We start from the raw sequence: 144,179 nt of genomic DNA on the forward strand, positions 1-144,179 counted from the left end.
TTTTAGATAATCGTTTGCGTATTCGAATCGCCATCAAAAGATTTACTTAGTACGAAAACTACAATAGGTAGTAGCGCCCTTGTGAACGTGCCTTAAAGTGAACTTAGTATGAGAAATGGTTGCACGAAACTTATTTTGAGAATCAAAATTACGTTATCGTTTAATTCGAAGGTTGAATTTCGAATTTTATCGAATACGCAAACGATTCGAACTCGAAAGTTTTTCGTGCTAGCCGTATGTTCGGAAAGCACTTTCAGCCGTCGATTTTAAGTTATTATTTTATTAGGTTGGCCTACGTCTGATACCGTAGAAAAAGATTACTAATTATACGATTATTTTCCGTCAATATTTAACATTTGATCAATTATATTGATGTGATTTATAGGATTTTAAAGTAACATTTTTAATAATAGCTCTATTATAAAAAATAGTAGTGCCATCTATTAACGAGTAGCAGAACTTTAAGTAGCACAATGTAACAGCGCCATCTATTGCTGAGTAAAACCACTAATTACCTCAAGATGAAAGCATATATACAGATGGCGCTAAATTACACTCTCAATTAAATTTCATTCATTCGTTACAAGTAGACTCGTTCTATTCATTCATTCATCGACAGCTGCTTACTAAACTTCATTCATTCATCAGTGACTTGACATTTGTTTATCAATCAATAGGTACGCAATAAGTTACAAGTGAAAATTGTTGGGTAGTTGTTTATTCTTTTACGTGTTTAAATCGAGTCAGACAAAACGGATTAAATTTAGGTGATCTTTGTGCCGCAAGAGGCAACCATGGCGAACGCGTTAGGTGTTTGTCTTCTCTCCATCGCTCTCTTTTGTTGTACAAGTAAGTAAACAACTTTGGTTAATTGGTTTTGTCGTAATTACATTACTGTCCTTGCCATAAAATTTGTATTTTTGCATGGTATGAACTCTTTGAACTAAGACTATTGTTCAACGATACGAATTTATTTACCCACAGGCTGTGGGTCACAGCACAGCTAAGGGAAATAATAATAATTGTTGCTTCATTGTATGCTCGGTTTTTTCTACATTCGACCGTATCAAACATTTTTTCTTTCTTTGGGGTCCAGGTTTTTACGTTGTTTCGTTGCCCACCTGTATTTGGCTTAGCAAACAACAAAGGATTATTGATATCACTATCTTATTTGTGTCCTCATGTAACATAACAAATGAGCTGATATCTTATAGTAAGTTTCGGCAGATTTCTAAATTATGACTTCATAATCAGGAAATAATAGTTGTTCTATTATGTCATTTATATTTCAGACACTACATAGCTAATCTTGAGGTGCATTAAAACACATATTGAGGAAAATTACATTACTGATTGATAAATTAAGCACCTCATTTCATTATTCATAATTTTTTTAAGCTGATAAATAACTCTTTATCTTTTATTTTTTCGTTACCATAATATTTTAATTAGGAGTAACATTATTTTTGTCAAATCTAATAACAGTAGTAGCCTGATAAATAATAATATGACACCTGTTTCTGATGTAGGAAACATGATCACTCCATGAGTAATTGTGTGTGATGTGACTCATTTCTATTCAAAGGTGATTGGATGCTTATTGGTTGAGTAAGCAAATAAAAATTTCCTTTGCATTAGAATTCAATAACATTAAATTATTTGAAAAATGTTTTATTTAACAAAGTCTACCTTCAGCGCACAACTTAAGTGGTCAGTGGTCCATTAGACCTTTGGGAAGCTATTTTATGACTTGACATGCCACCTCGACCAATTTCTATCATCAGCTTTAGTATTAAAATTAAAGTCAATAAATAGTTTAACATTCACTAAAATAATTTTTCTTTATTCAATACTTGTACAAACAAGTCCTAGAACTGACTCTGTATTTGTATTATAAATGGCTAATAATAGTTTAATGAACTATTGAACTGCGACATAAATCCTGCTGTTATCTGTTTTGCTGCTATTATTATGACCTGCTTTGCCACTTTATCTCCTTCACATTTCACTTCAAACATTCTTAACTTTTATTATCCTTTTTGAACCAAACTTTTTTTAATGGTTCAAAATGTCACTCATGACCATCCTTTCTCCTTACTTACCTATTTGTAATATTGTAATAATTACCTTATGTAGTTTAGGTACAAATAAGTTTAAAAGTACAAATTGATGTTGGTTATTTTGATAAATATAAACTTTGCTTTGTTTAAAAAGTGTTGGTGGACATTATTCGTGATAAATGATAATAATTGGGGTCAATCTTACTGAACAATAATTCTTATTGACACTCTTATTTGTAACAAATTAATTTCTTTGTTCTTCCTAAGTAACTGTATTGTCTGTTATAAACCTTCTTTTTAATCTCCTTTTTTATCCTATTACATTTTATTCCTACTTTGTCTGCAGATTTGTCATTAGCTCGACAAGTACCAAAAGAATGCTCAAAAGGGCCCGTTTATTGGTGCCAGAATCTCAAGTAAGTACCTACTTATATTTAATTAATTTTACTTTTATTGTTATGTAGCAACCTTCATCCAAATAATTATTCCACAAGCAAGAATGAGTAACAAACATCCATTCATATTCTAATAAACTTTCGCATTTACAATCTTTGGCTGAGTTGCACCACCTAACTTGGACCGTAACTATGACGATAACCGGTGTTTTTTGTATGGAGTTTGAAATATTTTTGACATTTATCAAAGTTAAAGTAGGATGGTGTAACCCAGCCTTAGTATACTTACTCGTACATAACAATTGTGTGTTTCATAAATTAATAACGATAATATTTAAAATATTGATTATGATCCAATGAAATCGTCAACAAATACAGGGTGTTAGGTAAATGGGTATATGAGCCGACACTAGCCCATGTTAACATGGTCATATAAATGGTATGGTGAAGTCAGAAATTTGATATCATCATTTTAATTTTTTTAATTTTCATACAAAATAAATTTTATTAAATCCGATTTGTATGAAAATTAAAATAATTAAAATGAAGATATCAATTTTCTAACTTCACCATACCATTTATATGACCATATTAACATGGGCTAATGTCGGCTCATATACCCATTTACCTAACACCCTGTATAATCAACAGTTCCCCCTACATTACCACTTAAGCTCTGATTGTTTAATACTTACCCGTGATTCACCGTGACCCAGACAGGGGGCCGACTGCGGAGCCGTGGGCCATTGCATCGGGACCGTCTGGGAGTCGCAGAACTATGACGTCACCAGCAACGAGGTGTCCGACAAGTTTGTCAGGCTGTTCCGACAGCTGAAGGACGTGAAGGACCTTATTAATGAGGTAAGAATTTAATACATAGTACCCAAACTTGATTGCTTGATGAACAGCTGTAACTTGTACCTGGAGCTGATAGAATTTTCTAGTATTTACGTAAATTGAATTTTTCGAAATGAGCCTCGAGTAAACGAAACTAATTTCATCTATTTACCAGCCTAAATGTTAAGGATTTATTTAGGTATCGTATTACCCCTTCATGCCCCGCGAATCGAGACACAATAGAAATCAAATTGGGTCCGTGGCCGAGTCCCCCAGTATTTGACGCACCCGTGGTGGACGCCCCCGATTTAAATAAATTTAATATCATATTTTTTTCGGCTTTTGCACTAAGTACAGTCAACGAAAAAAGTTTCACAAGCTAATTATTATACTAAACTATGCATGTTTGACGCTATTTATGCAATCTGGGAGCAAAATTTTAACCCAAAACCAGCAGTAGTAAGAAACAAAAAACTTTTGTAGGAATTATTTTCATTTCATTAGATTCATTTTTGTGTTTAATTCTACTGGCCTAATAAATATTTATTCGTTTATAAACATTTTTGTGCCTGACTGTACATTTGATTAAAAATTGCTTCAAATCGAATTTAACTGACCGGGGGCGTCGACCACGGGTGCGTCGAAAACTGGGGGACTCGGCCACGGACCCATCAAATTGTTCCTACGCGGTTTTATGCGACCGCTTGGGGTTTGATAGATTAAGGATATTATTGATAAGTCTGAGAATACCGCGATCCCTGAGGTAGATAGATTACACAGACTTCACCAAAAACAAGAAAGGTAAGAAGGTAAGTTAAGTAAAGGTAAGGTAATTTGATGAGTGCTACTGACAACGCCACTCTTGTGGCGGAGTTTTGGGCTGACACTGTGTAGGTTTGTTGTCGACACGAAAAGAAGAAGAAGGTAAGGTAAGGTTCGATCCCTATTAAGCAATCTACCAGACCATCATCCTAGACTCTGTAGACATCCTAAACTCTCTACCGGTCTGGTAGAGATTGCTTTAATTATAAATCCTCTAGGACCTAGAGGATAGTTACCCTGAGATAGCCTTAGATAAAAATAAAGAGAAGCCTTTTTCACCAAAAATAAGTGAAACTTCATAATTAATCAGAAATCAGTTATCAAAATAACGCAATAACGTAGGTATTATTTGCTTTATTGTTCTCTGTTATGTACGCGCTCGCAGTTGTATAATGACAACCGGCATAACAAGTATCCGTATGAGCTATGTAGCATAAGTTATACGTGCTATTAGATATTTGTACAGACAGCAGATAAACACAGGCAAGATATTATGCCTGTTTTGTTAGATTAAGTGCTGTTTTGCAATAAAAATGTCAAATGTGCGCTGTCGACTATACATACAATGGCACGCAGAGGTAAACACGTTGTCTTCTGTCCTGTAGATACCTCTAGAACGAAAAACTTTCGACCTAGAATCGTTTGCGTATTCGTCGAATTTTGTTGAATACGCAAACGATTCGAAGACGAAAGTTTTTCGTGCTAGAGGTACTGATAATACAAAAAAAATATGTAGTCTGATGCGCTGTTGACTGTACATTGTTCTTCAACTGTTATACTACTTAGTGACGTCATTCATTAGGTTGTTCATTTAAATACTGATAACCTGTCAACCTATATAAGGTGTTATTTTTTGTACTGATCATACTTTACCAACGCATCTAATAAAATCATACAAATACAACCCAAGTGTTTTTAAAAAAAAATTCAGGCTAGTTTTTGTTTTTACTTTTCCTAACAAAAAAAAGATATTATTTTTACAACCATCCTGTCTTCACTCACTGCCTCTCTCTCTTTCTTTACTCATTTCATTCATACGAGTACGAACAATGGCCGCGCGCATTCATTCAACGTTCACACACATAAAGGTTAGATTACACTAAACCTACGTTACCAAAAATTATCACTCGTGAGTATGTACGATGTTACGTCATGTTAATAGGTACTACGCGCTGGGAGAAACAAAATCTAGCTACATAAGTAGGTAAATAAGTGTATTTTCATTAGTGTAATAGCGGGGGACTTTTCCAACGAACCGAGGCGAATCATCCGCGTTAAACTAGAAATTTAAAAAAGGATAGAAATTGGAATTCAATATCTACGGTTTCGTAATGCCTACGCAATTTATTTAGAGACGTAATAAAAAATTGATAGGTACATACCTACCTATTACTACTTCGCTTCGCTTCAGTGGAAATGCACCCTAATATTGAATATGAATAGGTGTTGTAAATAAAACTCACTGATCAATTTTCCTGGTTTTAATTCCTAAATTATGATTTGCCATCACACTTTAGATTCATTGATTTTACTTATTCACACATTTACCTATTTTGAATGTTGTTATTTAAAGTTCCTAGGTTATTATTACACTAATCACAATACATTTTGAACGTCAAGCCTTTGTTGAATGTTCACGTAAACACTGTCTTGCACTGTCTAATCTAGCCACGATCGAATTGAGGTAATGCTTTCGGGCTGCACACTTGCTTGCTGTTCACTAGACACCACGTCGGATGTTGTATTCACAATTCGCGCACTAACTTTTTTACGGAAAAAGTCCCTTTCGCGTAAACAAGCACTCATCTGTCCAAATCACACTGTAGGTATGTACCTAGGTAGACTTCCGCAATAACCATCGATAGAACTAGGTCGCGGTCGTGGCCCTCTGGCAACAACTCCTTGATAAGGCATTCCGTATTTTTACGCAAAAGCCGCCGTCTGCGGCGCTCGCATCTGGGTACCGCCAGCACTGTGCCGGTGATTGAAATTGAAATCCAGAACTTCGTCCTCGAAGCGCACGGAATCTCGTCAAGTCAGGATACGGCTGCGCTCCCTGAAGCGCTGCGCGGCTCCAAACAAGCAAGGTATGAAGGTTTTCGACTCGTCAATGTTTCTCGTCGGCCAGTTAGTGTGCCCGAAACATAATTTCACCTGCGTTTTGTTATTGATCAAGCGCGGCATTGTAATAAATCACACATACACTGCAATACGTTTGGGCGCATTGGACGGACTGGGACGATTATTTATGTTGTTGCGCTCCCGCATGCCGATCGGCGGCTCGGCGCGGGCTGTGGGCGCGGAGCGACTGGCAGCGAGCGATATCAATATGGCCGACTCACGCACGCGGCGCGGCACGTGGCAGTGGTCGTTGCCCTCGGCCGGCTACTACGATAGTGCGTACAAACGAATACTCACCGCGCTCAAAGGATGATTTATTTTTTATTTTTTTCGAAACATTCTTTGTCGTTTTACTCGAAAACTAGCCTGATTTTTTTTTTAAAAACACTTGGGTTGTATTTGTATGATTTTATTAGATGCGTTGGTAAAGTATGATCAGTACAAAAAATAACACCTTATATATTAGCCTTTTACGATAAATCTAATACGAATAGAACGTGACAAATCATGTGAAAATTAATTTATTAACGCTTTTCTCTTTATTTTTCATTTCAAAACTCATTACTGACAATAACTGGCCGTTAATATTTTTATCGGAGTAGTTTTCGCTTTATAACTATTTATAGCACACGCCTTCAGTTACATTTAGATAACGGGACCGATGTTTTTCTTTCATAAAAATTAAGAACAAATAGATGAGTCCTTATTTATGTGACAAAGAAATATGTAGATGATTATAAATACTATTCCTACCTTTTGTTCCCACCGCTGTAACTCCTTATACTGTCTTAAAATACAAATGTCAAAAAATCCTGTCTACACAGGATTTATGAAGTGGCATAAAAGTAACACATAGTTTATCTCTGCAATTTTTTACTGATGAATTAATCATTAAAGCTTTAAATTGGCCACACTTAATTCATTTAACAACCATGATAAAATTGTGGTATTGTTACACAGAAGCTGTTAATTTTGTTATTAGTCTCGCCATTAAAGCATTATACAATTTCCTAATTTATGTGACAGTATTTATGTTTTAAATAAAGTTTAACCGCGTGACGTCACGCCGTGCTACAATTTAACCACTCATTGACGTCACAGGCCTCCTCCGTGAGCTTTCACGCGCTTTATCTCAGTCAATTTTCATTGAATCAAGTGAAAAATACGTGTTGTATATTTTTGATAGTTTAAGCAACGAACTACGCTAATTGAAACTTACTTTTTCACCCAGGAAACATTTCTAATAAGAAACAAAATTCTGTAGATATGTCGTAGGCCGATCTTTGGTTTGGCCATATTGTGATGTGCTCGGGCATATCGTGATGTGGCCATTTCAGTAACATACCCAATTGTTCCCCAGGAATACTTGAGCGGTCGCGTCGCGTCAGCGTGCCACGATGTGCCCTACAAGGCCATGGCTAGCGCCTGCAAGGAGAACACAGCTGGCCTCCACAAGTACTTATACCATGTACTGCTGTCAGACACCTCTCCTGAGGGCATGTGCCAGATCATCGGCATGTGTAACAACGAGAAATTGGACCACCTCATCAATAACAACGTAAGACAATAAATAATATAAAGTTGTTTAATATCTAAGTAAAATCTACAAGGTTATTTTTAGTATATACGAAACCTTAAAACTATTTGTTCAGAATCAGTAACAGAATCCATCGCAATATTTTTTGTCATGTTACATTTTGACTAAATAATATTTACAAATCCTTAATTTACGGACACCTTACTAAAATGTTCTGCGCGTATGGAAAATGTTGTCAAAGCTTAACAAACATTGCGTTGTCAACAACGAAAGTGCCGCGTGCTGTACGATGTCTACACTCGCGTGCGGATAATGGGACAACAAATAAAGCTTAGAACTTCGTGAGTTTTTAAGGTATCATTTTAATTTTTTTTATACTGATTCTAAAGATTACGTGACACGTGTTTCGGCTTTCGTATATATAAAAAATAACCTTGTATAAGTCTAGCACTTAACTCAATCAGTACCTGAGTCTTGTAACGTCAACTTACTCGAGTTTGTAACGTCAGACGTCAACGAGACATCAGATCTTCTTCAGATTTATATACTGTGTCACGTCATAATATTATGTCAATGTCACCCCTCCCGTGCCGCTCCCATGGGCCATATCAATCAGATTTATTTTGTTTTCAGAAAAAGAAGGCAGAACCTAAGAAACAGGCCAATCAGAAAAGTAAGTGATAGTTTTTTTATCTAGCCTTATGAGTTAATCAGTAAAATTAATATATTAACTAAAAATTACACTCATTTCATCGGGAATGTCGCTAGTATATCTATACTAATAATGGGCATACTAAACATACCATGTCTTTTTTCCAGTTCCCTTGGTCGGCGCTTCCCGCTGCACATGGGGACCCTCTTACTGGTGCAACAACTTTAGGTGAGAACTATTTTTTATTTTGGGAACATTTTATAGGTATTGGCTTAAACCCAGAGCCGCTAAAATGTGTTTAAAAAAAGATTGAAACTATTTTTATATCCATTGTCTGGTACCCACAGTACAAGCATTGATTAGGCTGAGTTACATCACCTTAAGTTAACCGTAAATATAACGATAACCGGTGCTTCTTGTAAGATGGTGCAACCCAGCTTTAGTTTGGGACTAGATGGCGCTGCGTAAAACGTCAAGTGTGTGTCGGGCATTTAGTGAATCATATTAATTCCGAAAAGTTTAATATTACTATATTAATAGCAGTATTAATAAAGTTCGTGTTTAAATTCACGAATGACAAGATTTAAAAATTTGGCTACATATCAGACTATAATTTTTTTGTTGCAACATCGCACTTAATTCAACTGCATAAGATGCAAAATAGCTCGTTTGTCATGTCTTTACACTGACTAATCTGTACTCGGTGTTTCCTGTCACCAAACAACGGTCGCGTTGATATTATTTTTTTACAGTTATTTAGATAAGCTTATCGTTAATGCATAATAAAACTCGTTAAATACTGGTATAAATTTATTGAAACATTGTTTACTTATTAATTTATTATTGAGCATAAAAATATGTTATCTCCGAAAATCCAATTTGCGTTTCATGTAGAATTCGTTTTTAGTTGTTTTGATAACATTGTAGGTTATGGTTTAATGATGCTATGCTTTACATATTTATGACGTAATCACGTATTAGCGACTCAAAGAGTAGTAAATTGACGTAACCCAATTTTCTTCAACTCTGACAAAAATTCCCAAAATAACACACCTGTATATTATTATATTTTTAGCAGTTTACTAATTATATTTTGTCTAAATGTTTTTCGCTTCCTGTGATGGCAAAGAGTGCAAATTGATTTTTTTTTATTTAGAATTCTATTTTTGTGATAAGGTTTAAAATAAATTAAGTAAAATTTCATTTTTGTTTGCGACTGTACTACTCTGGAGGATAAACTCCTATTTCTTCCCGTTTCTGTTATAAATGCATTTGATTGACTATTGATGACGATGATGACCTATCACACGATAGTCATTGAAAATATCAGTGTCTTTGCCTACCTCAGTCTTTGTCACAGAAACAATGACATATTACAGTCGATAGCACATCAGGCTATACAATTTTGTTGCAAAATAACATTTATTACAAAGACATAAAGTGCTACGTTTCGCTTGATGATATTCAATAATGACTAATGTATCGATAGCAGCGCGTGAATAACGGCTATAGCACGAAATTGTATTGTTTTACTTCAAGTAGAACAATGGTTGCATAACAGCTGGTTAGTTCCGAAACGAACTTAGCGTGTTGAACCAAACCCCAGTGACCGGACAACAGTGCTCAGTTAATGCAAACAGAACAGCGGTTCTCAACTTTAGGGTATTGTCGTTGTGGTTTAAATTGCTTTGAACATGTTAGAGGACAGATTCTTTATACGAGGTGATGAGGATGACAGGAAGGAAAAACCGTATATTTTGAAAATCCCGTTACCTAATGATAAACGTAATTTATTTTGTCAAACGTTTGTAGTCTGCCTTATGTCAATTTATTGTGAATACTCGACCTCACTGATAAACATACTATTATCTTCATTTCAAAGCAAATTAAGTTATATTGACTCATGTATGCATTTAAAGCTGATATTCTGGAACCTGTCATGGAACAATAAATTAAAATATTACTTGATTATGTGCAGAATTAGTTATACTGACTAAAATGGTCCCGTACTTATGTGCCATATTACAAAATAGTTAAACGCGCGATGATCACTGGTTTAAAATAACATTTCTATTAGGCTGGCTTGCACCATGTTACTTTAACTTCAACAAACCTCAAAAATATGTCAAAATCAATACAACACAGCCTAAATGTAAATTTAAACTAGTGATCAACGCGGGTTTATTTTTTAGGGTTCCGTAATCCTGACAAGGAACACTTATAGTTTCGATATGTCTGTCTGTCTGTCTGTCCGAGGTTTTGCTTGGAAACTGTTGTCACTAGAGAGTTGTAATTTTGTGGAGGTATGCATAAGCATATTAATCACACCGACAAAACGGTAGAATAAAATTTTGAAAAAAAAAAATTTTTTAGGGTACCTAGCTCCCCTACATGTAAAGTCCCATCGTGTGGGGTATCGTATTAAAAATGACTTTAGATGAAGAAATTGCTTGCTTCTGAAATATGTTGTGGTAATAACGGACACTGGCGCGTGGCACGACACGCACTTGGCCAATTTTTTCCATTTTTTGTAGTAAGGGGAAGTTTGAGAACATGTGGTGAACAGTGGAAGTGTCTCAAATTACAAGTCAGTGTGTCAACACGGCCACCGCGGCCGGTTTGCACAATGCGCCTCTTTGTTACTGTGTTGTATAACAAGAATTTGATTTGCTTATCGCAGTTCTCGGACCGAGGAACGTTTTATTAACCATGACTATGATGATTAGTATTTGTCATGCAGTTAACGTGCAATGTCCGTTGAAAAATAAACACAATGGTTAAGTTTACCAATTGGCTAATACACATAGTTGCATCTTTAGGCTGAGTTGCACCACCTTTTTTTTCTGTACTTTTGAATGAGTAGTTCAATTGAATTACGAATCGTCATCATAATGCGATGTAACGTCACTCTCATTTAAAATTAACTGATCAAAATGATTAACGATTTCACAATGTGTTCAGTTAATGATAAACAGCTCGCTTCCACCTTTGGCCTGGTCATTTCTATTATGTGAGATGCAAGCAAACCAAGAGCGTCACTAGACACTGGCCACTAAGAATACAACATTCTTTTTTCGACGACCAATATTGATGTTCTTTTGTTTTTATCTCGCTCTCGTCCCTCGATTTTCTAACGTTTGCAATTCTACGACTCTTTGTAAATAATGCCTATGCACCTTTAAGAATGATTAAATAATGAACTTATTATATTATGCACAGTACGGGCCATGAATGCCACGCCACAAAGCACTGCGTGGAGCGAGTGTGGCCCAAGATTCAGTTCCCGGAAGACAACGACAGCGTCTGCAAAATCTGTACCGACATGGTGAAGCAAGCCCGCGACCAGCTCGAAAGCAACCAGACTCAGGTATGACAATAATAAACAAAATAACCTATGTTTAGATCAGGGGTTCCCAAAATGAGTGGTAAGACCTTTAAAGGAGGCGCAAGCCACTTTTTTTGTAGTTAAGTATTAAAAAACCTGCGACCGCTGAGAAAATACATTCCAGACTGCTCGATACGACCAATAACTAATCTGGATGGAGGAAGTGGCGCGGATTTTTTTATGGTCGAAAGGGGGCGCGTCTCAAATAAGTTAGGGAACCCCTGGCTTAGAGAGACCTATGGTTCAGCAGTCGACATCCTGTGGCTGAAATGATGATGATGATGATGAAACAATAGTATGCATAATAATAATCCCTTATCGTAATTAATTAAGTACAAAAATCGTACCTACCGGACTACAATCTATCTACAATGACTACAATGTCAGCAGCTGCAGTTGTTTTGAGTGATAAGAGCGCGGGCATTTATACTCGAAGTCATGGATGTCTACTTTATTCATAATTTTGTACATTAAGACCAGTGCCGGATTAATACTACTCTATGATTTTTTGGTGCCCACCAAGACGTCATAATGATTTATTTATTTATTAATACCTTGTGACTCTGTCATGAGTCATCAATACCAGCATTCAAAGTCCATGCTTTATATCTCATTCGAAATTGGTACCTTACGAGAGTAGATGAGTTCTTTACCTTCCTATCATTGTTTAATTTATTTTATCTCGGGAAGATAAAAGATATCACGTTTGTCAACAAAAAAGAGGAATTTCCGTATAACCCTTCTGGGATTCAAGTCTTGATATCCATTTTTTAGAACTACAAGTAAGGCATACTTAAACGTAAAGTGTAGAAGTAAACTTAGATATTTGAGACCCAAATTACAAAATGTCTCAAAACTCGATTCATTAGTTTAAATATTTATAAACGCAAAATTAATCTACACCCTAGTTTTGAACTAAGTATACTAACTACTTCTTGGTGTTGTTTCATAATACGGGCCTAACTCTAGATTTTTCACTCATTTAAATTCGAACAAAGCGTGTTTAAACCAATAAAATGTCATCTCAGTCGGTCACAGAATTGTTCCTAGGTCATCGACCGATAACTCAACAGCCGTTATGGACTCTATAATGAGCTCACCGGCGATTCGTCATAAACAATGATAAATACGAGAGGTCGTTAAGGTATGTTAAATAAATTATTACAGTCATCAGGGCCCATTAATTGTTATTGTGATCATACAATTTGATATAAAACAATTTAAATTGCGACTGACTAATTTTTATAAGGGTTATTTATGAGACCGTCAGACCTAATTATGACATCATTTAGCTTTATTTGTATTGAGTTGATTATGTTTGAAACTTCGTTCGAACTTGTTCTCTGTACGATAGGTCTAGGACCTTTCATTTATTTGGAACTGTATCCAGCATATGGCGTATATCCTGAGATCTACATAACTAATTAGTCGATATAACGTGAATATCCCAGATTTACATTAGGTGATGAAATATTGCAATAAAAATAAAATAAGCATTAAAAAGAACACTATACCTAACAGTATAGTATTGTTCTTGAGTCTTGCAGCCAGATAAGGCACAGACTTATTGATTGTGCATGGTTAATGATGGTGGTTATCACATGCTTAACGAATATTTTTTATCCCATATTACATACTTTTCACTAACTTTGACGATTTATTCCGATTCCTTTCATAAAAACTCATAAAACTCATTTATTTCTGTAAATAGGCTTAAAAAAAGCACTTTTACACGTCCCAGTATTAACCCTACCACTGCTTCAGGACAATAAATGAACCAGTGCTGAGAAGAAGCAGCGAAAAACTCAGTCACTAATGTCAGTCTCTTTTTCAAAGGTTTACTTACAGGCTTTAAAATATACAAAGTTATAAATATTTATGCGAGCTAGGCAGTTACGCATCCCAAACATTTTTATATTTAAAAAAATCATCGATTTTATAGTAGTTCACTAAGGACTTCATCTAAGTATTTGACAGTCAATCATCCTACAACCAAAACCCTAACTTTTTCCATTCCAGAACGACCTGGAGATCTGACACGAAATCGTTCCATAACCAAAGCCGTAACTTTTTTCCATTCCAGAACGACCTGAAGGATGTTTTCGAAGGCTCTTGCAAGCTGATGCCGATCAAGATCGTAGCCAAGGAATGCATGAAGCTGGCCGACGACTTTGTGCCCGAACTGGTGGAGACCCTCGCTTCGGAAATGAACCCACAAGCTGTCTGCTCGGTCGCTGGACTGTGCAACAGCGCTAGGATTGACAAACTGTTGGAGGAGCAAGTACGTCTCTTTATCAATATTGTAGAGTACTCAAGTAGTGACTAAACCTTTGTTTGTCACCTGTCATCCGCTTTGCAATGGAGGGAAGACGAACCTTATCGGAAATGAACCCTCAAGCCGTGTGCTCGGTCGCTGGACTGTGCAACAGTGCCAGGATTGACAAACTGTTGGAGGAGCAAGTACGTATCTTTATCAATATTGTAGGGTACTCAAGTAGCGACTAAACCTTTGTCACCTGTCATCCGCTTTGCAATGGAGGGAAGACGAACCTTAACTTCGAACTTCTATGTTCTTCTGTTTAATTTCGTTGCGGGTCCAATGACAGTTTAACTTTCCTCCGGGACAAACTTGACCTTCATTGGTTGGGTTTTTATTGGCGGTCAAGCTGTAGATCCTGGCTACACAGGAGTTGCAGCGGTGGGAACGAGAAGTGGGAATTGTCCCGTGGCGATCCCGGCGGTAAATGTAGACTAAGAAAACCACTTGGACCGAAGATGAAAAAAAGCTGGAGATATTATTTATGGCGTCCCTTGAATTTACGTTTAAGACCGTTAATAAATAACAATATTTGGAGCAACATTTTAAAGTTAAATGATTGTTAACGGACGCATTTTCGTGAATTTTCCTTTAGTTCGTGAATCGTTAATGAAGCATAGATTTATTTATTCAATTTCTTAATTTCGAAAACACACAGTCCGCACAATAGTTACCGCAAATTATCCTGTCGAGTTGTATAAATAAATGATTACTACAAACAAAGGATACTTCCTTATTTTATTTGTTTACCTATAGCCGTCTTATGTACAAGGAACATGTAACACCATATTTAAAATGCTGAACTTATTTATGTTATGTTAATAATTACAATTGCGTCATACAACAGAACAGTCTGTATTATTATTTTTAAACTGATTTCTAGTTAGAATAATACATGCAATTTTTTCACACATCTTGCGAGTTAATAGGTCAAATATTTTCCGAAAACATGTCGTCTCTCACATACACTGTTGAAAACAAACGCGAATTTATCTTATCCGACTTTTAGTTATTAATTGTGAAGTAGGCACTGATATCGGGGTGTCAACACTGTCACTGTTAACGACCCGGTCTCACCCCACTGGGTCATCTGCTCAGAAAATTATTCTAGAACAATGACATTAAAATAATAAATACCAAAATAGCATTATTTATCTTGCGTGTCGAGTTGAGAAGTTCTCAATGAGAACGCGCCAAGTTGGGCATAAACCTAAAACAATTATTCTATTCTAAGAATCATGGTCACAGATTTATTGTTAGAAAAAACACGCAATTTCCTCACACATTTTGCGAGTTAATATGTCAAGTACATTTGCATATTTGATCACTAGCTTTTGCCCGCGGCTTCACCCGCGTGAAATTTAGTGTCACAGATTGGCATAAATTATAGCCTATATGTTAATCTAGGTTACAAACAATAATACTGTAAAGTTTCAACAAAATCCGTTCAGTACTTTTTGCGTGAAAGAGTAACAAACATCCAGACATCCAAACTTTCGCATATTAGTAGGATTACATGAGCATGTAGCTAATTAATCATACAAGTAAAGTCGTAAGATTTTTTCACTAAAAAATTGCACTTATCACAACATTCACAGCTACAATAAGAAGCTATGGTTGTTGTGATGTTATCTGACAATATTAGCTATTGTTAAGTCTCATGCGACTCTTTCTATAATATTATTATGTTGAGTTGATATTTTTTCACATGTTGTTAAGATAAACAGTCTTGCATCGTATGTAGTTATAATACCTATTGTTTTGCAGTAAATATATGTATATGACGACTGTAAAATCATTTTATGCTTCTTACTAACTAAACTATTCGTTTACAGGCAAAAGAAGTAGCACCAAAGAAGCAAACCAAACTGCTTGGAGGCATCAAATGCACACAAGGCCCGGCGTATTGGTGCAGCAATTTCGCGTAATTATTTTATTTTATTGCAATAGTATAAAATAAATATGAACTACGTCATGCTGACTGAAATGGTGTATAAAAACCAACGTTCTATTTGAAAACATTTACATAGATGGTTTGTCAACAAAGACGTTTTGTGCTTATGCACATTTTCAGCCATAAGCTACCCCATATTTATACAGTCAGTTACTTGAACTTGATGTTACAATTTTTGAAATGTATCATTTTTATTTGACTGACCTGTGTTTGATTTGTAACTCTATAGATACACAACGACTTACCGCAAGACTAACCAATCAGGGAGTCTTCAGATAGTTGTCAATCTTTCTACAATGTCTCTAGATAGATTATAATACATATTATAATAGTCACATATATTTTATATCCAATTTGTTTGTTGCGCTTTTTAGAAAATATCAAAAATGTTACATAACAAAATATGTAAGTACAACAATTGGACATTTGAGTGTTTAGAGGACTTGTAATTTATTTATAGGTGATCAAAGGAAACTAAAATAATAATTTAACTGGAGTCCACTTTGATTACCCAGGTTATCTTATCCATAGGTGATCAAAGGACACCAAATTGTTGCTTGGAGTCCACTTGATCAACTGGGTGATCAAAGCCAGGTGATCAAAGTGGAATAGACCTAATCTAACGGTATTTACAATTTTACGATGCAATTTGTACAACACACCTATTGTATAAAAATTTCGTATTCGTACAGAACGGGTCGCGAATGCAGCGCTACCAAGTTCTGCGCGGGCACCGTGTGGTCCACCACCAAGTATCCTCAAGACAACGACACCGTCTGCAAAATCTGTACCGACATGGTGACGCAAGCACGCGACCAGCTCGAGAGCAACGAGACTCAGGTAAATTGACAATTTAGTTCTGCGCCATCTAGTCCTATATAAGCTAAACTACTTTGTCTATGCGCAATATTATCGTTGAAAAGAGAATTTGTTGAGCTTTGTATAGTCTGGTCTGCGAGCACGTAGAATTTTGTCCAATGATCCCAAGCTACCCATCCTTATCGCTCGCGCGTAATATTGTTGCTGTCGCGCTCGCACACTCACTGCGGGCGCCCGTCGCACAGTCGCGACAGCAATATAATTACGCGCGAGCGATAAGGATGAGTAGCTTGGGGTCATTGGACTAAATTCTACGTGCTCACGGACCAGGCTTTAGTCCCATATAAGCTAAACTTCGTCTATGTGCAATATTATCGTTGAAAAGAGAATTTGTTGAGCTTTGTAGTTATCTATGTCACAATTTTTCAGTGCGTTATCTAGTCCGAAACTAAGCTGATTTTCTATGTGTCTGTGCAATATTTATCGTTGAAAACAGACGATTTCTTTAGCTTTGTAGAGCATTTTCTATGTCACCCGAAGCACTTTCGAGTATAGCCAAATATCATCTGAGCACAGATGGAATGGTCAGATTATCTTCAAGAGATAGCCAGTCCATTTCTCAATAAAACAGTAGCTGACCAGGCGAACTTCGTACCGCTATAAAATACACTGTTCGATTTTTAATCAATTTATCTTTTATACAACCTTGTTCTGACAATAACGCCCACAAAAAAAAATCAAATTGGGTGAAGTGGTTTCGTTTCGTTACATTTCGGCGCACTTTTAATAAAGTAAGTAATTAATTCACAAATGTTCTTTACTTGTTACAGGAGGAACTCAAAGAGGTCTTCGAAGGCTCCTGCAAGCTGATCCCCATCAAGATCGTGGCCAAGGAATGCATGAAGATGGCGGATGACTTTGTGCCCGAACTAGTGGAGACTCTCGCTTCGCAGATGAACCCGCAAGCCGTGTGCTCGGTCGCTGGGCTATGTAACAGCGCCAGGATCGATCAACTCCTGGAAGCTTATGTAAGTACTACCAGGCCTGTTCATCTCCGCGAGTTTACATCGAAAACAAAACACGCACGATGACCCACCTACAGGATACTATTCGACAAGGCCTCACATACGAGCGAACATTGACTCACGCACGCGTATTCTTGTGTATGATGGAAGAAAATAAAAAAATGGTGTACTAAATACTGTGCAGTATTTAACTGCCTAAATAATAATACAAACACAGAATTTCGTTGTTTTTATTTTTTTAGGGGAATAAATTTTATAATAATACATTAACTTAAAAACTAATGATAAAAACTATTTACAAAATAAAAAATACTTCACCCCCAGCGCCGCAGTCAGGAATGGTGCCCAAAAGGCTGGCAGCATTGCCACGTTGAATGACCAGGCTAATTCTCTGGCCGAAATAGCTGCCAGCCTTTTGATCACCGGTCACCTCGGTGAGCCTCTTTGCCAGTTCCTTATAAAAGGAACGAGCGCTTGGACCCCATGGTCCCATAGTCAAACACAGAATGTACTTTTTTAGGTTGCCTCAAGACACTGAGAGGTAAATAATTAGTTAATATTATTCATGATAATTCATGCTAAATCATGTATTTCCTCCGCCATTTTCCGCAGTTTGGCACCTCACGTCACATCATTTTACCGAAGTCAGCCCTATAGCTTCGGCGCAGTGCCGATCACTGACGTTTGTCAACAAAATGGTGCTTGACTCTAGAGACAGGCTAAATTACACCATATTGTTAATGACATTGAGCATACATTTGTTTAAAATTTTAAATACCTTCGCGAAGTAAAACTTCTGTACGTAGTACTTATTGGCTTGTTGGCTGTATCATAAAATTCATATTATCACTTATGTAACTAAACATTTAATTTTTTAATTTTTCGCCTATTATGTGATCTGATTTTATTAAACACAACAGAAAAATATTTTGTTTTATAGAACACTCAGCTGACCAAAGTCGTAAGCTGCAACAACTGCCGGCAGACGGTCGCTGTAGCGAGGAGGCGGTTCGAAGCGACCTCCTACGAAGATTTCCTCCTTAGCCTGCTTCAGGTAAGAAGAAACATTCTGTAGATCAGCTGTTGTTGATAATTCACAAAATATAAGTTTTACGAAGCTTCTCACTTCGAGTAAGGCCCAGAACAGACGGTGAAACGCCACTGCAACGAAACTGCAACTTTCTGATGATTCTGAATGAAACTGTAACTGAAAGTTTCAAACTGGTCGCGTCATGTGTGGTCTCTCAACGGACGCTATGGCAGAAACTTAGATGCAATTCAAAAGTAACTAGCAGTTGCAGTTTCGTTGCAGTTGCGTTTCACTGTCTGTTCGGGGCCTAAAAGGAAAAAAATCTTAAAAATACATCATCATTCAGCCTGCACTGCAGGAACATGATTCTCTCTAATTTACCAGGGGTAAATGGATGATTTGAGCTTCATACTCCCACCCTGGCCAGACGGGTTCAGGCCAGTTAGTTGTCTTTTACATCTCGGGCCTGTCTTAAAAACAGGTGTCTACCCCTTGAGGCGATTAAATAATAATTAATAATTGTATCATCCAGGTGTGCCGCAACATGGATTCTCTCTCGGACTCGTGTTCCATGCTGATCTTCCAATACTACGAGAACATTCTAGAAGCCGTGAAGAAGGACTTGACCCCTGAGAGCGTGTGCCATGTCAGCGGACAGTGCACTTACCGGTTCCACACGCACGACCAGTTCACCTTCCCGGAGTTCGAGCCTCAGCCTACTGAGTGAGTTGATTGCAATAATTCTAGGTCATTCTAGAAGCCGTAATGCTACGAGAACATTCTAGAACTCTCAAGAAGAATCTGACGTCACAGAGCGTGTGCCACGTGAGCGGACAGTCACTTACCGGTTCCACACGCACGACCAGTTCACCTTCCCGGAGTTCGAGCCTCAGCCTACTGAGTGAGTTGTTTGCAATAATTCTGTCATTCTAGAAGCCGTAATGCTACGAGAACATTCTAGAACTCTCAAGAAGAATCTGACGTCACAGAGCGTGTGCCACGTGAGCGGACAGTGCTTACAAGTTCCACACACGACCAGTTCACCTTCCCGGAGTTCGAGCCTCAGCCTACTGAGTGAGTTGTTTGCAATAATTCTAGGTCATTCTAGAAGCCGTAATGCTACGAGAACATTCTAGAACTCTCAAGAAGAATCTGACGTCACAGCGTGTGCCACGTGAGCGGACAGCACCTACCGGTTCCACACACACGACCAGTTCACCTTCTCGGAGTTCGAGCCTCAGCCTACTGAGTGAGTTGATTGCAATAATTGTAGGTCATTCTACAAGCCGTAATGCTACGAGAACATTCTAGAACTCTCAAGAAGAATCTGACGTCACAGAGCGTGTGCCACGTGAGCGGACAGTGCACTTACCGGTTCCACACGCACGACCAGTTCACCTTCCCGGAGTTCGAGCCTCAGCCTACTGAGTGAGTTGTTTGCAATAATTCTGTCATTCTAGAAGCCGTAATGCTACGAGAACATTCTAGAACTCTCAAGAAGAATCTGACGTCACAGAGCGTGTGCCACGTGAGCGGACAGCACTTACCGGTTCCAGACGCACGACCAGTTCACCTTCCCGGAGTTCGAGCCTCAGCCTACTGAGTGAGTTGTTTGCAATAATTCTAGGTCATTCTAGAAGCCGTAATGCTACGAGAACATTCTAGAACTCTCAAGAAGAATCTGACGTCACAGGGCGTGTGCCACGTGAGCGGACAGTCACTTACCGGTTCCACACGCACGACCAGTTCACCTTCCCAGAGTTCGAGCCTCAGCCTACTGAGTGAGTTGATTGCAATAATTGTAGGTCATTCTACAAGCCGTAATGCTACGAGAACATTCTAGAACTCTCAAGAAGAATCTGACGTCACAGAGCGTGTGCCACGTGAGCGGACAGTGCTTACAAGTTCCACACACACGACCAGTTCACCTTCCCGGAGTTCGAGCCTCAGCCTACTGAGTGAGTTGTTTGCAATAATTCTAGATCATTCTAGAAGCCGTAATGCTACGAGAACATTCTAGAACTCTCAAGAAGAATCTGACGTCACAGAGAGTGTGCCACGTGAGCGGACAGTGCACTTAGGCCCAGAACAGACGGTGAAACGAAACTGCAACTGCTAGTTACTTTTGAGTTGCATCTAAGTTTCTGCCATAGCGTCCGTTGAGAGACCACACATGACGCGACCAGTTTGAAACTCAGTTTCAGTTTCATTCATAAGAATCATCAGAAAGTTGCAGTTTCGTTGCAGTTGCGTTTCACCGTCTGTTCTGGGCCTTACAGGTTCCACGCACGACCAGTTCACCTTCCCGGAGTTCGTGCCTACCGAGTAAGTTCTTGCTATAATCAGTGTGCTTACCATGAGTTTACGTTAGGTGTGCTCGCTAGCGACTGCGTAAAAAAATGACATTAATTGTATGACATATTGTGCAGCGCCCCTAGCGGCTACTTTCAAGAAACAAAATCTTCATAGAGATTTTTGACGTACTCGCTAGCGAGCACACCTAACGTAAACTCATGGTAGGTAGGCCTGTTCATCTCCGCGAGTTTGCATTGAAAACAAAACACGCGCGACTACCCCTTCTGAGATACCTAATCGACAGGACAATTACGAGCGAGTATTGATGCACGCACGTGTATTTTTCACCCATCTGTAAAGACAATAAACTATATGTAAGTAAAAACGGTGGTGTAATTAATACTGTGCAGTATTTTAACTGTCTGAATAATAATAGAAACACAAAATATAATTCATGCTTATTCATGTATTTCCTCCGCCATTTTCTGCAGTTTGGCACCTCACGTCACTTATCATTTTACCGAAGTCAGCCCTATGGCTTCGGCGCAGTACCGATCACTGACGTTTGTTTGTCAACAAAATGGTGCTCGACTCTTGAGACAAGCTAAATTACACCATATTGTTAACGACATTGAGCATACATTTTTTTAAATACCTTCGCGAAGAAATCCTTCTGTACGTAGTACTTATTTATCATTCTGTGATATAAATACAGCTAGAACATTCTAGAACTCTCAAGAAGGATCTGACCCCTCAAAGCGTGTGCCACGTCAGCCGACAGAATGCGGACCTCTAAGATTCTCGATCATTCTGAAAGTTATAATACTACGAGAAAATTCCAAAATCTTTGAAGATGTTTGTGTAATTGAATTAAACTTGTCACCATTTATAAAAACCTATGTTTCATCATTCATGATCATCGTTTATTTATTTATCAAAAGGCATGTAGTGTCAATCAGAAGATAAAATAGTACAATAAACATGTTATAGCCCGACCAGGAACATAAAAACCCTCGCCATGTTGCGGAAAACTAATGGTACTAATTTCTTTTAATGGCAACAGTAACTGAAAACTTCATTGACATGTCACCTTGCATGTCAGTCTATTGCTGTCAAAGTGTAAACAAACTTTATTTTAAATGTGCGCAATTGATTTTGTGATTAAATTGCTAAAATCTTTTTATAGTCGTTAAAGAAAAGTGGTTCACAATGTGTTAAAGTATTTGTCGAAGAGAAATACTAAGGGTTCGGACAATATTTTCATTGAATAATGTTTCCGACAAAGGCTGTCAAATTGACTGACATGTTTATCGTATAGTACAGTCCACTATGAAAATTAGCTGTGGTTTGTTTCAACTACCTATTTTAAAAAAATTTGTCACTTTCTAAGTGTTGAATTTTATGGAATTGGGAAAGAAGTACCGAGTTTGAAGCGTTCATGAGCAAACATTGCAGTTGAATATTCAAGTTCTGAATTTGATTATTGATGAATAATAAAATAAATCCTACTAGCTCGATTGATGGTTTCATTTAATTTATTTAAACCAGGTTACCTATAATAATATTTTTTCGTTAATTTATGAAAATATCAAAGAAGAACGGTCATCTGTGACCCAGGCCCGACAGAAACGAGACATATCTCAGTTTTTTTGTCATGTCTTAATTAGTTAAATTATATATTTTTTATATTCGAAATCTATGTATAACACCAAAATATTACCCTTTGTTTTTGTTTAGGCGTTATACAAAAACTACTACAAAATGCCTATTTGTCACCAAAATTGGTAAATGTATGCACCTAAATGTCTATTACAGCTGCTATAGAATGTATCTAGGTGACCTGGAGATACAGCCGGATTATACAGGGTGGAAAAAATAATAAGTTACAAAATCCAAAAATTCAATGTTACCAGCTTCCATAATCTGTACCCTATTATTGGTACCATTTGAAAGAGCTCGTGAAGCACTTTCAGAATCAGTAACTAGTTTTTCAATATCTTGTATAGTTTAGAAATAATCGAGTGAGATCACTTATCGTTCCATATGTATAACCACCCTGTATAATCCGGTTGTATCTCCAGGTCACCTAGATACATTCCATAGCAGCTGTAATAGACATTTAGGTACATACATTTACCAATTTTGGTGATAAATAAGCATTTTGTATTAGTTTTTGTATAACGCCTAAACAAAAACAAAGGGTAATATTTTGGTGTTATACATAGATTTCGAATATAAAAAATATATAATTTAACTAATTAAGACATGGCAAAAAAACTGAGGTATGTCTCGTTTCTGTCGGGTCTGGGTTTTTTTTGTATGGGGCGTGACCGTTCTTCTTAGCCCGTAATCCTGAATCCTGATACATAAAGTTAGCCTATTAATTTAACACAGGTACGACTGTACTCAGTGTTGCACTATCAAATACAATTGACGCGCCTCTATGCCAGGGTTTTTATGTTCCTGGTCAGGCTATAATGCTTAAATCTAATCTAGGGCGTGTGCACACAGCGTGCTAACGTAGTGTAAATGTTTGTTCTAGTGATGTCCCCTGCGAGTTCTGCGAGCAACTTGTGAAGCACATGCGCGACACACTGGTTGCAAACACCACTGAACTTGAATTCTACAAGGTGCTCAAAGGTAGGTGTGGCTTATGGTACTATCGGCAACAGTGTTAACTGCCCATTGCCATTCATGTCATCTCGTTCTATCGCAAAGAATCACCATTTGATTAGAGCGAGAGCAAAAACGGAAATGGATTATTAACAGTGTGGCCGTGTGTACTTGCTTTACTTATTTATTCAGTGCTATAACTGACGACTACATTTTATCACGGATAATTTATTTCTTGTCTCCAACCAATCGCCTTACAATAAGGATTTCGTTTTAGCGCTCATCAGTTGGCACCACTGTAGAGTAAGTGTACTTGCCAGTGGCGCCAACTGTTAAAGTAAAACGATGGCCCTCAATTCTCAACACAAACTCGTATTACATATTGTTTTTACGTTAACTTATGAACCAGTAATCCTATAACAGAAAAATGTCTGTATTTTGAATATAAAAAGCACTTTCAGCCATGAGGCTATGCTATAGCTATAATATGAATTGTATCTCTTGCTAGAATATATTTTGCCTTTTATATTTAGTTACTTTATGGCTCTGTTTTAACTAGGTCTCTGCAAACAAACCGGCAACTTCAAGACGGAATGCCTTCACCTCGCCGAGCAATACTACCCGATGGTCTACCACTACCTGGTCTCCGACCTTCAGCCCGACAAGGTCTGCCAACTCATGGGCATGTGCGGCAAGAAACTTGACACGCCAATCGCGCCCTTGTTGCCTAAGGAACTCGTCATTAAGTCGGTTGCGACGTCGCCCAAACTCATCGGTACTGACGAAGCTAACAGCTACAAGGTGCGTTGATGCTAATTTATTTATTTTGCAGTTTTGTTTCCGCATTGATACAGCTGCGACTTTAGATGGTCACAGCGTAACGCTAATTCAAAATCTTCTATAATATAAAAATGAAACGCAAAATGTGTTGGTAAGCGCATAACTCAACAACGCCTGGACCAATTTTACCGATTAATGTTCGTTGAAGTCCAAGGACGGTTTTTACGGCGAGAAAAATTCGAAAAAATTTCGGGAAAACCATAAAAACAGCCATTTTTTCACGCTGGCAAAGCCACGGGCTGAAGGCTAGTATAGTATAAAAACTTTCAGTGACAGTAGCGAGCGAAACTTTTGTCAGTATTAAATAATAATCTTATGATCAGTTTTGTCTATTTAACATAAATTTTAGAGTAAAGCCTGGTCCGTGAGCACGTAGAATCCCGTCCAATGACCCCAAGCTACCCATCCTTATCGCTCGCACGTAATTATGTTGCTGCGGGCGCGCGTCGCACAGTCGCGGCAAGGATGGGCAGCTTGAGGTCATTGGACGGGATTCTACGTGCTCACGGACCAGGCTTTAGTAGTAGTCAACAGTAAGGCTTATAAGCCTTATGTTATAACGTAAAACAAGCCTATAACTATGTCATCTGTATTTAAGCTTTATGTTTTCTAAATAAAACTATCTTCTTCAGGTGAACACCAAGCAAGAGAACGTCCGCATAATGGACACGGAAGACCTGCCGCCGCTGACACTGGACCGCATGTTCGTGAGGATGCCTCAGAGCAAGGCCGGCTGCTCCTTCTGCCAGTACTTCCTGCACTATCTGCAGGTCGAACTCAGCGACTCTAGGACTGAGGTGAGATATCATCATTTCAGCCACAGGACGTCCACTGCTGAACATAGGCCTCGCCCAATTATTTCCATATTGCTTGGTCGTCGTTTCAGCCAAATGACGTCCACTGCTGGACAAAGGCCTCCCCCAAGGTTTTCCACAATGAACGGTCCTCCGCTGCCCGCATCCAGGCTCTTCCCGCGACCTTTACCAGATCGTCGGTCCACCTAGTAGGAGGCCTGCCCACGCTACGTCTTCCAGCCCGTGGTCGCCACTCGAGAACTTTCCTGCCCCAACGGCCATCGTCTCTACGTGCTATGTGCCCCGCCCACTGCCACTTGATTTTAGCAATTCTGCGAGCTATGTCGGTTACTTTGCTTGCTTGGTAGGTTTAATTGATTGGTAGCGGCCTGTATCCAGCTTACTGCCTTTATGAGACCGTCGGTCCACCTTGTGGATGGATTCCCTACGCTGCGCTTTCCGGTACGTGGCTTCCACTCCAGAATCTTGCTGCCCCATCGGCCGTCAGTTCTGCGTACTATATGCCCTGCCCATTGCCACTTCAGCTTGCTTCAGGTGAGATATAATAATGTAGTAATCAGGTGAGTACAAGCAAGAGAACGTCCGCATAATGGACACGGAAGACCTGCCGCCGCTGACACTGGACCGCATGTTCGTGAGGATGCCTCAGAGCAAGGCCGGCTGCTCCTTCTGCCAGTACTTCCTGCACTATCTGCAGGTGGAGCTAAGCGACTCTAGGACTGAGGTGAGATATCATCATTTCAGCCACAGGACGTCCACTGCTGAACATAGGCCTCCCCCAATGATATCCACATCTCTCGAATGGTAGCGGCCTTCCTGATTCGTAAATGAAAGTCCCACGGTGCGTTTGCTGGTACGTGGCCTCCACTCCAGAACCTTGCTGCCCCATCGGCCGTCAGTACTGCGTACTATGTGCCCTGCCCATTGCCACTTAAGCTTTCTTCAGGTGAGATATAATCATCATTTCAGCCACAAGACGCCCACTGCTGAACATAGGCCTCCCTCATTGATTTATGCCCGTTTTCACCATCAATCCCTAATTTCTAAGTGACCCCTATGGTAACACGTAACAGGAAATTTGTTTTCAAAGTGGCCACTTAAAAATTAGGGATTGATGGTGAAAACGGGCATTAGTGGCCTTTATCCAGCGCGCCTTCCTGCTACCTTTATGAGATCATCGGTCCACCTTGTGGATGGATTCCCTACGCTGCGCTTTCCGGTACGTGGCCTCCACTCCAGAACCTTGCTGCCCCATCGGCCGTCAGTTCTGTGTACTATGTGCCCGGCCCATTGCCACTTCAGCTTTCTTCAGGTGAGATATAATAATGTAGTAAGAAGGTACAAGCAAGAGAACGTCCGCATAATGGACACGGAAGACCTGCCGCCGCTGACACTGGACCGCATGTTCGTGAGGATGCCTCAGAGCAAGGCCGGCTGCTCCTTCTGCCAGTACTTCCTGCACTATCTGCAGGTGGAGCTAAGCGACTCTAGGACTGAGGTGAGATATCACCATTTCAGCCACAGGACGTCCACTGCTGAACATAGGCCTCCCCCAATGATTTCCACATCTCTCGAATGGTAGCGGCCTTCCTGATTCGTAAATGAAAGTCCCACGGTGCGTTTGCTGGTACGTGGCCTCCACTCCAGAACCTTGCTGCCCCATCGGCCGTCAGTACTGCGTACTATGTGCCCTGCCCATTGCCACTTAAGCTTTCTTCAGGTGAGAGTAAGGATGCCTCAGAGCAAGGCCGGCTGCTCCTTCTGCCAGTACTTCCTGCACTAACTGCAGGTGGAGCTAAGCGACTCTAGGACTGAGGTGAGATATCATCATTATTTCAGCCGTAGGACGTCCACTGCTGAACATAGGGCTCCCTCATTGATTTATGCCCGTTTTCACCATCAATCTCTAATTTTTAAGTGACCCCTATGGTAACACATAACAGGAAATTTGTTTTCAAAGGGGTCACTTAAAAATTAGGGATTGATGGTGAAAACGGGCATTAGTGGCCTATATCCAGCGCGCCTTTCTGCTACCTTTATGAGGTCGTTGAAGCACTTTGTGGATGGACGTCCTACGCTGTGTTTTCTGGTACGTAGCCTCCATTTCAGAACCTTGCTGTCTAGTAACGAAATAGATGTTTACAAACAACTCGTCCTCTTCCAAAACTTGTATCTTCTGGTGTCAATAGAACGTAAACGAAACGTACTAAAAATAATAATATTCGATAACGCAACTGTAACAGTAGTAGTTGTATCAATTGGTAAAGAAAGGATATTGGTCTTCGTCCATATATTGTTGGCCTAAGAACCAACAGTGATGAAAAATACCTCTCTAAATTCAAAATGACACGACTTAGCATAAACGAACAATGACCCTAACGAACACTTCTAAAAAAAACTATTTCTTTAATTTTATAGGATGAGATCAAGGAAGCAGTGAACAAGGCGTGCGACCGCTTGCCAAAGTCCATCGATGGGGAATGCCGCACCTTCGTCACCAACTACGGACCCGCCGTCATCGCTCTGCTGGTGCAAGAGATTGACCCGGCCAGTGTGAGTATTACATTTGGTTTACATTTAGTTCCTGCACTATCTAATAAATGCATGACTAGAAGGCCCAAAGTATGACTGAAAGAGATTTCATTTATGACATCGGATTCGCTTTTTGTACACCGATATTGTGTGTAATAACGTCATAAATAAATAGTTGGGGTTATTGTACCTTAGCTGGCGATCACATTATATCAAAACCAGTTGCTTTCGCAATAAATTACGAATTGCATTAATTACAATTTGTATTAAACTAGAATACACACTTAATACAATAAAAAAAACTAACTACGACTGACAGATTTCAACTGTTACTTTAAACAAGTCTGGCGACTGAGGGGACCTAATCTTTTTTTTATCAGCTTTTACACATTTTTTTTTTAATAATAAATTGATTATTTCTCACCACATACAATACATATAAAACAATAAGAATATTATGAACAATCAAGAAATTGTGGCAGGTTAATACCTGAATTAGGAAAATTCCTGTTGCTCAGGATATTAACCCTCCACCCCATACAAGAAGTATTAAAGTTTATACACCGTGTTACTTTGCATTCTTGCCATATTCACAGAGACAAAAGTAGGGAACAATACCTATTATTTAAGATAAACAAGAGACTCCTATAAAGAAAGTACACTAAGTTTTTAGTAAATTTGGTTTTTCAGTACAAATTGGAATAAACCAATTTTGTCTCGCACGTTCTACAGGTGCAATTGGAATAAACCTAGTGGGCGTGGCCTAGTTCTTATTAATCTGTGATGTTTTATGGCTCTGGGTACCAGCCTTTTTATCCAGTCATAATAATTATTTTAAAATACTCTTCAGTTGATTTCAGATTTTCCTTTCTACTTTACGGGCTTATGACCGTCAAAAATACGTAATAATTATTAGGGTTTTAATTAATTTATAACATAGTTCCATATTTTTGCAAATTAATAAATTAAGTATGAAATGAAATCACCTTATTCACAATTAATTATCTATATTATATTTATTTATAAGTTCCTACTTACAAAGTTTACGTACTGCGAAGCAAATGTTCAAATTGTCCTCCGTTCTGATGAAGGCACAGTCTAGCACGGCGAAGCGTTGGTATTTCGCTTTAGTTTTCACAACACAAACGTTTTGTCTAACAGTTTCGCTGAAACAATCCTTTCATGTAACACGTTTACACTGTTTATCTCTTCTGCGCATACCAGTCGTTTCAAGTCACTCTTAGTCCATTGGTGTTAGGTCCGAGGGTCGTGGTGGCCAAGCTACTGGACCCCCTCGTCCAATCCACTGTTCACCAAACGTATTATTCGCGCACTTGACGTCCTTATTGTGGGGAAGCACCATCCTGCTGGTAGTAAAGCATTTGGTGTAACGCTATGGGTACGTCATCAAGCATGTCGTCTAAGACGTCTTGCAGACACTCCAAGCACCATTTTGATGAATTATACGTTGTTTTAATACACTTCAGTCATTTTTGTATTATTTATAACGTGATTTGTGATTGATGGATTTCTCAGTTCTTTACAAAAGTGTCAAAAAGACATTTTAAAGACAATAGATTGCAATAGATATTTAAAAATACAATAAAAAGTAAAAAAGTCTTCATCACCATCGCCAACAAGTGATGTGCATGCGTTACGATAATTAGTGATGTGTTTAACAGATTGTCGATAAAATAAAATATTCAAGATTAAAAAATAAAATTTTCGGGCATTATTTTTTTACGGATTTGTGTTCAGTATCAGTAATATAGTTACCTCTGTAAATATGGCAAGAATGCAAAGTAACACCCTGTATAAAGATTTTTAGATTATAGGTATCAAAAAGACGTGATGATTCATTATTCTGCTTTTTTTTTAAATGGTCTCCTATTTCCGTGAATATTGCTGTAATTCTTTGTTAACCATTTTGTCCTTGCAGGTATGCCCAGCGCTGGGCCTGTGCGAGCAGACTCAAGAAGTGAGGAAAGTGTCCATCAACTTCGAGAAGTCCAACTGCCCGCTGTGCCTGTTCGCTGTCGAACAACTCGAGACCATGCTCAAGAACAACCGCACTGAGGTCAGTAGAAAACAAGACTCTTCGAAACTAAGTATTTAAAATTGTTTATTTTTGAAGTTCTCGTAGAACCCTACTTCTTTTGCATTTGAGAGATACTACTGAAAATGTCACTTTTTGGTCCTTTAAAGTTAAACAGACAAATGTTTCAAAAGATGCAAAATACATAAGAGGCCCCACTGTTCATCTCGATGTGCCATCACATACTGAATCTTCATTATTTATTCTGCAATTGACTATTATTAATAATCTGTATTGACAATTTCACAATTTGACATGTAATGAATATTATAAATAAATTTCTTATTCTTAGGTCATCTAGATTCCCCTGCAAGAACTCTCTAATTTACCAAAGACAAATGGAAGATATACCTACACTCCCCACGCTGTCCAGACGGGTTGGAGAGGCCTGATGCTCGTATATTCTCCTTTATAGCTAGTTAATCTAATGACCCATGATTTATGTATTTTTCATCAAGCTCTTAAGTTTGATTGCTACTTCCCCTGACACATTGTATAAAATTATTATTATTATTCCACAGGAGAACATCCGCCACGCTCTAGACAACCTTTGCACCCACCTGTCGACCAAACTTCAAACTGAGTGCGTGGACTTCGTGGATGCCTACACCAACCAACTGGTGGAGATGCTGGTCGCTAACATGGACGCTCAAGAAGTCTGCGTCTACCTTAAGCTGTGCACGGTAAGACTACTCATACTCCTAGTCACTGTCATCATCACTTATATCAAGTCGTTTAGGCTCCATTGAAGTAGGACCAGGCCTGTTCATCTCCGCGAGTTTACATCGAAAACAAAACACGCACGATGGCCCACCTACAGGATACTATTCGACAAGGCCTCACATACGAACGAACATTGACTCACGCACGCGTATTCTTGTGTATGATGGAAGAAAATAAAGAAAATGGTGTACTAAATACTGTGCAGTATTTAACTGCCTAAATAATAATAAAAACAGAATGTACTTTTTTAAGTTGCCTCAAGACACTGAGAGGTAAATAAGTAGTTAATATTATTCATGATAATTCATGCTATATCATGTGTTTCTTGCGCCATTTTCCGCAGTTTGGCACTTAACGTCACATCATTTTACCGAAGTCAGTCCTATAGCTTCGGCGCAGTGCCGATCACTGACGTTTGTCAACAAAATGGTGCTTGACTCTTGAGACAGGCTAAATTACACCATATTGTTAATGACATTGAACATACATTTTTTTAAATACCTTCGCGAAGTAAAACTTCTGTACGTAGTACTTATTATTATTCTGTGGTAGGACGCCCTCCAATTTAGCAGAGGCAAAAGTCAGAATTTAGCCTACACTCCACCCTGGCCAGGCAGACGGGTTGAGGAGGCCTGATTTTGGCATCAGTCGCCTTTAGTTTTACGACATCCACAGCTAAGCGACATCCACAGCTAAGCACTGTACGAGTATATGCAATTTTTTCCCCGAGTATTCTCACCGCCGGCAAGAAAACTTCTGAATATCAACATTTTTCGTCATTTTGTCAAGTCAAACGTCAAGCTCTTATAGTTAAAACAAGTTTGCAAGTGCGACATGCGATTCGCATCTAGCATGATGGCTAAAAATGGTGGATGGAAAAAAAATACACTCCTAAGACCATCACAGAATCTTTGCAATATGTAACATTATCAGCGGAACCACCGCAGAATTTATTAGTTTACATACTTTCTTTCACTATTTTACTCACATTTATTTATTTCTTCTGAAGGACACTTCGATTAAAACAGATCCACTAAAGATCACTCACTCGAGCATCGACAAATTCCACGACAATCCTCAGCTGAATGCCGACAGGAACAACAGGAAGAAGTCTATGCTACCCGCACACATGCTCGTGAATGGCGATATCGGTAAGTTATTATTTAACAATTAGCTTTTGCCAAATCTGTTGAGTAGTTTGGCGCGAAAGAGTAATAAATATACATACATTGACAAGTTAAAGTTACTATTTGGCCACCACTTTACCTACTATGACGTTGCTTTTTCTTATTCTGTGTTTGTAATAATTGAGATCACCGCAACCATACACAAGTAAAAATAATAATTATGGGGCCAGATTTTTTCCAAAAAAATGTGTTACTTAAAACCTTTAGGTAATGTCCTAACCAAACTGGGAACATGTACACAAAGTAATGGCTACCAGTGGTTATGAAAGCCACTGAATAGCCACCAGATTACACGCCAAGACTTATTTCATTTTTAGTGGCTCTTAGAATTTACGTTTTAAAATCCATAAATAAACAATGCAATGCAATTCTCAAGCTTATTTTTGTCATAACACTTCTACGAGAATTTAAATAAATTAATTGAATTAGGTATTTAAATTGTAACATTTGAACAGAAACGAACGAAATTCCCGACGACACCGTGAACGGTCGGCCCATCAACAAGGTATCGCAGAAGACCGTGTGTGTCGTCTGCGAGTTCGTCATGAAGGAGATCGACGAGCAGATCAAGGATAAACACAACGAGGTGAGTTCACAATAACTTATGCACTGTATTACCAAGGAATAAGGTTGCTTTCCGTCAACGCGAGTATTGAAATAATTCTTCTAGCTATTTACCTAGGTTTATGATGTAGTAAAGTTGATAGTATAGCAGACTGCACTGCAGGTTTAATTTTCCTAAAAAAAATTGCAATTACAACTACATGACGTGCCACAGTGATAAGCTGTCGTCGTCCGTATAGCACCGACGAACGAACACTCCATGCATTTTTTGCTTAGCAGAACGCAACTTCAATAAAATATTCTTCACTTACGTTACGTTACTTACTTAATTCATAGATTTACGACTTTTCTCATACATATTTTTTTAATGTAAAGATATAAAGTTCTAACCACACGTTATGTAATATTAAAAGAGTATTGTTGATTTCAAAGCTAATTATAGCCCGACCAGGAACATAAAAACCCTGGCATAGAGGCTCGTCAATTGCATTTGATAGTGCAACACTGAGTGCAGTCGTACCTGTGTTAAAATAATAGGCTAACTTTATGTATCAGAATTCAGGATTACGGGCTAATTTGATATTTTCATAAATAACGAAAAAAGATTATATTGTAGGTAACCTAGTTTAAATAAATTAAATGAAACCATCAATCGAGCTAGTAGGATTTACTCGTATTTTATTATTCATCAATAATCAAATTCAGAACTTGAATATTCAACTGCAACGTCTGCTCATGAACGCTACAAACTCGGTGCTCCTTTCCCAATTCCATAAAATTCAACACTTACAAAGTGACAAAAAACTTTAAAATAGGTACCTAGTTGAAACAAACCACAGCTAATTTTCATAGTGGACTGTATAGTTCCAAAATACTGGACTGTCCTGTCGATGACATTGACAGTGGGGCGCCACCGTCTATACCGGATCGCTGGTTCAGATTTTTGCCATGTTGGAAACCATATAGTTGAACGATGGTAGCGCCCCCCTGTCATTGAGTTTGGTGGGACAGTTCAGCGTGGGTCATCTATACTATGTATACGATAAACATGTCAGTCAATTTGACAACCTTTGTCGGAAACATTATTCAATGAAAATATTGTCCGAACCCTTAGTATTTCATTACCTACATTTTCATTACTTACATTTTTCACCCTTATTAAATAAGTTTGTTTACACTTTGACAGCAATAGACAGTTAAATTATTGACATGCAAGGTGACATCCAATGAAGTTGTCAGTTACTGTTGCCATTAAAAGAAATTAGTACCATTAGTTTTCCGCAACATGGCGAGGGTTTTTATGTTCCTGGTCGGGCTATAATTCGCTTTCGAGGGCTAAAATTACTTACAAGTTGTCTAGAATTTGTTGGTTATTGAATCAAATACCCAACTATATCAATGCATTCTGCAACAGGATGAAATCAAGAAGATAGTCCACGGCGTGTGCCGCCACATGCCCAAGTCGGTGCGCGCCGAGTGCGACCAGTTCGTGGAGAAGTACGCCGACCTCGTCATCAGCCTGCTGGCCCAGGAGCTCGAACCCGACCAGGTGTGCCAGCAGCTCAAGCTCTGCGACCCGCAGATCATAGCGCTGGATGGAATCAGAGGTAAGACCAACTGAAGAATTAGTCCTTATCCTCAGGAATGTGCAGAGAAAAATGGCGGATAAAGAGAAGGATAGATTAGTGGTGAACAGGAAAACGCCCTTCAAGACGTGACTAACCCACTAAACTAAAAAGTACTCATTATTAAGCAGAATATATGGGTAGAGTATGGTGGTTCCTGCAGTGTAGAATAGGACTACCCCTACTCTTCCCGTGGATGTCAAAAGAGGTGACTCCCCAACCCGTCTGGCCAGGGTGGGGAATGTAGGTTGACCGAATCCTCCATTTGCCTCTGGTAAGTTACAGAGGGTCGTCCAGCAGTGAAGACTAAATGAACTGATGATCAATTAGGAAAACTAAAGCAACCCACACAGCCCATATTCCACGGCATATGCCGTCACTTGCCCAAGTCGGTGCGCGCCGAGTGCGACCAGTTCGTGGAGAAGTACGCCGACCTCGCCATCAGCCTGCTGGCCCAGGAGCTCGAACCCGACCAGGTGTGCCAGCAGCTCAAGCTCTGCGACCCGCAGATCATAGCGCTGGATGGCATCAGAGGTAAGACCAATTGAAATAACGCTTCAAAATTTGTAGGAAATTGCCTCGAGGCTTGGGTCTTTTATTAGACGAACAAAGGTCTGATCATCACTTTCCATCAGGTGAGATGCAGACCAAGAGCTTCCTCGTTATGGATAAGAAAAAACATCAAAATTGGTTTACAACTCTCGAAGATATCATTCAGTTGTAAAACCAATATTGCGACTGAGGTTTTTATGATTTTAAAAAACTACTCAGCTGATTTATGTAAATTAATAATTATTTTCCAAATTTGTCCAGACGTGTTCGAGTAATAGAATCGAATGAAGTTGTAGTTTTTCTGTCAAAAAGCTCCTATGAGACCTTTCCAGCAAATGGGAAAACGGGATAATCATATACATAATTTAATCAGTGAAATAGTGAGTGTGTAACAACGTAAGGATTTTAGCAAATTAGAGATGGTCCTAATATGGAGGATCCCTGCAGTGGAGACTAAATGACCAGATGATGGTAATAATAGACTTTGAAACTAAACAAGCGTCTGTTTCCCAGCAGAAGAGATCCTGGACTGCGCCGTATGCGAGACGGTGGTGTTGGCCGTCAAGAAAGTGCTCAACAACGACAAAGTGGACCGCAACATCGTGCACATCGTCGAGAAGTCCTGCGCCCTGCTGCCCGCCAAGTACTACGACAGGGTAAGTTGAATACTAACTAATAAATTGCTTACAGGTGGACAAAGAGTGGCTTTGACTCTCCAGCGCAAGTTTTTTGAAATCATTTAACAAAAACACAGATTTTTTTCTGAAAAATGTTTCTTTAGAAGCGTCTATACCTCATCATATCTCTCGTGGCTTGTGTAGACAAACAAACAAAAAATCATAGCGCAAAACAAAACTAATGTGTCCAGCGAGTTAACGAGTTGTCAAAATGACAGATGACGCCCCTCGACCCCCGCGGAATTTTCTGTACGTGTTTTCCACCGTGAATAAAAAGCAAAAACATTGTTGATGCAAGCAAAAATGTGTAATGAAACAATGTTTTGTGTAGACAATTTTGTTGAATGTTGACATGTCTTTGTTGATTGTGTAGGGCATAACACGCGCTGTTATGTGTGCTGCTTTTATAAATTAAAGACAGGACTCCATTAATAGTGTTTTATTCCACCAGTGCCACACCATGATGGAGATATACGGAGACAGCGTGATCCACCTGATTGAAACCATGGGCGTCAAGGGTGTGTGCCAAAAGATCGGGCTCTGCAGCGCTTCGGAGGCCTTCGTCGTCGATATGCATAAGGGCAACCATTGATGGGTAAGTTTGCGTGATGATGATGATATTATATTCTTAACGCGTCTGTGCTACAACTGTTCAGATTCAGTTAGGTTATTATGTCACGTGATTAATCATGTCACAGAGTAGGTAAGGTCCAAGTGACTCCCTACAGTGGCACTGCCTGCATCATAACAAACGAAACTTGGAAAAGTACCCTTTGGAAAAATCATAAGGAGACAACTTCAATTACTAAACAAGGCACATTTATTTGACTCATTTAGATGCAGTGCCCCAGACGACTAAACACTTTCTAAATGATATTTTCATACAAAATAAAAGTCTAAATATGTCATAAATGGTTCAATTTTCCCTAAGGCTCATAGTGTAACCTAGGATTTTGACTCATACAACCACCATACAAACGGCAATATTTTTGACAACCTTACAATGTCTGACAAAATAATGTTGCCAGTCTAATGTTTACATTATTTATCTATTGTTTCAGGATAAGCAGGTCGAACAATCTTCGTGAGATTGTAGCCGCATTAGTAATCTCCATTTTAATATTATTATGTAAGTCATGATTTTTTTACCAAAACCATGTAGAATTAAGTTTGGTTTGTTTCAAGAGAAGTATTGTGACTTTTTCTTTCATGTACTTTCTTTTTCGTAGTTTCCTTATTTTACGCTAAGTATTTTTTTATTAATCGTGGATTTATTGGAGACTAAAATTCAATTAGCCCCTATTTTTATAAAATGTGTGTAAATTTTTAAATCCAAAAGTGTACTTATGTTTTATGCGTACAATAATAGCTTCATCAAGTTAAAATAATATCATCTTAACGTAAAGTTGGCTCATAATACATTATAATGTCATATCGTAATAATATGAATAACCGCAGATTATAGCTAACAATATTTTATTGCGAAATGTAATTAACTCACGCTAGCCTGTGATAAGTCATTTGTAAACTGTTTCTATATAAAAAGTAAAGTTTGGAAAAGTATCATTCGTGTTTTATTTCATAGTACGCCCCATTGCAATATGCGACAACGATGTTTAACTAAATTCTGAAATGTATAAAAAATGTTCAAAAATAAATTGACTATTTTATTCACAAGAATTATTTTACATTATAGAAATAACAAGATAGTTACTTGAAAAATAAATATTTACATGATTACGTCCCCGCTAAAAAGACATTGGCATTTTAAAGTGGCAGATGCTAAAAAGAATGCAGCATTATTTTACAGATTGCAATAATCTCTTTATTTACCAGCAATCAAAATGGATTGGGAAGCTTATTCCTCCAGGACAGCAGCTCGTGATTAACGATAGTATTCAATATTTATCGTGCCAGCTCCGGCTCCTTCGGGTTAATACAGGGTGTTAGGTAAATGGGTATATGAGCCGACACTAGCCCATGTTAACATGGTCATATATAAATGGTATGGTGAAGTCAGAAATTTGATGTAATCATTTTATTTTTTTTAATTTTCATACAAAATAAATTTTATAAAATCCGATTTGTATGAAAATAAAAATAATTAAAATGAAGATATCAATTTTCTGACCTCACCATACCATTTATATGACCATGTTAATATGGGCTAGTGTCGGCTCATATACCCATTTACGTAACATCCTGTATAGTAACCTAGTCGACTAATTGTGTTCCGACACGTTCTACTAAATTACTCGACTGGTGCGAACAAGGATAGAGCTGGCAGTAGGCTCGGCGATGTGCTTCACCTTCACTGAACGGTACTGGATCTAATCTTATAGGTATAGATTTCTGTAGGTGACTCTTGTGGCGGAAAGGGCGTGTGACTAGATGCACATAGCTCTTTATTGACATCAAGCTTTACCAAAGGTTATGGAAGATAGTTGGATCTACTATAGGTCTGTATTGATTTCCAAGCTATCCTTAGTTGAGCAGTCTCAGTCCTCAGTCGCTACTCTTCAGATGGCAACTGAACTTGATATCAAGCTTTACCTAACAATAAGGAACAGAGTTGGATCTATTTTGAGCTGCTTCCATGCTTTCAAGCTGCCTTCAGTTGAGCTGCGACTCTCTTCTCCCGCTGTCAGTGCTGGTAATAGGGGCGACGTAAAGTGCTTCAACTTCACTGAACAGTATTGGATCTAATATCCTTCCATAGATGTGTGTTACTCTTCAACTCTTCAGGTGGAAAGGGCGTGTGACTGGATGCACATAGCTCTCTATAATTCTATATTGACATCAAGCTTTACCAAAGGTTACTGAAGAGAGTTGGATCTACCGTAGCTTTCTCCGTTGATTTTCAGTAGAGCAATGAGTCTTCAGACTGCGAACGGTTTTCTGGTCAGTAGCGAGTACCTAGTTTATTTAATTACTAAAGGCAAATTAATCTACTAAATTACAAGGCTTTAGAGCTGGTATTAGAGTCGGCGTGATGTGCTTCTTCAACTTCACAGGAACAGCATTGGATCTAGCTATCGTTCCATAGATTTCTATGACTAAAGGGCGTGCGACTGGATGCACATTCTTCTCTCAATTAATTTCAAGCTATCTTCAGTTGAGCAATGACTCCTCAGACGGGAGCGGCGTGTGACACCGCCTCTCCTCGCGCTGGCCGGGCGGCTGCGGTGCCAGCTCCGGCTCGTTAGGGTTGTGCCGGCGCAGGTATTCGGCCAGCCACAGCACCGGCTCAGCCGGCTTCTCATGAGCCAGAGCCGTTAAGTCTTGTCGAGTAATTTAGTCAAGTGACGAGTAATTTAGTAGGTAAATGTGTCTGAACACCAAAAATGTAGTTGAGTAGGTTACTAAATCGTTTAGTCAAACCAATCCATTGCGTTCTATTTGGACAGACGAGTAGCACCTCCCAGCACGCGTCCCTGCTCACTCGTTCGTATTAAATCTAATATCTTTCTATAGATTTCGTTGTGTGACTTATGGCAGAAAGGGCGTGTGATTACATGCACATCTCTCTCTTTCTATTGATTTCAAACTATCTTCAGTTGAGCAATGACTCCTCAGACGGCAGCGGCGTATGGCACCGCCTCTCCTCGCGCTGGCCGGGCGGCTGCGGAGCCAGCTCCGGCTCGTTAGGGTTGTGCCGGCGCAAGTATTCGGCCAGCCACAGCACCGGCTCAGCCGGCTTCTCGTGAGCTAGTGCCGTTAGAGCTGGTAATAAGGTTGGTGTGATGTGCTTCTGGATGTAGTCGTTTACCTGCCAGTGACGAGTTATTGGGCCGACGATCACTGGAACAAAGAAAAGAATTAAGTTACTCCTTTACCACAGTTTCGTCGCGAAACCATGAGACAGCGAAATCCTATCAGTACACCATCTCCGTATGACATGTTACATTACCCCACTATACTGCTACGGGACAATAATGTCGGTATGAGAAAAAGAAATACTTGAACAAGTGCGATCCTAATATCACCCAATCAGGAGCTTATGAATAATTGTCAGAGACTCCATCAAGGTACAATTTGTTTTCCATCATTAGGTGTTTGGATCTGGGTCTGGGATCATTACTTACCTGACCTGTTCTTGTCAACCCTTACCCATGTGACATGCAATAAATAATTTGAATTTGACCATTTCTAGGTAATTTTATAATAAGTTCTAAGAATTCCACGAAAATATAGAGGACTCACTGCTAGGGAAGAAGAAGTGTATCTCTCTAAGCGCCTCCGAGTGGTTCTCGCTGCCGTGCACCGCGTTGAAATAGTCGCCGTACTGCGTGCGGCGACCGTAGCACGCGCGTAGGCTGTCTGGCCAATATGCCTGAGCCTCAGCTACACTGAAAATGAATATTAAATATTATGTACTATCCTAAGTACTTATCTATCGCTGCAACCGATTTCTTTTGGACGACGATTTGTCTTATTTCATCCGGTCTGGGGCTAACACTTATGGGTAAGAAAGATGTCACGGCACGCATCCTAGCCAGAAGTGTAAGAAGGACTCTACAATGGTAGGAAGCTAGTTTAACTTTTTAAATGTTCCTATTGTGAATGAATAGCATAAGTATACAAGCTACATAAAATGAGGGCTATCGTTTTTATACTTAACAGTTGGCACCCCTGGCGATTGACAGGACCTTACTCTACAGTGGCGCCATCTTGATGAGTGCAAATGCGATAGTCCTCCTACCACTTTAGCGCTCACCAGTTGGTGCCACTGTCTTCGCTACTAGCAAGTGACAGGACCTTACTCTACAGTGGCGCTAACTGGTGAGCGCTAAAACGATAGCCCTCATTGCATTTCGTTTTGTGCCCCAATTGTTACGACGCACTCGTCAAAGAAGGAGAATACTTACCGAGCAGGGCCCATAAGCGTCCGCCACTTCTGTATGCAGTTCTTAGCTGCCAGCACGAGAGCGATGATGGGGCCGTTGGACATGTGCGCCACGAGGTGTGGGAAGTGATGGCGTCCGTAATGGCCCTTGTACAACTCCGCCGCTTGCTCGGGAGTAAGGCGGACTATACGCTTCTGGAATAATCATATCTACACTAGTATCAGAACCTATGACAGTTTAAGCTATTGATTTCCACAACGATTGATCCACACCAGGGATGTTATGGATATCCGTAAGCGTAACCGAAACTTTCGAATATCCGAAATAAAAAAATATCCGTAACCGTATCCATAACCGAAACTACATATCCATAACATCCCTAATCCACACATAAGTTTAGCAATTTTGCGGTCTAAGTACATAATTAATTATGTCAGTTAGTTTCATATTCAACAAAACAGAGTTGCAGCAGCGAGTATTATATGTAGTCCCGTATACCTATGCTCATTTGGACATTAGTTTCTAGACATAGACTGAACGTGCATCATGTCATGTAGTAGGTACCTACGTATCTTGGGTAAGTACCGTTTATTCCCGATGTCCCCCACTATTTGTCCACCACTGGTGGACATCGAGAAAAAAAGTTGCAATGTCCACCAGTGGGGGACAGCGCTACTGAAATCTTCCCGTTGGGCCCTACTGGTGGACACTGAGAAGAAATGTGTTGCTCTGTCCCTCAGTGGTGGACATCGAAACCAAAAAAGTTCCAATGTCCCCCACTATTAACTATATTTGTGTTCATGAATACAAACATTTTAAGTAAATCTTATACTAATAATTATAATACATACATTTTTAAAGCATTTTTATTATAGTTTGAAACAATCCTTAATTTATACTGACGCCCCTAGGAAGTGTGCATTAATCGGAACGGTTTTGTCATTTTTAATTTTCCAAGTACCCACAATGTTCATGTTATCAGAAATTATTGTGTCGGTAATGTTACTATTTTGCACTTATTATCTGTAATTATGTCGGAAATTGCAGGATCTAGTTCATGACAAATTGAAAAAGTTTACATAGGAAAGGTGAGAAAGTTCTTTTGCTTGCAGGCCATCAATACAATTTAAAAAGAAAGCATAATAGTGGATTACAAGTGTGGGAATGCAGGGAATGTGTGCATCGAAAAAAAAAAAGATGCACTGGCTTAATAAAAATAAAAGTATAAGTACCTTACACTATTAATATCAACGCGAAGGTCAACCTTCATATTATGTTAAAAAACTGAGAATTATATTTGATAGCAATTAAAAATGTTTATTTTTTAATAATCACGAAAACTAAACAAATAGTGGGGGACAACGGAACTTTTTTGGTTTCGATGTCCACCACTGAGGGACAGAGCAACTCATTTCTTCTCAGTGTCCACCAGTAGGGCCCAACGGGAAGATTTCAGTAGCGCTGTCCCCCACTGGTGGACATTGCAACTTTTTTTCTCGATGTCCACCAGTGGTGGACAAATAGTGGGGGACATCGGGAATAAACGGTAAGTACCTACTATGTTTTAATGTATGTATCTATGTAATGATAGAAACAGCTACCATTGCCATGCCATTTTCCTTCTTCATTCTCCGTTATAATGTTGTCTAATGATATTAACTTGACACACGTGCCGTTTTATTTCTATGACTATGCACACGTGGGTATTGATTTGTTGGACAGACAAAAGTTTTACTACTACGACACATAATCCACGTCGTTACTTTTGTTTGTTAATATCAGTTCCCACCAAATATAACTAGCATAAGTGTAGACAATTTAATTTAATTGTGGTTCGTGCCTGCCTACCAATGAAAAGCTCGCGTAATAAATATTTAAGTTACAAGTGCGCTCTACATCAAAATACAGATTCAAATTCTTTCTTTAAAAGTATACGTAAGCCCTTTGCGGGGCACTTATTCACGTCCCAAATATAGCTTACCCTAAGAAAAAACAAGCGTGTGTCTGCAATTTTTACCTATTCACCAAAAAGTTGTAGGCAGAACAGCGCAATATTCCCTCCAATAACATAGCGTCGGTGTCCGCGGCAAGCCCCACTGCACACGTCAATGGGAATGCTTAATTAGTTTTTTTATGGTTTCCATAGATAACAGCAGTGACCGTCGAGAGCAGGGGGCCGGCACTTACGCGACGGATACGATCCGTGAGGGCTGTCACACCGAGAGCAAAAAATAAACTTAAAATTTTACTCGACGTTTCAGCCAAATGACGTCCACTGCTGGACAAAGGCCTCCCCCAAGGTTTTCCACAATGAACGATCCTGCGCTGCCCGCATCCAGGCTCTTCCCGCGACCTTTACCAGATCGTCGGTCCACCTAGTAGGAGGCCTGCCCACGCTACGTCTTAAATTTTACTATGTAATATTATTCGACCAACGCAGACATTTCTAGGTATTACATTTGTTTTAGCTTTAGCTAATTAATTAGCTAAGTAGATGTGTGTAAGTATTTACCTAAGTAGGTACCCATACAATTTCCTGAGAATCATCTTAATGTACATAGAGTTATTTTAGTATAATAAAGTGTATCTTGGTGACAAAGTAGGTAAGAAAGTGTTGTGAAAATTTAAATAATCGAACAAGACTATCCCCATCTTGCATAATCCATTAACAAGGAGTGTTGTTTTCATAATGCTAGTTCATGAAGAAAAACATAAATAAATATAAAACAAAATCGAACCTCTTTTTTTACAAAAAAAATATACATTATTTTTTCATGTCGTCGTCAACCCTACACTAACAAGGGTCGCATGTGACGCGGAATATAATGAACGCTCGCCCCGCGGCTCCGGTCGCGTGCTCTCAGATTTGCATGTCGCAACCCTACCCTCTGCCGGAGACGTCGGACAATGCACAACCCTACCCCAAAGCCGAAGATGTGACTGACTGTGTTGCGAAGTGTAAATCGCACATTGCTGATTTTGATCCACTGGTGAGATCAATGTGCATTTACAAGCACTCTTGAGAGATATAAATGGGTTTAGGATTAAGACTTACGCCCGTATTCACAAACGATGCTTGCTTAAGTGAAGCAGCTAATCGAACGCACAGTGTTAAATAGAGCTCTGTGATTGGTTCGTGTGTGACCCTGTGCGTCCACGCGCACTGTGAGACCTCATAGTAATGTTTGTGAATACGGGCGTAAAACTTGTTTTCTCTGACTTATTTTCGATACATGTTATTTTGTTTGGCCTAGGCTGTGATAAGTTTATTCATCTCTGACTATTTGCTAATTCTAGAAGTCAGGCGTTGACTGAATAGTTTGTGATGTGCATTATTATTATTATTACCTTGCTTTTAACCATTTAAACTTTAGTAAAGACATACTTATGTTTGATGTTGCAGAACCGCCAACTGACTCGTTATTCTTTATACCTACACATTTGTATTGATCACGCCAATAGATACGTGCATTTTTTTCTAAATTTTTAATTAGACACAGTGGACGACAACACGACAGAATTTTTTGTTGCTAAAAGTGCACCTGTTCGGTAAACTGCATAGATGCCACAGCAATAAACTGTTCAGTATTTACCTATTTATCGAATTGAATAAACCTGACTTTAATTAAAAAGTGATGTAGGCAACTTTGATCAGATTTCACCAATAAACCAATTTGGTAAGAGCTATGAGTTTTCATTACACTACTACATCCACAAAACTGCCTGTTTTCCATAGGCGCGGGCACTCGAGTTCCAATTAGAATTGTAAACGATGTCCACAGCGGCGCCGTCGTAAACAACTGTATTGATCTCCTTTTATTGTTTTACAGGAGACGTCAATTTTACGGGCGCTTTGATGAGGCAATAAGAATGTTTAAGGTTTATAGACTTCAAGTCGTTATGGTAACTCTGAACGCAGAACAACTTATCTTACTTAAGAAGTAGAACAACTTATCTTAAAAGTATTTAAGTATGTTTATATCCGTTGTCTAGTACCCATAGTACAAGCTTTACTTAGTTTAGTAAAACGTCCAAGGATATTTATTTATTATTACCTATTATTACTAATATTACTATCTCTCTCAGTAAGTATGAAATATTATCACTCTAAAAATAATAACATTACTTAAAAGTTAGTACTTTACATGGCCATTCTATTACACGTTACATTAATGTGTGTAAAATAATAATAATAAAAAATACTAGATCAAAATGTTAAAAGATTAGACTACGGCGGGCTCAATTTTATTTAATTTGGTCAAATAATATTATTGTTGTCTTTGTCGTGTACGACAAAATTATTACGTTCCCATGAGATTATTGCAATTCGCCATCACTAACGAAGCCGTAGACAAAAGCTAGTCTGATTCTACCCTCACGTCACGTTCAATGTTCAAAGTTCGTCATTAGAGACGTCAAAAGCATTTTGCATACAGCCCTCCGTCGCCCCGGGACACCGCGCCCCTGCATTCCCTGGACACGGGATGACCCCTTTTAGGTATGTTCGAGATTGATTAAAACTGACTGTGGATTTTATGCATGCAAATAAATGTGCACTTCCGAGATCGATAAGACGATGACTGTAAGAGCTCTTTCAAATTAGGCGTTTTGAGACGGACGTTTGTCGGCCGTTTGCAGGACCGCACACTGAAAATTGTATTACAACTGCGTTGTAATAAAAATGACAATCAATTACGAAAGTACGGCTAGCATGAAAAACTTTCGAGTTCGAATAGTTTATGTATTCGAATCGCCATCAAAAGATTTAGTACGAAAACTAGTACAACAGCGCCCTTGTGAACGTGTCGTAAAGTGAACTTAGTACCTATGAGAAATGGTTGCACGAAACTTATTTTGAGAATCAAAATTGTCACGTTATCGTTTAATTCGAAGGTTGAGTAGGTATCGAATTTTGTCGAATACGCAAACGATTCGAAGACGAAAGTTGTTCATGCTAGAGGTACAGAGGGGCAAACGCACGACTAACGTCCGTCTCAAAACGTCTAATTTGAAAGAACCCTAGGTGAAGTAGCGTTGTAGCATCTGTACGGCTAGCACGAAAAACTTTCGAGTTCAAATCGTTTGCGTACTCGAATCGCCATCAAAAGATTTAGTAAGAAAACTACAACAGCGCCCTTGTGAACGTGTTGTAAAGTGAACTTAGTATGAGATGTGGTTGCACGAAACTTATTTTGAGTATCAAAATTGTCCCGTTATATTTTAATTTCGAAGATTAAGGTAAACGGCTACTAGTTCGTGATAGTACGTAAGTTCGTAAGTTTTTTTTCTAGCTCAAATAATAAGCAAATGGAATATTATTTATAAAAATTCTTTATTACTACAAAAACTCTATTATTTAAGCTATCTAAAAAACCAAGTACCAACATTGTGGCGCCAAAAATGAGAGCAATACGAAGCTTCAAACTCTCAGAGAGCCAAAAACAGCCGTGCGGCGTGCAAATGTTGCTCTCACCGTAAGGTTAGCGCTCCAACTTCTTAAGCTTATAGAAAGGCGAAGGAACGTCTATTTGCATAAAACTTGTAATAGTGGTTTCATGTGTTCCTTGACAATTGATTTGGCTTACAAAAAAGTCATATGAAAACGTAGAATTCCTTTAAAATTGCGATTAATTGACTCACGAAATAGCGTACATATTATTTTTCGGGTGTCTCCTATTTCGTGATACTACCGAATCAAGGTTATTATGGATAATATTTTGATGCTTGGTTTTTAAATAATTATTTATGATAATTGAAATGTTAGTTATGAAACAAATAATACATTTCTTTAAGTTTCTCATGATCTAAATTCGGTATATGTTTCGTTCACTAGAAATTATATGACACGAGTTTGAAGTTCACATAAATGACCAATTTTAAGATAAATTAGCATAAGTACTACCAGCCTAATTTTTGTTTTAATTCGATTCGTTTTATTTATCTTGGTTTATTTATATTTTATATGGGATAGATAATAGTTAATTGACACAATTTGACAATAATCCATGATTTTTACTCGGGGAATTTGGAATAATCAGTATCACGAAACAAGGAACCGTAATTATTGTTACTTTTCCCAAGTTCGTGATATATAAATGTATAGTGTTAGGTACTTGTATGACACATAACATCAAAGAAATTGACATATTTTTTAGTTATTAATACTTACCTACCTAAGTACCTAATAAATTAAATAATTAATTTTTATTATGAGTCATTGGCGTATATGGGGTTATTTTCAAGGGGGGGGCTACCCTCACTTGAAGCAGCTCCAGGGGTGGGGGGTTAGTCTCCCCCCCACTTTTTTAAAACTTAGACTTGTATAAATATTTTCACATATCGTTAGAAATAAATAATCTAAATTTTATGTGTACCAAGGGGAGGGGGGGGGGGCGGGTTAGCCCCCCCCCCACATTTCTGATGGTTATATAAATATTTTCACATATTGTTAAAATAATAAATCAAAATTTTATACCTAGCTAGAAAGACTCACATTATTTCTCAATATATTATTTCAGGTAAGTAATATCTTCAATTTCACAGAATTCTTTTATTCTAAATTTATATTATTATCGTTTTTAAATTTATTAAACCCTTAATCATTAGTAAAATATCCTAACTCGATGCGTAAAACCTTATCCCGAAACAGGGGACATGAGTTCACGAACTTAGAAACAGAGCAAAATTTTATCACGAAACAGGATCCAAACAAGAGGTCCGCAGAACAATTAATATTAAAAAAAGTTCAAACAATATAACTATAATTAATGTATTAAGTTACTGTCAAAAGACCAAAGTTTAGCATACAAAAGCTTTCATACTGATATCATGCTTGGTTATTTTTAAATAAATTGTTAAAGTCGTAAGAGCCTTAATATACCGAAGTAGGGGGCACTTACCTTAAGTATCGAATTTTATCGAGTACGCAAACGATTCGAAGACGAAAGTTGTTCATGCTAGAGGTACTGTAGCAACTTTCGGTCGTAGCCTACGAGACACAGTCGTAGACTCGTAGCTACGAGCAACTTTTAAGTGTTACTTTTAGGAAGTAATAAACCAAACAATGTTATTCCATAATGTAAGAGTCTCATTATTCTCCTTCTTATTAAGGTTGACGTTGTCCTGTTAAACTATTACAAGTACAATATTGCAACAGTTACGTTTTAGTTCTCATAATAAATTCTTTTGTTATGACAATCGTGTGCTAAATTAGGACACACTGGTACTATTACATATGAAAATGAGATGCTATATTATAGCGTGCAAAAACATAAGTGAGCATATTTCCCACAAAGACTATTCGCATTGTACCCGCAACTTTAATAAATCATAAGTACTACATATTTAGCTACAGTCTAGCTCTAGAATTAACCAAACTGACAAATCTAATCTAATCATGCATTATTTATGTCAAAGCTAAATGTTGTTGTGTATTGCGACTAAAATACATCAAGCATCAAAAGCAACATCCAAAATGCAATCTTACCGCAAGGATAGTGAACCCATTGTTCCTTATATGGTTTTCTATAGCTTCGGCATCCTCATAGGCCTCCGGCTTGATCACGGCCAGCGTCCGCTCAGAATACGCGTGGTACTCCGCCCCCGAGTCGGACGAAGCCACGGACATCGCTATGTATGCAACTGTATCTAAAACAAATGTTTCGGTGTAAAAATATGTAGGTACATACATAAAATTAATTCATTTTCAGTTCTTTAAACTACGCCACTCTTGTAGCGGAGTTTTGGGCTGACACTGTGTAGGTTTGTTGTCGACACGAAAAGAAGAACAAGTTCTTTAAACACGTCCAAAATATGGGCCTCATTCACCATCTCCGAGTAAAGTGTCAAGTAGGCTATTCGTTGCCTAAAGACACGAGTAGCAATTCATCGAATTTAACCATCTCTGAATAACGCTGAGATTAGGTACCTACTTCATATTTTACTTGCTAAGTGATGGTAATCAGGATGTAACTAATTTGAACTTTACTCGGACTCACTTTGCATTCCGAAAAGAGGCTCTAAGTACTGTATTTACTTAAAATTGACATTCAATGTAAATTAAAATTCAGTAGTACCTACTTAAAACGAAGTAAATAAACGCATAATCTACACTGTGAAACTTTAATCATTACGTACCTACATAGCTATAAATATGCTGCATTTTAAAGTTTTATCATGAAGTTATTCCTCAAGTCTACCAAGTAGTTAGCCTAATTAGTGTGAAATCATTTTAAGTTCTTACCAAACCGTTCCTTATACAACACAATATCCTTGAAATATAATTTCAGACAGATTTATAGAGTTTCATGTGCTGTTTATAATTTAATAATTCCTTGTGAAATACACAAACAACGTGCAATTATGACAAAAAGGATAACACATTTGACGTATGTAGGCCGCAGTAATGAGGTTAATTGTGTTTCAAATGAAGGTTGTATGTTTGGTTGTATCTCGCTATGTCTGCCAGCTTTGCCCTCGAAATCTATTTAGGAAATAGGCCAAAATATTGAATGACGACGCGAGTTTTATTTGATTGGCACGCAAATGGGTATACATGTAGAATGGGCGTATTGACAGCTGTTCTCTGTAATAAACGAATATAGGTACTTTGTTTTCAGCGGTAAAGTCTATGGGTGAAGTGGATTGAGGTACCTAGGTAGCTTAGACCAACGATAATATCCTTAATCTGGCTATTAACAAAAGAGGAAGCCATCAACAGTAATTTGTTAAGTACCTATGCCCTTTTTGTGCAAATCATTTTACTAAACAACAAGTTATCTATATACTCGTAATTCTTACTAAAATAAGTATGCACCTAAATATGCAGACGCAGGACCTAAATCCTATCATATAATATAATCCTAAGATACGTACTAAGACTGTACGATATTCATTTTACAGGCGCAGTCCTAAAAAAACAAGTCATATTAATCCACGTCCGTATCTGAATAATCGGCATCACTCCAATCAGCGATCGCAGACGTTTAAATAGGAAAACTGTCGTTTTCCCGGCCACCCCGGGCCCTGCGTGCGGGGGGCGGCGAGGGGGCTGGGCCGAGGGGGCCGGGGGGAAGGGGGCGCGCGCTTCGGCCCAGTGCCCCCCGGACGCAGCGGCGGCGCGACGCCTCCCTGCCTGCACCCGCGGAATGCGGCGCTGACCGACTCCCGCCACCCGAGACACAACGCCGTATACATGGACAACTCTTGCCTTCTCGACCTCCTCATCAGGTGCTTCGCTATGACCGAGCCCGAGGACCTCAATTTCACCGCGTTCACCGACCTCTGCCGCCTCTGCTCGCTGAAAAGCGGACCCCGGCTTCACATCTTCGACAAGGAATCTGAGCAGAGGCAGATTCTTTTCAAACTACGCACCTGTTTGCCTACTATGGTGAGTGGCTATTTTTAACCATGACTTTTTTTTTTACAAACTGTAAAAATCCGTACAAGTGCTTGCAACCTTCAGTGTTCAGTGTAAAGTAAACAGAGGGTGTAGAAATCCCAAGGAAGGACGTCGTAGCTGTAGACGCGGCCCGTAGCCCGTAGACGCCTGCGCGCTACGAGCTACGATGACGATGTTTAAGATTAGGCTACGGCGACTGACAAAACCTGTTGAATTTTTTTTTTATAAATAAATCAAATCATTATTGATATTTCTTATCCTTATTTTATTAACTATTTGCCGTATGAAAAGGGGATTTAATTTTTTTTGTTATAATGAAGAACAAAAGTTTACGAAGGATTAAATTTGCAATATCAGTAATTTACCATTCTGTATACCTAATTTGATCTAAACTTATTTAACAACTGAATGTCTAAAATCTAATAAAACTCACCTAGCTATAGCGTAACTTGTGATACACAGCTATTTATTTGGCCTTGAGCAGGTTTGAAGGCGGGAATATTCGTACATGCCATGTTTATCGACATTAACTCATTGAATACCACACGTCATATTATTGAAGACTATTTTGGACAAAAATATTGACTCAAACTTCATCTATAGATGAGAAATTTTATTGTGTTTAGACTTTATTAATTTACTCTAAATACTATAGTGTGTTGTATGACACATCAGTTTAATATTAACTTTGAAAAGTGTAAGTACAGGTCCGACGAATACCTACCTATAACTTACTATTTAATGAGTGAGAATGAACCACACTCTGTGTTTACAAAATGACGGATCAGCATGATTTCCAGTCACAACCCAGACAGCATAAGCTTGCAATAATACTAAACTGGGAAATGCCATGAACTTGCTCTGTCTGGCGTACGAACTGGGTCAACGTGCTGAGTGGGATTACTCGTACGTATTCCCGGAATCGCGTGGAGCCACGGGGCATTGCACGTATCGGATAGTTCGGGGTCAAAGGTCGAGTGTAAGCCATGAAACCTTTCGAGTTCGATTTTTGAACCTTTTTACGTTTGCTGAACTTTTTTGTGGACCCTGGTCAATGATTTTTAAACATAGAGTAACTTTTGTTTAACAAAGAATACGTAATTCACAGACAGTACCTACTCAACAAATATTTTTTGGCTACCATGCCTAAATTTATTATCTTAAGTTCAAAAATTTATTACTTTGTTATACAGCTTGTATGTATGGGGCTTGCTTATGATAATTCTCACTCGAGGGATGCAATAGATGCAATCTACGATGAAGCGAGCTAGCCCAACTAAGTTAGGATGCGCGCCATGATAAAATCTTATCCACGATTTTAGACGATAAATGTATGGACTTATCTTGCAACACTGATAAAAGTTTATCCTGGCATCTTAGGCCTACAGAACGTCAAGTCTAACAAGTGAATGTTGCGGTTTCTCCAGCAGATCTCGAAGGACGACTTTCTGCCGAAGAAGATCTGCGAGCGCTGCGTGACTCGCCTCGACCAGCTGTACGAGTGGCGCCAGAGCTGCCTCAGCACGGACTCGGTGCTGAGGAACTACGCAGAGTCGATGAGGATCGTCACTTCCACCATCAACTTCCAGGTCAGTCTTTGATGATAGTCACTTCGGTTCACAGCTGTACAAGTGACGCCAAGCCTGCTCTGGGCTGAGCACTACCAAAGTCCATGAGGATCGTCACTTCCACCATCAACTTCCAGGTCAGTCTGAGGATAGTCATTTCTACGATTCACAGCTGTACAAGTGACGCTAGAACTGCTCTGAGCTAAGGAACTACGGAGCGTCGAAGAGGATCGTCACTTCCACCATCAACTTCCAGGTCAGTCTTTGAGGATAGTCACTTCTAAGATTCACAGCTGTACAAGTAATACCAGAGCTGCTCTGTGCTGAGGAACTACGGAGCATCGATGAAGATCGTCACTCCCACCATCAACTTCCAGGTCAGTCTTTGACGAAGTCACTTCTACGATTCACAGCTGTACCAGTGACGCCAGAGCTGCTCTGTGCTGAGGAACTACGGAACGTCGATGAGGATCGTCACTTCCACCATCAACTTCCAGGTCAGTCTTTAGGATAGTCACTTCTACGATTCACAGCTGTACAAGTGACGCCAGAGCTTGCTCTGTGCTGAAGAACTACCAAAGTCTATGAGGATCGTCACTTCCACCATCAACTTCCAGGTCAGTCTTTAAGGATAGTTACTTGAACGATTAGCAGCTGTACAAGTGACGCCAGAGCTGCTCTGTGCTGAGGAACTACCAAAGTCCATGAGGATCGTCACTTCCACCATCAACTTCCAGGTCAGTCTTTGAGGATAGTCACATCTACGATTCACAGCTGTACAAGTGACGCCAGAGCTGCTCTGTGCTGAGGAACTACGCAGCGTCGATGAGGATCGTCACTTCCACCATCAACTTTCAGGTCAGTCTTTAAAATACGTTTGTATTGATAAATAAGTAGGGATTGTCACTTCTGCCATCAACTTGATCTACCTCAGCACGGATTCGATGCTGAGAAACTACGTAGAGTCGATAAGGATCCTCAGTAAGTTCTACTATAACTTTTAGGTCAGGTTTATTTTAAAAATAAGTTTAAATTGCTAGAATATAGGTATTGCCACTTCTATTGCTTCTATCATCAACTTTCAGGTTATTCTTTGCTGGAACTTTCTAAATATACCTAGAAACAAAATACAAGGGTCGACACTTTTTCATATATGTATTCGCCGATGCTTTCAAGAAACAAATAGGTAGTTTTCTCATTCAAATATTTCATACGTCTCATAGCAAACTCTCCTATCTACGAAAATATGCTACGAAATCTTTGTTCGTGATCCTTTGATAAAGTAAACGCATTAGTATAACCACACTCCACTTGGAAATTGTTACAGCTGCTACCGTAGTGAGTTTCAAGAATAGATATACCTAGACAAAAATAGAACAGAAAAGCGTCTGAATATTTTTCTACGTAGGCAAATACAGAGCATCAAACAAAGGTTACATTTGGCAAAGTAGCACCTTCAAGTATTATAAATTCAGAAGACGTCATAGTATTTAACTTTACTACATTAAATTGAGGCTAAACATCATCTAAAGGTGGGTATCAGTAACACGTGACACATGTGAGTGAACCCACCAAAATCTACGTAACAAATAAAAAAATTGTTAGCAGGCACGTGCATTTAGAAATCCGCAACCTCATTTTAACTAATTAGTACCGTTATTAAAAGGTCAAAAAGATTAAAATTTCCAACTTCTTCCATTTATAATCCTTCCCAATAAACAAAAGGTTTCAAATCTATTCACGAGAATTTAATACTTACAAAAGCTTTAGACAAAGCTCTCGCTCCTTGAAAACACATTGTTTCGTTCTCTTAACAAATTGTATCTTTCCCGTTTGTGAGAACGAAATATGGTTTAAGCTGCGAAGTGTGTGTAAGATTACTATTATTATTTACTTCATCATCATCATGTTGCCCGGTTGGTAGCAGCCTGCGTCCAGCGCCTTCCTGCTTTATAATATCTTCGGTCCACCTTGTGGGTGGACGTCCCACGCTGCGTTTTTCGGTACGCGACCTCCACTTTAGAACCTTGCTGCCCCATCGGCCGTATTATTAACTTCCTTGTTCATTATTATAGGTCATAGAAACGAGGTTAAGTTAAGTAAACCAAACTACATCATCACTGATAACGCCGATCAATATCACGATAAGCGATAACATGTTACAATTAAGAGACATATGTTTGGCTGATGTTATGTTATACGTAATTTATTAATAACTGTTCCAATTTCGTAAACTTTCGCCGTAACTTTTTTAACGATTTAAAATACCTAGATTAGAAACTTAACCAGTACCTACTTTTGTATATTTGTAAATGGCGCCTGAATTACACAATTTAGCACCCCAAGAGCCATGAATGGCCCCAAATCTCAAGTGTTTGGGCGTCTATTGTTCAGTTAAATCATCTCATTTGCATTTAGCATTGTTATTTGACGACACCAAGGAATAAATAATACTGATTATACTATGACAATACAATTGAAAAGATAAATAACTATACTAGCTCACGTTAATGACTCCGGGTATAAATCTTTGTTATCATCAAACTAACACGCCCCTTGTGGGTCCCAAACCCGTAGATGTAGTCTTGTGTATAAACCACCAGGTCAAGCAAGTGAAATCTCAGTATCGTCTCCCCGAGACAAAGTGTGGCGTTTATGCGAAATCTATTGTGTTGAGAAGGCGCGACGGGCGATGCAGCCCCCTCTACGCCCTGCATCGATCCGCGCGGCCCGGCGCTATCGACCACGCCACCCACCCACACGCGCCAATCTCAACCTTAACCCAACACAATAACAAACAACGTGCCTCCACACGAAACCCAACCTAAGAAATACGAGCGAGGACTCAGTTTCGTGTACTCTATCTTCGGATAATGAATTATACGCTCTGCCGTAGTTATAAGGTTGTCGATGCGCAATACAGCTATTGGATATTTGGGCATCGGCTACGCATGTCCAAGAGCGTTTTGTTTTTACGCCGCTCGAATTTTCCGATGGCGCAGTCGGTTCTCTATGCGTCGAACTTCAAAGGCATGGATGAATAACGAACAAAATTAAATCATTCGATTCTTAATTATGTAACTCTACCTTTTCAGTATCTGTAATCTACAATACCTACCCTGTAATTGCGTAGATATAGTAGGAAAGTTGTGTTCTAGTAGGCATAAAGTTGATAATTGGAGTAAAATTGTATTCCCATCCCATGCATATGAGGTGAAGCGCTAATGCTGCGTGCAAGGTCGAAGGTACCCACCACCGTCACCCGGGGGCACAGTTAACCCTGACCTAGCGGGGTGAAGGATATTCCTACTACGCCGCCCACCCGGCCCCAACACTTGCACTGAACGTTTCAAACCTACCCACAATCCCCTCGTCACTCTGATGGATAGGAAATCTAAACGCCATGAACTGGTTGCTTTTGAAGGCTGATTAGGCTTGCTAGGACGCACTTTATCCGAAATTTTTACATTTAAAATAACTATATTATCTCCCAGTTTATACAAATAACGTTTTTTAGTATAGTTTCAGTTTAGAGTGCCAAACCTTCATCTACAGAATGTAGAGGCTGAAGAGAGCTTGTCTATTCATAAATGGAAAAAAAATTACAGATTTGACCTTTACATGAAGACTCGAAACTCGCGTACCGGAAAACGCAGCGTGGGACGTCCACCTACAAGGTGGACCGACGACATCGTAAAGGTAGCAGGGAAGCGCTGGACGCAGGCCGCTACCAATCGATCAACATGGAAAGCATTGGGGGAGGCCTATGTTCAGCAGTGGACGTCCTGTGGCTGAAATGATGATGATGATGATGATGATGAAGACTCGAACAATACCAACCGATTCTTACATTAAATTATCGAAAAAAATTAGGGAATGAAATGTGTTGCATTTCATTTTCATTACATTAGTTACACAACGGCTCTTAATCAAACGAGAAAAGACCTAGAGGCATTTTTAACCCATTATCGCAAAAAATTACGATATAGTGTGGGTTCGTGTGCGAGTTTGAATTCTAATGTTTTAAAGCTTACCTCATGCATGACCTTTAAACTGACCTTTACCATGCATTGAACTTAAAAATAGAATTGTGCAACAAATCACTCAATTGCACGAGTGGAAATAGTTCTACAGGCGCACAATGAAGCTGTAGAAAATGCCAAAACGACTTGTGGCATCTTATGTAGTTGTAACAGAGTCGATTTTGCAACAAAATTGTGCGTTTTTTCTGTGAGAAATGTTCCTTGTCTACCGACTTCAGAGAACTCTACAACTGACGTATTTTATGCTACGGAACTTTGAAGTTAATCTAGACTTTTCCCAGATGGAATGAATGCTTACAGCATTTCGTTTTTGCTACGGAATACATACTTACTAGATCAGTGAAATCCATGAATACTTAGGTGTCAACGGTAATTGTAATATACCCTTAGATTAATAAAACCTAGATGGATAGTCTTCATACAAAAGCTTCGTCAAGAGTGAGGCAAAAATCTTATGTCATTAGTGTCAATTTTGTTGGGGAGTGTAGACAGTGAAGGCGATTTTCCCGAAAGTAGGGAAATTTTTAATACGTTTTTAATTATTTTATAATTAACAAAAACAAAACGCATCATGTACTTACTTATTTATTGAATTCAAAGAACCTACTTAATTACAATAAGATAAATCGACTTAAAAGTCTCGATTTCATAAAAAAGGAAGTGTATTTGTAGGGCGAACAATTGGGAAATAAATTTTCTTGTTACTGGTATCATTCCCGTATTTAATTTTTGAAAGCCAAATTCAAGCAAAATACGCGTCGAATTGTAGTACTTACTTATGAAATGTAACACTGGTCACTTTCTTTCGTTTTTCTGATGTATTTAGACACCCTTTCACAGCCCAAACCGTCTTATTTAATTAAAATTCGTCGGACGTGTTTACCAATTTTTCACTTTGACAGTTCATGTGACGTTTACGGGTAAGCCATTCTGGCTTACTAAAAGTTGCCTCACCTTTCGTGCGCTGACTATCTATCTAGGTTTTATTAATCTAAGAATATACCTAAATGTCCTGAAAATGGCTTACATACTAATAAAGACATTGAAATGTAGATTTCTTGATGAATCATGGAAAAGTAACAAACATCCGCACCTACGCTGTCACTTGTTGGTTAAAACATTTAGATAAGTATTTTAATAAGTAGGTAAGTATGTAGATACAATCTAAATCGACAATGTTTTCGAAAAAAAAGTTTACGTTTGTCTTTTGTTAATGGTAACAATGATCTGAGATTAGAGGATTTACAATAATCCTCTCAAAGTCAATTGTTTTCCAACAACTTATGGACGGCTTGAAAGGAATTACCTACTTATAAAAATCTTTTGGTAGAATTAACTTAATCAACATTTTGTATTGTCTCTACTACGGAAAAACATCAACTTGCAATAAGGAAGTCACTGGAAAGGTGTTTTAAATCGAGATAAAATGAAAATTGTACAGTAAGTTAGGTAACTACCGAAGTTGTTTTATCGGAAAAAGTGTCAACGTAACATTTAAGTGTTACGTACCAAAATTCACTGTGTTCAGCCAAATATTATAATAGTAACCGAATATTGTTTTGTATATGTCTATTATACAAGTACCCGATTGTTTTACGCTGTCTGTCTGTGCATAAATTTCTGCATAGATAGAAAAAATATTTGATTGTCTAGACTTACATCAGACAGGGGTCACACAAACCGACTCCCTGCCGTTTACATTTACGAGCAAAGAAGCTTCCTGCCACCCTAGGTGCGAAGAAGAACCCAGACGTTACGGGCCCCTTCACCACCCCAAGGTGCGTCGGAAGAAAGTTCCGATCGATGGGAGTACTTTGGTGGCGTGCACTGAGTGCATAGGGTCGGCCAAGCGCGCGCGTCTCGCTGCCCTTGCGTACCTCCTGGCTGGTTATGTCAGCCTGGTACTTTTACGATAATTAGCAAGTTTTATTGTTGATTTTTTATGGGTTTAGTTTATTTTATTTAAGTTTAGTAAAGTTTGAGTGGTCAATAAGTGAAGTGAAAGATGAATGAAGTGAAAATTAATGTTGTAATGAATTCATATTATAACCAACTTTGGGATTTAGGAGTGAGTACAAAGTTAGCTTTGTTTGTATTCTATAATATTGATTAAAATGTATAACTACTTTTAAATATTTAAAATGAGTGGCTCATTTGGGCATACATTATGTCATGTAGAGTTTTAGGTTTAAGGCAAACTATTAATAGAAAACAAAACTCTCATGCCTGTGTCAAATATCTGAATAAACCTTGAAAATGTATAGGTAATTATAATCAAACACGAACAACATTTTTTACGAGGAGCAAACGCCAAACTATCGTAGAAATAAATTCCAGCAATTTTATGAAAACAGACGTCACTAGAGATCCGCGTGATCTTTTGTTGTTGATTCAATACGTGGCATTATTACTATAGCATATCCAAAGGGTGACAATAAAATTTCTTGGAAATCCACGTGTTGTAGGTACACACGCTGATAACTTTTCATGGTTTTCAGGTCATCGACTTGATATTTTTACTAGACGCTTATGACTAAATCTTATCTAAAACATACATTTTTTATGTGTAACTGTAGAGGCACATTACAACCATACTTTAAAAGATTAAACAACAGCTGTAAAGTTAAACCCAAGCGAATTCCTCCACATCAATAAAATCGCATACTAGCACAGCATCCCTTGCACAACTTACCCTCTCTACATGCCCTCTGTTTATGCGTTTGCTTTTAATCAGCGGTGATAAGCCCTCCCCTGCCGCCCTTTGCTTTATCTTTAGGGTCCATAGACAATGCAAACGAACATGACAATGTTGAGCAATTTAATTCTGTCTGTAACGAAATGTTTAAACACTTGATATTTTTTTCACGCATTTGTCACCACTTAATGTTTCTCTAAACACTCATATCAGTCTGCATCTGTTTTTCGTGAATAAAAAATACATAATAATATCCCTTCACAAAAATACCAAATTCACCCATATAAGTGATCCGGAAACTATGCCCGATCATCAAAAAGTGTTTGTTCTACGAAAACGGTAAAATTACCGTTCACAATGTTAACGAATCAGCGGTTTTTCTTCCTTATCGACGACTCTCTAGTCTAATCTATTAATCCACAAAACTGTGTTGTGATCCACTAAAATATGTTCAACAGTGGAGTAGAGACAATAATTTGGTATTACCCAACAACTTCAATAGAATTGTTACCGTATCTACCCCGCCTACGTATTGTCAACTTTGAAACAGAAAAAATATATTTTTCAACTGAACACAATAAAATTCAATAAATGCGTAAGTACAAAACTTTAAGGAAAGTTATGTTTTTAGGTCAACCTTTATTATTTACCCTACTGTCACCTATTGAAACACTCGAATATTTCCAGTATGTAAAAAAATTCTTCCCTCCGGTTCGTTGACCTCAACATGATTTATGGGAAAATCAAATTTGTCGACGTCCGTTTCCCTAAGATATTGGAGGTCGTTCAACCCGTGTTGCGTCGATTTTGGCAATTAAACATAGGGATAGGGTGTTCATGTCATAGAAAGTCGGCTGACTGTGCCATAGTTCAAATGGAACAGCCACGCAAAACAGTTCTCGAACGTAGGTGATTGTGTTTTTGGTCTTGGTCATAAAATGTAAATAAAATGTAGAGCCCTTTACAACATTTATAAGTTATTCTGTCTAACAAATGTGTTTGGGGATAGGATTTGATATTAATGTATCAGTTGATTGCTGAAGCTGAGTTGCACCACCCAACTTTGACCGTAACTATGACGATAACCGGTGCTTTTTGTATAGAAATTGACAGATTTTTCAATCAAAGTTAAAGTAAGATGGTGCAACCCAGCCTAATTATTTTGTAATTGAATTTAACATTTCATCACAAGTCATTCACGTTACGGTACCTGAAACAGTTCAGGATTTCTGGGGTATTATTACAATAAGTTAAACGTGCGTTAAATACTTGTTCAGATTGATATTTAGTATGGAAAAGACATTTAAACCAATGTTCAACACGCGTTCAACTTTATTTTAATAACACTGAATGTTTTCCTTTTCATAACAGAGTGTTAACAAAGTTTTCAATACTGTACGCGTTGGTGTGGCGTTGGGCTGTCTGTCTGTTAGAGTCACTTAGTTATACCCTCTGTTATTTCCTGCACGGGACTATTCCCGCCTCTCGTTCCCACCACTGCAACTCTTGTGTAGCCAGGATCTATAGCTTGACCGCCATAAAAACCCAACCAATGAAGGTCAAGTTAAACTGTCATTGGACCCGCAAGGAAATTAATCAGAAGAACATAGGAGGAGTTCGAAATTAAGGTTTCCCTAGTTCCCTCGTTCGGTATTTCCTGCACGTAATGTACTGTCTGTTCAACACGCGTTGTGGCGGGAGGTCTCGCACTCACTTTCCGCGGGGTGAATGCACTACGGGGGCGACCACCCTCGCTCCCTAGCCCTCCGAAGATACTCATTGAGGCACCGGCATATTTCCCCTGATCATAAGACCTCGAGATTCTTTTGGTGTTGGGAAGTTTTGATCGAGACGATTTTAGTCTGTCTACTGTTGACGAGTTTGATTATTATTGATTATAATCTAATGTTATGTATGGTATGTTTTGTTCAATACATAAGCATATAGGTACATGGATTTGTCAGAATCACAATACAAAGAGCGTGGCCACATAGAAATTACTATTAATCTCATTGCGTTGCGACAAAATGTAATGAATTGAAAATATTAAAATTACAAAATCAGCTTTTCCCGAAGTGACGAATTATAAATAATATAGCTTGCTAGTGTTGAAAGAATATTCATATCGGATCTGTATGTTATAGCCATGCTATTTTTGGTTCTAACCGTTGTAGTACCTTTACTTTAATCTGTGTCATTTTATGTACGAAGCAAATGTTTTTCTATTTCTATATGGTTGTATAAGTTCATCATGTATCGACATCTACCATTATCAACCATTTTTTATCGCATAATATCTATTATTTACCATCTCCCTTCCATTTCAGGACGGCACGGTCAACATGGACAAGATGACCGAAGCACAAAAGACGGCGTATCTGGAAGCGCACGTGGCGGTCCAACAACACATGGCGCAAGCGGCAGCGGCGGCACGGCGAGAGCAACAGCAACAACAACAGCAACAACAACAGCAGCAGCAGCAACAACAACAACAGCAGCAGCAGCAACAACAGCAGCAACAGGTCCAGGTGAGATTAAGAATATTTGAAAGTCTGCAAAGTATTAGGTGATTTTGAGCTGTATTTATTCATATCAAGCAAGTAATCTATTAAAATAGAATAGATAATTTTGAAGAAAGAAAAGGCAAACTAAATATCACAAAGTTGAATAATAATTTGTGTATTAACTATTGATTTAAAAATATGATATTTTAGAATCAATCGTTAATATTAAAATATCTATTGTAAATAGCAACAGCAGCAACAACAGCAGCAGCAACAGCAACAGCAGCAGCAACAACAACAACAACAGCAGCAGCAACAACAACAACAACAACAGCAGCAACAACAACAACAGCAGCAGCAGCAACAACAACAACAGCAGCAGCAACAACAACAACAGCAACAACAGCATCAGCAACAACAAACTACTAATAACAACCCCACGCGACACCATCAGGACATGCAGGTTAGTTTAACATTGTTTTCACTCTTATTTGCTTTCGTTCTCCATAATGTTTGTGTCACATATTTCATACGTCTGACTAACTAAATTCACTGTAAACCTATAACACTAACTTTTGGCTTTGCAGACACAGAGCAGCAATACTCACCCCGGCCACCCATCCCCACCTACCGTCAGCTCCACACAGCACCACTACGCAACCATCAACTCCCCGATCAAGGTGCCTCAAGTCAGCTCCAGTACGGGAGGACCAGATAGCACCTTTACTGTACCTGATGACGTCGGCATGGGATTTGAAGGAGGCGTTAGAGTGCTACAGAGTCTTGGGAATTGGTGAGTAGACTCGAAAACAGTACCTATCTATAGCTTTAATCTAAAAGAAGAGGATTTTGATTTAAAGTGAATAAAGAATACCAACAGATATTTTAGACTATAGTTTGGAATTCAATTTCCAATCCAAACATCACCACCTTTAATGAACAACTAACTAACCCTCGCTGAACTTCGTATCCCCTATGTTCTTCAGAAATAACGTATTTCTAATGATGAAAGAACTTTTCAAATATGTCCAGCAGTTTCAGAACCTATAATTTATTTTTACCAATCACTCTTTTCTATTGTCACAGGTCACCAGAAGTAACAAACAACATTCCTCGACCTAACTTGATACCCTTTACGGAACCCTACGCGGAAGGGGGCTCTATGCACCCTGGAACCCGACTGAAGGCACTTCAAGGAACAACAGTGAGGAAACACCCTGCGATCAAACCTACTAGTTCCACTAACGAAGGTAAAAAGTCATCTAAAACTTTACATTATACATTTAGTTATTTGTGCATGTCAACTGCATTCGTAGGCAATTTAAGCTTCAGCCAAAACAACATGTGCAAGATGTTAGTAAAGCTAAAATTATGTGCCATAAGGAAATTCCAAAAAAACTAAAAAAAATACTGAGGCGACTGTAAATCGATCTTCGTCGACCGCTTGACTAAATGTGGTGACCCCACTCCTACCTCAAGCATATTTTATTATCTAATGTTGAGATTAGGGGATTAAGAAGGCTGTCACCTTTGGAGGAATGACTACGAAAATGATGCAACCATATAATTTTAGATCATTAAACTGTCTAGGGTCTTTGAGTGAACATATTTTTTATTGCAGGTACCAAAGCATTTGAGTGCACAGTTTGCGGGAAAGGTCTAGCACGTAAAGACAAACTGACGATACACATGAGAATACATACAGGTACATACAACATTTGGTTAGTTATTATATTTCAAAAGGATTAGGCCAGCGGTTCCCGAAAGGTGGTCCGCGGAACCCTGGGGTTCCGTGGAAAGGCCGCAAGGGTTCCGTAAAAAATATTATCCCACGTTTCGTGACCGACGTTGTTCGCTCGCACCGACTTGTTTACGCACAAGGGAGGGGCAGGGCGTGCGGGCGAAATAGTACGGGGGTTCCGCTAGGAAAAGTATAATCAATTAGGGTTCCTTGGCAAAAAAACATTGGGATACCCTGGATTAGGCAGTGTTTTCACTGAAAGAAAGAAAGAAGAAATGTTTATTAAGTATCATCGACAATACACTTAAATTACTCCCAAACGGATTGATTTTTTTCCGATTTCTTGAACCAATTCACAAATCTTTTATGAATTAAACTTTCCGCTTGAATCGCTCTATCTAGTACTTATACCAATCCGTTGCGTAGTTAAAAAGGTCTTAAGTTTTTGGAGCTCTAATTTACACACTGTAGAGTCAACTTGTAAAATCAAACGCCTGAAACTTAACAGGAGCATTCAACCCCTTATCAACATCAATCATCTCTTCCCACCAGGCGAAAAGCCGTACGTGTGCGAAGTTTGCAACAAGGCGTTCGCGCGCCGCGACAAGCTCGTGCTGCACATGAACAAGCTGAAGCACGTCACGCCATCGAACGTGGCACCCCTCGGTAAAAGAACCATTTCAATACCACGTGAGTATCGGCTGAGTCAGCTAGTGATTCAGGGTCGGTGTGCGATTGTGATTTGCTGACTACAACTCTGATTTAGGATCACGATCTGTGATCATTTTCCATCAGAAGAGATGCAGACCAAGTTTCAACTTGGCGGCTAAAAAACTTTTCTATTCCATATGAAAAACAAGTTATTTGCTTGCTTAGCTACACAGCTCACTCAGCTGATTCATTGATCAATGACAAATTAAACTATTTCATCGTTTAACAAGGACTTACTTTTTTTCTTAAGGCATTTACTAAAATCTACTGATATCTTGACTTAAATTCCTGGCAGTTCACAATAGCACCCCGAATAGATGTTTTCATAATTTACCACAACCTCAGCCTAACCAATTTAATTTATTAACAGCGTTAAAACTGGACGACGTCAAACCTCAACTGCCAAAGCAAGAAGATACGAAACCGAGCCAAGCAGAAATAGCAGCAGTTGCTCAGCAGCAACAGCAACAACAACAGCAACAGCAGCAACAACAACAGCAGCAGCAACAACAGCAACAACAACAACAACACACCCATCAACAACCTATCCAGGTGTGCCAGGTACCTGGACACAGCTTTACGGTAAATCCCCCAGAGAATACAAGGCATGCGTTGACGTTCAATAGACGGGCATGCTTTCCAAATTTATTTCATTCTTCTGTCTGTTCTGTGTTTAATTTAACATATTTTACATAATTTGGTTCATTTACCGAAATATCTGTATCCATTTTCTTTTCTTCGCCGTTTTCATCATCGTTGCGTTGACTTTATTTATTAAACGACTTTTATTAAACTAGTCTAGTGCTGAATATTATGTCACATTTTTGTATGTAGTCATAATACAGTAATATTTTGCTAACAGTGAGTAGCTCCATTTCATCAACATAATATAAATAACATTCCATTAGAACGGCTTTATCATTTTTATTGTTATTATCTTTTTATCACTTGCAAACATAGTTGCGTACCGTAGTTGAAATTACGAATGGGTATATCTTATTCTACGTGAGATAACACATTAAAAACAACTTCTTTGTATTGAATTTTCTAAACAACTTCTTTGTATTGAATGTCTCGTGTCACTCTAATTATCCAGTTGTCCCCCTTTTAGATAAGAAATACCACGACTATCCCACACCAACAGAACACAAACTTGGTGCACACTAGCGCCGCGTCCGCTGCGGTGGCTGCTGCAACCGCTGGGATGGTGGTGTCGTGGTCCTGCGAGTTATGTGGAAGGCTGTTCGCGACCAGAGACGAGTGGAGCGCGCATGCGAAGTCACATCTACCAGACAATAAACTGCTACAGGACAAGATGCAGCAAGCCACACAGCATCAGGTAAGAAACGGATAAAAAACTTAGGACTTAGTTGGAGGTAGAGTTTGATTGTTTCCTAAACCACAGTGTTAAAAAAGCTACTAAATAATTATCTTCTCGGTCAGGACCTTTGGTCAGGATGTTCCAAGCTTGAAGAAAATCGATATTCAGACACGAGAGCTAAAATTGTGCTTTGGATGGCATGTTAAACCAAGTATATACCGTTTAATCGAGTCGCCTATGAGTCATGTCAGAGAAACTTTGCTTCTTTTGTTTCAGCAACAAGAAAAAGTCCACTTATCAAACCAGGAGAAGCTCCAGCTGCTTCACCATCACAATCAGAACCAGCAGATCCTGAACGGCCACGGGATAGCCACCGCCTCCGTGTCCACTGCGACCGTGGTCAACGAGGGCGGTGGCGGCGGGGGCGGGGCCTACTTCACGCATGGACACACACACTACACCCAGGAGAGGCAACACACTCATGCGCATCATCTATGTCTAATGTGCAGACAGGAGTTTGCGGGCAAAGCCGAGTTCATGTTCCATGTAAGAGGACATTTCGAAGGCAAAGTGAGTGATATCGCCGCGGCTGATGTTCTCGCGAGATCTTTGGTGGACAATTCAGGACTGTGCACCTGAGCCTCAGCCACACCCATCAGCGCCTTCCACGCGGACTGCGGGAAGAGCGTGTTTCAAGACGAAACTATCATGTTGAAGTTTTGAAGCACGCGATGGTGGGTACTTTTAGTGTAAGTCTAGCTCGTAACTTGTACATCTGAAGACTCCATACCATAAATCCACAGGCTTCCGCAATAGTTTCTTAGCTGTTTAATATTTGCAATAGGTTGATTATGACTGGTTTACACGTATTCAGTAGATAAGTAGGTAACTAAATTTTTAACTTTATTTTACTTTTTAAAATTGCATCGTAAAATTTCAACTTCCAAACGTCAAGCTCTTGTTTACTATGAAACAGCTTCTCAAAACGTATCAAGTGACAAGCCCAATTAGTTAGCAATTTAGTTACCTACTTATCACGTGTAAATCAGCCTTTAGACTAAGTAAGACACAATCATAGGATTGAATTAAACCAAATACATCGACTAAGTTAATAAGTTTTTTACTAAGTTTCGTGTTTTAAAAACACAACAATATTCCACGTTTTAATAAAATACATAATAATAAACTGCATATTCGGTATGAAAAGACTCAAGTAACTTTATAAAAAAAACTTCTATTAGAGACAGAAATGACAATTCCATTAAAAATAAGTATCTAATTATTTTACTGTTATTAACTACGTGACTAAACTGCCAGAGGAGATTAACTAAATAACACACCTACGAGTAAGTTAAATACAATAAATTGTAATCGTGTCACCATAATAATACAGTGTGATAAAATCACAATCTATCTTTATGATCTTAACTCTCAGATTAAAGAAAATCTAAAGGTAACTCTATATTTAAGTAGTTTTAGAGAGGATAGTATATTATTGAACTGAAATACGAGTGTCTTTGACATTTACTACCAACTCGTATGAGGTTCAGGATCTATTGAGGAAAATTGAACGAGATATAACGGTCGTATTAATTTTATTTGTAAATATCTCTAGGCAGTTTGTATTTAGTAAAGCTAGATGTGTATAAATGTACGATATTTAATTAAGTAATATGTACCTAATTATAGAGGACGGCTGCCGTCTAAAACTATCATAGGAATGTTTAATAGAATCCTATAATACCGCTTTATTTAGGGTAGGTTATTGTTAATAGTCCCCACGGGTGTTGAGCGCTGAAGAAAACAAGAGCAGAATGTTTTGATAACTAAACTAAAATAAACGTAATTCCACCCACAAGACGGACCGACGACCTCATAAAGGTAGCAGGAAGACGCTGGATGCAGGCCGCTACCAACCGGTCCTTATGGAAATCATTGGGGGAGGCCTATGTTCAGCAGTGGACGTCTTGTGGATGATGAAAAAAAGACTACCTACTACAGTACAACTGTAGAGAAGAAATACATAACAAAGGTGGGGTTGCACTATCGTACTTTAACTTTAACAAACGTCAAAAGTCTGTCAGCTAAAAGATTATCACCATCAGTCAGGCTGAGCCATCAGATCATCTAATCTCTACTGCAGGATCCCCCTTTATTCACTAGAGCCATATTGAGATCTTTTGGGACGCTCGTCAGATAGGCGAGGAGGTTTGTTATTCTCATATTTCTCGCCTCTTAGAACATCTACGGGAAGAGTGGGATATTAAATTACTCAATAATTTACTTTACAACAATAATTGATATTTATTGTCCGTGGTGCATAATCTTTTCTTAAAGGTTTTATGCCCGTTTTCACCACCAATACCTAATGTTCAAGTGACCCCTATGAAAACAAAATTCCTGTTAAATGTTACCATAGGGGTCACTTAAAAATTAGGAATTGATGGTGAAAACGGGCATTAAACCTTTGTTTGTCACCTGTCATCCGCTTTGCAATGGAGGGAAGTCGAACCCTAATTTCGAACTCCTCCTATGTTCTTCTGATTAATTTCGTTGCGGGTCCAATGACAGTTTAACTTTCCCCCGGGACAAACTTGACCTTCATTGGTTGGATTTTTATGGCGGTCAAGCTGTAGATCCTGGCTACACAGGAGTTGCAGTGATGGGTACGAGAGGTGGGAATAGTCCCGTTTACAACACTAATCTTCGATTTAAACTGAATGAAACTCTTCGAATAAGTGCTCAAAATCCGTGCTGAGTATTATTACTTACTTTAAGTTCAATGCTAGTCAGTTCGAACATTCTTCGTCCGAGTCTAGTCATTTTGAGGATGAGTGCATCTAGTCATTTGTAAATAAGACCTAGTCAGTCTAAAAATCTAGTCATAAAGTAGTAAGTAATGTGAATATTGTATTTTTATATATATATTTATGATTGTGTGTTTAATGCTAGTAATGAATAATTTTTTGAAGCAAAATATATTATTTAAGTTTAATCTGCCATTTATACAATGTTTTCGTACAAATAACTTATTTTCATATTTTTTCGTGAGAATTTATACATATTTTATACAATTTAATCCAGCAATGTTTTTAAAAATGAATTTACATGGGATTTTTTATGAACATCGGACCTTAATGACTAAATTATTATTTGGTAGAGCGAAACACATAGTAAGTACAATAATAATAATACTAGAAATTAAGTCATGCCTTTACCACAAGCAATACTACAATAGTACTAGTGCTTTATTCCGATAGAACAATAATAAGAATTAATAAAATCAGTTAACCTAATCCATGAAAATAGACATAAACAGAAATTATTCGCCTATAGTTTCGATTATCGTATAGTAGATATAGTTTATTATTTTTATTAGGTGAATGTGCTCTTGAAAAATTTACATTTGATTAAATTACTTTTATTTTATTACTTGCTTAACTATGTACCAAATATGTAGGGTATCGTATACTCCTTTATTGTAGAGTCCCAAGAGAGTATTTAAAAGAACTGATTTATATTGAAAAGTTGTCTTAGTAAAAGTTTCATATTTTTGAGTTTCCAGATGTTTCAAAATGTAACACCTAACAGGAAATTTTGCTTTTGCATTTTTCTATGATATTCATTAGTCTTCGATTACATTTGTGTTTTAGTTTTAAAAAAGTGTGGCTGATCTACGCTAAATTATAAGTATCCTTTACATTTCTTTCTTTTATCAAACAACACAATTTTAGTTGGCTCGAAGTGTTTGTAAGCCATGTTTGGTATTGTGCAGTGCGATAAGAAATGGAATGACCTTTCGATGCTACAAATGGCCGATTTTTTTGTAATAGATGTATAAATATTTTGATAAATAGATATCCAAGCTAGTTAGATGTAAACTTAAGCCAATATGATCCGAAATTAGAAATAAATAGTATGAAAGATGAACTATGATATGTAGCATCGATTGGGCACTTAGGTAGGTAGTGTGTAGTTATGAAATGATTCAATTTCGTTCACATTTAGGTAAAAATATGGTACAATCGTTTATGTAGAATTAAAACTTAACTTATTGACTTTATGCAAGATTTAAAAAATGTAAAGTAATGTATTCCGAAAGAAATTAAGAATTAGTTAATTTATAATTCTTACGTGGAATTTTCAATGCTCGTACGTGTTCGTCACCTCTATTAAAAATTCACAAAATATTTTTCGCTTGAAGGTTTTAGAAATGTTTCTTATCATGTTAATTTGTGTGTAAATGGTTACTTTACGTAAACGAATTATTGAAACTACATCAATGTTTTGCCCAATGCTTTTATTATTACGACGTAGGTAAGTAAGTACTTACCAAAAACATTTAGTTTTATGTGTACGAGTTACCTACTTACTTCACCTTATTATGCACTCTTTATAATAAAATTGATACCTCTCTACTCTCATAGAAAATTGACTGAAAAATTTGTGGGCTCGACTATGATTTTGAGCTTAATTTAATTTTGGATTATCCTTTTCCTTTTTTTTCAAATAATTTTATGCATCTGGGACTATCTACGTGCAACCACAGAATAATAATAAGTACTGTGCAACGAAACAGAAACTTAAGTTGATTTTCTTCTTAAATTCACTTACGACTGTCAACTTTTTCTTTCAGCGAAACAAAGCTTTCTGGAACATCTGCGATCTATGTATGAGCTTTCAATTTAATTACAAAAGTAACAAAAGTTTTCAATAATTTTACCTAAATGTGAACAAAAGGGGATAAAGGTCGCTCTTCTGAGCGTCAGAGCACGATGGAAGTTACAAATTTGATTAGGCTACGGTAGAACGCGCCACGAGGTGATTAGGTGGGACATTTATGCAATAAAAATAGGTTACTGTGTAGTTTTACTAAGCTAATCCACTAGCCCTTAACTTTTTAAAGTAGACTAGTCGAAAGCGTAGCTTTCTCTTTTTAGGGTTCCGTAGCCAAATGGCAAAAAACGGAACCCTTATAGATTCTTTTAATATTTATTTTGTGTAACGCATTCGCATACTTCAAGGTTTTTTGCAAAGTAAATGCCTCGTATTTTTAGGGGACTCTTTTAATCTATGAAGGTCTACCAACCTCAATTTATTTAGTATTTCTTAAACTACCAATTTCGATTGATTTATCAACCAACCGATTAGTACATAACCTTTCTTTTATTTGTCAATAAAATTACTTATGAAGTATACCTAGGTACCTGTGTTGTAGTTCGAACTCTCAGTTAAAATATCTATTAAGCTCTCAGAAACTGGAAAAGCTCGCTGGTAAAGGCTGAAAACCAGCGTCGTCATCTACAGGAACATGGGTCTCTACATTTAGTAAGACTTATTTTTATATGCTACCTGTGTTATAATATAAGCTGTAAAGAAATAAATAAATTATGGTATAGTGAGCTCCTAGTGATTGCTATAATACAGTTTGTGCCCTTGTTATAATCGATTTTACATTATTTGCAACCCGAATGTTATATATTTTTGTAATAACCGTAATTATCTCATTTTTGTGTACCCTAGAGAATACGAGGCTTACTTGGTTAGCATAGGTATTATAATTTTTACAAAAAGTTTTATAGATATAGTTTTTCCTCTAGAAATAAGTTTTAAAACAGCTGTGGAATTGGATGTTCAGATAAACATAGGTAGTACATAATTTTAATGTAATGTATGTATAATTAAAAATTGGGACGTCATAGCGATGTATTAGTTAATAAGTAGATATTTATAACGAGATGATTGGCTTTCAGGATGATCTCAAATATCTAGTCCTAGGTTAGTGTGCTGTAAAGTTTAGTTTAGTTAGACGTTTTTAATTCTATGGTCCAGTTATAAGATACGTTAGTTTAAAATAGTCCTTTGGACCAAAAGAACTCTTTAGAATTAAACACTGATTAAGGAAGTGTGTAAATAATGAGTGCTCACGTATGTATGTATAAATTAAGCTATGTGTATAGTATATGGCTGTTTTATGTGTTGAATTTGATACATAATTGATATCTAATCGTTTCGGTGAGATAGTGGTTTAGTATTCCGTTAATATTTTGTCTAATTTGGTAGTAAGAAACAGACTATCATTTACGTATGCTTGTTTGTCTAATCTTCAACTTTCGACTACTTAAGAAATTAAAACAGCCATTTACTACTGTGTGCCTCTGGATTCAGTTACTTTATCTCGTGATAGCCTCGAAATTAAATAATATTTAGTAAAATCTTTTTTTTTGTTACAGGCAATTTTTGAATTCTAAGTTACCAATGTACAAATATATAAATCGAATAAACTTAGAAGTTTATAGAGTCAATAAATAGATAAATATTTTTATTTTGCTGTTTTAGCGTTAACATAACTTATTTCGCAAAATATATGAATGACGACTTATCTGTGATTGCATTTTTTACTTGACTATCTTATAACATAAACTACAATATTTTTTAAATCTTGGTTTTTATGATTACTAATTTATAGAGTTACATCGTAAATTGTAATTTTAAGAGCAATAAATAAGTGGCATATCGTAATGAAAGCTGAATTTGTAAAAAGTTTATAAAAATGTCGTGCGTTATGTAAAAAATTGTAAAGTAGCGAGAGTTTTGAGAATAAAAAGAAATTACTCCAAATCTGTTATTTCATTCATTTAGTTTTATGTAAGTACTTATAGGTACCTACCTACTTAATTGCTCGATCATTTATACCAAATATCGTTAAAAGTTATCAAAGGGCTACGTCATTACACATACCTACTACAATATTACTATTTTATTAGTAAACCTGATGAGTGACTCTACTACACGTAAACAATCACCAAAATAAAAATAAAATGGCAAGTCGGGCACAAACTTGTAAAAAAGCAACGAGTACCTATAGGTGTACCAGAATCTCATGGCAAACAAAAATATTGGAAAAGTGTGTTTTTCATATGGCAATTGTCTATGGTTTAATTGTCACCTGTCAAAGAAAATTATGAAATCTGTCAGCCGCTGCAAAAATTTTGTAATCTCTTCTTGACTATTTGTTATTTTTGTGAAAAAATCGAAAAAGCTCAAGCAAGTCATATTGTTTTCAATGTGAATTGTAAAATAAGACATAATTCAAAGTCAATCTTTGATTCTAAAGCGCGTCGTCGAGTTGACAGTAAGTTGGACTGAAATATTTTGATACATTTAGTTTATTACCCAATTACGTCACAAGGAGGGTTATGTTTTTTTATATTATTCTTAATACTTAGCTGCTTTATCGGGGTTTTCAGGTATATCTCACAAATTGGTGCAGGGGAATGGTCAAAATGTTATGACCATGTAAAGAAAATTGAAAAAGATTTTATCTCTTTATTTTGATCATCTATTGAAGAACAAGAAATTGCAAGTGGAGTTCTTAGAATCGTTTTCTAGTTCTGAATGAAGTGATAAGTTAAAAGTATGATGCATAATAAAATTAGTTACTTAAATTAATAATACGATTTATTTATTTTTCAAGACACTTTCCCGATGTATAACAACTTTCTTCATACACATACCTACCTAAAATGTATATTCGTACTTCATGTTCATTAATATTAAAGTCATAAAAGTAAAAAATTAAACAGTATCAAGATCGTTTATTCCAATTTCCCCAGTATTGCTCTCAACAAAGTTTATTTTCCCTATTTGCCATGAGATTCTGGTACACCTATAACCGTGATCGAATTCAAAATAAAATAACATATACAGGGTGTCCCAGAATGGGTGAATCAAACTGATAGGGGAGGTAGCTCTACTAATGTACTATCACTAAAAAATAAGAAAAAAAAGCGCATAAGGACACAAAAAAAATTTTTTTTTGGAAAATGAAAATGAATCAGCTTTGCCTAAGTATCTGGCTATAATTGCTGCGTTTGGATATTTGTACTTTTTTCTTACTAATATTAATTGTACATGATAGCTTCGTTTATCTGTAAACAAACTTTTGAAAATAATGACTAGATTTCGAATTTAGAGCACATCTAAATATTATATAATAAAAAGTAAAAAAACTAAAACCCAACTACGACAAAAAACGACGCTGAAAAAGTATAAAACAAGATTTTCAGAATACTAAACTGAACAAAGTTGCTAATGTAGTTGCATAGTAATTTTCATGTTTGGAAAACCGCAGTCACACGTTGTCAAAGTGCTACGGTAGGTAGGTATATGTAACGTGTGACTACGCCTTTCCAAACATGAAAATTACTATGCAACTACATTAGCAACTTTGTTCAGTTTAGAATTCTGAAAATCTTGTTTTATACTTTTTCAGCGTCGTTTTTTGTCGTAGTTGGGTTTTAGTTTTTTTACTTTTTATTATTTGTACTATTTTGGTGATAAAGTGTATTTGTGAAAACAAAAGTTAAATTGATGAACTAATAAGTAGTAAAGAAGCTATGAACGAAAAGATGTGAATTATATGCAATTAGCCCATGAATACAGGTAAAGTCACAAGCAAATGCTAGTAATATATATAATATTCAAAATGTACAAGTAAAGCGCTTTCAAATGATACCAAACACGGCATATTTATCTTAACTTTATTTTTTTACTCTGTATGTTTTGTCCGCTAGAGGGCGCCACATTAGATTTTGTGAAACCCCATAAAGCCTATAACCAGCGGACAATTAAGACGCTTCTAATGATATGTCATTTGTCGAATTCTGATAAGTAGTTTAGAAGTTACGAGGGTACACATGAACATACATACATACATACATAGCCTGTCAAAATCATAACCCTCCTTTTGCTTTGCCGTAGTCGGGTAAAAAGGAGAAACTGACTGACTTAGTGACATATCAACGCACAGCCTAAACGGCTAAACGTAGGCACTTGAAATTTGGAAGGGACGTAGCTTAGGTACCGTAGAGGTGCACTAAGAAAGGAATTCCCACGGAAACGGGAATTATTTTTGTATGAAAAATCTAAACCGCTTAAGTTAGACGCTTAAAATTTGGCATGCAGGTACTCACCCATTCTGGGACACCCTGTATAAGTGTTTTGTTTATGTCATGAAGTATGAAAAAAGACCAAAGGAATAATAACGTATTCTTAGTAAACTACTTTCAAGTAAGTTTTGCGATTATTTTGTTCTGCTGAATGCGGAAAAAACGTTATTGCTACAAGCAAAGCCGGTAACTGCAATTATATTGCAACGAGGTAGGTATATTGTATTTGTTTATCCGTGTTTTCTTAGCATATTGACATGTCATATAATATAAGAGAACACTTGAGGATAAGATAATATTAATAGTATTTTCAAATATCGCAATGCACTTATCTAACCCCCAACTGAGCTGTTTTTATACATTTTATAGATAACTCATCAGTAAAGTAGATATTTATAAAGAAACGTTATAACATACGCCTAAATAATGTATGTGCATAGTCCACACTTCTTTGCCCAAAGCGGAATTCGAACCTGTATGTAACCACTCTGGCATTGTTTTCACATCGTGAAAGTTGTTTATTATAATTTAATATTATATTATGGTATCTGTGCGAATATCTTAACCAATCGGCCGCATTTCTTTTATTGTTTTATACTATGGCCATTAAAACACAAATATTTATTTATTTATTTCCACATATTTACATTTACACTATCTTTACAGGTAAGACCTAATGCGATAGCTTAACTTAATGTAGGTACCTACTTAATAATAACTTAAAAACTAACCACAGTATCTAAATTTATTATGGATTATTCTGGTCCGAAATAAATAAATTATTATTATTATAAAAACAAATGCTTTTAATAAACAACAAAACGGTAATAACCTCTTTCGTATGGGTAGGAAATTTTTAAAATGAGGTATATTTGACATACAAGTTACAACGTCATTTTATTTCAAAATTTCAGTCTTCAAGGAAAAATATGTTTTTTTCTAAATTATGTGTTAAATAATATTCTAAGATCACCTATGTCTGCAGAAAACTGCCGACCGCCTACTTTTTATTCAGCTTACAAGGTAATTGTTTTTAATTATAAGATGACATAGAAATTAAGTTCAGATAAATAATTTATTGTTATCGTCTATTCCCCTACTTATTTTGACACGAAAGCGTGGTTCTTGGTTCTTGCGAGGTTATAGTATTTGTAGGTACTGAGTCGCAGATTCGATTCCCGAACCAGATTAAACCTTTTCTAAATAGTCAGGAGTTTCTGGGCGATGTAAATTAATGAATGGAATTAATGACCAAGTTTGGCAGAAAAGCGATTGTATTTGCACTGGTCTTTTTAATTAAATAAAAATAATTGCTTCAAGGGCTTTAAATTACCTATCACTTTAGAAAGTTATTCACCTAACCCGGAAATTTTTGCTGTAGGCTCAATGATAAACAGCCTAGCTATCTACTTACATGCTTTGCATTTTATTGCTCTTTAATACATATGAACACAAAGTACAATAACTAACACCTTTGATTAAAATAATCATAGAATAACATTATTAACAACCTAAACTTAACAAATAAGTAGGTAAAGGGTGGGTAGAGCCTCCTTTAAGCTAGCACATGCGATTACCTACTGTAGTTATTAATCTTACACTTAAGTGATATGGCTGAAAGTACTATATGGTAGGTAATAGTATTTTCAAGAATACAAAAATAATGTTTATAGAGCCCGACACAAGCAAATACTTTATTTTTCATTGTTTATTTTTTTCAGCCTCTATTCGGCCTGTAGTCTTCCCAACTGTTAAAACTACCAAAATGGAAACTGCATGCCTGCGTATTAAATTCACGCCACTCTTACAAAATCTTCAAAAAGAGGATTCCAAACATTGCCTGGAAATAGTTCCAGAGATAACCTGCATACAGAATCTAGACAAAATACAATGGAGGAAAGAGGAAAACTCTATCGAGTACACTATACCTATGACGTACAAAATTATATTGAGAAAAAAACATGTAATTAAAGATAAGATAAATGAGATAGAAACGTTAGATAAGACGTATCATTCGTGCGTAGATTTGCTGCTTCCATCGTCAGATACAAACATAATGGGACTGGGATCAGGGGACATCAGCAGAATAGTCAGCGACACCTTCGTGCTCAGCAAGGTCACCACAGACGTCGAGAAGTGCAGCATTCTATTCATGGAACCCAATGCTGACAGCAGAAATGAACAATCGATCGAATTAATAACGACTCAAGTACAAACCGATAGCAATAATGAACACTTTTTTACTGACGAATTAGGAAACAATGGAAGAATTAAAAGGACAAATTATAAATCGCGAGACACGATTACAACTCAAACCTCACCAGAAGGTAAAAGTAGCATATTTCCTATTATGCCTATAATTACTTGAAATTAGCTATTTCCTGCTTTATTTTTAATTTTGTAAATTTTATTTTTCAGTAGTTCAAAGTGAATCTCATGTTGTTCAGGTTGCAAACGCCGACATTTTAGACTATGATAAAAAGTCAATAGATAAAAATACAAATACAGAATCAGCAAGTAATGTTGAAGACAAAAGGTCGTCTGGGAATTTCGGAAAAGCGTTTACGATCTATAACAAACTAGAGACGAGACGAAATCTAAGTCTAACTCCGATATGCTCTATCAATACCGAGGACAATGAAGCAGAACCAGTGAAACGAATTTCTTCCAACACGATTGTCTACCTTAGATACGAAACCCAGAAAGAATTTGCATGTGCTGAGATCAGAGGCAACTCAGTTAAAAGTGACGATTTGTACTTCAGTTTGTACACAAGGAATCACAATAACTTCTGCAAGACATTTAAACAGTACGACTGCGTCACCAGCCACAGAGTACTTCCAGAAGTGAGAGTGGCAAATTTTGTGCAGATCATGGAAAACGAAATCATGCCCTTAAAACTTATGCTAAGTGATATTATAAGTAAATGCTCGTCTCTTGGTGTCAGTTGGAGTAAATCTCAACAAAAACCCTTAATAAATAATGAAGTCAACAGTGAAAAACAAATAAGTGGATGTAAAACAAAGAAACAAGCTAACTCTAACCGTGTTGTTTATTCAATTGTGTTTGATGGATAAGAATGTTTAAATAAATTAAGTCCTGGCAGTATTTCTTGTTTTTTTAAGCATTTGACGCTAGAAAAACATTTAATTTCATCACCCAATTAACCAAAAAAGTATTTAACAGTATTCTCGTTACGTCGTTTCGACGTCTTGTGGCCTTACTATAGATTCACGTCACAGCTTCCCACGATAGCACGATATATGATTACCTACACCATACACGGTGTGAACACACACGTGTTTTAGCGGCACTAATTAGTTCATCATAGAGTGCGTAACTAAATTTTGCCACCACCACGCACGTGTCATTTAACTCAAAAATAGCCTCTATAACTTATTCTTTATAGTTTGCTTTCTTTCTCATAATTTAGGTACAAGTAGGTATGTTTGTAACTGCTAACGAGTTGATAGAGTTCAGGCATAGTATAAAAATCATACGTACATAAATACAAATCTTAGGTAGGGACAGCGCGTACGGGGACAACGGTAATAAAGATTTTGTTTTCTCTTTTCCCATAATAATAACTACTACTATTTGGTAGGAAGATATTATGTTATAGTTAGGTATTAAAAAAACCACTGATGAAGCAGCAGTGCGAACCCCACATAAAGATAAATTGTAATAATTTGATTTTTGTCGCTTAACTTAATTCTAGAATAATGGGCAATGAATCCGTGGTAGATCAGATAGTGAACAACCTATCGTTTGAAGTGGAAGCAGTGCCTCAGGACGATGACAAATTGGCTAGTACTTCGAACACAACACCTCTAAATGTAAAGATAAGGGTACGAAAGAAGAATGAAAGTGGGATACAGCATGGCGTGCTATCAGTGCCCAAGTTTGGACGCCCTGACGCGCAGCCAGAGAGAATTCGACTTATCAGCAGTGACCAGACTATTATGTCCTTCAATATGTCTATGGAAGCCGATTTAGTGAAGAAACCCAAAAGGAAACCTCGCAAATCGTTGTTCGGTAAGTGGTGTCATGAATACGCTAGTCCCTAGATTTATCATTCAACACAAACAAGAAATACTTATATCAAAATAATAAATACAAGAACAACATTAAAACACGCTCTAATCAAAAATTACTCATTACAGCTCGTTGCTTAGGAACTCAGTATGATGATGATGAAATGCCCTACGCACCAAGTACTGCATACAACGCTAAAGTATCTGACGCAAATACTACAAGCAAGTCTGACGGCGTCATAAGGCAAAACTTCACTCTTTCTAAAACTAATTACGATAATGCTGTTGATCTACAAATACATACAAAGAAACATGGCATACTTGGGAAGTGTAAACCAGGTAAAATTGCTCAAAAGTAAAAAATGTCTCTTGTAATTTAGTCTTCATTAATCACGTCGTATATAACATTTTCAGGAGGTTGCCTAGATCCACCTTTTGGCGAAGAAAAATACTCGTATGAACCTACACAAAAAATACAACTAAAAAAAATGCCCGGTATTACTGAGGATAAGGTTGAGAAACCTAAGAAAATCAAAGTATCTAAAATGGTTGCTGACCAAAGAAACATAAATGTCTCAAATGAACTTAGTAAGGAGAGTATTGGAAATAAAACGAAAACAAAATCTCAAGATGAATCGGATAGTATTTTAAGTCTTTATAACAACTCTCTAGAGGGTTCTTTAGACTCAAAATACTCTGACTCAGTCATAACTTATCCTCCACTTACGAACACTAATAGTAATGAAAAGAGTTTAAGAAACAGAATAAGCAATGAAGAAAAGCCTAGAAAATCATTTGATGATAGCATAGAAGCTTTCTTCAGTTCAAAAACTAGTCGGTTAAATGAAATAAGCAGCAATGATGCTGACGATGGGAAAAAAGAAAAAGCTAAAGTTATCGTACCGGTACCTATACCGATACCTTTAGAACATCATTTTGTTAAAGAATCTGAAAAAACGCAAATCTCAACACAAAACTTTCCAGATTCTGTAACCAAAAAGGGCACACTAGTGGAATCAGATTTAACTGTAATGGAAGAAGTTAGTGAAATGTTGGACACAAACGATGCCAAATATAATTATTCACAAGAACACCCGCCTTACACTGACAATATTGTTGCACCACAAAAGAATAATGAAGAACTCAATGCTCAATTGAATGTTACAACAGCTGATCCAACAGTTAAATCTCAAATAGAAACGTCTGGCATTCAAACACGTCCAGTTGATTTAATTAAGCCAAAAATAGTTGATACCCCCGAAGACAAATATGATATATCATCATACCATGAAAAGCATGATGAAGTTGATTCATATGATGATGATCAGTCAACAGTAAAAAAATCAAGAACTTTACCCAATGAAATGCCAATTCCTGTGCAAGAAAAAGGCCAAACTAAAGAACACAAAGTGGCGACACCTCTTTCACCTGTACAAGATACTCAATCTTCAGGAAAATATTCAAGAACTCTTCATGATGAAATACCGATTTCAGTGGTAAAAAAAGAACAAACTAAAGAAAACAAAATTGAATCACCTCCTTCACCTGTAGAAAATGACCAATCTTTAGAAAAAACATCAAGACCTCTACATAATGAGATGCCAATGTCAGTGCAAGGAAAAGAACATGAATTAGGAGAATCACTTAACTTGATATCAGATTTAGATGCACAAGCTCAACAAAATCTTCAACAGAATCGGGACCTTATCTCTAGCGCCAGAGGAAGTATGCAAGACGGTCGCAATTTTACAATTGGTCATACTATTAAGCCTTATGATCAAAACGATTATAAACGATCGAACGCTGATCCCGTCATGGTTTCAGATTATAATGATAAAATGCTGAAACAAAATAGTGCAGATGAATTTGATGAATTGGCATTTCCCGAAAAACTTATTAAAGGTATCACTTTATCGGAAACCGATATAAAATCAACAAAACAAAATGAGCAACTGAAAGAAACAATAAAACCCCAATCTCCAGTAGGTGAGGTTACACCAAATCGTCAAAATGAAACGTTGAACCCTTTCTCTAACACCGGAAGAAGTATGCTAGATGGTCGTAATTTTGAACAGTCGGGTGATGATCACATCATAGCTTCAGATTATGATTTCAATGATAAAATGCAAGACGACAATGGTTTAGATGAATATAAATTGACATTTTCCGAAAAAAACTCACTAGATAAAGGTATCATCCAATTGGAAACCGAAACAAAAGCTAGTAAACAAAATGAACAAATGAAAGGTACAATTGAATCCCAATCTCCAGTTGATGAGGTTACACGTAGTCGTCAAAATGAGCCACGAGAGCATGAGAACATTCAAGAAAATCGAGACGTAATTTCTAGCACCGAAGGAAGTATGGTGGACGCTAGGAATTTTGTAACTGGTCATACTGCTAAGCCCCATGATCAGAACGATAATATCAGTAAACAGTCGGCAGATGATCACGCCAGGAGTTCAGATTATGATATCAATGATAATGAACCGCCCGAAAATAGGTTAGATAGTAAATTGCCATTTCCCGGAAACGAATTACTTAATAAAGGAATAACCCAATCAGAAAGTGAAAGGACATCTAACATAATCCCTTCTGCTAAAGCTGTAAATGCTAGCAGTAAAGATTTTTCAGAAACTGATCAATATTTCATGGAAAATATGGATGTGGATGATACAGAACAAGATACAAAGAAGCCAGATTTAAATAAAGACTATGTAAACAATGAAAGTAATGATATCTTTTTACAAGAAAATAGTTCAAGTACTGATAAAAAAATATCGCAAAGTAATAAAAATCTATTACACAATGTAATAAGCAATGATGATGATGATAATTACGACGATACAGAACCAAGGAAATACAACACAATTTTTGAATCTTCCAAAGAAGATAATGACTTTAGTGCACTAACAGATCCACGTCATAACGGACTTGTTGATAGAATACCAGCTAATAATCTTCAAAACCTTGATACTGCATTACATTCGTCACAAATGGAACAGTTAAACATTTCTAATAGCAATGATGGCCTCGAGAATCATAAGGGTTTGGTCCCTAATTTTCCTGATAACGAAGATAATTCCGACAAAGATATTGCAAATAAAATGTTAGATGAAATAAATATATCTGAGATGCTTACAAATAGTTCTGAATTTATGGAACCTATAACGCGATCATCGCTAGATGAACAAAAGATTGAGAATAGCAAATCTATTATCGAAAGTCAATTAGTAAAATCAGAGCGAAGTAGTATTAATTACCCAAACTCACTAAAATACAAATTCAAGACTAAATCAGATATGTCTAGATCTAATTATAGTGCACAAAAGAAGTCACCACAGGTAGTTTCCAAAAGCTCCTTAAAGAAAAACTCTATATCTTTAGACATGGCATTCCAATCGTACGTGAATGAAAAAAAAGAAAGAATTTTCAAAAGTCTCGATTCATCGGTAGAAGCTGTAAGATACCCTAATGATTCAGTAACGGTCTTACAATCTCCCTTGAGTGAGGACTTTGAGATTCGAATACCAATAGATTTGGAGAATGACATGACAATACAAATTCATCGAACCAAAAGTCCTACGCAACGTGTGCAGATCCTAAAACAAGAACCTTTCGTTTCAGAAGTTTCATTTCCCACATTAAAAGGAAAGCATGGTTAGTACAATAAGTATAAAAATACTTTGTCAATTGCCTCAATAACATCGTACGTCAATTCGATAACGTTACATACTTATACTTACCGTTAGGCCCAGAACAGACGGTGAAACGCAACTGCAACGAAACTGCAACTTCTAGTTACTTTTGAGTTGCATCTAAGTTTCTGCCATAGCGTCCGTTGAGAAACCACACATGACGCGACCAGTTTGACCAGTTCAAATTAGATGCAATTCAAAAGTAACTAGCAGTTGCAGTTGCGTTTCACCGTCTGTTCTGGGCCTTAGGTTCGGGCATGACGAAGTGATTACAATATCGAGTTTAAATTATTGTTACAAGTACTATCACATGTTTCAGATTTATCAGATTTCTCCAAAACAAAATGCGAAAGTCACTCAAAAAGGTGGAATGGAAAATTCACTGGCAACGAAATTTCAAATGTTTTGGACTCCGTGTATGAACAAGAATTATTGCCGTTGCAAAAAACAATCAAAAACATGAAGAAAGAAGTTGATTTCCTGATCAGTCAACAATCAACACTCGTCGATAAATTAATAAGTTCTAAAAGGACAAAACCCTTTCGATTGCTCAAGGTCAATTCAAGATGTGTATGTTGTAGACCGAGGGTACCAAAAGTGGTTGATCTGCAAAGGGTATTTTGGTCTGGACAAAAATTTGGGGTCCGTGGATGTAAGCGGGGAGGTCCCACGATAGCGACATGGGAACAGTCACAATAAAGCAAAGAGACAGTCCCCGATGTAGATCACTGGGTTCTAATGCCCAGAACAAATTATCAAAGCGAATCGTTCGAGACAAAAAAATGTTTGGCACTTCTGAATACTTCTGATTTAGTAATCAATTATTTTGAAAAATCATTATTACGGCTTTCCATTTTACTAAAAATAATTTAACCAGTTCCAAAAGTGTTGCATTCTTATGTTTTCCAAAGGGCATTAACTCCAGCGATGATGAAATAAGTAATAAATCTTTAGATTGAATTGAACTTAGTTTTATTTTATCAATCAATTAAAACAATAGAAACGCGCACACCGTGACCACCATCGACCGGAGAGAGAGATGTGCATAGATAGTAAACACAAAACGAGATCATCAAACGAAACCCAATAAACTAAGGCTGGGTTGCACCATGTTACTTTAACTTTGACAAACGTCAGAAATCTGTCAAACTCCATACAAAAAACACCGGTTATCGTTATAATTACGTTCAAAGGTGGTGCAACTCAGCCTAAGTATAATCCGAATACATTTTATAATCATGTTTATTTAATGTACTTAGCTAATAATGTAAATTCATGATATTTTGCATGATTGTGTACATGTATTATACATAGATTAAATCAATTGGCGTTTATTTATCGCAATGCACAAACTTTGCAGATTTGTTACATTTAATCCGTCATAAACGCAAGGTGGCAGATTACTTATGTACTCGAGGGTTGAGTGGTAATAACATGACTAAGCAGTTATTAAGTACCTAAAAATCCCCCTTTTACAGTTTATTATACTAAAATATTATAGCAGTAATATCGTAGATGTCAATTTTGCCTCGAAATTGCGTGTATGTATAACTGGTATAACTTACGCCAAGACTTTTGATGTTTGATCAATATTCTCATGGCGCTAGAACGCTAACTTGCTTATTATGCTTAGTAAGTTCTCGCAAATATCTGAGAAAATAGTTGCGATGTCTTTTTTATTGTGATGTGAGTGAAGATTCATCGAAAAAGTCTCTACATTAGCAAAACTATTGAGTATAAATGGTATAAATCCATATCTTTACTTTCAAAATATCTTTGAGGTGTGTGTATAAGTGGCAACTAATAGTAGCGCAGAATTAAGTACTTTAGACTTTTATGGTATATAAAAGTGGAATGATGATAAAGAAATCGCTTACTGTTGGAAAAAATCTCCATAATATTCATATTAAGATATTGCTAGTACCTATCTGTATGTATTTTTTGTGATAAGGTTTAAAGGCAGTTTATGTTACGAGTCGCGAGAACGATCCTCTCGCCTCATCGCTCCACTGGCGGAGAAGAGGGTGGAGAAGGCGGTTGTACGACTGTTCTACTCAGCTCCCAGGTGGCGGCCAGCATGCCGGGGTGCGGGGGCACCCTTGTCACCTCCGTCTGACGGGAAGGGCTTGGCGTTTCGAGCCATTCCCGTCGGACCCCCACAAGGGGGGCGTGTAGGGTCCGCCGTGTAGGCGAGCTGTCGCCGGTGGTGTCGCGGAAGTCTAAGGCTACGGCCCGATACTCGCGACATCCCCACTTGAGTGATGACGGAACGCCGCGGAGGTTTTAGTGGGTATACCCCGTCCTTTTCAGGACGGAGCAGCGCCCTTATTAGGGCTCCAGGAGTCCCACACACCACCCTGTCCCCCGGCAGTGGTGACGGTGCGCAAAGCATTTCCTCCGCGACACAAAAAAGAGGGGCCCGAAACGAGCTGTGCCTAGGGGCCCCGAGATGGTTAATCCGGCCCTGGTTACGACGTTAGACCATATTGAATTCATTCCAAACCGTAAGTGAGAGTGAGGAATTCCAGAGGGAATCGAGGGATTTCACACCTCCAACCACAAAAAATTGATTGCTGAAGAATTATCTCTCTCGTTATTCCATTCTTAAATATTGTTTTAATTAAAATAAAGTAGCGTTTATTATAACCGTGAACTTACGCTGATACATGATTGGTAGAGTCTTTGAAATTATTATTTAAAAAAATCTCAGAGTACCTATTAATTCTATTTGAGAGTGTCAAGATAATCTTTGTTACATACTGGATCTGTTATGTTACTTACGAGTATAAACACCCAGTTCCTCAATCACTTTTAAGGCGTAACGTAAGCAGTACAGCAGTAACTATCTGAAAGTTTAAAAATATTAGGCGCTTGTTAAAGCACCACACGTATTTTCAGGGCTGCAGACATCTAATTTCTTACTCTTGACTAAAGTTCCGAGCACATCATTACCACTTCGTGTCTTGCGGGCAACGCACGCCTGCACTACCGCAAAAAAAATACGCATCGAATGAGATACACGCGTCAAAAAATTAAATATTCTATAGAATAATACTCATTTAGAAAACAACGTCTAAACAACTATCTTATCTCACAAGATTGACTTTAATTTAAATTAAGAGTATAATGTGAAGTGATTAAAAAGTTGTTGAACTAATAGTGAATAATATTAAGGGCAACAGAATGACGAACAAATTAAGTACTTTATCGAAAAATGTTGATGACAGTGAGAAGTATACAGCTGATTTGGATCAAGCTTTAAATGTCGTAGGTGAGTCAAAATATTATAAATTTTATTTTAGCTTAAGATCACTACAATAATTGTTCTAATACCGTAGGAGTTATTAGCTAGCAAGACATAGAGAGATAATTACCTTGTACCTACAATCTCCGATTGGAAAAAACATCAGTTTTATTTATAGAAAAATTTACAGTTTGGTGTTAGAAGTTAACTACTCAACTTGTATCATATTGTTTGTTATCACATTGCATTTTCGACCTAACTCAATAGTTCATTGGTAAAGAAGAGCTGAGCACCGTGTATTTCATTAAACGCGTGGGTCAGATAACAAAACAAACTGCTATTGTTAGGCTGAGTTGCACGATCTTACTTTAACTTTTACAAACGTCAAAATTCTGTCAAACTCTATACAAAAAACACTGGTTAATGGTAAAGTTAGGTTAAAGTAAGATAGTGCAACTTAGCTTTAGTATAACGCCAATTACTTACTTTTCTCAATTGGTACAAAAAAATGTTTTTTCCGGCCCCGAAGTCAATAAAGAAGGATCTTGAGGATCTAACCTTTCATTATTTATCTTTTATTATTTTATCTTGAATTAAAATGTAGAGCTCATACAAATAGTAGTACACATAGACGTGTTGATATGTGCATTTGTTGGGCACTCCAATATCGCAATGGTTACTTTGCATTTGACCGGTTATTGAACAGGAAAATTGATATGTAAGTGAGATCACAGGTAAGATCGTAGGCATCATCATAATCACACCGAGAGTTAGGTACTTTCGGACTTATAAGTAGGTGCCTACTTAGGTATAGATAATACCTATTAATACTAAATTGTACTAGGCCACTTACTAAAATACCTGCCTTTTCACTCACTACAGATTCAACTAATATAAAAAGATCTGTGTGGTTATTCAACAGGAAAATTTATTTGTTCTTAATCATTATTTTATTACCATCCTAATCAACTGTGGGCGTAGTGTGAGTTTACGTCAAACGCATTCCATGTCGACTGATGTCGACTGCATAAAAATGTGACATTAAATGTATGACAGATTGTACAGCGTCCCTAGCGGAAACTTTCAAGAACTAAAATCTTCATATATTTTTTATCGCGCTCGCTAGTGATAACGTTGATGTAAACTCGCACTAAGCCCTCTGGTCCTTCCTATAAAATATTTTATGGGAATGATGCAATCTCCAGGTAAGCTCAAACAAATTAACGTGCATTCAATGTCGACCTGTTTGGGGCTTAGCCAACTTTAGAGACCACAAACTAACTACATATTTATACAGAGTGTCCTAAAATTAGCACGTCAAACTGATACCAGAGGTAGAGGGGCCTAAAGGCCACAGCAGACTGTTTGTTATATTGATTAATCGCGCGTTTTAGCGACTGCTGTCCAGTCCTGGATCTGTCAATAGGCCGTATAGGCCGCGGCCTAGGGGCGGCAGATTTCAGATGACGCTTACTCGATTTCAGAAGATAAAAGGGCGGCAAAACTGTAAATCCGCCACTGCTGCTGTCGTTGCGTCGAGCTTCCGAAAAGCGACTTCGCCGCGTTTGGTGCAGTGTGGATGGAATGTGTGGTCGCTGCATTCAGCATAAAAAAAAATGGCTAAATCGCCGATCGCTGATGCTGAAAGTAGCGTGTGCGCTCTGTAGCTCTATGACGCACTGAACATTTAAAACTAATGTGTCAATTTTAAAGACAATTGGTCTCGACTATATAATTTTTATGCTTATTTAATTTTATTCAATACCATTTACAGAGCCGAAGCACACGATGCGTTGCGGCGGCGTTGCAACGCCGGAGAGGTGTCGCTGCGTCGTCTTAAATTGAAATATCTGTGGCTGGCACACGAGCGATATGGCGCGGAGGCGCGGACCACGCGCCCCGTCGCGCGATTCTGTGAATTTTTGCGGTGCGGCGTCGCAACACATCGTGTGCTTTGGCTTTAAATTATTTAAAAATAAGTTTCACGGACTGTCTTTGCAGTTGACATTAAAATTTGTTACACCCCTTGTTGCAGAATTTTCATATTTTATTCATATTCATTTATTCACATCACAATGTATCAGAAGTTCCAACAATAGAGGGTAGTACAAAGATATTCGATAATATGTTATTGCAACCTCATAGAGGTAAAACTTGAACCTTCATTCTTTATGATGCGAAACTTGAAAGCCTTTTGTGTTTTCAGGTTTAGGTATTTACAACATAAAATACTGCTTCGTCCTGGGGCTATGCCTGGTGGCGGCCATAGTGGAGCCGGTGGGCTACTCCTACCTTCTGCCGGCGAGCAAGTGTGACCTGGAGATGTCCGACACAGCGAGGGGTTTTATTGGATCCATTCCATATATTGGTAAGAACTCAGAATAAGACAGTTTGACAAGGGGTGGAGGGGTTCTAAATTTCGTGACGTCATATTTTAAAATTTATGAGGTATGTGCTAAGTAATTGTTGCGAAATTCGAGCTTTTTAAAGTTAAGTTTTCAAAATATTTGATTTTTTTACAAAAGTAGAATTGTCGAAGATATTGTTACAACCAATGGTTACAACAGTTAGATTTTCGAAAAGTTCGATTTTCCGAAGTTAGGCTTCCAAAATATTTGATTTTCGAATAGGTAGGTACTTACTTAGTTGAGTTTTCCAAATAGGTACTGATTTTGTTGCAAAAGTAATTTTGTTTTGTTGTAATTTTGTTTTGTTGTAATTTTGTTTTGTTGTAATTTTGTTTTGTTGTAATTTTGTTTTGTTGTAATTTTGTTTTGAAAATTAGCTTTTCGGGAAGACAGTTTGCGAATGATTTAGAGTAGGCGCACACCGTTGATTTTTAGTTGGCCGATAGTTGTGCCCGACTTTAAATTGTATGAAGAATCGGCCAAATCGAATCGGCGTAGTGTGCGCACTCCCATACATGCCCATACTGATCAACTGCCCGACTAAACTATCGGCCGACGAAAAATCAACGGTGTGCGCCTCAGATCATAGAAAAGAATAGATATGAACTCGCGCGTAACTACAACGAGAACCAGTGTCCCCACATTTCCCCCACCACGGCTCCCACACACACATTCAACTGTGTAAAAACAAAGCGACTGAGAGTCTACGACAACATGTGCAACAGGCTTAAAAGTGCTGTGATTGGCCATAAGGCACGTCACGCACACTTTGAAAAAAGCAATTTATTTTTCACCTACGCTAGTGAGAGAAGAAAGATAAAATGGAGTCGATAAGATATCGATACTTTAAATCGTTCGTGACAAGGCTCGAAACTGGTTTGAAAAATGCTTATGTATGAAAACCTTATATTTTATCGCGCATTGACTTTTTAAGTATGGCGAACTTCGTACCGCCTATGTTTATCCTACTAATATTATAAATTCGAAAGTTTGGATGTCTGGATGTTTGTAACTCTCACGCAAAAACTACTGAACGGATTTTGATGAAACTTTACAGTATTATTGTTTATAATGCAGAATAACATGTAAGCTATAATTTATAACGATCTGTGACAAACGAAATTTCACGCTAGTCAAAAATAATGCCTAAATTAGGCTTTCAACTTTTTGTAAAAACGTGAAGAATTTCAAAACATGTTTCTTTAATAGTCGGATTTTTGGAAATCTGGATTAAGACCAAAGTATTTAATCAATTAAAAAATAGGAAATAATAATTTAGTTCTATTTATCGATAATAGGAAACCACATTAGAACACGAGCCCTGCACTAGGTTACGAACGGCACATGCGGCCGTACCGTGTATTTTCACGCGTCAGTGGATATCGGAAGCAATAAAATACATTGCGCAGTAGTTAAGCATGACATAAAGTGGTTGCTAACTAAATCGTCGTATTTAAATTTTTATCACCACAAATTACGATATCGCAGTAACTGTTGCGGCATTGAATTCGTTCGTAAAAATGTTTAGTTTTTTTTATTTATAAGGAAAATACCAATGGATTTTCAATACTTTAATGTAGAAAATAACTCCATTGTTCCTGTAGTTCTTCGTTTCACTTCGGTTATTGCACGTAACGACGCATTAAGCAAAAATATCGGAGAACATTTCCTCAGTACGACTGAATCGCGACTAACCTGGCTTCGCGGCTGATGTTCGTTTCTGGGCATATCGCGGAGACACGCGCCACCACGCCCCCGTTTCACATCTATTCCCTTCTATGATCTGAAGTGTGCGCCTACTCTTAAGTTTTCGAAAGTTAGGTTTTCAAAAAATTTGGTGATGTTGCGACAGTTTGGTTTCAGATGGCTTTCGAAAAATTAGGCTTTACAAAATTTGGGTTTGTCGATTGTTTTTGTTGCGAAAAATAGATTTTTGGGAAGTTAGATTTTCCTATGTTACAGTTAAATTTCAAAAAATCTGATTTTATGGCAAAAATTACGATTTATTCGAAAATACAGTTTTAGTGTTTTTATTTTGTCTTATAATTTGTTATTTTTAATTTTAATTGAGAAACTTGAGAAAATCGAACAAGGATAGGTAAATCACACAGGCGTTAAAAATGTTAATATAACAAAACAGAAGAAAAAATCGTAATGAATTTTAAATAAAAACGACCTTGATAAGGTAATTGTTCTAGTAATGCAGTAGATTAATGCTATTTAAATAAATAACACAAATTAGTAGGATTATTGTATTAGAACGGGAAAACAAACCGGATATTTGAGACGCTTAATATTATCTATTGACACTTTTCTTGTAAAGTTTTTGATTATAAACATTATGTTCTAAAAAAATTATGCCTATTATTCAATAGGCATCATTTTTTAACTCGTAATGAACGTCATTCGACGTTCATTACAAGTAAGGTTTTTATGATAGTTACAAATGATGAAATGTACACCGATGTTTTCCTTCAACACAAAACTGTGCAGCTTGGCTATTGCAAAATACATTGGCTTGCGGTAAGTTGTGGCGGGAGCCTTATTGGAGCACATGCAAATGAGGAGTCTTCCAGCGACTTGGCCCACTTTCAGCTTGGTCCATGGGCCAAGTCACCGGATTGAATTTTCAAATATTTTTTCTTCTGGCAACTGGGCCAACTCTAAGATTCTAGAGTAGATTTTTGTAAATTTGGTGTTTAGTTTATTAATAAAACATTGAAGGCCCAGTAACCGGAAGAGAAAATATTTGAAAATTCAATCAAACCAGTGACTTGGCCCGTGGACCAAGCTAAAAGTGGGGCAAGTCGCTGGAAGACTCCAATCGAGTAGGAAACACGCACGAGTTCGTAAATTTTATTTTTAGAAATTAGGTCACTACAAATGTATGCAGTAATAAGGTATCTTATATCTAGCAGTATGTACCAGTACCTTTACATAAATACCTAGTAATCGTCCGTAAGCGTCAGTAATGCCGATTACATCTTAAACGCATTCGCAAATTGATTGTCTTGTAAGATGCAAATAAAACATTTACTATGTTAATAACATTAGACAATGTTAATGATTGCGATTAATTGTAAAGGAACTCATGTGCGTCACTGCCAAAATACCTAGTATTAGGAATATCTACCGAGCACATTTCCAATTAATTTGGTAAACCAACAAGAAGACACAAACATCTTAAAATGTAACCTTGTAAATTAAATAAAAAATTGCTCTTGATCTACGCGATCAACATCAACCTTACTCATCTAATCGTCACCATTTGTGAAAAGTAGATAAGCAGGAAAAATTGGCAGAAGAATTAATGGTTCTGAAGTATTTTACATACTTAACTGGTAATGAAAATGATAAAAATTACCTGTCCAAAAAAACAAATAGTTTTTCTGCACTCTTGAGGAAAAATGTAGAGTGACTTGTAGTTGATCGGCAATATCGATTATAAGGTAAAATCTAGACATATTACTCGTAACTTTAAGGCTCGGTTGCAACATCCTATTTTAACCTTAACAAACGTCAAAAATCTGTCAAATTCCATACAAAAAACACCGGTTATCGTCAAAGTTACGGTCAAAATTAAGTGGTGCAAATCAGCCTGTAACATAAATGTTAAAGTCAACTTGAAATTAACTTGATCATTTTTGATTATGCACTTTTAATATATATATTCCGCCTGTTTGTTAGTAACTGAACCCATGATATCGAATTTCTTCGAAGACTAGCTAACTGGTTTCTACCGGGAATCTTCAACATTTAAAAACTGGCTGGCTGTAGAAATACAATTTCTGTATTAAAGTAGGCATGTTATTCAAATTGTTGCAAATTAGTTAGAGACATTAAAACGAATGGGAGTTTAAGAACCGAGGCTTGGCTAGTTTTTAATTAAGTACCTACTTACTTAGTACCTATCTATCAGACGACTATTTTAATATTTAGTTAAGTGCAGTTTAGCATACCTGCCAATTTAAAGGGCACTTGAGGTGGTTGACACAAAAACCCACAAATAAACATAGTAGTACCTATTGCAAAATGTTAAACTCCTTGACGGTGTGTTTAACATTTTTGTAATAAGCCCAAACTTGTTTATAAAACATAATGCTCCTGCGTAGTCGGGTAAAAACACTTCGTTCTTGCCCTGAAACTTAAGGCTGAGTTGCAACATCTTACTTTATCATTAACAAACGGCAAAAGTCTTTCAAACTCCATACAAAAAACACCGGTTATAGTTACGGTTAGGTGGTGCAACTCAGCCTGAGTATTTTTTTGCAATTTAATGTAAAATTAGATTTTACGATTAGGATCCTCGCCCAGGGCTAACGCCTATCGCGCGTTAATCGCATTTGCAACGCACTACAGAAGTGACGCCAACGCGCTACTAACGCGCTACAGCAGCGCGACTGCATCGCTACAAAAAGTCGCCGTGGGCGAGGGCCCTTAGGCTGTGCATACAAGAAAAAGTGTTGTACTCGTATTCCAGGTGTGGTCTTGACATCATTCCCGTGGGGATACCTCGTGGACACGCGGGGTCGGAAGCCGATCCTGATCGTCAGCTCTGTGGCAGCAGGGTTGCTGGGCGCCGCAGCGGGGCTCATGCCTGATCTCGTCACCTTCACGATATGCAAGTTCTTGTGCTCTCTCTGGTGAGAATGCGACTCTACATTACGCTCGTTTCAGACAATGATATCTATGGCGGGACTAAGTTTCCTTACGTCCTGAGCTTCCTTATTACCTTCAAAGATTTCCACAGCGACCAGTCCTGCGCTGGCATCCAGATACTCCAGGTTTACACTTATGATAAATGTATTTATAATATCGTTGTTGGTACGCTCCGGAAAGCGAAAGGCAGGCCTCCCATTAGGTGAAAGGTTGCGGGAAGCTCCTGGATAAAGGCAGCAATCTATACTTGTGGTAATCCTTGGGGGAAGCCTTTATCCAGCAGTGGACGCCTTCATCTTTTTGATCAGATGATCAAAAGTACTTTTATGACCGCTTTGCAATATTATGCAACTTCTTCTGCGCTCGAACTTTTAGGGATTTTGATGATGAATGTATAGGCCAGTAGAATTAGATTTTAAATCGGAAATAATTCCTACAAAAGATTTTATGGCTTTAATGGCTTCATTGGTTGCCCATTAAGACTCTCCTAGGTTTTCGACTTCGACGGAGTTGTGCTTAAGTGGTGGGGGCCCCCGAAAGGGGCGCTTTTTCGGTTTTCCGGTTATACCGCGTAAAGGACTTACCCTATCGAAAAGTGGTCTTCCTGACGGTTGAAGAGCATTTAATCCTGCATTAAATAAGACCAAATTCATATGTTTTGAACAAACCGTTCTCGTGCAAATGTTCGGCAAAGTAAAAAATATGTGTATAATTAATGGCCCTCTCCACGTCCAATAGCTCGTCACCCGTAGGCTCCCAAGCCTTGTAAAGGGTCGGATTCGCTTATCCTTGTTCGTCCCAGCCGTTCCTTAACTGTGGTTGCTGCACCTCTTCCTGGCACTCTCCTGAACGACTCTGTGTTACCTAATGTGGCTGCCCCTCTTCCTTGTACCCTCCTGTACGATTGCATTGCTTAGCCATATGCCTGGTCCAAGGTTCGACGCTACAAAATCAACTTCGTACGCGTGAAAATAGTTTAAATACTATTTTCCGTGCTTGCAACATTTTTCTTTACTGCTTCGCCTCTATTAGTCGTAGAGTGATTGTATATATCCTATAGCCTTTCTCAATTTATGAGCTATTCAACACAAAAATAATTATTTCAATCAAACTAGTAATTCTTAAGATTAGCGCGTTCAAACAAACAAACAAAAAACTCTTCAGCGTTTTAACACAGAATAATAATAAGTACTGTTTTAATATGAACTTGTTGTTGTTGATTTTTGGCGTCGAACCTTAGACCAGGCATACGGCTAGGCAACGTATTCGTGCAGGAGGATACAAGGAAGAGGGGCAGCCACAGAAGGTAACATAGTCGTTCAGGTGAGTGCCAGGAAGAGGTGCAGCAACCGCAGTTAAGGAACGGCTGGGACGAACAAGGATAAGCGAATCCAACTCGTGAGCCTTGACAGGGATACGCTGGTTAAGGCGACCCTTTACAAAGCTTAAGAGCCTACGGGTGACGAGCTATTGGACGTGGAGAGGGCCATTAATTATACACATATTTTCTACTTTGCCGAACATTTGCACGAGAACGGTTTGTTCAAAACATATGAATTTGGTCTTATTTAATGCAGGATTAAATGCCCTTCAACCGTCAGGAAGACCAGTTTTCGATAGGGTAAGTCCTTTACGCGGTATAACCGGAAAACCGAAAAAGCGCCCCTTTCGGGGGCCCCCACCACTTAAGCACAACTCCGTCGAAGTCGAAAACCTAGGAGAGTCTTTATGGGCAACTAATGAAGTCATTAAAGCACTAAAATTTTTGGTAGGAATTATTTCCGATTTAATTCATTTTTGTGTTTAATTCTACTGGCCTATCTATGTAAAGTATTGTTTGTTTAAAAGTAGTAAAAAATTCTAGAATCCCAAATACCTATTAGTTCGTATAATATAACGCTATGACGTTTAGTTATCTTAACCACATTAACCACTGATAGTAATTATGTGTCTTTACCGTATCTTACGAAAATTCCGGTTTACGCAGTTTTTTATCATTATGCAATCATTTGCCTATTTACTTACTTGTGACATAATTTATGTTAGTATAAGGATTTTTGATCTAGATAGTGAATATATGTATAGCCCGTGCGTTAGCGAAATTGTTATGTAATGTTACTATGCTTTTTTTTTTTTTTGGAATATCTTTAAAGATTTAATGAAAATATAAAGATTCTATACGTTAATAATGTAAATTAATCTCGCGCCAAACCGTTCAAATCTGTAGGATTTTTCCTTAAAAGTATCTGTATGATGATTCTAGTGAAGGATTTTCTTCAAGATTAATCGATGACTGTAATAGAACATCAACATTTCATCATTTCAATGTAGTACATGAAAATTTTTGTCGTAAATTCTGTTCCAAAGCGCTACATACCTACACGAATTTAGTTTTAAGGAAAATTAAAATATGCGTTTAGTAAATATGCCATGATTACTTAATTACTTTATAATCCGCGATAACAAACTCTTAGAATCACGTTCGCACTTTATATGACCCAGATGATTTGGGTCATAAAAGTGCTAATATATTATCATGACGTGTTATCATAATTTATTTTATAACGAGTAAAGTTAAATTGGCACACGCTGCAGTGACTATAGATTCGACTACATACTCGTATATATATCACACATATGTATAAAAAACTAAGCCTAGGTATAGGATAAAGGTACGTGAAGAAAACACATTCTAAATTAATTGGTTACAAAAGAAGAAACAAACAGTCGAGATAGTGTTTATTTATAGCTATCTACGAGTATCTTATTAATCGAGGTCATATTTTCAATGTGTCGATACTACCTATATCAAAACAACAACTAATTAAATGAGTCAATCAATAAAATGCATATCTTAATCCCAATGAAATTATAATTTTGTGTAACGATAAGGAAAAAATACCAGACGTTCATGTTACGAGATTCGAGAGGTCTATGGAAGATAGCTGGAGGAATAACATAGCCTTATGATTGACGTAGAGACGTCGGATATAATACTACGTAGCAAAGTCACCCCTATTTCAAGCACATCATTTTAATACACGGGACTATTCCCACCTCTCGTTCCCACCACTGCAACTCCTGTGTAGCCAGGATCTACAGCTTGACCGCCATAAAAACCCAACCAATGAAGGTCAAGTTTGTCCCGGGGGAAAGTTAAACTGTCATTGGACCCGCAACGAAATTAATCAGAAGAACATAGGAGGAGTTCATCATTTTAATATGCTACATTCCATAGCATAAGCCAGAAGTTCGAAAAACTAGTGCCTGAGGTATGGGAGCGACACGGGAGGGTGTTTTTGTAGCGTCAGCGAGACTTGGATTTATAGTATAGTCTGTCACGTCATTATGTCAATGTCACCCTTCCCGTGTCGCTTCCATATTCTTCAACTGCCCGAAATATCCAATCTCATTGTACGACGTCCTTCCCTTAAAATATCCCCGTCCTCTAAATTTCCATTATCTACTAACAATTATCTTCAAGTATTAAATATACAGGGTGTCCCAAAAACAATGGATAACCCTGTAACCATCGATAGGCCTCGCCATGGTCTCCCTAACGTCCAATTTTGACCCCAGTAAAAATATCACCGTTTTCAAGATTTTTAAGTTTTTGTGCATTTTTAGAAAATTGCCACCTGCGATTACTTTTTCTCATGCCATTTCTACAAATGGGGATACTTTTCAATCTAGTTTTTTTCCTTATCACAAGAGATAGTTAGGCTATCAAAAGAAAAGATTTAAGTTCAACAAACTAGTTTAAAAGTATGAAAATTTTAAGAAATTGCAGAGAAGAAGGAAAAATTAATTCATTGTCTTGCACTTTTGATCAGCCATCGTGTAAAAAAAATGTAGGAAGACCATCGTGTCCATTACCTTAAAAACTTCCTTGGTTAATTGAGATTCTGAAAAGGTATCACAAGCTTATGTATTCTGTATTATTTTTATCTTATGGCTACTTGAATAGCAACTAGTATGAAAACTGCAAAAATGAGTTTTTCTCGTAATAGATAAACTAGGACTGCATAGTAGCATTAAATACAAGTGGATAATTTTTAGCGTAGGAATTTAAATAAAGCAACATTTTATCATCATCATCATCATCTTTTCAGCCATAGGACGTCCACTGTTGAACATAGGCCTGTACCCCAATGTTTTTCATAATGACCGCTTGGTAGCGGCCTGCATCCAGCACCTTCCTTGCTTACCTTTATGAGGTCGTCGGTCCACTTTGTAGGTGGACGTCCTACGATGCGCTTTCCGGTACGTAGCCTCCACTTGAACCCTGTTGCCCCATTGGCCGTCCGTTCTGCGTTTTTGTAATTACTTAATTTTTGTTTTACACCTTATAAATGTGCCTATAGACAGATACCCGTGATGATACACGGCTCGGAAACGTGGATATTTTGCACAGCGTGCTATGGAAGGGGCTATGCTCGGGTTTCTTTACGAAACCGTATCAGAAATTAGGAGACCTGTAAACGAACTAAAGTCGCTGACAAACCCCGACGGATCAGCAAGCTGAAGTGGCAAAGGGCAAGGCACAGTAGTTCGCAAAACTGAGGCAGCAGGGTTCAAGTGGAGGCTACGTACCGGAGAGCGCATCGTAGGACGTCCACCTACAAAGTGGACCGACGACCTCTTAAAGATAAGCAGGAAGGTGCTGTATGCAGGCCGCTACCAAGCGGTCATTATGAAAATAATTAGGGTACAGGCCTATGTTCAGCAGTGGACGTCCTACGGCTGAAATGATGATGATGATGATGATAAAATGTTGCTTTATTTAAATTCCTACGCTAAAAATTATCCATTTGTATTTAATGCCACTATGCAGTCCTAGTTTAACTATTACGAGAAAAACTCATTTTTGCAGTTTTCATACTAGTTGCTATTCAAGTAGCCATAAGATAAAAATAATACAGAATACATAGGCTTGTGATACCTTTTTAGAATCTCAATTAACCAAAGAAGTTTTTAAGGTAATGGGCACGATGGTCTTCCTACATTTTTTTTACACGATGGCTGATCGAAAGTGCAAGACAATGAATTAATTTTTCCTTCTCTTCTGCAATTTCTTAAAATTTTCATACTTTCAAACTAGTTTGTTGAACTTTGATCTTTTCTTTTGATAGCCCAACTATCCCTTGTGATAAGGAAAAAAACTAGATTGAAAAGTATCCTCACTTGTAGAAATGGCATGAGAAAAAGTAATTGCAGATGGCAATTTTCTAAAAATGCACAAAAACTTAAAAATCTTGAAAACGGTGATATTTTTACTGGGGTCAAAAATGGACGTTAGGGAGATCATGGCGAGGCCTATCGATGGTTACAGGGTTATCCATTGTTTTTGGGACACCCTGTATAAGTAAATATTGTTCTGTGTATAACATTAAATTTTAACTTCCCCCTTCCCAATAACTTTGTTTGTGATGTACGTGTACGTTTGCAATGTGTTGTTTTGTTTTAGGTGGCGAGTTTTATGTTAAAGAATCTAAACAATTAAGTTCTCGAGATACCCACATATTAAGTAAATACCGGCCAATAACCAAAAGTCACGTGTATCTCTCTAACTACTTGACATTGGCAGAATCACTGCGTGGCGCTCTGCGCGCTTCAGCGGGACAGTCCATCCCAAAAAAAAAAATATAGACCTATAGGATTACCGTGATACAATAGTTCATGTAGTTTTATACAGCCAACTTTTGGTCGGTACCTACTACAGACGATATTGAAGAATGCTAATGCTTTCATAACTTTCTTTTAAATTAGGCTGCGGAAGAATCCGATAGCTTTATACAGTCATCTCGCGCAAAATTCTCGCATAACCGGTTCGTTTCTATAGTTAAGGAAAAAATGTACCTTTTAAGTATTTTGACCTTATAAAGGTTGCAGGAAGACCGGTCTGCCTGGTGGATTTTAACCAGCTGATTGAGAAATAATTTAAATCATTGGGAGTGAGGAGAGAAGCCTATGTTCAACAGCGAACATCCTATGGTTGAAAAATAATGATGATGATGATAAAGTGATCACTGAGCCGTATGTTATAAGGTGCTTGTATGAAGCTTTCATGCGTTGCCCGTTGTCCTACAATAGTTCTGTGGGTATAATGATTTTATATAGGTAGTATAGGTACCAACGAAAACTAATTAATTACCCGTGATACGACGATACTGCTAGTAAAGCAGTATCATCAAGTTTAGTTTCATTATTCAAGTTCAGTGGTTTTCAACCTTTTTCATGACACGACCCTAGTATGAAAAAATATTTGGCGACCCCCCCGACCGTTCGCTTTTTTTTCATACATTTTATAATGTTACAAAGATACAACATCATGTCTTTATTGGCTCTGTGCACGATTACAGCGCCAACTAGCGTCCACAACTTTGTGGGCTCTGTCACATTGACGTTTAGGTCGTATATTTGTGAAAAAATATCAAAATGAAAAAATAACAAATATTTTCAACTAATAAATTGTTGTGATACCACGATTTGTGTGGAAAAAAGGTTTTGAAATCATTTTGGTCATTCAAATCAAATGAGGTAAGTCCAAAAAGTGTGTTTAATTTTGATTGTGTCAGGGTTTGTTTACTTCATTTATAATTGTAGTTTTACAGTAAAACAAAAAGAAAAAGCTACTTTAACGGTTTCATTATACAATATGTAACAAAAACACCGTCCGATCCGAAAGGGTCATAAAGTAGCTTTAACAACATTACCAAAACAAGTATCAAAATTACGTAATTAATAAAAACAATTTTTTTATCGATTTTTAAAGTCAATAAGTTTAGCAATGATTTACCCTACAACGGGGAAATTTTCAAAAAGCGTTAACACTCTGTCTCCGCGCGGCTTTTTTTAAGACGCTGGGGGTCATGACCTTATGACGTCGCTACGCGTGCCGGCGCATCTCTACCCCTCCCGCGTACCCTCTACACTGCCGTTCGGATTGCCATGTAAGCTATTTTATTTTTGTAAATTTTGTATTTATTTTTCATGGGGTATTTTTTTTATAATATTTTATGAAAATTATTACACAAATGGAATCTTAACTCGATACCTATTAACACCTTAATGGATCGGACGGTGTTTCCGTTACATATTGTATAACAGTAAATATATTTAAATGTTCCTGTATCGCTAGTAATAAATTAAATATCGTTTTCAGATTGAAATGAGTATTGTTTTGAAGACCGGGTTTGTGAGTTTTACAATATCAAATTCCAACCACAAACCGTATTTTAAGGAAATTTGTTGGTATAGCCAATACAAGTCCGAGATGTAGAAGAATTAAGAACAAAGTAAGGGCAGAGTTAAATAATTCACGCTCTCATCATAAGGCAAACATCTGTGCACAACAACTACTGTGACTCATTTTTGTACTACCACGTTGTATAGTCTAGTTGTTTCCAAATTGTAAACGGCTATTAAACCAGCCCTATCGAAATACAGTCCACTCTTTTATTTAAGTTCCCAGTAGGACCCTTTTCATGCGATTAATTAATGATATTAAAATTTATTATGTAGAATCGCTTTGCCATTGACAGATACATCTGATGACAGAGCTTACATTATTTCTACTTTTGACCACCATGAGCGCTGCGATCGATTATGTTACCCCCACCTAGTACTTCGCACCCAGCGAATAACTATTGTTTTTTTACTGAGGTAGAATTTACGACCTCTCGCGACCCCCCTGTAGAGGCTTCGCGACCCCCCAGGGGGTTGCGACCCACAGGTTGAAAAACACTGCTCTAGTTGAACGAAACAATGTCCCTAATAGAGTTGTCCCGTCAGCTTAGCATGTCCCGCTGCGGCGCCCTACACCTACATCGGAGAGATCCTGCCTCCACGTTTCCGGGACATCACTCTGTCGGTCACAAACTCCATGCAGATCCTGGGCTCCGCACTAGTGCCATGTAAGTATAAGTGGTAATACAGTCGGCATCAAATAAATCGTACCTCCCGCGACAAGCACTTATCAAACGTATGCATCCCCACTTCCCACCAACATTGGTACCATTTGAAAGCCTAGTTCAAAACTTCATTTCATTAAAGGAAAGGTTTTTACCCCAAAAATGTGTCTTTACAAGGATCCAGAGTCACTTCTTCAAAAAATAGGTAGTTACGCTATAGCCATTTTTTATGATTATAAAACTGTTAAGTTGGGATTAATCGCTATCCATCTGTCAAAGAGGACACGTGAGATCTTTATTTGGTTTTATAACCATAAAAATTGGTCTAATTGATCGCAGAGGTGAGCCCAAAGTGAGGTCTATTTTCAAGTCAAATTTATGGTATAATATGTTAATCATTTATTTAGAAATGAAATGTATTTTTCTTTAAGGATATTTATTGGGCTTTCAAATAACACCAATATTGTTGGGGTACCATGATTGTGTCAGAAGAAAATCTTTAAAGTTCGCGTCGCGGAAGGTGCGGTTTATTTGATGTTGAGTGTAGTTAATTTATTAGCATTTGATGTAGACGTCGCTTTGGTGGTTTTAAGAACTACAATAACGCTACCTGCAGTTGCAGATTTGAATCTAACCGAGGACAGCGTTAATGTTAAAATTATACGGATATGTAATGTACCTATCTACTGCTTACTATACGTACCACCTACCTACCAAGTGTTTTTGTTTGCAATATTTAAACATTTAACTAAGTAATGCAAATAATATGGGAATGACGCAAACAACCCGACCAGTATATCTATAGAATAGAACTAAAGAAATATCATGTTTTAAATGCCTATATGGAATTTTTACATACACATGAAAATTAATCAAAGATACAAAGTTCCATCCATCCATAGGAAAAAATCTTTCAAAATTAGTAAGTAATACCTTATCGTCCGAACTTTGATGCTTTCTAAAAGGCAAAACTACCTCTGGATACAAAGCAACCTTCGTTGTAGATTTCGATAAAACAATTTTCTTACAAAAATGTGTAGTAAGAGACTGTCTACCTACAGCACATACGTTATCTACATTTATAGTGATGCAACGAATACTACCTTTACGAATACGAATATTAAATCTACTATTCGGCGAATACGAATATCTCTACATAGTCATGAAATACACATAAATTTTACTCTTTTCATCATGGTTAATGTTTTAGTAATTAAAATTTACAAATGGAATTTTTTTGGTATTGTATCACTTTACTTTGTAAGTTTGTAACTAATCACAAAACAAAATATTAACTGTCAAATTCCGGAAGAGAACTTACTTACTACTTTGTTACATACTGACCGGGGGTTTCCCGTCATGTCGTTGTGGCTATACAGGGTGTTAGGTAAATGGGTATATGAGCCGACACTAACCCATGTTAACATGGGCATATAAATGGTATGGTAAAGTCAGAAAATTGATAGCTTCATTTTAATTATTTTAATTTTCATACAAATCGGATTTTATAAAATTTATTTTGTATGATAATTAAAAAAATTAAAACGATGATATCAAATTTCTGACTTCACCATACCATTTATATGCCCATGTTAACATGGGCTAGTGTCGGCTCATATACCCATTTACCAAACACCCTGTAGTGTTCGGAGACACAGACGTGTGACAAAATTTAAAAAAAAGTAGGTATTCGTATTCGTAATTATTATTTCACCGAATTCGAATATTCGATAAATGACTACTATTCGGCGAATACGAATATTTGTATTCGTATTCGTTGCATCACTAGTTATCTACATAACGAAGTGATCACGAAATCGAATACTAACTGCTTACAGGCACTGTAGTTTCCCAGCGATGTTTTTCAACAGTAATTATACTATACAGTAAAGCACATACAATACAACCCGATCGAGCTATAAATGCGCACCTCGCTAAATGCGAATCGCCCCGTTCCTACCAAAGCGTCGATGTGACGTCACGAAAGCCAGGTGCGCAGTTATCTCGACCGGATTATACCTTAGCAATAAATACTCGTATCTTTTCTTCCAGTGTTTGGGTGGGCGATCCTTCCAGCAGATTTCAAGATTGACTTGGGCTTGTATTACTTGAGACCGTGGAGGGTTCTCTGCGTCGTATACGCGGCCATGTTTATTCTCGCAGCAATTCTGATGTCGTTTGGGCCCGAGAGCCCTAAGTACCTGGTCTCCCAGGGAAGGCACGAAGAAGCATTACAAGTCTTAAGAGACATGTACGCTGGTAACAAGGGAAAGTCGCCCGAAGATTTTCCGGTTAGTAAATCTGTTTATTCTCCATTTTTCAATCACGTAGATTGTATTACAACTTAGCCTAGGCACAGGCCACAGACCACTGACTTTTAGTTGGCCGATAGTTGGATCGACTGCTGTATGAATGTGCGCACATTACACCGATTTGGTTTCGGCCGATTCTTCATGCAAATTAGATGAGCCCAACTATCGTCCAACTAAAAGTCGGTGGTCTGCGCCTAAGCTTAAAGTTATAACAATGAAGTCACTACCCTGGTTTAGTCATTCGACTGCGTTCGACTATCGAACTAAGTATTTCGGTTGAACGTGCCTTCCGAGGTAATAAATCTTTGAACCAGCTGGTGGAAATTTTATTGGCTGCAAAGTTACACTCTTCATTCTTGGATGCATGAGAGCTACTCGTAGTTGTAGTGTGTTGCGATTGCGAAATGATATAATGGACAACTTTTGTCAATCACGAGGACGATATTTTTTTTTTCAGATCAAAGCACTAAAAGTACCTGATAGTAAAGAAAGATTGAACGTCGGCTTCCTGACTTCTCTGAAACTACAAACTACACCATTGCTGAAACCGCCATTCTTGAAGTGGATGATGCTCAATGGCTTTCTGTTATTTGGAGTATTCATGATGTAAGTATGAAAGAAACAGAGGAAAATAATTTATTTGTTTATCATAATTTAGTACAGAAAATACAGTTCGAATGAATTAGTTTATTAAACTCACTCAGCATGTGTCATGTTCAATGGTAGGCTCTACCGTAGATCCCAGAACATGACTCTGGTATTCTGTGAGAACCGTCTTGAAAAGAGCAGTATTAGTATCTTCTTTACATCATCCATGGTCCCATGGTGTTATGACTTCATCGCGACTGCGGGCATTCCACATTATAATATGTATTTTCTTTCTTTCTAAATCGGATTTCTAGCTGATTCTGTGCCATTAAAGTTTACACGAGTAAAGATAAACCGCAATCTTATTTATCTGATAATATCGACCCACAAGCCTTAATCTTTACACTTAGGCTTTCCTTAAAATAAATACCTTAATAGTTTTAAAGCCGATTGTTTTATTGATGTTTATTGGTTAACGATCATTAAAAGAAGAACGGTCATCTGTGACCCAGGCCCGACAGAAACGAGACATACCTCAGTTTTTTTGTCATGTCTTAATTAGTTAAATTATATATTTTTTATATTCGAAATCTATGTATAACACCAAAATATTACCCTTTGTTTTTGTTCAGGCGTTATACAAAAACTAACACAAAATACCTATTTATCACCAAAATTGGTAAATGTATGTACCTAAATGTCTATTACAGCTGCTATGGAATGTATCTAGGTGACCTGGAGATACAGCCTGGATTATACAGGGTGGAAACGAGAAGTTACAAAATCCAAAAATTCAATGTTACCAGCTTTCATAATCTGTAACCTATTATTGGTACCATTTGAAAGAGCTCGTGAAGCACTTTCAGAATCAGTAACTAGTTTTTCGATATCTTCGATTCGGTATAGTTTAGAAAAAATCGAGTGAGATCACTTATCGTTCCATATGTATAACCACCCTGTATAATCCGGCTGTATCTCCAGGTCACCTAGATACATTCCATAGCAGCTGTAATAGACATTTAGGTACATACATTTACCAATTTTGGTGATAAATATGCATTTTGTATTAGTTTTTGTATAACGCCTAAACAAAAACAAAGGGTAATATTTTGGTGTTATACATAGATTTCGAATATAAAAAATATATAAGGGAGAGTCCGCTAATTTGGACCAGTTTTTTTCAATCCCATTTTACACATAGTTTTCTTTTGTTTTTGCTAATGTCCATGGTAATATAATAAAAGATACATTATTCAACTTACTATTTCATAAGTATTAATTAACATGATTGTTGTATATTTAGCACAAATCAACAAAGTACGAGTTCAGAGCTTCGGTCCAATTTAGCCAACCGGTTCGATAATTTGTACCACAGGGTTACTAAATTGGATTTCAATAAATTTCAAGCCTATAAAAAAACTATGGCAAAATATTATACGATACATTCTTAACAAATTAGGAAACGAAAAGGAACAGTAGTTAATAACATAGACAATCGATATTGTTTTACACGTTATCACGATTTTGAGTACAAGTTTTGTAATTCCAATTATCGTAACGCACACTTGTACCTAATCTACTTTGCCAGTCTTTTGCTTTCATTTATTGTTAGTCAAACATAACTACGCTATTATAACTTCAAAATATGATTTACTAAAAAAAATTTTAAAATCCTTTGGTAAAGTTCCATACAACTTGATGTGGTACAATTTAGCCGACTAGGTGATAGTGCTTTTAAAAAATCGGTAAAAAATATAGCTTATAAATACCGAAAAATGTTTCAAATAATTGTAATCCGCACTAATTTACGCTTCTAAATAATATATTAGAAACACCCTGTGATTAAATTTAACAAAATTACAAACTAAACATGTATTGTCAAAAGTTACTTGAAAACAATGAAAAAATACTTTTCAAAATAAAACACACGTGTTTGTTGTCACGGCAAAAACCACATGGCCGATATTAATTGATTTTAGTTGTGTATCGCTGAGTGTTGCAATTACAGACATTCAATAAATACTTTACGAAATATGAGGGTGGTACAATTTACCCGGCGGTACAATATACCGAACTCTCCCCTAATTTAACTAATTAAGACATGACAAAAAAACTGAGGTATGTCTCGTTTCTGTCGGGTCTGGGTTTTTTTTGTATGGGGCGTGACCGTTCTTCTTTACGATGTTGTTCTAGAATTGAAATGATAATGTCTGTAAATCTTATATCTCCTCCTTTTTTTAAGTCGGTTAAAAATAATGCATTTTAAACTTTTACTAAATTTTGAAGTGTTGAAGCTAATAGCTGTAGATCCTTAGGACGTGTTTCCAATTGTCGACGACCTCAGATCATATTCTATGATCTGAGTCGACGACCATCCGATAAAACAAACGGTCCTTGTGGGAACAGGCCCATTATTTGACAAAGTACAGTCACGGAATGAAAAGGTTCGTCAGTTTTCAAATTGATTCCTTCAACGAATCGCGAGCACATATTACCTTTTGAAACTATGTTACAGAATAATCTCGAGTTAGAGAAAATAATCTTTAACTGTTCGTCAGTAAAGTTCAAAATTATTCAGATCAAAGTTGTTTGACGATTTATCTTGTCAAGAAGATTATTATGATTGATAAACTAAAACCTTCTTGTTGGTTCAACCCGCCATTAATATTCCTATTAAATAAAAAAACTATTGTCAATTGGTCAATGTCATCATTGCATTGCACTGATGGGATAGAAAAATAAACAAGCAAAACCTTATTCGTTAGCAAACGTCATATTTATTTAAATGTTAGCAGCACTGTTTCTTGCACTGTTATGTTGGCAGGTTTGACTCACAGTAGGTACCTAGTGCAAGCGAAAACCGACACTAAGGTGACGAACCTTTTCATTCCGCGACTGTACATTAACCATTCATCGTTATTTTATCAGACAGATTAAAGATTGCATGTTTAAAAAGATTTCAATAATTTCAGACTCAATGGGCTGGTGATGTGGATTCCAGATGTACTGAACAGGGTCTTGTCGAGCGACACGGGTCAGAGTATGACCGCTTGTGAAGTTATTGGACAGGGGACCAAGGGCAATACTGTAAGTATTATATCCCATGAACCATCATAGCAATACGAGATGTAGAGATCTGAGGAGATTTGAACCTGCTGCTGGACTGATAGCATTTCGTATTTCCGCGTTAATAGTCTTAGCATTCTTACGTACAATACTTTTTTTTTATCCACAACGAGGACGCTCTTAGCCTGTATCTCACCTGATAGTAAGTGACGATCAGGCCGAAGGTGGAAGCGAGCTTCACCCGGAATCCTCAACCACGGAGGAACTGGCTATGTTACCTCTAACTGCCAGCCTATGCTCAAGAGCACACCCAGGTTGTTATCGTTTACCCCGTTTGCCCTCAGCTGAAGCAAGTTGATAAACCAGTTCCGCTCCTTGCGCAGTTTTTTAAAAACATGCCTGATCCGAAAGGTGGTTATTCTAGAGCTCATAATAGGTTACTTCTATTAATATGGGACTATCATGGAAACCTCAAAATAATTCCTTTTTTGCAGACGTTAGACACAGTATGCATCGACACGATCGACACGCTAACGTTCTCGATAAACTCGATAGCTTCGATCGCTTGCTCGGGGATAGCTCTAGTCGTGAGCACGACGGTGAAGGTCATCGGGAAGAAGATCCTTCTGATCCTGATAATGCTCGTCATCGGACTGTTCTGCATAATGATCAACGTGACGACGCAGCCGATGGTGTTCGCCATACTGCTGTCTTCGATGCCACTCACTGGATTGTCTATTGGACCTATCAACGCGTACAGTGTGGAGATATTTCCCACTGAATTGAGGTAGGTAGAAAAAAGGCCGTTCTGATTTTTAAAATGTAGGAATATTCTCGTTCGTCCAATGATGGGTCTACCAGCCTTCACTGGTCGAGTTATTGGCGGTCTAGTTGTAAATCCTGACTCGCCAGCCTCCCCAACCCGTTTGGCTAGCCTCTCTCCGCTACCCAGACGGGTTAGGGAATTGTAGGTGTATCTAGGCCAAAGATATTTCGCGAACCTCTGGACATATCTGCTTCTCTCCCTCGTTCGCAATCAATAAAGAGTTAAGAAGGATTTAACGTAACTTAGTGAGCGATTCTTCAGCCTATTTTGAGACATAGAAGTCTTATTAAGTACTAACATTATTATTACTTAGCGCAGCGTAGGACGTCCACCCACAAGATGGACCGACGACATCACAAAGGTTGGAAGGCGCTAGATGCCGGCCACCACCAACCGGCCATTGTGGAAATCATTGGGGGAGGCCTATGTTCAGCAGTGGACGTCCTATGGCTGAAAATGATGATTATTACTTATTGCCAATATTTGTTTACAGGGGAATGGCTGTGAGTCTCTCCATGATGCTGGGTCGGTTAGGGTCCATATCGGGCGCAAACATCGCCGGGGCCATGATCAACACGGCTTGCGAGCCGATGTTCTACATGTTCGCAGGATTTATCATGTGTATGTAAACTACACCTACTTCAAAAGTATTAAGAGCTCAAATTGATTGGACGTGTATAAATACGTCAGTAAAGTCAATAAAAGTACTATTGTAAACCCTTGACAAGGAGGGAGGTAAAATAACCGAGTTCTTGCGCTGCTTCTTCTGAAGTATGAAATAAAGGGCAATTTAAATTATTTTAGGATGTATTAAACGCCCTTTTGAAGAAAATAGTGACTTTATGACTTTTACGACGTTTTTATGTAAAGTAGAGAGATCTTTCTGTGTGCTTACCATGAGTTTACGTAAGGTGTGCTCGCTAGCGACTGCGCAAAAGAATGTCATTAAATGTATGACATTTGTGCAGCGCCCCTAGCGGCTACTTTCAAGAAATAAAATTTTTCATAGATTTTTTTGACATACTAGCTAGCGAGCACACCTAACGTAAACTCATGGTTAGCACACTGATTACTAAAGACCTATTTTTGTAGCTTTAGCATTCCAATTGACATGTGAAATCACATAAATTAAATTCCAACCCATAAAAATAGTACCCATGAGAATTGGGGCTTTAATAGGTCAAAAATACTTCTCCGGCCTTTCTTTTTATTTAAATAAATAATAATAAATACTACCTTCACTTATTGTTCTATTTTTTTTTCAGTTTGCAGTCTTTGCGCATTCTTATTACCGAAGTCTCAAGAAAAACTATCTAACCGCAAAGAAGAAATAACAACGCATCTGTAAAATTGTATTCCTAGCTCTATTATTATTTTTCGGATAGTGTAATTTCTAATTGTTGGTTTTGTAAATAATAATTATGAATTTAATTTCAATACTTTGTTTTAATAAATCTCCTTAATTACGAATTAGTGAAAAACAGCAGTCACGTTTAAAATATTGTTTATTAAATTAAATGTTAATACTATGCAATATACAAATATAAATATAATATAGACTATATACAATACATTGTAATTTAATGACAAAAAACACTAAGCCTAGGCGCACACCGCCGATTTTTTGTCGGCCGATAGTTTAGTCGGGAAGTTAATCACATTACAAATATACCGCGGTTCCTATGGTGAGCCGTTATTATTAAACTACCTACATACCTACAGATTGATATTAAGTAAGTATAAATTATAAATGCACATCTCCCAATAATCATATGTTTAATATCACCTTATTCGCCAACGTCCTTCTATTGCTTACGTCGTAACCGTATATACCTTCTGCTTCTTATACCTACTGTGCGTCATTTCTGTTTAACGTACTTATCCACATACTTCTGAATATGTTCCGCGCCGACCCTCTGCGTTATCATCCTGAGCGAGATGGCGAATACTTCGTTAGCAATGTCCTTGTCGCGCGCGAGCTCCGACTCTTGGCAGTAGAAGCAGTTGTTGAAGTAAAGACCGGTAACGCCATCTAAGTCTGTGTCGGTCGCTACGTAGACCGTCGTCGCTGCCGCTTGTTGCTACAAATATTTAATTTTGTTTATTTATACTTTATTTAGGCTACAAAATGCCCTATAATTCCTATTATTATAGTTATTGGTTGATTATAGCCTAATAGCTGATACGAAATAAATCCTATTACTGCAATGTTTTTCCGCCAGAGTGCAGCACTGTAGTTTTTTGATTGACAAGTATCGTTCAAAGCGTGAATAAAATTTCAAATCAATTGTAATTCGAGTTTCAAATACCTAGGTCAAACAATATTTTCATACAATTATGAATTTAGTGCTGGATACATTTTCGCAGATTTTTGTTCATTGCGAATAACGCTTTATATTCTGTTTGTGCTGGTAGCGCCCTCTGTAAAGAGTTTTGCGGAAATGGAGATTTTATTGGAAAATTCGATAGTTTTTGATCGAAATCGGTGTTTTCTGTTATTTTAGTCCGCGTAAATGTTAGCCCTTTAACTAAATATGCTCTAATATAATATGGTTCGATGAGTTTTTAATTTATTCATGTGCTCATCGGCGCGTAAGGGCCATATAAAATTGCGCATTTTCTATTTTAATTGACCTAATCAATTCAACAACCAACAAGACAAAGCGCATACAAGAGAATTAATGACTGAAAAGATTACTTTTTACTTACCAAAGATTTAGTAAACGGACGAACCAAGGCGAATGCGAGTCGAAACAGCCACCACGACTTGCTGAGATTGGTGAAAACCATGTTGCCTGGGTGTAAGGAATTCACACGTATTCCTTTACTTTTCCATTCTTGACTCAAGACCTGAAATAAAAATGTTTGTCCATTTAAAAAAAATGTGGAACTTCTATTTCGCTGGCCAACCAAAATGTATTTTCTTTTAAATTTTCCGACAAGTCATTACTAGTCACGATGCCAAAATTACATTTCAAATTATTTAGTTGAAAGTTGACCACCAAATTGCAATGTGGCGTAGGCGCGATATTTTAAGAGACACCTTAAGGTAAGACACAAACAATGTTTATCAGTTTTTCTCCCATAAAATACAGGGTGTCCCAAAAACAATGGATAACCCTGTAACCATCTATAGGCCTCGCCATGGTCTCCCTAACGTCCAATTTTAACCATGAGAAAAAGTAATCGCAGGTGGCAATTTTCTAAAAATGGACAAAAACTTAAAAATCTTAAAAACGGTGATATTTTTACTGGGGTCAAAATTTGACGTTAGGGAGACCATGGCGAGGCCTATCGATGGTTACAGGGTTATCCATTGTTTTTGGGACACCCTGTATATGACGTAGAAAAATATTTAATTTAAAGACATTATATTAAAACCGGGTCATTTTTACTTACTTTAGCTGTGATTACATTGAATAGCTTAGAATTATTATACGCCATCATCGAAGTGTATTGCTCCCTGCTCATTGACAAGCTTTGCTGTGTGAACGCGTTTTTTAAACTGGCAAACCTGTAAATAAAATATTTTTAATTGTCACATGAGCTTGTTGAGTAGTATTTTCGGAGAATATTTTGGACAAGTGCTTTTTGAGGGGGTCCACACTTGCGTATTTCGAGCGTATTGTCTTCAAGTACAATCAGTGTAAAAATGCACCATGCAATGCCAGCACTGCGTTGATTAGAGATATGCGTAGGCGCAGGCAACGACGCTAGAAAGACGCTGTCTGCTGAGATTTTTCAGCAGAGTTCTTTGACCTTTTTTGACAACAAAAAACATTTGTAATACAAAGCCTGTGAGGCTACATTATCCCTAGAAGAGTAGCCCAGCCCAGCTGTATCACAGGCTGACAATTTAAAGATAAAAGGATTTGAAGTTTATACATAGACACTTGTAACACACTTGTGTCCAACACACCTGTGCGATTCAGATGATACAAAGACCACTCGTGAGTCTTTCTTCAGCAATGGCTCTAACAACAAAGCGAGGTACATATGCCCTAGGTGGTTGACCTGGAATGTTGTCTCGTAGTTGTCTTCAGTCTCCGTATATGGCAGCCCGAAAACACCTGCATTCAGTATCAGCATATCCAAATGACTGAAAGTAAAATATTACTTTAATACAATTAAATATAAATAGAACTGCTTAACAACAATAAACTATGATAGTCAATTGGATGATTATGGAGTGCATTAACTGCAATCATAATGCCTTGAGCTCAATATTTTGCCATTATTAGTTTAACATTATCGAATTAAGGTTGGTTATTTTTTTTAATGCGTTATTATAAAATTTTGGTGGTGTATAAACACCTTCATACCAGCATAAATAGACAGCTTATGTATTTTCATAAAATTTAAATAAGAATATCTTACTCAGAGAACATAGTTTTCACAGCCAAAGCACACTTCTTCACACTTTGCAATGATGCCAAATCTAGATGCACCATTTTTAAGTTATCTTCGGAAGCGTTGGTTTCTTTGACAATATCTTCGATGGCTTGCTTGGTAGCTTCAAGGTTCCGATTGGCAAACAATATGTGGCAGCCGTGCCTTGCCATGGATTTAGCTGTTTCATACCCAATTCCTGCGTTTGATCCTGTGATTAGGGCATATTTTCCAGATAAATCAACACCATGGAGAACCTGAAATATTTAATACATTTGTCTATTATAGTTTTACCACATTAAAAAATATAAACAAAAAAAACTTAGTTATATAGGGCCAGTTTCTTTTTATTAAAGTACTTTTGATATCCATAGAAAGGGAATGATTGAAAATATTCTGTTGGTACTAAAATAATCACAATTATAAAACACTGATTTTGTTTATGCAACACAAAGCAGTTATTTGTCTGCAATCACACCTGATGTTAAGTGAGATGCAGTCTAGGATGGTAGATATCTGCCCTTCCCATGAGTAGAAGAAGAAATATTCATTAAAAGTCACCTGGAAAGCTGTAGAAGATGAATCATAATGCTGCCGAAAATCATTCACATGCTTTTTCAGTTCTTTAGCAAATGCCAGTCTTGGGTCGACATACGTCTTAGTGCCTGTGTCTTTATGGATATAGACGGTTTTTCCCGTCTCGTCATCCTCTTTCGCCCACCCAAACGGTAAATCCTTAGGGATTACTTTCTTGCAACCAGTTCTTGGATGGGTCCATTGTATTTTACTATCATCACAGGTACTGAAATTTACATACTTTACAATAATTATTTAAGAACATCAACATATACTATACCTATATCTATATTAAGATAAGATATGTAGCTGTAAAATGAAGCACATAATATTCATTGTATAGGCAGAGTGGATCTAAATACTCTGAATAAGTATGCACTCTATTTTCTACAATCACAAGAAAGATCTATAGATATAAAATGACAACGCATACTTCACAAAATACACATTTCCGTCTTCGGTAGACTTCTCCTCCCAGCCCGCTGGTAGCTCATCTTCACTATCTGAGTCAAAGTTAAGCATTTTTGTCCTGAAAGTAGAAATTAGTTGGCTTGTTGAAAAGCGGTAATATGAAGATTCATAATTAGCTAGCACAATATTTTATATTACACACCGGGATATATTCTGACGAATTTCACTGTAAAAATATTGTTGAAATGTTTTTTTCTCGAATAGTTTCAACTTTTAGCACAACAGCCCATCAGCTGTGGTTTTTTTTAGGCTTTGTGTCAATGTCAATTTTGACATTAAAGTGACAGTGACAACGTAGTGATTTTGTATGAGGGTAAATCCGCGAAACAGTAAAAAACTTATGGGTATTTCGCCGAAACAGTAAATTTTCTGTATCCAGGCAGGCGAACACATTTATGTTTTTTTATATCTATATGTATAAAACTATTTTTATGGGAAAGATCATCAAAAGTTTTATTTGTTTTTGCTATTACAACAGCAGAAACTACAATTAATAATACCGTAGAAAAACTTAATCAAAAGTCGTTTTTCTAATTTCCTTGTTATATCCATTACTGTTGTTTGCCAAAATGAAGGCACATTATAACAAATTGAAGCGTAATTTAATTCTAATAGCAATCTCTTTATATTTGAAGAACGTTTGGCTATCGGAAAATAAAAACTTTAAATGTGAAAAACTTAAAGGAAGGAAATAAAGTGAAGTTAAGTTCTTGTCCGAGTCAAAAGTATAATTTCCCTGGGTCTTCTTTTCGACCATTGTAGTAACGAAACGAAAGAACTTAGAATGTAATGCACTGCACCGTTACACTAGGCCATTTCGTCCCACGAGGCCATCGAGGCAGGACAGTACTTCGTTGGTCAGTTTCGCGACAAATCGCATAAGTAGGCCCCTCCTTGGGTTTTTGTTTACTAAAAAGTCAATTTCTTTGGACGGTTTTTTGCAGCTAAACATGGATTAATTTTATTGTTTATTTACACAGATGTAGTGTCTGTAGGGGTAAACCCATGATTTAAATAGTAAATGCATAGGGTAAATAGGTTTTTGTCTGTGGTGTCTTTTAGGCATAAATCTAATTTCTTTGGCCCTAATTTCCTTGATTTCCGTGGCATAAAATGGCCTAGGAAATTATAAAAGACCATTTTTAATTCGGCGTAAAGTCAAATTTAGAGTATTTCTTTAATGGAATAAGTTTAAAATTTACATTTTAAGAAATGGGTATCAGAATAGATATAGAACAACTTGTTTTTAACTCTTAACTCAATCTACTGTATTTATCTTCCTTAGTTGTGTAAAAAGGTCGTAATGATACAATATTCATTGGTATGTTTGCTTGCGAAGGTACACAAAAATGGGTCGAACAAAAAAAAAGCAAACCACAGAAGAAAACTAAGAGAAAAAAATATTTATAATAATTTCCTTGGCTACCAAATATTCATGACCTTATAACTTTGTTTCTAAAATGAATTATGACACCCCTTTTAGATATATTAGCTAAGTTTTTGCTACTTATTGCAATGGGAAACTAAAAATAGTTAAAAACAAAAGAATATTTCGTACCAAGGAAATTAGGCAAAATTGACCATTTTTGGCGAAATACCGTTATGTTCCGATCGATAAAAAAAAATGTTGTAGTTCTGGTAAAGAAGAACGGTCACGCCCCATACAAAAAAAACCCAGACCCGACAGAAACGAGACATACCTCAGTTTTTTTGTCATGTCTTATTTAGTTAAATTATATATTTTTTATATTCGAAATCTATGTATAACATCTAAATATTACCCTTTGTTTTTGTTCAGGCGTTATACAAAAACTAATACAAAATGCCTATTTATCACCAAAATTTGTAAATGTATGTAGTTACCTAAATGTCTATTACAGCTGCTATGGAATGTATCTAGGTGACCTGGAGATACAGCCGGATTATACAGGGTGGTTATACCTACATATGGAACGATAAGTGATCTCACTCGATTATTTCTAAACTATACAAGATATCGAAAAACTAGTTACTGATTCTGAAAGTGCTTCACGAGCTCTTTCAAATGGTACCAATAATAGGTTACAGATTATGGATGCTGGTAACATTGAATTTTTGGATTTTGTAACTTCTCGTTTCCACCCTGTATAATCCGGCTGTATCTCCAGGTCACCTAGATACATTCCATAGCAGCTGTAATAGACATTTAGGTACATACATTTACCAATTTTGGTGATAAATAGGCATTTTGTATTAGTTTTTGTATAACGCCTGAACAAAAACAAAGGGTAATATTTAGGTGTTATACATAGATTTCGAATATAAAAAATATATAATTTAACTAATTAAGACATGACAAAAAAACTGAGGTATGTCTCTTTTCTGTCGGGCCTGGGTCACAAATGACCGTTCTTCTTTAACTTCTGAATAACGATTCATACACGTTTCCACCATAAGGCCCCATGATCCATATTGAATAAATACTTCAAGTTATTTCGATAATCAAGAAAACACGCACTAAACATCATTACCATCACAGTAAAAGTACTGACCTTTGCCGTTGTCTTTTAATTTTTTTTATTTTACCTATACACAGACCAGATTTTGATGATAAATTTAAAATGTACATATTTACCGTGACAAAATAACAAAATTATATTGAAATCGTATTAGCCAATAAAATGGAATCATGAATTGAAATATTGTCATGAGAAATCGTCATAGCCATCGCGGCAGCATCAAAGGTTCTTTAATGTGGCCGCGACGCGACTTATCCCCGCTTGTGTCCGCGCGTCCCACTCTTCAATTCGTTGCTCGTAACAGAACAGAATGCACGTACAATTTACGCAGCTCCGAGACTTTTTAAACTCCGAAAACGAGAGACACTCGCAGTTTGTCATCGGCTCGCATCATTCCCATTTTGTGCGATTTGGTAAGTTTTATATATCGATATTTTTCTAATAATTAGCACTTTGTAGCATGTGATTACAATAAAAAAAAATGTCAATATTGAGGTGTCCCAATAGTGGTGATAATTATTTTTATATAATTTTAAAATCGTTTTCGTCATTACCATTAATATCATTACCATATCATTTAGGCTTATGGTGATGACACTTTGTATATGGTAATGACGACTATGAATGGTTTCCTAAAAGAACAATGGGACAAAACGTCCCCAGAACTGTAGCACTTTAATACCTACCTTATAATTATGATAGTACATGATAATACTATAATTTTATTATATGACAGCTCAAGTGTGACATGCATGTCTCAGAAAAAAGTTATATCTAAAATAAAAAACCATAAGCAACCCTGAAAAAATACATACAAAATCACTTTTGACCAACTTCAATGGGTATCATGACAGCTTGACCCCGGGACAATTCGACTCCTGTGACAACTCGACCCCTGCGACAACTCAAACCATCTTCTTCACATTATACAATAAGCCATGGCATTTAGCATACGCTTCACACACACCCACCATCTTTCTGAGAGCCCCCATTGTTGGCGCCAGCAGTACCATATCATCAGCGTCGCTTATGTTGTTGATACAAACACCATCTACCCAGCATCTGATACGCATACTGCTAAGGGTAACAATGAGGTCATTTACGTATAGGTTGAAAAGCCTGGGAGACGTCAGCCCACCCTGTCTCACCCCGCACTGCAACCCATACCTACTCCTCAGAAAAAACGTTAGCCCATCTTACGCTGTTAATCTGGTTAGCATACCAATAATGGAATATTTGTGATACTTCTGACGGGACGCCCTGCCTCCTCATCTTATCCCAAAGGATGTCATAAGACACAAGATCGAACGCCTTGGAGAGGTCGAGGAAGCATGCGTAAATGGGAGTCCCCTGATCCGTGTAGTACCTGACAGTGTGCTTAAGACTAAGGATGGCGCTCTCGGTCGACAGTCCAGGCTTAAACCCGAATTGAGCATCATGTGATTTTAAATATTTATCTAGTAGAGAGTCAAGCACACTGTCAAGGACCTTTGCCGTGATTTTAGCTAGAGAGATCGGTCGGGTATTAGCATGGTCTATCATATAAGGTAGGTATTAAAGTGCTACAGTTCTGGGGACGTTTTGTCACATTGTTCTTTAAGCTTTGTTTTTAAATGAGAAGATTTTTTATTAGTTTACTAAAATACGTTTTTTTATTCATTTCTTGTATGTTGACTATTGTGTAAGTCTAAGTAAGAGTACCTAGGCATATTTTTCAATCAAAATCCTCATTGGTGTAAATATATATTTTTTCTGATTCTGAATAATATTAGGAACGTAAAAAATTTTTAACTAATGTCCGTATTGTTCCAGATTCAATAAATTCATTAAAATATTGAATACATTTACTTTTATTTCCAACCCATTCTTTAATAGGTACGTGCTTAGCTAGGAAAATAACATAGATAAAATTGGTGTTTAGCTAAACAATTATATTTAAATTTTATTTTTTAAGTAATTTTAATTTAATGTATTACTATAAAATTATATTTCGTCATCACCATTAACATAAGATCATTACCATTTTAATAAAATCATTACCATTAGGAAAACGTCATTACCATTTTGTGAAAAAATATTTGGACGCTTGTTACTTCTAAAATCACGATTGAATCTAAGGGCCTCACACTGATCTAAAAAGCTTATTGCTTAACCTTTCAGTTTAAGCTAGTTTGCACGCATCCCTGTTAAGTTTTTCAAAAAACGTAAAATAAATCTCGCGGAATCAAATCGGCGGATCCACCCATGACATTGACCATGAGACGCATTTGCCATTTTCTTTAAAAAAGGACAGAAAAATATTTAAAAAAATTGGTTATGGATTTTATTATTTTTATTAACCCTTTGAAGGCCACGGTCTTTTATCGCCGAGTCTCACTCAGTCAGTGCGTGTTTTGTCTTACACAATCAACAAAAACATGTCAGCATTCAATAAAATTGTCTACAAAAAACATTGTTTCACTACACATTTTTGTTTGCATCAACAATGTTTTTGCTTTCTATGCCCGGTGGAAAATACGTACAGTGGGCCACAGTTCCCTACCCATTTCCGTTTTTCTCTCGCTCTCATCAAATGGCGATTCTTTGCGATAGAACGAGACACTGGAAGTGTGGCCCATAAAGTACGTAGCGAAAGAATGTTTTTTTTTAGACAATTTTGTTGAATCTTGCATGTTTTTGGTGATTATGTAGGGCAAAACTTTATAACTATTGCTGTCTATAACCGTAGCATTAAATTAATATGTCACTTGGATTTTTTCAGCTCTTTGTTTATGGAAACAAAATGGCGATTTTTTGTTGAGAATTTTGACACAAGTCACGAAGTGTGTCAAGGTGAATTGTCAAGTAAAAATAATAATTGTAAAATACCCAATAATATTTCCATTAATCCAATTTCTCGACAAATGTTTTTAAACTGTGCGGTTGTAGAAAGTCATGCAAGTGTGTCAATATTATTCGTGTAGAATTTGAGTGTTCCTGAATGAATCCAAACAATGCTAATTCGGACGCTCCCAACGGACACTATTTTCCTCAATAACTAAAAGAATATTAGATAAGTAGCTCATAAGTATAATGAAATGTATTTTTACGGTTGTGTTTTATTATAAGATAGTGTCAATATAGTGTTTGCTGTTATTAAAAAATGGGGGACAAGATAAATGAAGAGTACTTTGCACCTGGCAATGCATCCTTCAACTATAACAATGTGGTAAGTTACTGAGTTTTATCCTGATTTTTAAGTAATATTTTTTAATTTCCAGTTGACCATATTTTACATAAAAATGTAATTTTTGTTAAACAGCCAAAAGAGTTATGATTTATGACCATAGGACCATGCAACTGATACACTTTTATTTCTGCCAGCCTGTGTCAGGCAAGGAAATGAGAATGTGAAAATATTCATCCAACAAACTACAAGAATCTTTGAGAAGCAGCATTATTAAGTACTTTGAAATTGATACCACATAATCCTGATTAATAATACAGGGTGGAATTTTGTAATGCCACCTGGAGGGAAAGTACTCTTAATACTGTAGATAGAAAATTTTACTGAAAGATGTATGATGAAAATGATGTATTGAAAACCCTTTCTGTTATAAAAATTAATTTTTGTTTGATTTTACTTTGAAATTGATTATCCGGGTTTTTTAATTATCCGGAACACCCTTGGTTTTAATTGATCCGGATAATCGGGGTTCAACTGTAATTTAAAATTTTAAATAGTGTCTGTTTTATTTTATGTCAAGTCTAGACTCTATTTAGCTTTCTCCTGCTTTTACTGCAGTGAGCATTTCATGAGCAATTTTACTTTCAGTTGGTTTTTGTGACAGTTTGGTGGCTAACTATTACTTGCTAAAGGAAACTTAAATTGTTTGTGATAAAATGAAAATCAAATTAATTAGCTAGCAAGAATTTATAAACTAAAAAAAGCATTAGTAGGTAGGTAAATTAATGAATATTATCAATTTTATAGTGCTGATAAGATTATTTTTATTTGTCATTTAATTTGATTCTGTAAATTTTTCCAAGCCATGTCTCTTTTTCTTTTACACCTCAGAGGATAAATAGACCACTTGTTGATTGATGAATCTGATAAAAATCTAGTATCAATGATTGAGTGGAACTAGACATATCAAAATTACGAACATTTATCTTTTCATTTCACTAATATTATTGCATATTTCTACGCCATAATGCTTCGCTTCGAGGCTCATACTGGCGACGATTTTATTGACCACTTGTATGTGGCCTAAATGTTCAACAGCGATACGCTTTAAACATAGCTGGAGCAGCTAACAGCCTACCAACCTTACTTGACTCAGTAATATGCTTACGGTACAAAGAGTTGACTTCTATAATATGTTTTGTGGCTTAGAACATGGCTGCCTTATCTAGCCCTCAAGTATTGTTAGTTACGGTTCGTTGAATGGCTTGTCCGCGGCTCGTGGTCAGCGCGTTTCTGAACAACGAAGGTACCGCAACACAAGGCTTATAATAACAGAGTGAAACATGAAATATTCATAGTACAAAAAAATACAGCAGCCAATCAACAAACTTCCTATTTTTTGCGCAAATTATATTTAAAAAGGAAGGACATCAATTAACTGTAATGATTTCAAATGCACCGCGTTTATTAATGTAGTTTTTTTTTTATACAAACGCGGCACTAATGTCTCAAGCCAATAAAATGACAAGTCCACATGTCTCCTCGACTCTACATGCAAACGATATTCACATTCACTCCAAGATTCTATATGATGAAGGTTTTATGAAAGACACTTCATATTTGAATAACGATTATCGGGCTGTTTCATAAAAGATGTGGTCAAAAGAATCGACAAGGTTTATCCAAAAAATCAGATTTGTCCTTCAAGTTATCGCTGCAGCGAACACGACGCCATATCAAGCGTTATCAGTTTTTCACACTCGCATACAAATGCAACTGCAACTTCCCATGAAGCCAGCAAGCAAAGTGAAACTCTAGATGCGTGATAGTGTCTCGATTGCGCTGAGGCAGCACCGCGACGCGTCGACGGTAATTGGAAATAACGATTATGACATCCTGTCTGGACGAATGTAAACCTAAAGGTTCGGTCAAATCAACGCGATCACACGCGATCAGCCGGCGTGCAGCGATGGCGATCAGACTTAAATGCATTGATCGCCATCGCTGCACGCCGGCTGATCGCGTGTGATCGCGTTGGTTTGGCTGTACCCTAACTGTTTGCTGACTGTTGAAGATAATCCCTTATTTATACATATTGAATATCTCAATGTAATAAAATGGATTGAAGAATAAATGAACTGCCAATATCGCATATCTATGGCATTCATACGAAATAAGTTTAAAAAAATGATACAATTTAATTTAACCGAGATACAGAAAACACGAAATATTTTGCTGCCTATTTGTGATCAATAGACATCGGATTATATGCATTTGCATTATTGCATATGCAAACGCATATAATGCTATTTTTATAGCGTTATTGCATATTTTGGTACTTTTTCATTGACAGTGCTTATATTAGTATTTATACGTGTTAGACGTGTTGTACTTCGCCGCCGTCCCCACACCAAACATCAACACATCGCCCTCGCACGCACTGCGAGAGCGCATTGAGAGCGATCCGCCAGTGTTGCCAGTCGGGTCTTGTCAGAAATTACCAGAAATATAAAAAAATGTAACCTTTTTGAATAAAAAGTAACCTTCATACGGAGGGGGGGGGGGGGGGTTGCGGAGCGAAAATGAATGACCATTCCATGAAGTTTTCCATTGTCACTATTAATATTTTTTACTATATTTATATTGTCACAAGAATTACAACCAATAAGTACCTATATAATTAATTAATTATGTATTGTGAAAATAAAGTTAATTCTAATAATGTTTTTTTTGATTGTGCATATTTTGTGCATATTTCGCCCTTTTTTAGTGCATATTTGCATGCATATTTTGGCATTTTGATAGTGCATATAATCCGATGTCTAGTGATCAATTACTTCTTTGATATCGTCGTTTATTCGGTTTAAGAGCGGTTCATTGCGGGAAGTTAAAAGAAATACACCATTGTTCACCATTTTCTATTTTACCAACAGTTGCCTTACCGATGAACAATAATACGTATCTGGATCTCACGGCGAGACAATGCGATGTGGGGCAAGCAGCTGACACAATTTAATTTGCGCGAAGCCCTAACATAGTTACAAACAGTAGTCTAGCTGGCGCCACCCAGTAAATGCAACCCTGAAGCAATCTCTTGCACTTATTGCCTGCGTTGGTTTCACTTTAGTGTCAAACTTTGTGAACCAATAACTATCGCAAGCTGCAATGTCGCAGCTAGTGCCATGCATATCGCAAAGGTAAACACGAAAGTCTAGTGTGTTTTAGATATATGCCTTCCCACTTCTTAGCAATGATGATAATGTCTTATCATCGTTTAGATAAAGCCTGATTGGGTATTTTCTGGATCTTTGGCTGTTGACTTGACAGATACAGCAGAGTTGATTACGAGACGAATAAAGTTCGTGAAAAATCATAAGGTAATGTGTCATTTAATTTCAAACAGTCATCCTATCAGGACCGCGTAAGGAATCTTCCGCATGATACACTCCATACAGTGTTTTTTATGCAGAACAAACAAGGTAGTTATTTGACCGCAATCGCACCTGATGGATGTTAAGTGACATGCAGTCTTTTATCTGGGGGCACGGCAGTGCCCCCACCAAGTCGAGCAAAAAAGCGGCACGGCCGTACCATCCTTTTCTCGAAGCAATTCAGGCCATTTTCGACCGCCTGTAACTTCGTTGTGGATAAAACTAGAAGGCTGAATTTTCATTAGCTATGCAGGCATTGTAAAGACACGGTATATTTAAAATTTCATTCAATTTGAACCAGTAGTTTAAGAATTATAACGGGTCAAAGTTACTTAATTTTGTCACTCACTGACTGACTCACTGACTGACTCACTGACTCACCGATCATCAAAACTCTAAGGCACTTCTAGCAGACCTAGAAGCTTCAAATTTGGAATATAAGTAGTGTTTGGTGTATGAATCAAGGAAAAACTAAAATATTTGGGGGCACGGTAGTGCAACCGCCAAGTCGAGTAAAATTTTTCAATTTCGGTCCAGTTTTCTAGATACATAACTGCTGTCTACAAAATACAAAAAGAAATGATATTTGGGGGCACGGTAGTGCAACCGCCAAGTCGAGTAAAATTTTTCAATTTCGGTCCAGTTTTCTAGATACATAACTGCTGTCTACAAAATACAAAAAGAAATGAGATCCCATCAAAAACAATACTTGTCAAAAAAACCAAGTCTCGCAACTCAGTTGTTCTACGGTAAAAAGTTGTGAGATCCATGTAATACCAAGTCCAGGCCAGGAAATCTTTAACGTTTTACATAAATATATTGACTTGGCCATCGCATGAAAACACGTGTAAATTAAATTATTTAGTGCGATGGCCAAGTCAATAATTTATGTAAAACGTTAAAGATTTCCTGGCCTGGACTTGGTATTACATGGATCTCACAACTTTTTACCGTAGAACAACTGAGTTGCGAGACTTGGTTTTTTTGACAAGTATTGTTTTTGATGGGTACCGTTTTTACTTTATACTTGAGTGTTTGATACCCTCTGGTTCTTCTGCGCCTGTCTCTTTTGTGGCGAAGTAAAACGCGCATGTATTAATTAACTTATTTACTCTCACGCTTCCACCTGCAGTGGCGTGACACAACGCGTTGCATTGCATTGATACAATATTGCTGGCCTGTTGACTTTTAACAGCTTATTAATCTTTGAAAACTAATCTTCCAGATATTTTCTTCACCTGTCAAAACTCATCCGTGCTTTATCTGCCTTTGGGATAGTGTTCTTCTTGGAATCCGGCTTTGTAAGTGGGACATCAACGTGATCATGGTGACTTAAAGAAGTCGTACTGGACTGTTACGGTAAACCCTCCCCTAACACAAGAATATAGCTTAAAATATGCTTCTTACTTGGAGGGTTTAACGAGAATATTAGTAATTTACTTAGGTAATTAATCGATTAAAAAAGTAGTCTGGTAGATTGAGCCCAATTTAAGAATACATTATTTTATAGTTTTTTCCCCTCAAAAACCTTTAAGGTGATGCCTTGCGAATATTGGGCGTTTTAAAGAAGCGCAGAATTAGTTTTAATCGTACTTTTCTTATTACTTATGTTCTTATTTTGAAATATGTCATAGTTGACTAATAAATCTAGTGTCTGGTCGAAGCCGAAACATGAATGGAAACAATTTTCTCGATAGAAAAAAAATCCAAAGATGACCCTTCTATTACTCGGTTTTTCGTTTAATAAGCAGATAGGCTAATATTTCAATACCAAATTTTGTATATTGGTAAGGTAATAACATATTCTAAGTACTGGTCGAGTTATTTTCTTTAAATAGTGTTTGGTTTTTCAATAAATACATGATTTACGATTTTTGTCGCTTACGTTATTTTATTCCGCGCCGCGCGCGCTATTGCTGTCCCTTTCCTCGCACTGAGAAATCATATTTCTACCCCTCTGTGTGCGAGGCATTCGGTCGCACTGTGATTCGTGTAGAACAAGCTAGCTGGACAAAAGTCATTGTTGAATTTCTGATTATCGTTTATAAAAAACGATAAACAACATCCCAGACATTAAGGATTCCACAATTTTTTACTTTGTTAATTACCTCGTTAATTAATTAATCGTTTGCCTCCTATCACATAAAAAAAAAAAAAAAAAACCTAGTCGTGAGTAATTAACATGACAAGTGAGGATATGAGGATAGTGTAATTTTTAATTCCTAATTTTGCTCGACTTTCGACAACACCTGACATTATTTTTTACTATGGTGACCAAATATTTGTGTGATGGATTTTGAAGATAAGAGTAAGTACTTTTTATTTTCTGTACAATAAGGTGCATAATAATGCACATAGTTTTAAAAAGTATGGCGAAATGTTGACCTTTATATTTTTCTCAAAATTTTATGTTTGGAAGACTAGAAGTTGTATGCCCCCACTTGACCCCAGTCTGGAATTTATATATATTGTAGCTGTAACCCTCTAGTATTCAAATATACCAGTTTCAGTTTGCACACTTTTGCACAACAATTTTATTTTTTCAGATTAATAAAAAATCAAGTTTTTTGATTAATGATTAAAACATTGAAAAAGTGACCAGAATAGCATGATTTTTAATTTATATTCTCAAAATGTGATGTATTGGGATCACGAAAATTCGCTGAGAGAGTTGAAGAATAGCATCAGTCGCATTTCAATTTCATTTCAATGGACGAAATACGGCAAAACAGGGAACGCTTCATGAAAAACAAAACTGAGTGGATTCCCGGAGCCATAGTGTTACATGTTTCTGTTCATAAAGTTCAGTCTTCCACGTCCGAAAGATTCTACACCTGGACGACTACTCAAGGAGTTCGACGAGTCCAGCAAAAAGACGAAAAGAAGAAGACTTTTAGACCTCATTTCCTCAAGAAGTACTTGAGAACTGATATTGGCTGCTGAAGCTGCAGCGCAAATGTCTGCTGGCCACAGCAACTTGGCAAGTCATTAATGTTGTCCCAGTCTACCCACTAAATTAAAAAAAACTGAGATTCTTTGTTCCATATAAATCGCAAAAATGTTTATATCGAAAAATTGCTTTTCATTAAATTCTCCATAAAAAACGGGAATTTCATACTTTAACACCTAATACATCATAAGACCAATTATTATTATACTGTAAAGTTAGTTTCTTCTTTCCTTTTTAGTCTGTTTCTCTTGATTTTAGGAAATAAATATTTTAGTACAAAAAAAAATTTTTTTTTCAAACCTACCTATAATAATTATAATAACAAGCCTAATTAATCTTAAATTGCACAAAAAAGTAAGTAATGCGTGTATTAAACCCATTAAAGTAAAAAAATAATATTGTCCAGCTAGCTTGTTCTACTCGAATCACTGTGAGTCGGCCGAAAACTTTTACGAGGTAGCGCCTTAATCATCATTTTAGTCTCCTAATTAGCGTTAGAGAAAATAATGTGTAACAGTATTAGAAACTGATCAAAAACCGATACAAGTATATATTAATTAATTGTTAAACAATTACAATTATTACCAGTTTCTCACTATTAACTTTGATATTTTCTCCTCGTTAATACGGTCTTTTTGTGTCGCACAAAAAGGTTGTATGCCTAAGTTCGTTAAGAGTGGAGCTTCGTGGAGTTAACAAGAAAGATAATATATTTTTATAGCTTCAAAGGTCGCATGCCAGGCTGAACTGACAGTCGGTGCCAGGGGCGGCCTGGTGGTTGCGTGAACGCTCCCCTCTATTAAACCAGTTATTTTGGAGCTATACATGCTGACAGTGGAGCATAGCTCTAACATGCAATGCATCACATTTCGTAACATCGCAACGCATATTTCCATTGAATTTGTAAAAACGCTTGATTCAACTATCGCGCGTGCGTTAATCTTAAATGACTTTTTCTTAAATTCTTTTTTTTCTTTCAGCGAGCGTTTTATTAGGCATTTACTGGTGTACTCCCTTTTTAATGGAAATTAACGTATCCATTTTAAATGGAAATTATCGTATTTTTCCATCAAACCAGATAGGTATGATTCGAGGAAAAAAAAATTGTAAAGGTATTTTTCGCTGAATAGGACAAACAATAAACGCTTTCCATGTATTGTGTACATCGTAGGTAAATTTCGTGCGCTCTCGATATAAAACAGCTTATTGTAGATACCAGCCGATCGCGTGTTTGTGGCAAAAACCTATCTACCTAGTTGGCAACGTTTACAATTTAGTTTTGTCAGCCAGTTCGCTGAAGACTTGCGAAACAGCCGCCTCGCGACCCCCAATAACGGTATCGTTTCATATTTTCCCAAAAAAATCTCAAATGAAAACAGTAAACGGTGAATTGAAAAAATCCGGCGATGAAAAGGGTGATGTTCCTAAAAAAGAAAGCGAAAAAAACGGTGCGTGTTTGAAATGCAATTGTAGATAATGTCTAGTGAGGCGCTTGGCCAGTTTGCACGTGGTAAGCAAATGACATCCACTAATTGCACCTGGTTCATGAAAAACAGTTTAGATCAATATTATTGCTAAAACAGTTCCACGTGTTACTCATGCTTTCATTCTTTACTTCATAGCATTAATGTATCGTGTTTTTTTAGTTTTTACGTTATTTTCAAAGGTTTTTTTACGAAAGAACTTATAATGCAGAATCTTTATTTAGTTTACTTTAGTTTTGAAGACATTACTAATTAGCGATAGTATTGATTCCAAGTTCCAAATTAATGAATCCGAAAAAAATATCTATTTTCAGTTTGTCAGTATGGTTGGTTGGTAAATTCTTAGTATCAGCCATCGAGTCGCCTGTCTCCACGCTGAAATGATGACAACGTTGCATTTTAACCCAGAAAATGTCATTTCTTGCTACAGTGACATACCATCATCCATTCACTTACGTCATTACAATTTATTCGATCTAGTCCAATCACTTTTTTATCTTATTGCGATTGCATCAAACTAATTTTGTGTTACATCGGTAACGGCACCAACGCAAAACTATGAGAATAAGAGATTTTCCATTAAAACGTAATGCTCATTTTACGCAACTTTAGCTTTTAGCCGATCGAAGTGCGTGCTTCCTTTGACTTGACAGGAAATTGTGCGAGTAAAGCAAGAGAAAACGATACTGGCACAGTTATTAGATGTAATATCTTCATAATGTTTATTTTTAATAATTCTATTAAAGTTTTGCATTTCACTCGATTAATGTCGATCCGTTAACACGTTTTCGTGTTATCAACACCAACAATGTGTTTTCGAAACTTCAAATAGAGAAGATTGATTTTTGATTGTCCGTCTACTAGCTGTTACGGATTGCATTCAAACGTGACGTCTCGTGCTGAAGCTATTGTGAGCTATTACTTTGGATAGCATACTATTATCACCAGTGAAAATAACACAAAAGTGTACTTTTCAACGTTTCACCGTTTCTTTCTAATATAAGAGTAAAGTATCGTTTTCTAACCGCAAATTTGTCTGCTTGCTGTTACATTTTGTATCGATTGCGGTGTAATCGTATCGTTCCATAATACTTTCAGTCATACCACCTGTATCACGCACTTTAGTCTTTATCGTCGAATGGCGTATCATTTCTTTTACAAGATGTTTTTTCTGTGAATTCTTATTTCAGTTTAATGTAATATAATTCATTTATATTATCATTTTGATGTACAAATGAAAGTTTGTAACAGTAGTAAACAGTTAAGTAAGACATTGAGTGCATATGACGAAATCCTCTATTGACTGTGCAGCGAATGCAAGATGAAAGCTTAGTCGTGATTCATATTGCGTGTCCGTATGAATACTTTATTCGTTTTGCAACGGTAATTAGTACTTTCTCTGGATACTGCCCAACTGCCAGTCGTCGATATTAGCAATAATATAATTGATTACCTAATATCTGCATCGAAAATGGCAGTGAGAGTTCATCGGCATTTAGTTATTTAGGAAGGTAATTTAGGCATGAATACAACAATTTATTATGTTGCTGAAAGTTTAATATTTATTTATATTCTAGAGCAGTGGTTCTTAACCGGTGGTCCCTGGAGGCATTCCAAGTGGTCCACCAAGTGCACTTGCACGCCTTAGTCAAAACCACTTTTTAACTGATTTTTGCAGTTAAACTGGTTTACTTTTGACCGATTATGATTATGCGGTGGTCCCTGGCAAGACAGTTTGGTAAAATGGTCCCTCATGACTGAAAGGTTACTGTTCTAGAGTTTCATTGTTTACGTAAAATATCTCCTAGATGACAAAATATAGCACGATAAAATCGTTTTGGTTGCCTTTGTGAAATGATAGCCTGCTTATAAATTCACTTCGCGTTTATGTAGACGACATATTTATTCGCCGAGAATAAACTACATTATATTATGAATTATGTTACGTAAAGTACACGACCGCAATTTACAAAGCTCATTTGCTAGGCTTAGCTACTGCGTTAGTGTTGAAACCTTACATCAAGGCAACCAAGGCTACCCTTTGGTTTGATATGTAGTTATGTGATTGGAGCCTAACCTTGTGTAACAACGTTATTTAAAACCAACACTGCTATAATTGTAAGGGAAATAATTTGCGGTAGATTTAACTTTGATTGAAACATGTGTTGTTTCGACATGCTGCTCTAAATTTACATAATGATTTTTTAATTTGTTTTAAAAGAACAAATTACGGAACAACACGTGGATGACTGAATCTGCCTATTCGTCATAAGTAGTAACTCGCATTTTCTTCAATGTGAATTTAAGTAGCTTAGCAAAGTGCTGTTTGAAAATAATCCAATTATTCGATTGACGTGGTTAAGGCGATAGGTGAGGCAAAACTGCAAAATAAACCTCTCTTTGAATCCCTACTCCTCCTAAATGGATGATCCAAACAAGAAAAAAAAATATGTGTGAGATGTATAATATCTTAAACTAAAAAATTGTTGTTCGTTTTTTTTGTTACAACTATTAGTTTTGACAGAAAAAAATCTTAACTTTCTTCTAATTTCACCAAAGAAATTTCCTACTACTCCTAAACGGCTGAAGCGATTTTAATGATTCTTTCACCAAATGATAGAACATTTAATTATCTAAAAAATTGTTGTTCATTTTTTTTCAAAAATAATGTATTACGTGCCATACATTCAAAATACCCTGTAATTTCCACACGCGGGCCGCGCGAATGCGGGAGCTCAGTCTTTCACTAGCGTTCGCACGGGGAGGCTGTGTCGCACATCGGCACGCTCCGCTTCTTTGTTTTTCTATAAAGAATTTATAGCGCAGATGGTACACTCGGTACTCATAGTAGTTCGGCGGCTGAATGAAAGTGATCTAAGTACTTACTACGTCATTTTAAATATGTATAGGTATTATAAAATGTTTAAGATAATTTAAATACATAGGTATACAAGATGCTGATTATCTATTTTTTCTAGATTTATTTGTCTGATTATCTATTTATTCTAGATTTATTATATACTTCGAGATATACATAGGTATTTTTTTTATTATGTATTAGTAGATAATAATAAAACAACGCACTTAGGTATAAGAAATCACAAGACAACAAAAAATACCTACAAAGGATTATTTAAATTCTGTAATTAACAAAACCGTATTTTATTAATTTCTTGGAAACTATCACATCACTTTTGTGCATTTTGCGTTTCGATTGGTAATTAATCTACAGGGTACCCCGTTTGGTATATTGGTTTTGGTTGGTATGAGTTTTTTTTTATCTCATTGGTCTCCACAAAAAATCGGAATTTTTCCCAGGGAATTTTCGATTCATCCAGCTCAATCATCTCGTCGCGAATAAGGTTAGGTAAATTGATAGGTACCACCTATTTTGATCCCTGATAATAATATATAAAATATACCTACAGGTGTTTGGTAGAACGTTAGACAAACTTCGTATGTAAGGTTATTTTGAATAAAGGTTCGCCCATTTGACCCTAAATGAGCTACTTTATTATTTATTTATTTTCCGAAATTTGACCTAAAACTGCTTCTTTTTTTGTCGCGTTTTCAACCGATTTTTTTTATTTGGTATGAAGATCCAATATGTCTTTACTCTAATAAAAACATTTTATATCCAGATATTGATTGGATAGCTAATTACGAGCAGCCAAAGTTTAACAAAAGTATAAAACACGATAAAAAACATAACTTGAAATTGATTAAAAAAATGAAAATATGTGTGTTAGTAGATTGTTTTCAAGATCATTAAAAACATCTAATTATCTCTTCTTTCCAACGATAATAACTAAATATCACTTGTAGTAATTAGATATTGGATTTCGACAAAAATTCAAAGTTTATTAATGAAAATGTGAAAATAATACAAAAAATTATCCATCAAAAGTTTCTTCAAACATCTCCATCTTTTCTGATATACTGTTTTTCATAGCTTTTTTATATGATTTATTTCAAAATCAAATCAAAAATAATAACCGCATAGAAAAAGAAGTCTGTTTTTGTATGTGGCTTGATTTACCCTCATATTGTCATAATGTTACATTGTAGTGGCGTTACCTCGACACACAGTATTCGTATTCGTACTTGACATGTAACTCATATAAAAATGTCGCTCAATCCGTGTTTATCTATTTTAGTTGAAATGGAACGCAAAAATCTAAAATCTTGTTTTTCTCTCGATTTTACCAAAAAATAATAACGGAGAAAGTAAAGTCTTAAATTGTATTCGATGATCAAAAATATTTTATTCAATGTTGACCGATATTTGACCAATATTTTGAATACCTGCACAGACAGACATTTACATTTAGGTAGGTACTCGTACACACACTTAAAAACTGTTTAGAAGCTCACTTAGACACACGAATATCGTCAGCCTAACTTTCAAACTGCTTAGGTATGTCCCTTTTTGCAAACTTTACAGGAGGAAATAACTGTTTATTTTTGATAGTTATGGCACAGAATAATAATAAGTACTACGTACAGAAGTTTTACTTCGCGAAGGTATTTAAAAAAATGTATGCTCAATGTCATTAACAATATGGTGTAATTTAGCTTGTCTCAAGAGTCAAGCAAGTTTGTCAGAAGTTTTTTTGACAAACGTCAGTGATCGGTACTGCGCCGAAGCTATAGGGCTGACTTCGGTAAAATGATGTGACGTGAGGTGCCAATCTGCAGAAAATGGCGGAGGAAATACATGATTTAGCATGAATTATCATGAATAATATTAACTACTTATTTACCTCTCAGTGTCTTGAGGCAACTTAAAAAAGTACATTCTGTGTTTTTATTATTATTTAGGCAGTTAAATACTGCACAGTATTTAGTACACCATTTTCTTTATTTTTTTCCATCATACACAAGAATACGCGTGCGTGAGTCAATGTTCGCTCGTATGTGAGGCCTTGTCGAATAGTACTCTTGTAGGGGGCAATCGTGCGTGTTTTGTTTTCGATGTAAACTCGCGGAGATGAACAGGCCTGGTTATGGTACTAATTAAAGTATAATGATGTCTAATTGAAATATAATCATTTATTTCAGTTTTGTTTCAGTTTGAAAATATTCTGACGATAATTATTATTATTCTGTATAATGATTTATTTTCTTTTTTTAAATTCTGTTTTGAAACACTAAATAAGCATCGCAATTTTTTTCGATCTGCGTAAATTAAAATCGAGTCAACATTCCCGTAGGCAGTTATGTTAGAATTGGCAGCGCTTCGCATCTGTATTCTGAGCGCACTTTGGTATCGAGCAAGAAGCGCGGGCGCGCGGTGGGTGGCGCGTTGTCTCGCTCTAATGCTCAAGGTCGTTCGGCCATGTAATCGCCTTAAGGTAGTTTTCCTTTGAGCTCTAGAATAGCTACAAGTTGATACTGAAAACTGAATAAATGTGACTACAACTCACTCTAATGGTACATCAGTTACATTGTCTTCAAAGGTCAGCTTCGGGTATTTGGTAAAACGAGAAGTCGAATGTCGAAGTCAAATACATCTTATACCTACATCACAGATTGATTGAAATTAATCCTCCTGCTAGTCAATATATTGAAATGAATTAATTTAAAGGGCATATTCATTTACAATAGTAAACGCGCACACGCAGCATAACTTTAAATACACGGTTGACCGAATAATATTAAATTATTTGTGCTATGAAAATCATTATTATCCATTAATGCATATAAATGTCAATTAAAATTAGGAAATCATTAAGGAAATAAGCACAACAATTTAAAAAATATTTTTCGTTATTTTCTACTGTTATTTATAAATTATATAATACATAGGTACCTACCTATGTTAAAAGTTATTCGAAACATTTATTATAAAAAAGTCGGACTCGCGCACCGAGAGTTCCGTACAAACCTGTAGCACACCTGTAGGTGGTATATAACTTTGATTTTGTTACAGCTTAAAGTTATTATAGACCTGAGTATTTGATGTGAATTTAAATTTAATACCTCTACGTGTTCATGAGGAAAGGAGTACCTAGTAACTTTTTTTTTAATTATGAAAAAAATACTTACTAGATCTTGTTTTTGTTGTGTCCAATTTTCAATTGAAGTTTGCATGGTAATGTACATCATAATATATTTTTTTAGTTTTATCATTACCGAGGTTTTCCGTTAGTCAACATAACTTAATTAAATTTTTAAGTCAAAACTCTTATTTAACTTCTACCTGCATTAGTAATTTCGCAACTGTTGTCGCTTTCAATACGTTTATGTCCCGTTGGATATATTCTACAGTTATCTGTCATATTGCAAAACGTTACAGTCATGTTCCAGTCCGACTAGCGGGCTAACAATATTATTATTGTCTTTTAAACCTTGTAATTTGGACCTTATTGGTATTTAATCATATCATTATTTCCCAATAAAATAAATGCTCAGACTTTTACTCACATAACAATTAAAATATTTTAACCCTCTTAACTCTCCCTCTAGAGTTTTCAGTAATGGACTTCAAGAACAATCCACATTTTAAAAATCGGCGCGTGACTGAAATGTAATGTAGGATTTACATGTAAAGCACTTTTTTCTTGCGCTTTGTATTTAAATTCGTAACATGTACTTTTGTTGTGACCGTGTCCTTTGCGAAAGTTCCTATTATTACCTGTTTGACCAATAGTTAAGTTAAATGTTCATCCATTTAATTTTAACCATTTTTAGCTCAAATAAACTTATTTACATCGATGCTCTCAACTTTTATTAGATTATAAAGTACCACTTCAAATATTTTTACAATAGTCCAATTTATATTAACTTGAAGTTATCACTTAATTTAAATTTTCGTTCTAAATCCATTAAACCGTATGTCAGAGAAATTCAGCTGAAAATTCGACGACATTTTGTGGTAACTTTAGGTTAGCTGTCAAATATACCGCCATTTCAAAATGTCTGTCTCGTCCTCAGATCATAGAAGGGAATAGATGTGAAACGGGGGCGTGGCGCGTGTCTCCGCGATATGCCCAGAAACGAACATCGCCCGCGACGCCAGGTTAGTCGCGATTCAGTCGTACTGAGGAAATGTTCTCCGATATTGTTGGATAATGCGTCGTAACGTGCAATAACATAAGTGAAACGAAGAACTACAGGAACAATGAAGTCATTTACCACATGTAAGTATTGCAAATCCATTGGTATTTTGCTTATAAATAAAAAAAACTAAACATTTTTACGAACGAATTCAGTGCCGTGACATTTACTGCGATATCGAAATTAGTGGTGATAAAAATTCAAACACGTTGTACATTGACGATTTAGTTAGCAACCACTTTATGTCATGCGTAACTACTGCGCAATGTATTTTATTTCTTCCGATATCCACTGACGCGTGAAAATACACAGTACGGCCGCATGTGCCGGTCGTAACATAGTGCAGGGCTCGTGTTCTAATACGGTTTCCTATTATCGATAAATAGAAGTAAATTATTATTTTCTATTTTCTAATTTTGAATGAAAAAATCATGAGTTGCTTGCGATTTTTAAGTTTTTACAAAAACAATAACAATAGTAGAAGGGATTAGTAACTGTCAACTATGTAATTACTATAAGAGCTAGTTGAAAGCCTAATATAGGCATTATTTTTGATAAACATAGGCGGTACGAATTTCGCCATAATTAAAAAGTTAATGCGCGATAGTAGTTAATAATAATTACAGTGATCCTGTTATTATTATTAAAGTAAATAATAATATATTACCAACTAGCGGCCGCCCGCGACTTCGTGCGCGTGGATCTCGTTTTACCCCCCCTTCATCTATCTTACGCGGTTCAGATTTTTTCATACAAATGTTTTTTTTTAATATCCTGTTGTAACTAAGCTTTAAGTTTACTAAGGTACCTGCATGCCAAATTTCAAGCGTCTAACTTAAGCGGTTTAGATTTTTCGTACAAAAGGATTTTCCCGCTAATTCCCGTTCCCGTGGGAATTCCTAAGTATCCTATAACCTGCCCAGGAGTATGAAGAATAATTGTACCAAGTTTCGTTAAAATCCGTCAAGTAGTTTTTGTTTCTATAAGGAACATACAGACAGACAGACAGACAGACAGACAGACAGACAAAAATTTTACTGATTGCATTTTTGGCATCAGTATCGATCACTAATCACCCCCTGATAGTTATTTTGAAAATATATTTCATGTACAGAATTGACCTCTCTACAGATTTATTATAAGTATAGATATTGTAAATACTGGTAAAAATCGCAAGTACCTACTTAACCCATGACTTTTTATACAAACTTTGTCAGTCTATAACTTCTATACTCCATCGATAACGACATTGAGCTTTGGTTGGGGTAAATTAATATAAGGTAACTTCATTTAGTCCCAATAATTGATTCTGAGTTTTTCGTCCATACAAAATGGAACTGACTCCTTTATGCAAAAATCGTTAAAGAACATAATAATAACGTATAATAATAAAAAGGTTTTCATACAAGCATATTTTAAACCAATTTCGAGCCTTGCCCCCAGGATTTAAAGTATCGATATCTTATCGACTCCATTTTATCTTTCTTCTCTCTAATTGCTTTTTTCAAAGTGTGCGTCACGTCACGCGGCCATTGATTGGCCATAAGGCACGCCTTCTGGCCAATCACAGCACTTTTAAGCCGGTTGCACATGTTGTCGTAGACTCTCAGTCGCTTTGTTTTTACACAGTTGAATGTGTGTGTGGGAGCTGTGGTGGGGGAAATGTGGGGACACTGGTTCTCGTTGTAGTTACGCGCGACTTCATATCTATTCTCTTTCTATGATCTGAGGTCTCGTCTATTTCATTCTTAGAGATCGATCTTTCGTGAGACGAACCTCCTAATTAATGCGAGCGCCTCAAGTGAAAACACAGTAACTTATACTTATTAGTCATTTATTCAAATTACACGTCATCTTGACTGAAAGTGACAATGTAATTGAACATTTTGACGTATGCGTCTGTCTGCTTAAAAGCCCACGCTGCTTTGAGTGGTTATTAATTAATCAAAATACATTATTAGATGTGAGACGTTACTGTGTAGCTCTACTAAACTCATTTAAAGTAGTTTTGTCATAATTACTAAAATTATGTTTCAAGATTTTGTATATTTTATTCACTCTTACTTACACCATAAGAAAAATGTGAGGTAGGACAGAATGACAAGCAATATTATTGTATTGAATAACGGCGTTGCATAATTCACTCGGCGAAGCGTTATCTCTGTCAGATGATCGCTTTACTATCGATACATCTAATGAATCTGCTACTAAGATGATCAGTTCATGCCATTCGTAATGTCGATGATGATTTAATCGGTTCTATCGATAAAAGATCTCTTACCATTCGATACTAATGTTATTGCGATTTTATCGGCGTTTTAAGTGATGAACTATCATTCAATTGTTGCCTTTGTTTACTGCTGTTGACTATTTAGCTGCCATACTACGTTTTAGTCTATAATTTAGACTACTTACTACTGCATTTGGGTAGATAGTATATAGTATTATATTATCTGTGGTATAACCGTGATATAGGCGTCCCAGTGTCGGTATTATTTTTATATTATATTGTGGTATTATTAATGTTTCTGAAATTGTAAATATCCAAGTCAATCTAGTATTGTTTGTGCTATGTGTTATCAGTAAGTCAGTATGTCGCTTTGCTCTTTTTCTTTAAAAATATACATCGCATGCCGAAGCAGCTTCTTCGATTAATATTGATGACTTGTTCGATCAAGTATCATCCTAATGAGAAGTGCATTAGTTGTTTTTAATATAGCTGTTACGATTACGTCTAATTATTATATGACGCAACGCTGCAATGCAAGTGATAGAATATCCAATGGACAAGATAGAGTTTATTGGTCATTTTAAGTTAATGTCTCATGATAAGGAAACGCGTACTGAACGTTAAGTCCCTGATTACTAGAAAACTGGACGCGGATCTAGAACGTACCACTACTACTAACTATTTTCGTTCAACTTGATCTCGAAGTCAAGGAAACGCCATATATAGCGTAGCCCATACTTCCACTACTGGAATGTTTGTCCATGGAAGTACGGTGCTATCAATCTATGTCACGGTGGTCGACGCTAGCGGTTTCTAATGTTTGATTAAATCGGTTAACTAAAGCAACGTTGGGAGTAATCATGCAAATCCCAGCAAATCTGTAGTCATTCGTGCTGTTTTAACTTTACTTGGCGAACGAAATGGACTTGAATCAATGACCACTGCCAAAGCCGTGTTAGTGGTTCGAACGTATATTTTGCATAGTTAATAATATATCTGCTTCGTATTGTGGCTTTTATTTAGATTGTAGTCATTCGTAATTTAATTTGCTTTTCTCTTGTTGGTAGAATAATTTCCACTTATCCCTGGACTCTCCCAACACCTTCGACTCTCTGTTTGTCCTAACATTTAGTTGTCCTTTCAATTGCTGCAAATGTATAAGTTCTATTTGACCTAGTTAGTCGTTCCTCGTCTACCATCTGCTTTGCCTTCCAGAATTATTTTTGATAAACTGTCATGCATATCCCACCATTTCCCCTTTCATCTCTGATTTATATTCTTTTAGTCTTAATAAATCATAGGTTTACTAAGTAGTAGTGGTAGACGTTTAAAATACGATAAAAGCAGGGTTATATTCCTGCCTTGTCCGAGTACACGACTCGATGCAGACTTAACTCAAAGTTATTAATATTAATAGCCAATAATTTCACGTTGTGGCTTGTCTTATATCCTGTCAGGCTTATCCTTCGGTAATCTTGCTTTGGTACTTACTTCTTGCCTGTACTCAAGGCGTATACCGGCTTCTTGGTAAGTACTGTTACAAAATGCACATGGTGCGTAATGACACAATTTGTTTTTCGGAAAATTATCGCTGGTGTCTGTCTGTCTGTAGGCAACTTCCATAGTTCCATAGCTAAGTTGTTCAGTCACAAAGAAGAACCATTGATTTTAAATATATTTTTTTTGACGGAAATTAACCTACGATTAGGAGCCGGAGGTGCAAAGCATGAAAATTCGCACCCCTAAATCCTCATAAATAGGATAACGTTTGTTACGGTACCGCAATCGCTAAGACCTTTAACTCAGAACATCAGATCTTAAAACAGAGTTATCGTAGTTTTCGATTTACCTTCCCACTTTGCCAAAGATCACAATTCCCTCCGAGCAAATTGCACACTCTCCATTACATTTTATTGTTCTCTTATGACATCCAAACCAATATTATTAGCTCGTTGATACTGATAAACCTTTGTAAAGTCCCTTGTTTCTATTCAATTCTTCTGACAGTGTGTCCAAATGTCATAATTTGAATGTAATAACCAGATCTCTGGACCAGAGACAATAAATTACCTCTCTTTTGGCTACAGCCCTGATGCATTAATTTCGTGTATAATCTAATTAATGTAATGTTTGTAGAACAGGTGACATGATGTAGTAACCTCAATACGAGGTGAAGGATGGGTCATTTTCACATTGTCACGCCCCTATGTGTGTTTTTCCCCAGACATGACCAACCCTTTTGTGACACGCGAAATTGTTATGTAGCTAAAATATATGTGCAGTGTGCTCTATTATATACTTTACGTTCATTTATACCAATAAACATATTTACTCTATCTTAGAAGTTACGTGACGCTCGTACATCTAAAATTGTCACATTATCTCGATTGATTTCTAATTATATAAGAAGGAAGAATCGATTAGAAATTGAGATAGATGTTCGCTCATTTAGAGTCAAAGTTCAACAGTAAAGTATTTTCGTCGGAATTCTGAGATTGATTCACGTTTTTATTTCTACCAATATTACCTTTTGTTGGAGTAAAATACATAACTCCTCAAAATACTCGTATTATCTAACTGAAAATTGTTATTGATGCTTTTAGGAAAAAATAGACGGTTCAAGAACAATTTACAATTGACGGATATGTTTTTGATCTATGACAGCCCGCAATCCACGTAGGAGGAGCCGCTGGCAAAAACTAGTCTTGCATAATCTTGCTGATAATTTATGGTCCCAGGCTTAAAATTGTAAATTTCAATTACCTCGATCTTGCTGATGATGCATTTAATGAGATTCCTGTTTTTATTGTTTATTGCTTATACTTATGTGTTATTATATCAAACTTTCGCCATCTTACATAATGTTCTATAACAAACGCTGTTTAATTATGACCACACGACCGTACATTAATGTTCACGACCTGACCACCAGCATTATACCAATTTAACTGATAATATCGGGCCACGTTTGTGTGTGTTACCCAATCCATTGTCTCGTCGTCCGGTACAATTGATTTTAAGAATGTCATGTCATACCTCTCAAATTACAGTGTCGGATGCGTTATTTCATCCACACAGTTCATGTATGGCTCAGCCAATCTAAAGAAAATTGCCCTAGCCGAATTACCATCGATTTCTTTACAATCATCCGGTTCAGTTTCTCTTGTACACAGATTAAAGTTAACAATCTACCTTTAATGCCAAATAATGTTATCCCCATCGGGTGCAATTTGCTCGTTAGCACTGATTTATTGATCGTTTTTTCCACGGTTGACGTATCGGAGAAAGTGAAGTTATCCGTATCCATAGTTCACGATACAAATCATCCATCACAGAGTAATGACCCGAGCATTCGTCTCATTAGGAATTTGTCGACTTACAATCATTAAGCCGTTATGAAATCTCTATCAGTGAATTCTCTTTACGTTACCAGCCAACGAAGACTGATACCTGATGTAGTATGTTCACAAATTCAATTCCTGTATCAAAATATGAATATTTGGCGCGATAAATGGGTTAATGAGTGCTTTAAAATGCTTCATTATTTATGTTCTTCTAAAATTTCGTTATGAAAGTTAACTGTTTAGCTCCCAATTAACAATATTATAATAGTAAAATAATACATGCAGCAGAAATCTCTTACGTACAGCTTGCAATTATTGCTAAACTGTTATCATCTAATTATGTGCTTTAATAACATCTATTACAATCGCTGATTGAAATATATCGCACGAACTGTGACTTTCGTAATAGATTGGAGTTAAGTGTCTGTCACGTCACGTACAAAATCTCGCACGACGTCGGATTTTAATCGGCGAAAGTAGCCGAGAGGCGTTCGGGCGTGCGCAGGAGTTGATCTCCGATCGCGCTGCCACATGATTCGGACATAAACACTTACTATTGTTCCGAGTTACTGATACTGTTGATCTGACGACGGCTGTGTGCGACGTGACAGAAACGTAACTAACGATCTGGCGCGATGGCGGGCTTCTTTGATTTTGATCGCCATTCCGCGAAATCGTTATTTTACCCCTTACACGTATAATTCTACACATAAAGCATATTTTACAAACAATTTAAATTCGTCAAAACCCCTTATTTGCAGTCAACACTGGTTCTTGCAACACTTTTTAACTTAATCGCCTAATAATGCCTTAAGTTTATGTTAATAAACTTGAATGTGAAATTAAATGCCGATTATGAAAGTCAATGCCAAAGGCCGGTTCTCACATTCGAGCCAAATGTGTAGCCGAAAACGAATATGTTATTTTGAATACTTTCTTTTATAAATCAGTTCCTAATTAAGTCTGTCTTATTTACATATTTGTTTTTAGATTTTAACTTAATTTATGATAAAATGAAAGCATTTTAAAGTGTCCACACAATTTGCACGCTGAATTTTAGTTAATTATGCATGTGTAAATTGCGGTCTCTCAGTTCGAAATGGTTTAATTACTTTTATTTGGTTTTACCTTCGGTTATTCAACTTACATTGGCGCCGCGAATAGGCTTTTCGCCCAAATTTCAATAATTAGTTAATAATATACCTTGATGCCTATTTTATACAAATGCGCTCTTATTTTGGAAAAAAATCTCATCTCCAAGGATTATTTTGCATTTTCAATAATATTTGACATATAGCCCTCAAAAACGCTCACGACCGTCATGGCGTCTTAAATGACGTCACGCCTTGCAAAACACAGCTGTTTTAGTACGGAAATTGTAAAGTTAAATTAATTACAAATGGATCCATCGTATTTCAAGTCCTGTATAGTGCCCCGATGTACATGCACAAGAATAAAAACGCCAAATCTGGGGGCACGGCAGTGCCCCCACCAAGTCGAGCAAAAAAGCGGCACGGCCGTACCATCCTTTTCTCGAAGCAATTCAGGCCATTTTCGACCGCCTGTAACTTCGTTGTGGATAAAACTAGAAGGCTGAATTTTCATTAGCTATGCAGGCATTGTAAAGACACGGTATATTTAAAATTTCATTCAATTTGAACCAGTAGTTTAAGAATTATAACGGGTCAAAGTTACTTAATTTTGTCACTCACTGACTGACTCACCGATCATCAAAATTCTAAGGCACTTCTAGCAGACCTAGAAGCTTCAAATTTGGAATATAAGTAGTGTTTGGTGTATGAATCAAGGAAAAACTAAAATATTTGGGGGCACGGTAGTGCAACCGCCAAGTCGAGTAAAATTTTTCAATTTCGGTCCAGTTTTCTAGATACATAACTGCTGTCTACATAATACAAAAAGAAATGAGATTTGGGGGCACGGTAGTGCAACCGCCAAGTCGAGTAAATTTTTTCAATTTCGGTCCAGTTTTCTAGATACATAACTGCTGTCTACAAAATACAAAAAGAAATGAGATCCCATCAAAAACAATACTTGTCAAAAAAACCAAGTCTCGCAACTCAGTTGTTCTACGGTAAAAAGTTGTGAGATCCATGTAATACCAAGTCCAGGCCAGGAAATCTTTAACGTTTTACATAAATATATTGACTTGGCCATCGCATGAAAACACGTGTAAATTAAATTATTTAGTGCGATGGCCAAGTCAATAATTTATGTAAAACGTTAAAGATTTCCTGGCCTGGACTTGGTATTACATGGATCTCACAACTTTTTACCGTAGAACAACTGAGTTGCGAGACTTGGTTTTTTTGACAAGTATTGTTTTTGATGGGATAAGTTATTTATAGGTATACGTACCAAACAATCAGCAGATACGTAAAATATGATGTCCATTGTTTATCAACAAAATCAAGGATGTATTTTTGTGAAGATCATTTCAATGTAAGTTAGATATTTCACACAACATAATCTGATATCATGTACCTACATATTATAATGAAATTGTTGAACTTTGTTTAAGAATAATGATAACAACAAAATGAGGTTAGGAACTATTCATGACATATTTACCAACAAACTTCACTTTTTTTTTTTAGAAATTCACGGCTCTGGGTCAAGACTTCACATGAAGAAAAGTGTTGCCAGTCGGGTCTTGTCAGAAATTACCAGAAATGTAAAAAAATGTAACCTATTTTTAAAATGTACTCTCTCATATTATTCATAAATGGGAAACTATAGTATTATTATACTATTTATATCACTTAGTTGTACTGTACAGTACCTATATCTAACATTATTTGCCAAAACTCGAGACATAATGTAAAATTATTTGTTGAGCCCTATAAAGAAAAAATATCTACAAATTTCGAAAAATCACCTAAACGGTTACAAAAATAACCTTCTAGCAACACTCAAATGTTGGCAATGACAATCTGGCCTAAAAGGGCTTGCACCCAGAGCCGTAAAAAACTATATTTAAAAAGATAGAAAAAATGACGTAACGCTTTCTGATTGGTGTTTGCTGTCACGTGACTTATGGGCCATTTTTTCCGAATTTATTTGCTAAAAATATAAATAATCTTTAATTATTATTTTATGTAGTTTCGTTTTTCATTAATTATACGACTATCTTAATAGTTATACAATCTTATACTGCAGATTTATTCACTGTGGATACAAGCCTATTGGTGGAGTCATTACCACATTTACACAATTGAACATTGTCAGTTCCCATTGCGAAAGTAGTACGATATAAATTGGTTTTCGTCATATCGCTTCTCAAATAGAACGCCGATTTGACGGTTATGTGTTATGTAGTGTCATAATTTTTTGGAAGAGCTCAATAGATCGTGCGCTATGTTGATTGGTCAGCTAGAACTAATCAAGTCTTGCAAAGAAACTGCGTAGCTGGCTAACTATATCAGTCAATATGCCAATGTTATAGATACCTGATATAGTTGTGGACGCCCTCTGTCCCATCTAGGGGACATAGGACCATAAGTCAAGTAAGTCATAGATACCTGATGTAATATTGTATGTGTTGGAAGAACAAGACTAAAATAGGTACTTCGTGCTCATACTGAGCAGATACCTTTTTTTAGCTCTTTATGTTGATCTGTATTGTAATATCTTTGATACCAAATAAATATTTTTTCTTTCTTTCTTACATTATCTTAGTTAGATTGACAGCAAGAACGATAGCCACACATCCCAAAGCGACTTATTGTTTTTTTTTTCAGATAACTTACGACTCTAACAAAAAACTTCTCTGTAATGTAATTTCTGTACTCAATAAAGCCTTTGGGACGCTACTGTGTTTGTGCGTTACGGTATAGAGTGACAGCTGAAACGTAATGCTGACCACATCATGATAGAGTCGCGTAGGTATCTAACATTTTAAAGTGATCATTGAACCCATCTTTGGTTTATATCGGCGCCTGTTGTTAAATAGGTAATAATGATTAAATTATTCCGGCGGACAGTATTTCGTGACTGCAGTTCATTAACTTAATGAAACTGCAGTTTTGGCGGTGTTTTTGTTCATTATTATCATTGTATAAGAAGCATTTTTTGCGCCACACCTGTGTTCGTGAATCTAAAATTAAAATTCTTATTTGTTACATTAAAGTTAATTTAAAGCCAGAAGGGAGACTGTTTCTGAACTTATAATATCAACCGTTTCATCAACTGAAACGCAGACCATTTGTCACAAAAATTGTGAAAGGGGGATGAGTATAAACATGCCAAAAGTTATGAGTTGTGTGATCCCTTTGTAAAGTTGATATTTGCAATATATCTTTGACTACAATATGTGTACTTGCAATTAAAAGTTTGTACGTAGGTATTGATAAAGATAATAAATTATTATACTACGGAAATATCCACGACTCTAGTAACGGTGTACTGCCGTTCGGTTAGTTAACAGTTTATATGTTTTTATTTTGTTACCTAACAATGACGTGACTAGACAATTATTTTTATATTGGATTTATTAATTACAACACAATTATAAATAGTACATATTTTTTCCGTGTGATTAGACCAATTACCTAGCGCCCCAAAACTAAACCGAGCTCACACTACTAAAATAACAGATGGACAATAATAATTATGATTAAAAAGTTACATTATTGCACTTGTTTGTCAGTGGCAATTACTGTCAAATACTAGCGTTACAACCGACCTGTAAACCTGTAATACAGAGGGTTCGAAAAAGTTGCCTATCACGCTATGCTACAGTTTTTATCCGCGCATTAAAAAAACTGACCAGTAGTAGCTTATTCTTGGTACCTATACTATTTCACAAACTCATTTTCAAATGCACACAAACATTTGTACATCATGTAACTCATAATTCTAATAAAAGGCATAGTCGACCATACGGGCCATCAAAATAATCAAAATAGGGTGCACGGCATATTTCAATTCATGATATTCAACAGTTCGCGACTGGCCTACTCTCCTGTCTGGTCCGGGGTCACGCAGGGTGCGGGTGTGGTCCGCATACGTCATCCAATTACTCTCGCTTCTTTCATCGCGCTCATAAGCGGGTCACCGTGTCACTTTCATCGTCTTTCGTCGGACAACTACACTGATTTGCATATTCACACACGCTATAGCTAACCAATGCTCACGGAGGTGATACTTGAAATAGATTACACGTAAGAGGAAGAGTATTGGGCCCAGAAGTGTTCCTTGTGGAGTCCTGCTTGCCTAAATAAAGTAAAGAATGATCAACTTGTGCAGTGATGTCACCCCAATACACATTGAAGTCTAAAAGAGTAGTTTTGCGTTGCTATAGGAAAAAGTTGTAGAAAGTACACATGGGGATATTGCCATCTTTCAATTTTGGTCTGACGAGTTACAACATCGCAACCAAAATACGCAAACACTTTTAAAACGAAACGATATTTCGTCGCGCCGAAACTTTTATCACTTGATGAGCGAAAGAACCCGTTTGTTTAATCACGTTATATGACGAGTTCACAAAACTTTCTTCATAAGTGCATTGTCGAATTTCTCTTTGCACCGCGTGTCTCTTTATACAATAGCCAAATTAGTGCGTCTCATACTCATACCGCTATTGTTACCGCGTGTGACAGTTGGATCACATCTGTATTCATTATGGCCACTTGCTCCTAAAAAATTGGTTGGTAAGATCGAGTCATTTTACCTAATCTTTCACTATTATGAGAGTTCAAATCAGCTTAGAACAAAATATAACAAGGCAGGTATTCTCTTGACTTACTCTAAGCTTTGTTACTTCGCGTATGATATCATAAATACCTTGAGCAAACTGCATATTAAAAGATTAATAAACAGGAAATAGTGTCGAAGATTTACATACGTGCTAAAGCTGTAGTAACTCATCCAACGTAGGCACAAACCTACCACCAAAGACAAGGTGATGCACGATACATAATAGAATCCATTCTTGAAAATAGTCCTCCCACGTTTTGGCGAAGGTTCTTCATTCAAAACGCAATGCGGTAGCATTAGATAATTACACCTACACACAGCCGTGTCATTGTTTTTGTATTATTGAAACTATTGAAAGTTATTTGAGATAGAACAACTAATGGAAGTTAAGGATATTGCTTGGGCAAATATTTTTCATGGTCGTGTTGCTCTTATTTTGATTCGAGAAAAATATAAATCCTCTAGTTAAAATCCAAACATTGTCGTATTAAGTTTTTGGGGCCCTAAGGCATACATAATACCTACTTATCTCATGACTTCTTTCCTGTGTGCTTATTTGTAATTGAAACAAAAGTTATCAGTAACCAATTAACCATACCTTTCGATTGCCATGTGCCAGAATTGTCACAGAACTTGTTTTATTTGTAACATCATCGCTCTTGTAATTAATTAACTTCGTAACATTGTTCTTGTTTTGTTTCACATGGCAATATGTATTATTAATTTGTGCCCAAATTGGAGTTTGTGAACTTAACTTCACAGTTGAATGGTACATTGTTACTTGGTGTGCCAATAATAATCGTCTCAAAGCAGGTCTTTATGAATATGAGACAAATTTTGGGGTTTCGTAAGCCTGCTCATT

The 144,179-nt window shown here is 37.0% G+C and overlaps 6 protein-coding genes and 1 long non-coding RNA gene across 7 annotated transcripts; 5 read left to right on the plus strand and 2 right to left on the minus strand.

Moving 5' to 3' along the window:
• Positions 1-633: 633 nt before the first annotated feature.
• LOC135072662 (uncharacterized) lies at positions 634-37,035 on the plus strand. Its single transcript, XM_063966677.1, has 25 exons — positions 634-849; positions 2,407-2,476; positions 3,172-3,316; positions 7,596-7,793; positions 8,406-8,445; positions 8,592-8,652; positions 11,644-11,791; positions 13,893-14,090; positions 15,962-16,050; positions 16,773-16,920; positions 17,730-17,927; positions 18,865-18,978; positions 19,487-19,677; positions 23,792-23,889; positions 24,422-24,663; positions 25,335-25,499; positions 27,936-28,070; positions 29,989-30,126; positions 30,666-30,827; positions 31,877-32,018; positions 32,510-32,640; positions 34,033-34,225; positions 35,312-35,451; positions 35,924-36,067; positions 36,534-37,035. The coding sequence occupies exons 1-24, from the start codon at positions 795-797 to the stop codon at positions 36,062-36,064; spliced, it is 3,342 nt and encodes a 1,113-aa protein (XP_063822747.1). The 5' UTR covers positions 634-794; the 3' UTR covers positions 36,065-36,067; positions 36,534-37,035.
• Positions 37,036-39,025: 1,990 nt separating this feature from the next.
• On the minus strand, positions 39,026-48,641 carry LOC135072828 (nucleoside diphosphate kinase homolog 5). The gene is made up of 5 exons (XM_063966867.1): positions 48,562-48,641; positions 47,806-47,966; positions 40,341-40,513; positions 39,676-39,821; positions 39,026-39,273 (listed from the first exon to the last, which is right to left on the minus strand). The coding sequence occupies exons 2-5, from the start codon at positions 47,944-47,946 to the stop codon at positions 39,026-39,028; spliced, it is 708 nt and encodes a 235-aa protein (XP_063822937.1). The 5' UTR covers positions 47,947-47,966; positions 48,562-48,641.
• Positions 48,642-60,367: 11,726 nt separating this feature from the next.
• Positions 60,368-64,941, plus strand: LOC135072829 (uncharacterized). Its single transcript, XM_063966868.1, has 9 exons — positions 60,368-60,553; positions 60,777-60,992; positions 61,117-61,322; positions 61,616-61,779; positions 62,151-62,234; positions 62,823-62,960; positions 63,352-63,563; positions 64,093-64,320; positions 64,579-64,941. The coding sequence occupies exons 1-9, from the start codon at positions 60,368-60,370 to the stop codon at positions 64,939-64,941; spliced, it is 1,797 nt and encodes a 598-aa protein (XP_063822938.1).
• A 9,201-nt stretch (positions 64,942-74,142) lies between these two features.
• Positions 74,143-80,952, plus strand: LOC135072830 (uncharacterized). The gene is made up of 4 exons (XM_063966869.1): positions 74,143-74,276; positions 76,972-77,288; positions 77,417-77,626; positions 77,702-80,952. Exons 2-4 carry the CDS (start codon positions 76,976-76,978, stop codon positions 80,950-80,952), a joined length of 3,774 nt encoding a protein of 1,257 aa, XP_063822939.1. The 5' UTR covers positions 74,143-74,276; positions 76,972-76,975.
• A 3,007-nt stretch (positions 80,953-83,959) lies between these two features.
• Positions 83,960-107,438, plus strand: LOC135072648 (synaptic vesicle glycoprotein 2C-like). Its single transcript, XM_063966659.1, has 10 exons — positions 83,960-84,256; positions 86,436-86,597; positions 91,118-91,280; positions 99,091-99,212; positions 101,262-101,500; positions 101,979-102,127; positions 105,082-105,196; positions 105,670-105,962; positions 106,495-106,622; positions 107,267-107,438. Exons 1-10 carry the CDS (start codon positions 84,169-84,171, stop codon positions 107,347-107,349), a joined length of 1,542 nt encoding a protein of 513 aa, XP_063822729.1. The 5' UTR covers positions 83,960-84,168; the 3' UTR covers positions 107,350-107,438.
• On the plus strand, positions 96,011-98,744 carry LOC135072666 (uncharacterized). The gene is made up of 2 exons (XR_010257474.1): positions 96,011-97,836; positions 98,462-98,744. It is a non-coding gene; the product is annotated as an uncharacterized LOC135072666 (long non-coding RNA).
• A 50-nt stretch (positions 107,439-107,488) lies between the features above and the next one.
• On the minus strand, positions 107,489-111,693 carry LOC135072653 (WW domain-containing oxidoreductase). The gene is made up of 8 exons (XM_063966665.1): positions 111,580-111,693; positions 111,400-111,495; positions 110,952-111,192; positions 110,379-110,647; positions 109,921-110,100; positions 109,401-109,515; positions 108,711-108,851; positions 107,489-108,082 (listed from the first exon to the last, which is right to left on the minus strand). Exons 2-8 carry the CDS (start codon positions 111,486-111,488, stop codon positions 107,861-107,863), a joined length of 1,257 nt encoding a protein of 418 aa, XP_063822735.1. The 5' UTR covers positions 111,489-111,495; positions 111,580-111,693; the 3' UTR covers positions 107,489-107,860.
• Between the last annotated feature and the right edge of the window lie 32,486 nt (positions 111,694-144,179).

The sequence above is a fragment of the Ostrinia nubilalis genome, chromosome 6 (assembly GCF_963855985.1).
Source record: "Ostrinia nubilalis chromosome 6, ilOstNubi1.1, whole genome shotgun sequence".
Classification (NCBI taxonomy): domain Eukaryota; kingdom Metazoa; phylum Arthropoda; class Insecta; order Lepidoptera; family Crambidae; genus Ostrinia; species Ostrinia nubilalis.

What these genes read in the sequence shown, in the direction of transcription:
- LOC135072828 (XM_063966867.1), bottom strand. Translation starts at nt 47,946, where the DNA reads ATGTCCGTGGCTTCGTCCGACTCGGGGGCGGAGTACCACGCGTATTCT. An exon ending in ACGCTTATGGGCCCTGCTCG is followed by an intron (nt 39,822 to 40,340) that starts GTAAGTATTCTC and finishes ATTCATTTTCAG; the next exon opens with TGTAGCTGAGGCTCAGGCAT. An exon ending in ACACTTCTTCTTCCCTAGCA is followed by an intron (nt 39,274 to 39,675) that starts GTGAGTCCTCTA and finishes TCTTTGTTCCAG; the next exon opens with TGATCGTCGGCCCAATAACT.
- LOC135072648 (XM_063966659.1), top strand. Translation starts at nt 84,169, where the DNA reads ATGACGAACAAATTAAGTACTTTATCGAAAAATGTTGATGACAGTGAG. An exon ending in TGGATCCATTCCATATATTG is followed by an intron (nt 86,598 to 91,117) that starts GTAAGAACTCAG and finishes CTCGTATTCCAG; the next exon opens with GTGTGGTCTTGACATCATTC. An exon ending in TTATTTGGAGTATTCATGAT is followed by an intron (nt 102,128 to 105,081) that starts GTAAGTATGAAA and finishes CAATAATTTCAG; the next exon opens with ACTCAATGGGCTGGTGATGT.
- LOC135072662 (XM_063966677.1), top strand. Translation starts at nt 795, where the DNA reads ATGGCGAACGCGTTAGGTGTTTGTCTTCTCTCCATCGCTCTCTTTTGT. An exon ending in ACAAACTGTTGGAGGAGCAA is followed by an intron (nt 14,091 to 15,961) that starts GTACGTCTCTTT and finishes ATTCGTTTACAG; the next exon opens with GCAAAAGAAGTAGCACCAAA. An exon ending in TATTGGTGCAGCAATTTCGC is followed by an intron (nt 16,051 to 16,772) that starts GTAATTATTTTA and finishes GTATTCGTACAG; the next exon opens with AACGGGTCGCGAATGCAGCG.
- LOC135072830 (XM_063966869.1), top strand. Translation starts at nt 76,976, where the DNA reads ATGGGCAATGAATCCGTGGTAGATCAGATAGTGAACAACCTATCGTTT. An exon ending in ACCTCGCAAATCGTTGTTCG is followed by an intron (nt 77,289 to 77,416) that starts GTAAGTGGTGTC and finishes TACTCATTACAG; the next exon opens with CTCGTTGCTTAGGAACTCAG. An exon ending in ACTTGGGAAGTGTAAACCAG is followed by an intron (nt 77,627 to 77,701) that starts GTAAAATTGCTC and finishes TAACATTTTCAG; the next exon opens with GAGGTTGCCTAGATCCACCT.
- LOC135072653 (XM_063966665.1), bottom strand. Translation starts at nt 111,488, where the DNA reads ATGCTTAACTTTGACTCAGATAGTGAAGATGAGCTACCAGCGGGCTGG. An exon ending in GGAAATGTGTATTTTGTGAA is followed by an intron (nt 111,193 to 111,399) that starts GTATGCGTTGTC and finishes TGTAAATTTCAG; the next exon opens with TACCTGTGATGATAGTAAAA. An exon ending in GTGAAAACTATGTTCTCTGA is followed by an intron (nt 110,101 to 110,378) that starts GTAAGATATTCT and finishes TTTTACTTTCAG; the next exon opens with TCATTTGGATATGCTGATAC.
- LOC135072829 (XM_063966868.1), top strand. Translation starts at nt 60,368, where the DNA reads ATGGACAAGATGACCGAAGCACAAAAGACGGCGTATCTGGAAGCGCAC. An exon ending in CTACAGAGTCTTGGGAATTG is followed by an intron (nt 61,323 to 61,615) that starts GTGAGTAGACTC and finishes CTATTGTCACAG; the next exon opens with GTCACCAGAAGTAACAAACA. An exon ending in ACACATGAGAATACATACAG is followed by an intron (nt 62,235 to 62,822) that starts GTACATACAACA and finishes TCTTCCCACCAG; the next exon opens with GCGAAAAGCCGTACGTGTGC.